At 45.0% G+C, this 144179-nt stretch overlaps 1 protein-coding gene across 1 annotated transcript; it reads left to right on the forward strand.

Moving 5' to 3' along the window:
• The first annotated feature begins 22644 nt into the window (after positions 1 to 22644).
• On the forward strand, positions 22645 to 109978 carry sfrp5 (secreted frizzled-related protein 5). The gene is made up of 3 exons (XM_048551104.2): positions 22645 to 23831; positions 54287 to 54364; positions 108661 to 109978. Exons 1-3 carry the CDS (start codon positions 23312 to 23314, stop codon positions 108984 to 108986), a joined length of 924 nt encoding a protein of 307 aa, XP_048407061.1. The 5' UTR covers positions 22645 to 23311; the 3' UTR covers positions 108987 to 109978.
• The last annotated feature ends 34201 nt before the right edge of the window (positions 109979 to 144179 follow it).

Below are 144179 nucleotides of genomic sequence, written 5' to 3' on the forward strand. Positions count from 1 at the left end.
CTCCAAGTGCGGCTGCACCAGAGTTTTGTACAGCTGCAACATGGCCTCATGGCTTCGAAACTCAATCCCTCTACCAATAAAACCTAACAAACTGTACGCCCTCTTAACGACCCTATCAACCTGGGTGGCAACTTTCAGGGATCGGTGCACATGGACATCGAGATCTCTCTGCTCATCCACAGTACCAAGAATCTTACCACTAGCCCAGTACTCTGTATTCCTGCTACTCCTTCCAAAATGAATCACCTCACATTTTTCCACATTAAACTCCATTTGTCACCTCTCAGCCCATCTCTGCAGCTTTTGAAATATAGAAAGCGAGTTTGGACCAGTACGCCTCATTTACTGCTTTCCTCCTTCACACACACATGCATGTAGACAGGATAAGGTATTTCTGATAAAAACAGAAAGTGCCAGAAAAACTCAGCAGCATCTGTGCAGACTGAAACTCTTCTAACCTTCTCCATCAGGCAGAAGATACAGAAGCTTAAATGCATGTATTGACAGGTTTATGAACAGTTTGTTCCCTGCTGTTAGAGCACCTCTCAAATTTCAAATCACATGCTGATCTTGCTTTTGTGCACTTGCGCAGCCATAACTCTGTGTGCCTCGCTTGGCCTAAACACCCAATGATCTGCATGTCCATGTATGTTGTGATCTGTCAGTGCTGCTCACAAAACAAAACTTTTTACTGAATTAAGGCACATGTGACAGCAATAAATCAAATTAAATCAAAAGATAAGGTTTTGAGTTCAATATTGCTTTTCTTCAAAACTTTGGGGCTCTGAGGAAGAGTCATATCAGACTCAAAATGTTAACTCTGTTTCTCTCTCCACAGATGCTGCCTGACCGGCTAAGTTCCTCCAACACTGCTTAGTTTGATTCCAGATTGCCAATATTTAGCTTTTATAAGACACATACAAGCTGGACAGATCACAGCCTAGCCCTGGATAGGAAACTTGGTGAGTGACAGAGATGTCTAATGCATCCTCCCGCTGCTTGGAATCTGAGATCGTGAACTGGGCTGGTGGGGGTGGGGTGGGTGGGGAGTTGGTGGGGGGAATGCGCTGAGATTTCTATCCTGTTCTGTGTGGCTCATTCCTCCAGGCAGTGGGGCAAACTGTTCCCCCAAAATTCCTTAGAAATCCCTGTCTGAGAAGAACATTTCCCAGTGAAGATGTTATCTTGACCCCGGGTTACACTGAGAAGTTACTGTTGACTTAGGCTTTTTTTTGGTTTAATCTGCTAGCTCACCATATGCTATCTGGAATGAGGTCTGCAGCAGATAGGCTGATAACTGATGTTTACAGTTCCTGATAGCAAACATTACTAGCTGGGTGAGAGTGGTGAGTCTTTAGTAAGTTTCTTCTTAATACTGGGCAAAGGAATGAGTTCCATTTTGGATGCCCAGGGAATGTGACCAGGCGTCTATGTTTCACTGGGATACAGTCCTGCTTTCTCATTAAATGTCCTGGTGTTCCATCAATTTCCCAATACAAGCTCAAAGGTAACAAAATGTGAGGCTGGATGAACACAGCAGGCCAAGCAGCATCTCAGGAGCACAAAAGCTGACGTTTCGGGCCTAGACCCTTCATCAGAGAGGGGGATAGGGAGAGGGTTCTGGAATAAATAGGGAGAGAGGGGGAGGCGGACCGAAGATGGAGAGAAAAGAAGATAGGTGGAGAGGAGAGTATAGGTGGGGAGGTAGGGAGGGGATAGGTCAGTCCAGGGAAGACGGACAGGTCAAGGAGGTGGGATGAGGTTAGTAGGTAGATGGGGGTGCAGCTTGGGGTGGGAGGAAGGGATGGGTGAGAGGAAGAACAGGTTAGGGAGGCAGAGACAGGTTGGACTGGTTTTGGGATGCAGTGGGGGGAGGGGACGAACTGGGCTGGTTTTGGGATGCGGTGGGGGAAGGGGAGATATTGAAGCTGGTGAAGTCCACATTGATACCATTGGGCTGCAGGGTTCCCAAGCAGAATATGAGTTGCTGTTCCTACAACCTTCGGGTGGCATCATTGTGGCACTGCCGGAGGCCCATGATGGACATGTCATCTAAAGAATGGGAGGGGGAGTGGAAATGGTTTGCGACTGGGAGGTGCAGTTGTTTGTTGCGAACTGAGCGGAGGTGTTCTGCAAAGCGGTCTCCAAGCCTCCGCTTGGTTTCCCCAATGTAGAGGAAGCCATACCGGGTGCAGTGGATGCAGTATACCACATTGGCAGATGTGCAGGTGAACATCTGCTTAATGTGGAATGTCATCTTGGGGCCTGGGATAGGGGTGAGGGAGGAGGTGTGGGGGCAAGTGTAGCATTTCCTGAGGTTGCAGGGGAAGGTGCCGGGTGTGGTGGGGTTGGAGGGCAGTGTGGAGCGAACAAGGGAGTCACGGAGAGAGTGGTCTCTCCGGAAAGCAGACAGGGGTGGGGATGGAAAAATGTCTTGGGTGGTGGGGTCGGATTGTAAATGGCGGAAGTGTCGGAGGATGATGCGTTGTATCCGGAGGTTGGTAGGGTGGTGTGTGAGAACGAGGGGGATCCTCTTTGGACGGTTGTGGCGGGGGCGGGGTGTGAGGGATGTGTTGCAGGAAATACGGGAGACGCGGTCAAGGGCGTTCTCGATCACTGTGGGGGGAAAGTTGCGGTCCTTGAAGAACTTGGACATCTGGAATGTGCGGGAGTGGAATGTCTTATCGTGGGAGCAGATGCGGTGGAGGCGGAGGAATTGGGAATAGGGGATGGAATTTTTGCAGGAGGGTGGGTGGGAGGAGGTGTATTCTAGGTAGCTGTAGGAGTCAGTGGGCTTGAAATGGACATCAGTTACAAGCTGGTTGCCTGAGATGAGGTCCAGGAAGGTGAGGGATGTGCTGGAGATGGCCCAGGTGAACTAAAGGTTGGGGTGGAAGGTGTTGGTGAAGTGGATGAACTGCTCGAGCTCCTCTGGGGAGCAAGAGGCGGCGCCAATACAGTCATCAATGTACCGGAGGAAGAGGTGGGGTTTGGGGCCTGTGTAGGTGCGGAAGAGGGACTGTTCCACGTAACCTACAAAGAAGCAGGCATAGCTGGGGCCCATGCGGGTGCCCATGGCCACCCCCTTAGTCTCCCCTTCCCCAACTGCATCCCTAAACCAGCCCAGTTCGTCCCCTCCCCCCACTGCACCACACAACCAGCCCAGCTCTTCCCCCCCACCCACTGCATCCCAAAACCAGTCCAACCTGTCTCTGCCTCCCTAACCAGTTCTTCCTCTCACCCATCCCTTCCTCCCACCCTAAGCCGCACCCCCATCTACGTACTAAACTCATCCCACCTCCTTGACCTGTCCGTCTTCCCTGGACTGACCTATCCCCTCCCTACCTCCCCACCTATACTCTCTCCACCTATCTTCTTTAGTCTCCATCTTCGGTCCGCCTCCCCCTCTCTCCCTATTTATTCCAGAGCCCTCACCCCATCCCACTCTCTGATGAAGGGTCTAGTCCCGAAACGTCAGCTTTTGTGCTCCTGAGATGCTGCTTGGCCTGCTGTGTTCATCCAGCCTCACATTTTTTTATCTTGGAATTCTCCAGCGTCTGCAGTTCCCATTATCTCACAAGCTCAAAGGTCCCAGTTTTCACGCTTTCCCCTTTTGCCAACTACAAAATCGGCTGGAGGTGGGTTTATATCAGTGTGAAATTTCATTTGTCTTTCTCTAAAGACCCATTCAATAAGCATTCTTGGACCAGAGGACACCGAGGGGGAATCTTGTCAGCCCAAGCCTGGATATTGTCCAGATCTTGTTGCATGTGAGCATGGACTGCTTCAGTAGTTGAGGAGTCACGAATGGTGCTGAATATTGTGCAACCATCGGCGAACATCCCCACTTCTGACCTTATGCTGGAGGGAAGGTCATTGATGAAGCAGCTGAAGATGGTTGGGCCGGGGACACTGCCCTGAGGAACTCGTGGAGAGATGTCCTGGAGCTGAGATGACTGACCTCCAACAACCACAACCATCTTTCTATGTGTCAGATATGACTCCAATCATTGGAGAGTTTGCCCCCCGACACCCATTAATTCCAGTTTGGCTAGGGCTCCTTGATGCCACACTCTGTCAAATGTAGCCTGGATGTCAAGGGCTGTCCCTCTCACCTCACCTCTGGAATTCAGCTCTTTTATCCATGTTTGGACCAAGGCTGTAATGATGTCAGGAGCTAAGCTGGCCTGGTGGAACCCAAACCTGGTGTCTCTGAGCAGGTTATTGTTGAGCGGGTGCTGCTTTATAGCAAAATTGATGTCACTTTCTGTCACTTTACTGATGATTGAGAGTAGACTGATGGGACAGTAATTCGCTGGGTTGGATTTGTCCTACTTTTTATGTGCAGGACATACTTGGGCAATTTTCCACGATTGTCTAGTAGATACCATCATTGTAACAGTAGTGGATAAAGCTTGGCTAGGGGAGCAGCAAGTTTTGGTGCGCAAGTTTTCCATACTATTGCCAGAATGTTGTCAGGGCCCGTAGCCTTTCTGACTACTTTCAGCCTGTTAGCTGGTGTCCTTCCAACAATCTATGGGCTGCCAACTGCTCCTCAGAATATTCCAGGCACTGCCAACACATGAATTCCAACCTTCAACTGCCCCTCCCCCATTAGCCACCCAACATGTCAATCATATTGGAACCCCACACCCCTCCTCCCTATGGCTGTTCAATCTGTCCCAGTTGAGCCTTGCGAAAATCTGGTCATCCCACCCACAGGTCAGGTTGCTGGTCTCATAGTGTAAAAGCCCCAAGGCACTCCTTCACTTGGGCAAACACCTCTCCTGTTCAGTCAGTCTCTGACCCAGAAGGCCATAGATTGTAGATCAGATCAGGTAGTCAGGCTGGCCTCGGTGCAGCACAGAGGGAATGCTGCACTGCCTGAAGGACCGTCCACCAGGGAAGACATTAACCCTGAGCTCTGAGCTCCACCTGCCCTCTCCGTTGGATGAAGCAGATCCCACGGTGATAGTTCTCTTACTCGACTGGGTCAGTATCGATCCCTCAAACACCCTCATCGAAATCCACTGAGCTCATCATTTGTCATATTGCAGTTTGTGGGAGCTTGGTTACGCAAAACAGGAGCTGTTTATCCAATGGGGAGGCATTGGCCTAGTGGTATTATTGCTCGACAGTTAATGCAGAGACCCAGATAATGTTCTGGGGACCTGGGTTCAAATCCTGCGTCAGCAGATGGTGGAATTTGAATTCAATAAATGTCTGGAATTAACAATCTAATGATGACCTTGAATCAATTGTCAGGAAAAACCCATCTGGTTCACTAATGCCCTTTAGGGAAGGAAACTGCCATCCTTACATCGTTCAGTCTACATGTGACTCCAGATCCACAGCAATGTGGTTGACTCTTAACTGCCATCTGAGCAATTAGGGATGGGCAATAAATGGCCAGAGGTGCCCACATCCTGCAAATGAATTCTTAAAAGAATTGTGACTGCGTTTTAGAAATGGTTCATTGACAGTAAAGTGCCTTAGGCATCCTGAAATAAGACCATAAGACTATAAGACATAGGAGTGGAAGTAAGGCCATTCGGCCCATCAAGTCCTCTCCGCCATTTAAATCATGGCTGATGGGCATTTCAACTCCACTTCTCTGCACTCTCCCGGTAGCCCTTGATTCCTTTTGAGATCAAGAATTTGTCGATCTCTGCCTTGAAGGCATCCAACGTCCCGGCCTCCACTGCACTCCATGGCAACGTACAAGCAAGTCTTTGCTTCCACTTGCATTGAGGGACCTTGCATCCAATTTGCCTGTTTATAGTACTTGGCCTTGATGTTCTGCACAATAGCACCAGTTCTTAGTGAATCAACAGACCATATCTGAGAATCGAGGAATACAGATGGGTACTGACACAGCTACCAAAAAAATTGTCCTAACTTGCTGACAAAATTGTGAGTATTTTAAACTGAATCTGCACATCTAATTGTATGGTTAGAAGACCAGGAATAGGCCATTCAGCCCTTCAAGCCTGCTCCACCATGATCATGGCTAATTGCCCAACTCAGTCCTCTGTTCCCACTTTCTCCCCATATTCTAAGAATTATATACAACTCGTTCTGAAAAGCATTCAATATTTTTGCCTCAACCATTTTCTGCAGCAGAGAATTCCACAAGTCCCCCACACTCTGGGTGAAAAAAACTTGTCTTCAGCTCAGTCCTAACTGGCATACCCACATCCTTAGGCTGTGAGCCCCTGGTTCTAGACTCCCTGGTCATTGCAAACATCCTTCCAGCCCTGCCTAATCCTGTTATAACTTTATTGGCTTCAATGAGATCCCCTCTCATTCATTTGAACTCCAGTAAAAATAACCCAAACAAATCCATACGTCACTCCTTCCATCCCAGGAATCAGTCTGGGAAACCTTTATTCCACTCATTCCATAACCTGAAAGTCCTTCCTCAGATGAAGCAACCAAAATTATACAGAGTACTCCAGGTGTGATCTCACCAAGGCCCTGTATAATTGCAGCAAAACCTCCCTGCTCCTGAATCCTCTCACTATGAAGGCCAACATATTAGTTACCTTCAGAGATAGTAGGAACAGCAGATACTGGTGAATCTGAGATAACAAGGTGTACAGCTGGATGAACACAGCAGGCCAAGCAGCATCAGAGGAGCAGGAAAGCTGACATTTCAGGCCCAGACTCTGAAGAAGGGTCTGGGCCTGAAACATCAGCTTTCCTGCTCCTCTGATGCTGCTTGGCCTGCTGTGTTCATCCAGCTCGACACCTTGTTATCTTATATTATTTACCTTCCTCACTGCCTGCTGCACCTGTGTGTTTACTTTCAGCAATTGGTGTACAGGGACACTCAGGTCATATTGCACCTCTCCCTTTCCCAGATAGAGAACTGGCTGGTCAACAGGAGAGTTGTAGTGGAAGGGAGTTTCTCAAAATGGAGAACTGTGACCAGTGGTGTTCCACAGGGATCCGTGTTGGGACCACTGTTGTTTGTGATATACATAAATGATCTGGAGGAAGGTATAGATGGTCTGATTAGCGGGTTTGCAGATGACACTAAGGTTGGTGGAGTAGCTGATAGTGAAGGGGACTGTCAGAGATTACAGCAGAATATAGATAGACTGGAGAGTTGGGCGGAGAAATGGCAGATGGAGTTCAATCCAGGAAAATGCGAGGTGATGCATTTTGGAAGATCCAATTCAAGAGTGAACAGTACGGTAAATGGAAAAGTCCTGGGGAAAATTGACGCACAGAGAGATCTGGGTGTTCAGGCCCATTGTACCCTGAAGGTGGCAACACAGGTTGATAGAGTGGTCAAGAAGGCATATGGCTTGCTTTCATTCATTGGACGGGATATTGAGTACAAGAGTTGGCAGGTCATGTTGCAGTTGTATAGGACTTTGGTTTGGCCACATTTGGAGTACTGTGTACAGTTCTGGTCACCACATTACCAAAAGGATGTGGATGCTTTGGAGAGGGTGCAGAGGAGGTTCACCAGGATGTTGCCTGGTATGGAGGGCGCTAGTTATGAAGAGAAGTTGAGTAGATTAGGATTATTTACATTGGAAAAACGGAGATTGAGGGGGGACCTGATTGAGGTCTACAAAATCATGAGAGGTATAGACAGGGTGCATAGCAAGAAGCTTTTTCCCAGACTGGGGGACTCAATTACACGATTTCAAGGTGAGAGGGGTAAAGTTTAAGGGACATATGCATGGAAAGTTCTTTATGCAGAGGGTGATGGGTGCCTGGAACGCATTGCCAGCGGAGGTGGTAGAGGCAGACATGATAGCATCATTTAAGATGTACCTAGACAGATACACGAATGGACAGGGAGCAGAGGGATACAAATACTTGGAAAAAAGGCAACAGGTTCAAATAGAGGAAATTGTATCAGAGATCCTCACACAAAGGGCAGTGAAAATCTGGAAGCTTCTCCCAGAAAAAGCTGTAGATAGTGTGGTTCAGTAGGAACTCTCAAGTCTGAGATTGAGAGATTTTTGTTGATAAGGTGTATGAAAAAATGACTTTGAAGTAGAGATTGGTGATGATCCAGTGAACTGACTCAAGGGGCTGAATGGCCTCCTGTATGTTTATGTATTCTTGAAACAATCAGTCTTATAGACCTTCTCCATCTCCTGTCTCCCTGGCTCTCCCGCTGCACCAGGCCCACACTCTACTGGGAATTAAAGCTGGAATGAAGAGCAAAGGAACAAAAGCAGAGGTCCCTGGAAAAGCTCAGCAGGTCAGGCAGCATCCTTGGAGAGAAACCAGAGTTAACATTTTGAGTCTGGTGACCCTTCATCAGAGCTGATGGTAGTTAGGAAAATGTTGGTTTATACGTAGAAGGTAGGGTGAGGCGAGTTGGAGATGGATGTACATGGAATAGTGTAGGTTAGATGGGCTTGAGATCGGCATGACAGGTCGGCACAACATCGAGGGCCGAAGGGCCTGTACTGTGCTGTAATGTTCTATGTTCTATGTTCTATATAATGGGAACTGCAGATGCTGGAGAATCCGAGATAATAAAGTGTGAGGCTGGATGAACACAGCAGGCCAAGCAGCATCTCAGGAGCATAAAAGCTGACGTTTCGGGCCTAGACCATTCATCAGAGAGGGGGATGGGGAGAGGGGTCTGGAATAAATAGGGAGAGAGGGGGAGGTGGACCGAAGATGGAGAGAACCGAAGATAGGTAGAGAGGAGAGTATAGGTGGGGAGGTAGGGAGGGGATAGGTCAGTCCAGGGAAGATGGACAGGTCAAGGAAGTGGGATGAGGTTAGTAGGGACCCTCTGATGAAGGGCCTAGGCCCGAAACATCAGCTTTTGTGCTCCTGAGATGCTGCTTGGCCTGCTGTGTTCATCCAGCTCCACACTTTGTTATTTGGATTCTCCAGCATCTGCAGTTCCCATTATCACTGGTCAATAGGAAAGCATCCAGTTTGGAAATCTGAGCAGACTTGCATTTTGGGTAAGTGTGAGTAAGAGAGTGGGGGGGGGGGGGGGGGGTAGAGAGAGAGAGAGAGAGAGAGAGAGAGCGAGAAGGAGAGAGAAAAAACCTTCATCAGCAGTTGCTCAATTTAAAAGCTCTCAGTTTAACTAAAACTTCTTCAACACTTAACCATCATGGTGTCCTAGTCCGTCCTGAACCCTTTGGGGGGTCAAAACTCCAGTCAGCCTCTGAAAACTGGCTTTACATTAATTTAAGCACTTTTAATTGCCCCTTTAGGAGGAGTGCCCCTCTTGGTGACAGTGAGAGGGACTGCAGCAATGATGATGGTGCCAGGAAATCTGGCACAACTGCCTGGCAGCATAGAGTTACATACCCACTTGCCTCCATATTTACCCGCACTCCCCTCCCCTGTTACCGCAGTACGACGACAAAATTGAGAACAGAGCATGACGCAAGAAGGACATTGACGGTCAGTTGGTAGATTTAGAAAGAGAAAGGCTCGGAGCTGCTGTGATCAGGAGAAGAGTAGAATTTCCAAGGTCATTGCCAGAAATTTGGGAGAATCGCGTGAAATGACAAACATTTCAGCAACAAATTGCCCTTTCCAACTGAGATTGGGGCTTGAGATGAGAGGTGAAGAATGAATGGCTTTTTAATAGGGACTATTGCTCATTGTTGCCTTTATTATTACTTACTTTCTCAAAAGGCTAAGGAATGGGAGGAAAAAATATTTGTTAGAACTAATGGGGATGGGGGGTTAAAGAGATGTGAGATGACCCCCAGCCCTTATCTGGTTCTAGCATCATAGCATCTCTACAGTGTGGAAGCAAGCCATTCGGACCATCAAGTCCACACTGACCCTCCAAAGCGCCTCCTCCGCAACACCCGCCCCCCCACCCTACCCCTGCATTTCCCATGCCTAAATCCACCTAGACACATTGGGCAACTAAAAATGTTCAATCCACTAAACCCACACAGCTTTGGACTGTGGGAGGAAGCTCACACAGATACAGAGAGAATGTGCAAACTCCACACAGACAGTCGCCCACGCTGGAATCAAACCCAGGTTCGTTGTGCTATGATCCAGTAGTGCCAACCACTGAGCCACCATGCCACCCAACATGGGCATAGGCAACCGAAGGCATGGACACCATGCAGAGATTGAAATGAAGGATGCCCATGATGGCCAGAGTTGTTGTTGCAATCTTGAACCATAGGAGAGGATTATTGAGATAGGGAGGAGTAAGGCCTATGGAGGAATTTGGAAATTAGGGTGAGAATCATTCCAGTAATATAGCCATTCTGTTGTCAGAGTCATGGGTAGGGATGAGGTCTTTGGTGAAGCAGTCACCTTAACCTGTCTTTGATCTCCTCAGGATTGAGGTGAGCACGCCAAAAAACAGACATTAGATTCGATGAAGGACTCATGATTTCACGCCTGAAGGTGGATGGGGTGGGAGGAGGTGACCCAGTTCATTAGGTAGGACAGTGGGAGTGTGGGGTGTGCCGTTGTTAATGCAGAGGCCTCCAAAATCTTCAAAGGGCTCCTTTTCCAAAGGAAGTGGAAGAGGAAAATGAAGGTTAATCCACTGGGAGGTTCTTCAGCTCCGTGTGATCCTGCAGCCCAGGCACAGGTTAGCTTGCTGGGTGGGAGCAGCTTGAATGAAATGGCTCCATGCATGAGGACCCCCATTCAATGTGAAGGAAGACAAAGGAAACAAAGGGAACTAAATGAGTACTTTAGCTTCACAAAGGCAGCATTTGTAACAGCAAGGCACACGGACGGGTTCAGAGACCCGAATCTTGATATTTGATTGAAATTACTTGATCGGACAAAAGAATCCATGAAAAGAGCCCTTTGTACTGATTGTTTAACAAGACTGACAGGAACTGTGTGTTTGTGTGTGTGTGTGTGTGTGTTTGAATTTGTACATATCCGTGTCTCTTTTGTGTCTTTGTGCGTATCTACATATATGTTCATATATGTGTCTGGATGTATGACTACATGTCTATGTGTTATGTGTGTGTGTACACATGTGTGTCTCTATATGTGTATATGTGCGTGTATGTATGTGTTTCTGTGTGTATGTGTGTGTGTATGTATGTGTTTCTGTGTGTATGTATATGTATCAGTGTGTCTTTGTGTGTCTGTGTGTCTTGTATCTCTGCAGTAGTACAGGTCCAACAAAGACACAATGGCTACAACAGCAGCTCAGAGGCTGGGAATCCTGCAGTGACTAACACCCCTCCTGACTGCCCAAAGCCTGTTCACAAGGCACAAGTCAGGAGTGTGACGGAATGCTCCCTACTTGCGCAGATGGTCGCAACTCCAAAAACACTCAAAAAGCTCAACATATACAGGAGTCGAAAACACAACAGCAGCAATGTGTAGTATCTACAAGGTGCACTGCAGACATTCACCGAGGCTCCTTCACCAGCACCTTATACATCTGCGATGTGTACAATCTAGAAGGAGAAGGGCAGCAGATACATGGGAACACCACCCTCTGCAAGTTCCCCTCTGAGACACTCACTGCCCTGACTTGGAAATATATTGCCATTTCTTCACTGATTCTTCACTGACAATCATGGGCCAAGATCATGGAATTCGCTCAATAAGAGCATTGCACCTCGTGAACTGTAGGGCTTAAGAAGGAAGCCCACCACCACCTTCTCCAGGGCAACTAGGGACAGGCAGTAAGTGCTAGCCCAGCAAATGATTCTCACATTCCATGAATGATAGAAAAAAAGATTGGAAGTGATTGATAGAATTTTAACAGGGAGAGAGAACCCTGGTCTCTCTGTAGATTGAGCCGCCAGCATTAGATACGACATATGGACGGACAGAATTTAGAGGAGAAATGAGTATATTGGCTCTGTACTTGTCGAAATATAGGAGAATGAGATGTGACCATAATGAAGCATTCATAGGGGATTTGACTGAGTAGGTGCAGTGAGGCTGTTTCCCCTTGTAGGAGAGTCTAGGACCAGAGGGCATCATCTCAGAGTAAGGGATTACGCATTTGACAGAGATGAGGAGGAATTTCTTCTCTCAGTATGTAGTGAATGTGTGGAATTCTTTATCACAGAGGGTGTTGGAGTCTGGGTCATTAAGTATAGTCAAGGCTAAGACAGAGAGATTGTTAATCAAAAGCTATGGGGAAAAGGCAGGAAGGTGGAGTTGCGGGTTATGACATCAACCATGATCTCCTTGAATGGTGGAGCTGACTCAATGGGCTGAATGGCCTGCTCCTGCTCCTGCTCCTGCATCATATTCGCCCACCATTGGAAATACCAAACTGACAACAGGCTGTGGGCCCCAGCGCTGCTCCTCCATCCATGTCTGTACCTTCAGCTAATGCAGACCTAACCTCCAGAAACCCTATCTTAAACCTCTCTAAGATACCAAAGTGTGGAGCTGGATGAACACAGCAGGCCAAGCAGCATCTCAGGAGCACAAAAGCTGACATTTCGGGCCTAGACCCTTCATCAGAGAGGTCTAGGCCCGAAACATCAGCTTTTGTGCTCCTGAGATGCTGCTTGGCCTGCTGTGTTCATCCAGCTTCACATTTTATTATCTTGGAATTCTCCAGCATCTGCAGTTCCCATTATCAATGACTAAGTATTTGTTCACCTTTTCTGGCATTCCCTCATGGAGCTCAATGTTAGATGTGGTTTGTGAAGTCAGAAATCAATAAAAGTGCCAATGTGGCAGTTGTTCATAGCCCCATGTGACCTCACTTCACTCTGTCATGTCATCTGGAGCGAAAGTGGGCCAGGAACAAGCTTTTAAAATACAAACTTATCAATCCATTCTGTGTCTTGGCCTATTGGGTACAGAGTGTGATTCTGACAGTTCTCTTAATTCATTGCACAGCAGTTTAAAAACAATTCCCAGAGTTAACACTTTCTGTAACTCTCAACTTGGAATGTTTTGCCTTTGGGCTCTCTGCCTGATATGGAATGCATTTTGTAAATACCAGAAGTATGACATCGGATTGAAGCACCTAAAAGTGGAACATGCTATATGAGGTTGAATTCTATTTCATTTCCTGTAATGTTCGAGTGCATAAATTATATAATGCACTTTTACAAATTTATATATAAAGTATATATATATGTGTATGTTTTTAAAAAGCTGACTCCTGAAGATGGTTTGTGTGTTGGAAAGCATAAGATTCCAGTCTTACGGTGGTGCTTGTTTGGTGGAATGTGACTGATCATTAAGATTTGCTGCACAGCCTTTTTGGATTCCTTCAGATCTTCTGGAGCACTGTGTGAAGTATGGAAGGTTTGATTAGAGGCCAGATAGGCTGGGTTTTTTGTTACCTGGCGTGTCAGAGGCTGAGCAGTGACCTTATTGAGGTTTATATTGAGGAGTATGGTTAAGGTGAAGGGCAGATGTTTTTTCCCTAGAGTGGGGTATTTCAAGACCAGGGGGCATATTTTTTAAGGTGAGAGGTGAAAGATTTAAAAAGACACGAGGGGCAACAGAGAGTGGTGCATGTGTGGAATGGACTTCCATAAAACGTGGTGGATATGGGCTAGTTATAACATTTTAAAGATAAGTTTATGAGAAATGTTTGGAGGGATATGTGCTAAGCACAGGCAGGTGTGACAAGTTTCGCTTGGGAATATTTTAGCATGGACTGGTTGGACCAGAGGGCCTGTTTCCATGCTGTGTGACTCGCTGATTCTATTTGTTATGAGCAGGTTGGATCACTAGAATAAACCATGTTGATGTCTCCAAGTTCCTGACTCGTGGAGACTGATATAACAGGTTACACCACATTCATTAATGACTTTGTCTCCATGGACTTTGCCCCCTCACGTGGGTCAGAGAGCGCTCAAGTTAAGCTGGTCATTGCAGGTCTTGGCTGACATTTCCAGTGCCCAGTGAAGGAGGGCAACACATGATGCATTTATTGTCTTCGGACCAAGATCCCCCATTGAGCTTCCAAGTGGATGTTAAAAAACTCAGGGCAGGCAATTCTCTCAGTGTGCTGCAATAACTGTGGTTCACTCTGCCATGATTAAATTAGATCATGTAATTACCCCAATTCTGTTTGCGGGGGCTTGCTGTGCACAGAATTGTCTTCCATAGTTTCAACGTACTTTCCAAAAATAATTCTACTGTTTGTCAAGTGCCTTGAGGGAGTTATGAATGGAGCTATATAAACGCAGGCCGTTCTTTTGTTTTAAGTTCCCTTTGGACATTCAATGCCAGTTTCTCTGAATGAAAGACAAATGGTTGGAAATTCTAGGCTGGGTTTTCCCATTCATGTTGGACTCACCTTTGAAAACAGAGGGACACGTGCACAGTGATCCATTTCATTCCGAGCTGCTCTGATTGTTTAGGTCGGGATGTTGTCCACAGCCAGATTTTGGATGAGATTGGCCTTGATTGCACGTCAGTGAACATCAAAATACAAATAATAAAGGAAGTGTCGACTGCAGAACTGAACAGCAACTTAGCAGGGGACGTTAATGAACGGCTGGGTTTTTAAAAAATCTCTCTGAAAGGTGGCAACTGTGTAATATCCTGAAAAGGATTTGAAAGATTGGATATAGAGTCCAAATTGAGGAGGATAAATCTAACAATTGCAAATGTACTCTGCCTAAAGATGGGTTTTCAGGCTATTACCTATTGATACTTCGTCCTGCATAAATTTGCTGGTAGCCTTTGTCATGGAAACATAAAAGATAGGAACGGGGAAGCCATTCAATCCTTTGAGCCTGTTCTCCCATTCAATGTAATCATGATTGATCATCAAGTTCAATGCTCTAATCCCACGTCCCCCCAGCCTCTTCCACCTTGATCCCTTTAGCCACAAGAGCTATGTCTAATACCATTGCCAATGGTGGCCTGCTATTGCCTTCTAATCTTGGGGGTCAAGTCTAGAAGGCAAATCCCAAATCTGCTTCAACCAGAACAAAGAACCAAACTGACATCGTTGCCATCCTCAAAAACAGGAGCATGCGTAGGCCATTCAACGACGCTTCAGTGTTAACCCTTTCAGACTCTTATACAAGGTCCCTCCCAACCCAACCCCTACTCAAGTGGAGAAAAAGGAGGCCAATTGTAAAATCTCATTCTTCAACAAATACCCTCGAAGGGACCTTTTAATGAGTCTAATTGACTGCCTGCCTTCTGTGTTTGATTTGCTCTGCCAAGCCTGAATCCCCTTCCCTTGAAATTAGCGTCACCCCAGGCACCATCCTTTCCCTAGAGCCTGAGACCTGTGGTTCTGGATTCGGGGTCAGTATCCAATGGGGAGCCTTGTGTCCAGTGGCCTCAATATCTGGTCTATAGGAGCCGGTAGTGTATCTGATCCACAGAACTAACTGACTTAACCACAGGTACAATGATGACCCCAGCCCGTCAGACTCTCAGCTTCTAAATCCTTCCACTATTTCACAATAACCCCCTGGGGAAGGGAGCAAAGAAATGAAAGAGCAACAAGCCTTGAAGCAGACAGGAGCTGGGCCTTTTTAATACATTTTTGGCCAGTGGCTAATTTGTCTTTCCAACTGTTTCACTCGAATAATCCTCAACCATTAAAGGCAAGTGGAGAGTTGGCTCTTTTCCCTGGTGTTTCTGACCAGTATATTAGTTTCAGATGTAAGATGAATTTAGAGGATTTAAGATTTTAAACAAGTTAATTTGTTTTGATGCTGTTGAGGGATAAATGTTGGCTTCCACATCAGAAGAGGTTTCCCTGCTCTGCTTCCAGTGGGTCCCTGGGGTCTTTTGCATTCGCCTGAACAGGCACGAGGCTATGCCTGCCATCTGAAGGGCAGCATCTGCACCAAGTCTGCACACCCTCAGCGTTGCATAATCTGCCAGTATAGGTTATAGATTAGAAATCCCGCACTGTCATTTATACACAGCTCCTGCCACTGAAGGCAAGAGTTCAGCAGAACATACAGAAAATATAAAAGTTTGAATGGATGTCTGAACAGATTCAAGAAAGGTTCCTCCCTGCTTTCATCCGAATTTTAAATGGACTTCTCAAATGTTAACTCTGATCTCCCTCTCTGCATATTCTGTGAGGCTGTGACACTGTATTCTGCACTCTGTTCTGGTGCACTGATGCACTTTGTATGGTACAACCTGCCTGTAGAGCACACAAAACAACACTTTTTACTATATCACGGTACATGTGACAACAATAAATTAAACTCAAACCCAAACCGAGCAAAACAAAAACTGCTGAATTGCCATCAATTTTAAATTGTAAACTGTTGGCACGAGGAAGGAGAGTTTGGAGGAGATCAGGGGTTCCAGAGTCTTCAGATCCTGCAATTTGATTTAGAGATGGTATGAAAAGTGACACAAAGAACACACCAGACACACAGGGAGATAGCAAGAACTGCAGATGTTGGAGTCAGAGACAACACAGTGTGGAGCTGGAGGAACACAGCAAGCCAGGCAGCATCAGAGGAGCAGGACCCTTCCCGACCCCAAATGTCAACTTTCGTTCAGGACAACAGGCCAGGCAGTATCAGAGGAGTAGGAAAGTTGACATTTTGGGTCGGGAAGGGTCGTGCTCCTCTGATGCTGCCTGGCTTGCTGTGTTCCTCCAGTTCCACACTGTGTTGTCTCAAGACAGTGTTATAGGGAGCAGGAGCATTGCAGTTCCTGAATGCACTTGAGTTACGTTACTTCTTGATCCAGTAGAAATGTTTGACCCACAATCAGGAATGAAGAGGAGGAGTTGGTGCCAGAGTGATAGGAAAGTTGGCACTAGATCCCAAATTGAATTAATTTGGGATCCATTCAACTATACCACATTTAGCCCTCTGTAAAGCCAGGAAATTTCAACTCAGAGCCAAAACTGGTCCTGGATCCCCTGCCTGCAGGGATGATTTTGATTTTGTCTAGGCCAAAACCCGACTGTAATAATGTGGAAATGTGTGCGTACCAAAACGATATTTCAACATATTTTGATTCTGAATTACCATAAGGAGGTTTCTATGGCACTCCACCACTTTTATGCAGCATGCCAGTTCTGTAGTTTTATAACACCAATTTCCAACACCCAACCCCACCCCCAACCGCCCACAGCTTCACACAAATATCTCTCTCTCCTTCTCGAAGCAACAGTTTGCATTTGTACAGTGCTCTTAACAAAGCAAAACATCCCAAGGGTCTTCACAGGAATGCTTCCAAATAAGATTTGACAGTGAGCCCTATAAAGCTACATGAGACCATTAGAGGCAGGAGAAAAAGTTGGCTATGTGGCCCATTGAGTCTCCTCTGCCATGTAATGACATCATTCAACAATCTGATAATCCTCAACTCCACCTCCCTGACTTTTCCCTGTAACTCTTGATTCCCTTACTGATCAAAAACATGGTCTATCTCAGCCTTGAACATACTTAAGTGCCCAACCCCTACAGCCCTCTGTGGTTAAGAAATCCACAGTTTCACTATCCTCCTACAGAAGAAATTCCTCCTCATCTCCAACTTAAATGGGCAACTCTTTACTTTGAGATTATGCCCTCTGGTCATAGACTCTCACACAAAAGGGAAACAACCTTTCCACATATACCCTATCAAGTCTTCTAAGAATCTTGCATTTTTTAATAGGGTCACCTCTCATTATTCTATATTCCAAAGAGTACTAACCCAAGCAACTCAACATCTCCTCACAAGACAATCCCTCCATACTTGATATCAGCTTCATGGGCCTTCCCTGGACTGCCTCCAATGTCAGTGTATCTTTCTTTGGATAAAGTAGCAAACAATTCCCATTACTCCAACTGGAATCTCACTTGTGCCATGTATTGTTTTAGGATGACCCCTTACTTTAATCTTTCGTGAATGTGATCGTCATAGTGATTTATGGTCTCCAAGTTGTGGACAGGGCAGTCTTTGATTTGTATCCAGGATGATAGAATGAGCTTACCCATTAATGTTATGCCTCAGTGATCCTGTGCAGCATCCTGCCTGAGATCACAAGGGGGTCATATAGAACAAGACTGAGAGAACGGCTCTGAACCTCTCCCACTTGAAAGAAGCTGATGGACCCAAAACACTTTACCCTCACTGCAGTTGGAATCTCTGATTAGCACACCAAAATGATAGTTAATGAGGTTTTGAAGTAATTTATTGTCAAGAGTCTATCTGGCTGGTCAAAGTTTAATCAGTTAAGATTTACAGGGATCACTTCCTGCTGTCTGTGCCAATCATGATCCAGTCAAACACTACTCATGTGCTATAAATTGTCATTCCCTTTCTAAGTTTCCCTTTATTGTGTAGCAGCCCTAGTCAGGGCAAAATCAAAATCTTTAACTTAAGAACTGCCGATGCTAGAGTCAGAAATGACACAGTGTGGAGCTGGAGAAACACAGCAGGCCAGGCAGCATCAAGGAGCAGGAAAGCTGACGTTTCGGGTTGGGAAATTTCTGAAGAAAGGTCCCAACCCAAAACGTCAACTTTCCAGCTCTTCTGATGCTGCCCGGCCTGCTGTGTTTCTCCAGCTCCATACCTTGTTATCTCAATTTATTGTGGAGCCTGGCTTCAGTTTTTCACGATAGAGTGATGCAGGAACGTAGATACCCGCAAAGGAGAGATGTAAAGCGATAAGGGGAAGAGTGTGTGCCAATCTGTGGAGCAGTATTGGGAAGATTCTATGGGGAAATTAACTGGACAGATCTTTCAAAGGATCAGCACAGGTTCAAATGATTTCCTTGAAGGCTACCAGATTGTATTCTGTTGACCTGAATATTTAAACACACTTTTGTTTTGGAAGATGACCAGCGGAGGGTACATTTGAGCTTTCTACTTCATAGGCAGTCTCTCAGAATTGAAGCTACCTTTCTTCCAGTCAGTGCTGGGGGCCCTGAGGTGACAAAACAAGCTAATACAGGCCTCTCACAACATCCCACAGGTGATGCTGGAGTTAGAGATAACACAGTTTGGAGCTGGAGAAACGCAGCAGGCCAGGCAGTGAGTGTTTGCCGAAGTGAGTGTGTGGGATACTCAGGAAAATCTTTCTCTCGGAGAGTAGCTCATCCCTGGAATTCTCTTCCCCGATGAACAGTGTTATTGTGACTGTGTTATTGAATACGTTCAAGACTGAGTTGGATAAATTTCTGAACAGCAAGAGAAGTGGGGGTGGGGGCGTGGTGGTGGAGGTGAGGCTGAAAATTATGAGAAAGTGGGGCTGAGGCCACAATCTGGTTTGTATTTGTTGAATTGCAGGGCACAGGTCTCCCTTGTGATCCGGCTAATATTTATTCCTCACTAACAAATGTTTCACATTGATGCTTGTGGGTGCCTGCTGTGCTCACACATCTACATTTTCTGACATAACAATACTTCAAAATTTCTTCTTTGGTTACAAATGTGGAATTGTGGTTTAATGTAATTTCTCTTTCATCAATACGCTGCTGCTTTCTATAGCAGTTCGTTGAATGTTGTTGGATTTTTTTATTCATTCACTGAATGGCTAGGTCGCCATTTATTGCCTATCCCTAATAGATAAGAGACAACCACATTGCTGTGGGTCTGGAGTCACATGTGGGCCAGACCAGGTAAGGATGGTAGATCACCTTCCCAAAAAGGCCTTAAGGAACAGGTTTTTCCAACAATCAGCAATGGTTTCATAGTCATCATCGGATTCTGATTTCCAATTTTTTATGGAATTCAGACTCCAACATCTGCCACAGCAGGATACGAATCCGGGTCCCCAGAACATTCCCTGGACCTCTGAATTACTAAGGATATACTGGATCATCCCCTACCCTGCCTAACATCGCTTGTCTCTCTCAGCTTTTTAATTTCTCAATCTCTCCTACCCACTCAGAACTGTAAGATTGAATAAACTTGGCCACTTTGTATTTCACTTCGGTTTGTAAAGTTAGTATCTGACTGAACATAGTTCTTTAAAATTACAAAAATGCAATGATACAGTGATAGAGCCAAGGATGGTAGTGAACAGAACTATCTACTCCATACCAGTGGTCAGGTCGTAAATGAGCTCTGATGCTTAAGCGCCACACAAACCATTTTCATCTCACTCCCTATGAAGATACAAGGTTGGAGCAGGAGCAGGCCATTCAGCCCCTCAAACCTGTTCTGCCATTCAAGAAGACCCTGGCTGGTCTGATTCCCCCACAATCCCACCTAGTCCAATAAGCTTTCAAACTCTTGCTAATCAAAAATCTATCTAGCTCTGCTTTCACCACCTTTTTCAGGAGAGAGTTCCAAGGTCTCATGATTCCCTGAGAGAAAAAAAAAGAAATCTATTAACCTCTGTCTAAAATGAGCAAATCCTTATTTTTGAACTGGGATGGCATGGTGGCTCACAGCTCCAGGGACCTGGGTTCAATCCCACCCATGGGTAACTGTCTTTGCAGAGTTTGCATATTCTCCCTGTGTCTGCATGGGTTTCATCCCACAGTCCAAAGATGTGCAGGTTAGGTGGATTGGCCATGCTAAATTGTTCTTTAGTGTAGGCTAGGTGGGTTTGCCATGGGAAATTTTGGGTGGGATGCTATTTGGAGAGTCGGTGTGGACACAAGGGGTCAAATGGTCTGCTTCCGCGCTTTAGATTCTAGACTGGGGTTTTCCCACAAGAGGTGTCCTCTCCACATCAACCCTGTAAGCATCTTTCACGATCTTGTATGTTAATCAAGCTGCATCTCCCGAACTCCAACGAAAAGAAGTCCAGTCTGTTCAAATTTTCCTCATAAGCCAACTTGCCCATTTCAAGTGTAAGTTGAGGAAACCTTCACTGAACTATCTACAATCTATTTACATTCTTCATTGAGTAGTGAGGTCCATACTGTACACAGTACTCCAGATACAGTCTCACCAATGCCTTGTACAACTGAAGCCTCAACATCAGCATATCATTCTACTCGTTTGTCCTTCATGTATTTCTCTAATTTTCCCTTAAATAATCTGTACTGTTCACCTCAACAGCTCTGAGTAGCATGCTCGATATTCTCACTGTTCCCTTGGTAAAAACACATCTCCTGACTTCCCTCTTGAATTTAGTTGGGTTGACCCTTTCTGACTCAGTTTTGGACACGGAGGAATATTTACTCTCGAGCAATAAATTGCATTGTCTCAAAATTAAAGTGCTTATTAGTGAAATTAGGAATATTTTGGTTTTCCTGGAAATCTAAATTAAATCTTGGCCACAACCATTTGCAGTTATATAGTGCCTTCAATGAATCACAGAATTGTTACAGCACAGCAGAATGACATTTGGCCCATCAAGTCTGTACTTGCCCATCCAAATTTCACTTTGCATCATTCTCCTGCCTTCTGCATGTAAGTCTGCACATTCTTTCTTTTCAACCAATTGCTTAATTTCTATTTCAATGCTCGATGGAACCTCTTCCATCACATTCTCTGGCAGTGAAGATGTCCCTGGATGTTACTTTATTGGAATAATGATTAGACAAAGTTTGACACTGGGCCATGTAAGGAGGCATTATGTGACGGGTGTCTGCTAGCTTGCTCAGAGGATTGGTTTTAAGGAGGGTCCTGGAGGATGAGAGGGCACAGTAAGGAGGAAAAAGCATTTAGGAGGGAGAGTTTTGGAATAGCTGATTACATTGGAATTGACAGTGAAGTGATTCAAGTAAATTCTTGTTTCATTGGAGGCTGAGAGTGATACATTTCCACTAGGTAAGAGTTGATAGGAAACCAAGCCAAATTTGTTTTGTTGTCAGTCAGCTCCCTATGGACAATGCGGAAGGTCCCGCAGTCAAATAGCCACCTGGCCATTGTCAGGCTTACTGGAAGACAAACTAGTGTATAGGCAAGTGACAATGAGGTGAAAGCTCTTATTCTGTTGCTCAACAGCAGTGAGGGTCTGCATGTGAACAGCAGGGGATAGAGTGTGAAACATTAAATATTAGTCAGCCCTTGTCTTTATTTTACAAACTTGCTTTTTACACATAGCAGGGGTTCCTTTTGGAAAGTCAGGCTTCCAAACATCAGGTATCTGACACGCACTGTCTTTTCATTCCTCTTCCTCTACACTTTTGTAACGGTTTGGGATCAAATGTTAAATAGTGTGGAGCCATTCATTCAGTGATTACTGAAAGTCCTGTACTACTGCTGAACTCATGCTACATAAAGGGAATTAATCCTGAAGATTAATCCTGAACAACATACACTGAGACAGAGAGAGAGAGACAAACAGACAGATAGATAAGCCAAAATAGTAACAGACTATGAGAATGATAAACACATACCACAGTAAGAAGAGAGAGAGAGAGAGAGAGCTAACGCAGGGAAGCCTGGCACTCACAAACACTCCCGCATGGAGACTTAAGGAAACTGCGCACAAGAACTGAGTAACGCACATTATATGGATTAGAAAGAGACAAAGGTGGGGAGAAGCCAACGATAATGGTAGCAAAGTGAGAGACTGGTCAGGAGACAGAGAAAATGATGTGTTGCAGGAGCAGCAGGATAAAAGCACAAAGGAACAAATGGATGAGGAAGATAAACACAGAAATACAGGGAGGAAAAACAGAAGAAACGGGGACAAAAAGGAAAAGTAAGGAGAGACAAAGGAACTTTGAGGCAGAGCAAAGAGTGAAAGGAGAGAAGCAAGCAGTGAGACAATGAGAGACAAAGGGGAAGAAGAGAGAGCGAGGGGAGTCTGAAGTAAAGGCAGGCAAACAGTTACAGAGAGAAAGGGTGAGCGAGAGGGAGAGCTTGCCTTTAAAAAGCTGTGTGAGTGCCGAGCTGAGAAAGGTAGCTGTTCCAGTGATTGACTGCAGCCAGCTCTCTAATCCAGGCGCTCACAGTAACAGGACAAAGTCAGGCCTCAAGGTGATTGGCTGCGATGAAATCCTCCTGGCATTGTGGGGAAGCCTACAGGGCTGGTCTAGCTCTTGGAGCAGAGCGAGGAGGAGGGAGCAGCTAAATACTGGCACATCTCTGCAGTCTGCGAGAGCTGAGAGTGTGTGAGAGAGAGGGAGAGAGTGTGAGTGCATGTGTGAGCGCGTGTGCATGTGTCTGTGTGTAGTGCATTTATGAGCGTGGTGTGTGAACAGTCAGTGCACTGCATGAGACAATAGCCAGCATCTGATGTAGATAAAGAAAGAGTGCAGCAAATCAAGGAGAAAGAGAGGGAGAGATTGCCAAAAACTCTCCCTGCTCTAATAGCCCTTACCTTGGACTGTGGGTCGTGTTGCAAAGCCAGGTGTATGCCCATTTGGCCCAACTCTGGCACCCAGAAATAGGCAGCGAGACAGGAAAGCAGCAACAGAAGGAGGTCGTGGCTATTGCTCTTATCTTTCCTGTCCTATTTGATCAAGAGCCCGTGAACGAGAGGGTGAGACGGGCACCCCCGCACCTCACGTCAACAACGGGGCGCACAGTCGGCAGGGGCACACCGACCATGCCAAAGGTCCCGGGCGCCATCATGGGGTTGCTGCTGGCCGGCTTCCTGGGGTCCAGCTCGGGGGCCAGCGCCGAGGAGTATGAGTACTATGGCTGGCAATCGGACCACCTCCAGGGAGGGCGCTTCTATGCCAAACAGCCGCAGTGCGTAGACATCCCGAGCGACCTGCGCCTCTGCCACAACATCGGCTACCGCAAGATGCGTGTACCCAACCTACTGGAGCACGACACCCTGCCTGAGATCAAGCAGCAGGCCAGCAGCTGGGTGCCCTTGCTGGCCAAGAGGTGCCACCCCGACACCCAGATCTTCCTCTGCTCCCTCTTCGCCCCTATCTGCCTGGACCGGCCCATTTACCCATGCCACTCACTGTGCCAGGCCGTACGGGATGGCTGCTCACCCGTCATGGAGTCCTTCGGCTTCCCCTGGCCGGAGATGCTCAAGTGCGACCGCTTCCCACTGGACAACGACCTCTGCGTGTCGCTCCAGTCGCCAGGCAACCCAGCAACTCAACCGCCAGGTAAGACAGCAGCCACGGCTGTGGGGGGAGGGGGAGGAGGGAGTGGGCGTGAGTGAGGGAGGGTCAAAGTGCCAGGGACGTGGGCATTTCGAACGCCCACCTTCAACAACAAAGGAAAGGTCCCTCATTCCCGTAAAGAAACCTCCGGCAGCATTTCATCCTGGAATTGTTGTCAGTCAGACATGGGGCTAAGTGTGAGGTTAAGGCCAGAGATGTGGAGTGATAGAGAGAGTGGGGAGAGGCAAAAAAAAACTGCAGATGCTGGAATCCAGTGGAGAAATGGGAGGCTGGAGGAACGCATCAGGCCAGGCAGCATCTGGGGGGAAGGAGCAGTCAAAATTTCGGATATTACCCTTCGTCAGGAGAGAGTGGGGGGACAGAGAGAGAGGCAGAGGTGGACAGGGAGAAATGGAGAAAGAGAGAGGCAGACAGAGGGATGGAGAGAAGGGGTGTGGGGTAGGGAAAAAGAGAACAGGATGGGGAGAAAGGGAACGGGATGGGCAGAGAGTAGGATAGAGTGCGCAGAGGGGACGGGGGGAACTGGAGAAACAAAAAGAAAAAGAGAGACAGACACTGAAAGAGAAAGGGAGAGTGGGAAAATGAATGATGGAGGGAGATAGAGGGAGGCAGAAAGAAGGAGAGGAACGGAAAGACAAAAGGACAGAAAGGAAAAGCTTGAAAGGAAAAGGGGGAGTGAGAAAGAAAGACACAGAGAAAGAGGCAGAGAAAGAGAAAGTGGGAGAGAGGGGCTGGAGGGAGGAGCAGAGGGAAAAGGAAGACAGGGAAGGCTTAGAGAAAGATGGAAAAGAAGGGAAGAGAAAGAAAACCGAGAATAAATAGGAACAGAGAGAGAGAGAGACTGTGACGAACAAGGAAAAGAGGGAGTAAGAGAAATGGTCTCTCATGATCTCAGGGCATCCCAAAAGCGCATTCAGTCTGTGAAATAGGAGAGCAGCAAGATAGAAGCAGAGGGTGATTGATAAGGGAAGAGCGTGTCAGAAAGAAGCAGATGGAGTATAAAGTTAAGGGATCAGACAACAGTGGAAAGTGAACAAAACTGATGGCAGGGACACGGAATAAGAGGGATGGACAGAGAAGGATGCAAATATTAAAGGAAGGAAGTATAAGTGAGAGTGGATGTAGAGGAAGAGTAGCTGGTGTTGGCAAAGAGAGATAAAGAGGCTGGCTGAAGCAAAGAGGGGAGAAAAGGAGAGAATAAAATAGAGGAGGCTAAAAGAGGTGGAGAGAGCCTCAGGTTTTTCAAGGAAAGCACTTTTCACAATGAACCATTCCTGTGATGTAATCTGAAAATGTGTAGCCATGCTGTAAAATGTCATTTAGAAGTGACTTGTGCCTCTTTAGTCTCTCGTTCCCTTTCTTTGTATTATGCACAAATAATTAATGTGTCAGGAAATGTTCCCTTCCACTGAGAACTCTACCTACTAGGAGCTTTCTGTGCAGTGGGCCAGTTTACTGTAAATCCCCTAATATATGGAAGTGCTGTCAGGGGTTATGTCTCTCCCAGCTCCACTCTCCTGCGTACGGGTGGGGAGGGGTAGAATTGCATTGGGAGATACCCCTGAGACCCCTCCATGGGCAACCTTCAGGCCCAACGCCACCTCCCAATCCCCTTGCCCCGTGGACAACTTCAGAGAGTCGTCGGCAGTGTTTCTTCATTTGTTACATCCCCAGGTTGAGATAGCACAGGGCGATCCCAAAGGAAGAGGCAGAGCTGGAGGAGCGAAAGTGTGGATTCTGAGGGAGAGGGACAGCAAAGAGGGAGCGGGAAGGAGGAAGAAGGTGTGAGGGAAATGGAAGGGGAAGAGGGGAAAGGGAGGGGTGAAGGAAGTGGGAACAGGAGTGGGAGAAGGAACGGTGAGAGGGGGGAGATCTGTCAGGGTTGAGCTGAACCCCCACACAATGAGCAAAGGATCCTATGATGACCGCAGCCCCTAGAGTTTGGACTGCACTCCTTTCTTCTCAGTTTAGGATCAAAGGATGGTGTACCAAAGAAAGAGGCTATTTGGCCCATCCTGCTTGAACCAGCTCTTTGTTCAAGTTATCCAACTCATCACACTCCCATCACTTTGTTTCCCAGAGACTACATAGTTTTACTCGCCAATTATTCAACCAATTTCCCGATTGAATTTGTCTGCTATACCCACACATACTGGGTTAAAACTAAACCCCTTTCCCCCTAAATGACCCTAACCCTGTCATTGATGGTGTGTTTATGGCACACATTAGTTGAGGAGAATTTGTGAGAATGACAGAATGATTAGTAGGTTCAGGGAATTGTGTTCTCTGAGATTCATTCAGGGCTGTTTTTGTCTCGTGACCCCATAATCACAATCACAGCATAGCCTGATTGTTATAGGAACTTAAACGGATCGGATTAAAACCAAAATCAACTGAGGTGCCAGGAAAAACTGCTCAAAATATTCCGCCTTGACAAATGGTCCCCACAGACACGGTGTCTTGTGATTAACCTTTGGATCTGGGGAGGGAATGAATTCTAACTTTCCGAGTTTAACATTTTAATGAAAACCTTTTACAAAAGTCCTTGCCAAAAATAAATTTGTGCACCCGCAGCAGAAATGTTTGCCATGCTGCAAGTTCCACAGAATCTTTCAGTCATTCAGGCCATTCAGTCCATCGGGCTAATGCAGGCTCTCTTTCAAGAAGTTGCACTTCCTGGTTTCGTTCAAGAAGAGTTAAGTTCCCAGTGAGTGGGAATGATTTGCTGCAGATCTAATCTTTGGCAGTGATGAGGAGAAAGGGAGTGCGTGTGTGTGTGTGCGTCTATGTGTGTGTGTGTGTGTGTGTGTGTGTGTGTGTGTGTGTGTCAACATGTGCAAGTGTGTGTCACTATTGATGTACGTTAGTATCTGTCTATGTGCATCCCCTTGTGACTGTTAGTAATTGTGCGTTTGTCTGTCTGTGTGTATTGGTGTGACTGTGTGTGTGTGTGTGTGTGTGTGTGTGTGAGAGAGAGAGAGAGACATACTATGAACATGTGTAGCTATGTGGCTATGCCTGCCTGTGTCGTTATGCACAAGAATATTTAGTGTGCATCTTTGTATATGTGTTTGAGGCCATGTCAGTGACTGTGTGAGTATAACCGTAAAACTGTATGTGCATGTGTAGAGCACGTGTGTGTGTGTGTCTATGTGTGTGTGTGTGTGTGTGTGTGTGTGTGTGTGTCTATGTGTGTGTGTGTGTGTGTCTGTGTGTGTGTGTGAGAGAGAGAGAGACAGTGCGAGTATGGCTTGAGTGTATTACTGAGTGTACATGCATGTCTGTGTGCTTTTGCATTCGTATGTACCTATATACACAAGGCTGTTTGTGTATGTGCAGACATGACTGTATGTCTAGGAGCGTTTGTTTGACTTTGTTTGCGCATATGTGTATGCATGACTGCGTGTGTGTATATGACTGTACCTATGTGTATACTGGCTGGTTTCTTTGGGACTATGTAAAGTGCTATCTCATTCATATGCTGGCACTGCCAGTGCTGAAGGTCCCAGATAACTGCATGAGGTAATCATGGTGAATAGAGCCAGAGATTGGTCCCCCGTGTAACAGACACAGTGCAATTGACGTAGCCCAAGTTGGGAGCTGTGAAAGAAACAATCACAGCCCGGTAACAAATCCATGAAGCCCATTGCCAACCCTGTCCCTCCCCCATCAGCTGGAAAGAACAGAAATGTTGGTGACCATTTCGCTTTCAGGATAAAAGTTGTGAACGCTGTCAAAACAAAGGTCTTCACTATTTCCATAAATGGCTCATTCTCTGCTTCAGCAAACGAGAACCATGTGCAATCACAGCTTTACCATGGGCAGGTAGACATAAAACTCTTTTTGGCTAAATGTTCTTGGCCTGGCTGAAATCTGATGTTGCAGAATTGAAAAAGCAAATCATGGAAGCATTGGTGGAATGTAACAGGGATATAATTCAATGTGATTAGAACTGTAACTATGTTTTTTTTAAAGATGCATGCATATTTGGTTGGGAATGAGCTGACAGATTCCCCATTGCACCAGAAATCTTGCTGAGCCCAGAAATTGTTTCCTGTCACTCTAGGTAAAGTTCCAAAGGCTGCTCTCTCATTAGAGAGAGATGACCGGTGGTAGTTTAACCTGACAATTTAACTAGGTGGGGTAGAGAAGGACAGCCCTGCACAGTAACCTCAGCTTGTGCAGGGATTGTTTCTGTCTATGTTGTCAGCCTGCTTCACAAACTAGCCATCCTGCCAACTGTTACTCTAAGATACCGGTGAAAAACAGAGGGATTGTGAGACAAGTTCTCTCCCACCATTTTCCTGGGAAGGAACCAAGGGATCAGTTAAAGTGTGTTTGCTTTAAGACAAGGAGTATCAGGAATAAAAGTGATGAACTTAGAGCATGGATCAGTACCTGGTGCTATGATGTTGTGGCCATAACAGAGACATGGGTTTCTCATGGGCAGGAATGGTTGCTGAATGTTCCAGGGTTTAGAACGTTTAAAAAGAATAGGGAAGGGGGGAAAAAGAGGAGGGGGTGTAGCACTACTAATCAGAGAGGGTATCACAGCTACAGAAGCTTCCATTGTCGAGGAAGATCTGCCTACTGAGTCAGTGTGGGTGGAAATTAGGAACAGCAAGGGAGTAGTCACCTCGTTGTGGGTTTACGACAGGCCCCCCCAATAGCAGCAGGGAGATTGAAGAAAGCATAGGTCGGCAGATTTTGGAAAAGTGTGGACGCAGTAGGGTTGTTGTAATGGGTGACTTTAACTTTCCTAATATTGATTGGAACCTCCTTCAAGCACAAGATTTGAATGGAGCTGTTTTTGTAAGGTGTGTTCAGGAGGGTTTCCTAACGCAGTATGTTGACAGGCCGACGAGGGGAGAGGCCATTCTAGACTTGGTGCTCAGAAACGAGCCGGGGCAGGTATCAGATCTTGTGATGGGAGAGCATTTTGGTGATAGTGACCATAACTGCCTTACATTCTACATAGCTATGGAGAAGGAGAGGATTAGGCAAAATGGGAGGATATTTAATTGGGGAAGAGGAAACTATGACGTGATTAGACATGGGTTAGGAAGCATGGACTGGGAGCAATTGTTCCATGATAGGGGCACTATAGACATGTGGAGACTGTTTAAGGAACAGTTGTTGCGAGTGATGAGTAAATATGTCCCTCTCAGACAGGCAAGAAGGGGTAAGATAAAGGAACCTTGGATGACGAGAGCGGTGGAGCTTCTTGTGAAAAGGAAGAAGGTAGCTTACATAAGGTGGAGGAAGCTAGGGTCAAGTTCAGCTAGAGAGGATTACAGGCAGGTGAGGAAGGAGCTCAAAAATGGTCTGAGGAGAGCCAGGAGGGGGCACGAGAAAGGCTCGGCAGAAGGAATCAGGGAAAACACAAAGGCATTTTACACTTACGTGAGGAATAAGAGAATGATCAAAGAAAGAGTAGGGCCGATCAGGGATAGCATAGGGAACTTGTGTGTGGAGTCTGAGGAGGTAGGGGAAGCCCTAAATGAGTTTTTTGCTTCTGTCTTTACCCAAGAAACGAACTTTGTAGTGAATGAAACCTTTGAAGAGCAGGTGTGCATGCTGGAATGGATAGAGATAGAGGAAGCTGATGTGCTGAAAATTTTGTCAAACATTAAGATTGACAAGTCGCCAGGCCCGGACCAGATTTATCCTCGGCTGCTTTGGGAAACGAGAAATGGAATTGCTTCGCCACTTGCGAGGATCTTTGCATCCTCGCTCTCCACTGGAGTCGTACCTGAGGACTGGAGAGAGGCAAATGTAATTCCTCTCTTCAAGAAAGGAAATAGGGAAATCCCCAGCAATTACAGACCAGTAAGTCGCACGTCTGTCGTCTGCAAGGTGTTAGAAAGGATTCTGAGGGATAGGATTTATGACTATCTGGAAGAGCATGGCTTGATCAAATGCAGTCAACATGGCTTTGTGAGGGGCAGGTCATGCCTCACAACCCTTATCGAGTTCTTTCAGGATGTGACTAGAAAAGTTGATGAGGGTCGAGCTGTGGATGTGGTGTATATGGACTTCAGCAAGGCATTTGATAAGGTTCCCCATGGTAGGCTCATTCAGAAGGTCAGGAGGAATGGGATACAGGGGAACTTAGCTGTCTGGATACAGAATTGGCTGGCCAACAGAAGGCAGCGAGTGGTAGTAGAAGGAAAATATTCTGCCTGGAAGTCAGTGGTGAGTGGTGTTCCACAGGGCTCTGTCCTTGGGCCTCCACTGTTTGTAATTTTTATTAATGACTTGGATGAGGGGATTGAAGGATGGGTCAGCAAGTTTGCAGATGACACAAAGGTTGGAGGTGTCGTTGACAGTATAGAGGGCTGTTGTAGGCTGCAGCGGGACATTGACAGGCTGCAGAGATGGGCTGAGAGGTGGCAGATGGAGTTCAACCTGGATAAATGCGAGGTGATGCATTTTGGAAGGTCGAATTTGAAAGCTGAGTACAGGATTAAGGATAGGATTCTTGGCAGTGTAGAGGAACAGAGGGATCTTGGTGTGCAGATACATAGATCCCTTAAAATGGCCACCCAAGTGGACAGGGTTGTTAAGAAAGCATTTGGTGTTTTGGCTTTCATTAACAGGGGGATTGAGTTTAAGAGTTGTGAGATCTTGTTGCAGCTCTATACAACTTTGGTTAGACCGCACTTGGAATACTGCATCCAGTTCTGGTCGCCCTATTATAGGAAAGATGTGGATGCTTTGGAGAGGGTTCAGAGGAGGTTTACCAGGATGCTGCCTGGACTGGAGGGCTTATCTTATGAAGAGAGGTTGACTGAGCTTGGACTTTTTTCATTGGAGAAAAGGAGGAGGAGAGGGGACCTAATTGAGGTATACAAGATAATGAGAGGCATAGATAGAGTTGATAGCCAGAGACTATTTCCCAGGGCAGAAATGGCTAACACGAGGGGTCATAGTTTTAAGCTGGTTGGAGGAAAGTATAGAGGGGATGTCAGAGGCGGGCTCTTTACACAGAGAGTTGTGAGAGCATGGAATGTGTTGCCAGCAGCAGTTGTGGAAGCAAGGTCATTGGGGTCATTTAAGAGACTACTGGACATGCATATGGTCACAGAAATTTGAGGGTGCATACATGAGGATCAATGGTCGGCACAACATTGTGGGCTGAAGGGCCTGTTCTGTGCTGTACTGCTCTATGTTCTATGTCTATCACATACTCCAATTTTACAATGCACATCCCACTTTCGAATTCCCTGCATTGGGCTCCCTTGTCTCCTCTTCTCCATATAAGTGGCTTGGTGGTTAGCACTGCTGCCTCACAGTGCCAGGGACCCGGATTCGATCCTCCCTTGGGCAAGTATCTGTGTGGAGCTTGTACATTCTCCCCGTGTCTGCGTGGGTTTGCGCCAGGTGCTCCGGTTTCCTCCTGCAGTCCAAAGATTTGCAGGTTATTGTGGATTGGCCATGCTAAATTGCCTGTAGTGTCCATGGGAAATGCAGGGTTGCAGGGATTCAGCAGAGGGTTTGGCCTGGTCAGGATGCTCGTATGAGGGTTGGTACAGACTCAATGAGCCTGCTTCCACACTGTAGGGATGAATATGTCTGTTCTAAAGCAGGCAATGAGGAGGTAGCTCAAGCATTTTGAGGCTTGACCTGAGAAGCTTGCTGATCAAGTGTTTTTACTTCTTCCCATCCCAGCATTCACAAGAGGTGCTCCTCCTGATTGCTCAGCTTCAATATCAAACACCTTCCCATTTCCCACTTTGACAGAAAGCAACTTACTGACTGTGGAGTTAATCAGATGATGAGCAGTAAATGCGTGATGTTCACATCACTCAAGAACGTAAGAAAGAGGAGCAGGGGTAGGCCATTCAGCCCCTCTAGCCTGGTGTCGATTAACACAACCATCTCAGCCTCAGCTCCATTTTCCTACTCACTCTCCATAACCCTTCAACCATTTACTTACTAAAAATCTGTCTATCTTCTCCTTGTATTACAGTGTCTCAGCATCCACCCCACTCAGAGGGAGTGAATTCCACAGATTCATGACCCTTTGAGAGAAGTAATTTCTCCTCATCTCTGTTTTAAATCGTTTACACCTTCACCTAAACCTGTGATCAGTTGCCCTAGATTGCCCCACATGAGGAAATATCCTCTCTACATCTACTTTGTAAATCCCCTTTAGCATCTTATACACCTCAATTACATCTCGTGTCATTCTTCTAAACTCCAGAGAGTACAGCTCAAAACTGTTCAATCTTTCCTCATAAGACAAGCCTTTCATCTCCCTATCCCACAGAAGAATAAAGCATTCACCGACAAAGGAAGGGTTAACTTTACTTTTCTCTTTGCTGCACATATATCAACTTTGTTTGAGAGTGTTTTTCATTGTGTGTTAGTGGCAAGATGTAATAAAAAAATTCATACAGCAAAACAGATGTTGGGATCTGTGCAGTGGTGAGGACTTCAGATAGTCTGTCATCAATGAGTGGAAAGCAAAACAGACAATACGTTTAGGTCAAAGAAAAAAAAATCACCTCTCATCCTCCCTATGCATTTCCCCAACTTCATCCTCTTCAAAAGTTTTCACTCACTACTTGTTCCCTCCTCATCAACATCAAACTATTCTTTTAACGCTGTTTGAAAGTACACACCCCAACAATGCAGCAGCACCTTCCCATCAACCCAGCCAAGAGCCTCAAAAGGGCAAGAAAATAACAAATTAACCATTCACATTTCTACAACTCCACCTTAGTACACCTGAAATCAGAAGACCATCAATGTATGTACAGCAAACACACATAAGGCAATGACCAGATTGTGTGAAGTCAACAGAGAGATGATGACAGAGTGCTGATTAGATCACTCCAAATCAAGCTGCTTGAGAGAATGAAGATGATCAGAAAGGTTAGAGATAATGGGAACTGCAGATGCTGGAGAATCCGAGATAACAATGTGTGGAGCTGGATGAACACAGCAGGCCAAGCAGCATCTTTTTTGTGCTCCTAAGACGCTGATCAGAAAGGTTATCTAGGATTCCTGGCCTTTACTGGTGGACAATAGCTCTTCCTGGAATTGTCATGACATCAAGGAGAGCATGCTCATGCATATTTATGATACAGTCCTCCCTAAGTAGCACCTCCTACCCAACTGACTCCCAGTCAAAACATTCCCTCACCAAACTCATCCCCACTTAACACACTCACCCATTCAACTCACTCCCACTAAGCACACTTTCTCACCCAACTCACACCCACTCAAGACACTTTCTCACTCAACTCACCCCCACTCAACACACTTTCTCACCCAACTCACCCCCACTCAACACACTTTCTAACACAACTCACCCTCACCCAACACACTTTCTAGCACAACTCACCCCCACTCAACACACTCACCTATTCAACTCACCCCCACTCAACACACTTTCTTACCCATTCACCCCAATTCAACACACTCTCTCATTCAACTCACCCCCACTCAATACACACCCTCATCTCACTCGCCCCCATTCAACACCCCCCCAAACACTTCATTACCCGCCTATCTCACCTACCACTCAAACAATCTCTCCCCACACAATACTCATTAAATAACTCATCCAAATCAACTCCTCACTCAACTCATTGTCCCAACACAACTTGCCCCTCTTCTAAATTGACCCCATCCAAACCATTCCACCCAACACCCCAGACCCATCTCACCAGCCTTTCAAAATCAGCTCAAGCCTAAATTATGGCCTGACCAAATGTATCCCCCAGTTCACCTCCATATACCCTCCCAATCCCTGCCCTTCCTTTGTTCACAGTGACTTGTATTGAGCTCCAGTTGACTGAAGAGCCATTTGCACAGCCATATGCCTTGGGCCATTTGACAATGGGTTCCACATGACACATTAGCTGCCTTCCCCTTCCTGCTGCTGTGCTACCTCTGGCATTTTGTCACACAAGAGAAGAGAAGTCAAAGATTTACACATTCCCCCTGTGAGCAGTTTGGTTGAATGATGAAAGCCTGAGAAGGTGGTCAATCCATTAGCTGATTATATTCTTGACCAGAATGAAGGCTTGTCCAGTCAGTCAGTCGCAGAGTGAGTATGACCAATACAGAGTACATGTGGCTTCAACTCCCTGCTCCTCTTTCCAATCTATTCTCCTGGGCTGCATTACGAAGCCATTACTCACTGTCATGCTGTGTATATTGGTTGCCTCTTTCACGAACTTCTCAGGGAAGAGAAACATTAGTTACCAGGAGCAGCTTGAGGAAATTGAGTTCCATGCGTCTGGAGCAGGGGAATTTGCCAATGTTTACATTTACAAAGCATACTGAAGATAATTTGCGTCAGGTGAATCAATGACTAAAGGGACGTAAGTGTAAGAATGTCATTCTAAATATGGCACCATCAACAATGCAGCATGCCCTCAGTGCTACCATACTGGGAACATGCTGCTAAATACTACTCTGTTATACTTTATTATATTAGCATCAGCCCAGACACTTATGTGCCCGTGAATGTAATATCTGTGCATAATGTTTAGCTGTAAGAAATATACTTTGGATTCTTCGATACTACAATATCCCAGTTTCTTAACATAAGCACTGCCACATTGAAAAAAAATGCCCCGCAAAATCACAGCACCAGGCACTACAGCGATCAATGTCTCTAGTCTGGGGTGAGTCATTAAACACATGAAGTTGCGTCTCACTGAGTGCTACCAACTAAATCATGGTGATGTTATCAGTGTATTGTTGCCAGGACATTCATGTCATCAAATGACTCCTAGTTTAACATGGTTGGGGACGGGGGAACACCATGGGAAGGATTCGTCAACTACCACCTGCCAAATTTTCCCATTTTCTCCGTGTAAGCGGGAATGCCACTCCTGCAGGATTGCTCTGGAACCTCCAAGGAATAAAGGTCAATCTGCAAGACATTGTTACCTTGAATGCGAGGTGGTGGGAAAAAAAAAATACAAACTTGTCACAATGTAATTGAACATTTTATCAACATATTCAATATGAATCAGTTGTTAATTTTAAATCTACAATAGCTATATTTTTGCTAAGCAAAGGTATTCAGGGATATGGGCCAAACTCAGGTGTACAGAACTAGGCCACAGATTAGTCATGATCTCATTGAATGGTGAAGCAAGCCGGATGGCCTCCTCCTGTTTCCGTATTCCTATTGGAGCACGTTTGTTTATTTGTTGTTAGCATAACTGAAAATATGAAGGCAAAGCATTTGACTGGGTTAGGCAGTTGGAAAAGAAGTGAACACATAATCCAGGAAGTATTCCAAATGGAATTGGCAACTTTAAGGGAGACCTAGCCTCAAGAAGCAATCAATTTTGAGGAGGGAAGCCCAAACAAGAGATAGTATTGAGGAAACAAAACAGAATTTGCTAGAAAAGCTCAGCAGGTCTGGCAGCATCTGTGAAGGGAAAAGACAGAGTTAACGTTTGGGGCCCGGTGACCTTGAGGACTCCAGTTGGGGTGACAGCTGGTTTGTGGAGACTCCATGTTCACAGAAGGAGGGTGGTTGGAGGATGCCACAAGCTGGAAGTGAACTTTACAAGCAGTCTAGGTGTAGTTACAGTCTGTCATTGTGAGGGCTTCCAAGCAAGCTGGATGTTTTGCTCTGAGCACACCCTAGAGAAATGATTGATGAAGCGTTTTCTGGAAGTGATGCATTCATCCTGTTGGGCAGGCATGGGATTAGGGGCGGTGGTGCGAAGCTTTGAGCAGCAATTCAACATTCCCTGGCAGGCCCCAAGATTCGTACGTGTCTCTCGGGGTACAACAGCCACAATGCACTAGAACATAAGTTGTGAGAGCAGGAGCAGGCCAGACAGCTTTCTGAGGTTGATCTATCTCCACTCCACCTTCCCATGCTCTCCCCGTATCCCTTAAATCCTTTCGTATCCAAGAAAGTATCAATCACTGACTAGAATATGACCACTGGCTGAGATTCCACAGCTCTCTGCTCACGATACTGAATGCTAAGGGATTCCAATCTCCTTCAGCCCTAAACGGTTTGCCCCATATTCTGAGACTCTGAGTCCCCACCTTTTGAGTTCCCCAGCCAAGATGTACATTCTCCAAGCATCTACACTATCAATCTGCTTAAGAATCATACATGTCTTCATGTGAATGAGAAAGAAAAGCCAGTAAAACTTACAAAAGGCACATTGAGGATCAACTTGCCTGCTACACCTCAATGTGGAGCTCCAGTATGATCAGTCTGTTCATTTCCAAAAGGGAATTATTTTTATTGGTTCTAAACTCACGAGTATCCGAGGTCTGTCCATTCAATCTCTTCAATACATTTAAACCAGAAATTACTGTGGTAAACCTTTGCTGCAGTCTCTCTAGGGCAGGCACACTCTTTCTCAGGGATGTGTGTTTTAACTCACAGCAGGTTCCATTTCATTCTCACTCCTGTGCCTGCTTACTTTGGCTCCCAGTCAAGGAATGCCTTGATTTTAAAATTCCCATCTTTGTTTCTAAAACCTTTCGTGGCTTTGTCCCTCCCTGTCTTAGTAATCTACTCCAGACCCACAACCCTCTGAGATCTCCGCTCTCCTCTCATTGAGTTATTGGGCTTTATGGCATGGAAAGTAGCCATTCGGTCCATTATGTCCATGCTGGTCTTCAAGCAAATACCTAGACGAATCCCATTCCCCAGCACTTGATTTGATTCAATTTATTATTATCATATGTACCAAGGTACAGTGAAAAGTTTTGTTTTGCATCCAGTACATGCAGATCATACCATACAAAGATCATAGAATGTTTGAACAGAGCGAGGAATAAAAAGTTACGGCTACAGAGAAGGTGTACGAAAAGCAAGATTAACATTACCTGTGAAGTTTAAGGGTCCATCTAGGAGTCAAATAGCAGGAAGTTGTTCTTGAGCATGCCGGTTTGTGTGTTTAAGCTTTTATGTCTTCTGCCTGATGGAAGAGGTTGGAAGAGATTATAACTGAAGTGAGAGGGGCCTTTGACAATATTGGCTGCCTTCCTGAGGCAGCGAGAAGTGTAAATGGAATCAATGGATAGAAAGTAGCCTGATGGACTGGACTGTGTTCACAACTCTGTAATTTCTCTGCAGGCCCTGGACAGAGCAGTAGCTGTGGCATTTCAGGAAAACAAATAAATACTTCATAGATGGTTCCCACCTCTATCACTTTGAGTTCCAGATATCCACTACCATCTGGGTGAAAAAATTCTTTCCTAAATCCCATCTAAATCTCACGCTCCTTACCTTAAACTGATGACCCTGGTTTAGTGATCATTGCACTGCAGGGAAATGTTCTTACCTCTCTACCCAATCTATGCACATCCCCCCAACTTCATGGTGTACACTTCAATCAGGTCCCGCACTCTGCTCCAAAGAAACAGCCCCAGCCCATCTAAGTATCTCTTCAAAGCTGAATCACTCCAACCCAGGTAATATCCTGGCAAATCCCCTCTGCACCCTCTCTAGTGCAAACACAGCGTACTCAAATTCTGGGATCCTGTCCATTCTGAATTAACGGTTGTAAAACAAAAACAAAACTGTGAAGGCTATAGACATGAATCAGAAACAGAACTTGCTGGAGAAACTCAGCAGGTCTGGCAGAATCTGAAGAGAAAAAGCAGAGTTAATGTTTTGGATGCAGTGACCCTGTTTCAGGACAAAGAACTTTGTTATCTCTCCTGCCAGACCTACTGAGTTTCTCCGGCAATTTCTGCTTTAGCCTCAATGTACAACTGGCCAGCAGACCCTCAGTTAATTGGATCCGAGCTCAGGGCAACCCTCCTTACCTCCTGCTCTTCTCTGTCAGCCTTCAAGAAGCTTCTTAAAACCAGCTCTTTGACCAATCTTGGGCATATATACCAACCTTTTCCCAGCTAAAGATCAGTGCTGCAGAAGGGTCACAGGGGCCATTAACTCTGCTTTCTCTCCTCAGACGCTGCCTGATCTGCTGAGTTTCTCCAGAAATTTCTGTTTGTATTCCTGATTTCCAGCATCTGGAGTTCTTTGTTTTTTTACCATTTGTCTAATCTTTTGTGTCACCTCACCGAAGATCTCCTCAAGTGGCTTGGTGTTATATTTTGTTTTATAATGTTCCTCAAGATGTTCCACTTATGTTAAAGATTCTATTTAAATATGAGGTTCTATGAACTCTGACTCCACCTGTTTGTTTTTACCTTATTTTTGGCAAACCCAGAGCAGTGGTAGCAGTTCAGGCTCCTGCCCCATCGAGGGCAGGGATGGGCAGGGAAAGGAATGAACAGCTGAGCTGCTGAGTTGACAGTTCCTCAGTGAGTCACCAAGATCCTGCTGCTTTCTGCCTTGGCTATTCTCCTACAGAGATACTTCACTAGAAGATTTCTGTTGATCATCTACAGGAGGACGAGAGCAGGCTGCTAGTCAAACAAAAAGATTACACACCCCCCACCCAGCCGTCCTCACAGGCTGACAGTATCTGAGTCTGGAATTGCCTGTTTGAAAGATTCAGTAGCACCTTTCAAAAAGGAATTGGATAAATTCTTGAGAAAGGAAACTTCTCAGTGCTTTGTACCCTCAGTCTCTCTCACGCGCGTGCACACACCTACACACACACACATACAAACACACACATACACACACACACATACACACACACACAGATGTGTACACACAGACACACACACACAGATGTGCGCATACACACACACATGAACGCACACACACACACACACACACACGTACACACACACATACACATACATAAACACAGATCAACACATATTGATGCACACGTACAAATATATAACTACACACACACATTGATACACAGATAAACATTGACATACACAGATAGATAACACATACATAAACACATACTCATTGAATCTCACACACACAGATATGGACAAACATATGGAAACACAAAAACACATGCTTTATATGCACACTGATACACCCAAACTGATGCACACATTGATACACTCAAACACGCACAGACACACATAGACACACACACACACAGACACACACACAGACACACACACGCACACAGACACACACACACACAGATATACGGACACTGATAAGCACACATGAACTACAGTACACACTCACAGATACACACACTTATATACTATGCATAGACACTGATATATACAAAGACAGACACTGAAAAGCACAGTCACACAGGAGATGCAGTGACAGGCATATGGACACACTTTTCAGGAAGGTACCTTGGGTGGTACTCACAGGCGAAACCCCGGCTGTATTATCCCCTTGGCCACCTTCACTAAGACTAACCTCAATGACATGTTCAGTCAGAGGCCCAGATTAAACTACATGTTCCTTACTTGCATGAACTAAATGGCTAACCTTGTTGTTTGCTTCGGTTGGAAGATCATGACCATTTGATTAATCCATTCAGAGGGTGATCTTCAAATAAACAAGTCAACAATTTAGCCAGCGAAACATATCAACAAAACATATCAGCATGATGTTCAAGAGCATAGAGTTTGAAAAATATGTTCGATTGATCTTCAGTCCACTCAATCTCATCCTGTCAGAACCCTCCTGATAACTTGCTCAAACCAGTCTCAAAGGGAACTGCCCAGTTTGGTTTCTTGCTGATACAACTTGGGTTTTGTCAGATACAAGAGCAAGCCTGTAAACAGAGTGTGCATGATGTGTAACAGAAATAGGGAGATATAACTTGTCATGTTGGCACCAGTGGATGTTTCAGCAGGGGAATGGTATCAGTGATTATGTTTCATGGCAATAAACTTCAAACAAACATCCATCAGCTGCCCAGTTTGAGTGGAATTTGGAATTCTGGAATGCACCGTCCAAGAATATGTTGGAGACAGGTCCCGTTGAAGTATTGAAAATCGAATTAGGCTATTATCTGAATGTGCAGGATGACGGGGGTGGGGAGCAAAGACAATAAGTGACATGCTCATATGGGTGGTTAGTATAAATTCAATGGTCTGAATGGCCTCCTCAGTCACCGTAACAGAATCACAGAAGTCTTAAGGTGCAGCAGGGAGCCATTCAGCCCATCGTGCACGTATTGGCTCATTAAAGGAGTATCTTTGCCTTCAGCCAATCCTAAGCCCCTGTGTGATTCTCTGTTTTCAGATCAACAGTGTGGCATTAACCAAATGTTACATGTATTCAGGTTTTACAAAGACAGTCTGTTTTCTGCCCTTTCTCTATTCATCATTTCACCAAGCCTTGAATGCAGTAAAATTAATCATTCCAAGCAACTTGACATTGTCAAACAAAGTTTGACACTGAGTCATGACAGGAATTTTTAAAAATTTGTTCATTGGATGTGGGCATTGCTAGGGAGACCAGTATTTATTGCTCATCCCTAACTGCCCGGAGACAATTAAGAATCAGCCTCATTTTTGTGGGTCTGGACTCACATGTAGGCCAGATGAAGTAGTACTCAGATTTCCTTGCCCAAAGAACACGAGAGCAGATAGGCTTTTAATGACAATGAGCAGTAGTTACATGCCACCATTATTCTGGACTGTTTTTAGCTCCCGAATTTTATTAAACTCAAATTTTACCACCTGCCATGGCACCTTTCAATCCTGTGTCCCCAGAACCAAGGGGACTTATGAGGAAAGACCAAGTGAGGAAGGTTGATCCTATTGAATGATGGACCAAGATCAATGGGCTGACCGGCCTCCTATTTCTTATGGATTACCAGTCTTGTGTCCTTTCCACTGTACACTACCGTCTCCACCACAGATGACCAAATGCTTGGACAAAGAGCAAACGCTTTACAGCTGGGAAGACAGGGTGGGTGGGGTGGAATTTCAGAATCTATAAGACCCAGGCAGCTAACCGCATGGTACAACAATTAAAACTGATAAAGTGCAAGAAGCCAGGATTTAATGCAATTATCCCTGCTGTGAAAAAATCTAGCCTGACATTTTCGTTAAAGACATGAATTTAATTTGCTAACCCTAAAACATGGCCAAATTGAGCCTTTGTACAAGCGTCCTCTCCCAGCTAGCGATGAGGAAGAGCCGTCATCCATGAGGAGTCTGGAATTCAGCTTGGCTCAGACCCCAAGTGGAATTCTGACCTCAACGAAACACAGCAGCTGCTCAAGAGGCAACATGCTTTCTGTCTGTGGGCTATATATATACATGAATAGACAATGGGACAGAATTGTGAATTAAAAGCTCTGTGTATAGGTTCATTATTGTCTTCCAGTGAACATTATGTTTTTAATAACAAGTCAAAATTAATGAATGGTACTCCATTTTCTGAATCGATGTTCACTTCAGAGAAGACAAACGCACACAGATATATACTGGGATGATAGGTGGGAAAATCTGTTTGTAATGAATACCCTAAACGTGTTTCAGAGCATTTAAAGTGGCAAGGAACGAATTCATTCACAAGAGACAATTGTCTCCTACACCAGCACCCGAGTGTTAATTCAAATAAACAGTTATTTGGGTAAGCATTTGACAGCAGGGGACACTGGGGAGAGTCAGGTTTAGGAAGCTAGCATCAGGCCATTCAGCTCCTTGAGTGGTGTTCTTGCTGGACTGTTAATCCAGACACCCAGATAACATTCCTAGAATCCCTACAGTGTGAAAACACGACCTTCAGCCCAACAAATCCACACCAATCCTTGAAGCATCCCACCTCTACCCATCCCCCCATAACCCACACATCCCTGAATGCTACGGGCAATTTAGCATGGCCAATCTACCGAGCCTGCACATCTTTGGACTGTGGGAGGAAACTGGAAGGCTCATTCAGAAGGTCAGGAGGAATGGGATACAGGGGAACTTAGCTGCTTGGATACAGAATTGGCTGGCCAACAGAAGACAGCGAGTGGTAGTAGAAGGAAAATATTCTGCCTGGAAGTCAGTGGTGAGTGGGGTTCCACAGGGCTCTGTCCTTGGGCCTCTACTGTTTGTAATTTTTATTAATGACTTGGACGAGGGAATTGAAGGATGGGTCAGCAAGTTTGCAGACGACACAAAGGTTGGAGGTGTCGTTGACAGTGTAGAGGGCTGTTGTAGGCTGCAGCGGGACATTGACAGGATGCAGAGATGGGCTGAGAGGTGGCAGATGGAGTTCAACCTGGATAAATGCGAGGTGATGCATTTTGGAAGGTCGAATTTGAAAGCTGAGTACAGGATTAAGGATAGGATTCTTGGCAGCGTGGAGGAACAGAGGGATCTTGGTGTGCAGATACATAGATCCCTTAAAATGGCCACCCAAGTGGACAGGGTTGTTAAGAAAGCATTTGGTGTTTTGGCTTTCATTAACAGGGGGATTGAGTTTAAGAGTCGTGAGATCTTGTTGCAGCTCTATAAAACTTTGGTTAGACCGCACTTGGAATACTGCGTCCAGTTCTGGGCGCCCTATTATAGGAAAGATGTGGATGCTTTGGAGAGGGTTCAGAGGAGGTTTACCAGGATGCTGCCTGGACTGGAGGGCTTATCTTATGAAGAGAGGTTGACTGAGCTCGGTCTCTTTTCATTGGAGAAAAGGAGGAGGAGAGGTGACCTAATTGAGGTATACAAGATAATGAGAGGCATAGATAGAGTTGATAGCCAGAGACTATTTCCCAGGGCAGAAATGGCTAGCACGAGGGGTCATAGTTTTAAGCTGGTTGGTGGAAAGTATAGAGGGGATGTCAGAGGCAGGTTCTTTACGCAGAGAGTTGTGAGAGCATGGAATGCGTTGCCAGCAGCAGTTGTGGAAGCAAGGTCATTGGGGTCATTTAAGAGACAGCTGGACATGTATATGGTCACAGAAATTTGAGGGTGCATACATGAGGATCAATGGTCGGCACAACATTGTGGGCTGAAGGGCCTGTTCTGTGCTGTACTGTTCTATGTTCTATGTTCTATGTTCTATAGAGCACCCGGAGGAAACCCATGCAGACACGGGGAGAGGGTGCAAATTCCACACAGACAGACACCCGAGGGTGGGATCGAACCCAGGCCCCTGGTGCTGTGAGGCGGCAATGCTAACCACTGAGCTACTGTGCCGCCCAAGGGGGACCCAAATACAAACCGTACCACAGCACATGGTGGAATTTGAATCCAATAAATATCTGGAATAATGTCTAATGATGACCATGAATCCATTGTTGATCGTCAGAAAAACCTACCCGGTTCACTAATGTCGTTTTGGGAAGGAGACTGCCACCCTTACCTGGTCTGGTCTACATATGACTCCAGACTCACGGCAATGTGATTGACTCTTACCTGCCCTCTGGGGTGGGCATCAAATGCCAATCTAGCCAAACATGCCATCCCCCTGCGAATGAATTTAAAAAAAAGCCTAGCCCACTCTTCTAGATTGTGACCAACTATCTATCTCAACACAATTTTCCCACACTATCCCCATATCCCAATCAATATGCAAATTATTTCCAGTCACTATGAAGTGCAGAATTGCTGCAGAAACTCAGCAAGTCTGGCAGCGTCTGTGGAGAGAGAAGCAAAGTTAACATTTCGATTTCTGATAAAACTTCCTTCATCACTCACCACACAGGTACGATGAGCATTTTGGAATGCAAACCAGCCATTAACCTTGTATCCCAAGAAGGTTTGAGTACAGGAACAAGGAGGTCTTGCTTCAACTGTAGAGAAGGCTAGTTATACCACTTGGGAATATTGTGTACAGTTCATTGTTTAAGGAAGGATGTGCTGGGCACAGGGGGAATGCAATGGAGATACACTAGACTGGTGGGCCTTTGCAGAGTTTGGAAGAATGAGAGGTGACCTCATAGAAACATAAAGTGGGTTCTTCCCAGGTGCTGAGTGACATGAACATTGATGAGAAAGTTGGGAAGATTGTGTGGCATGGCAAGTGAAGAACTGCTGTCAAGGGAAAGAAGTCCCATTTTCCAAGCAAGTGTTGAACAGTGATGAGACTTTCATTAGTGACTAGCCAGAGGCCTATTTGCATGCACTACCATGTATTAGCATCCTCATTATTTATCACCTCGCCTCGCTTTTACAATTTCCCATTCTCCCACCTTCAGAATAGAAACTAGACGGCAACAATTCCCAACATGAAAGTCTGAACAGTAAGCTGGTGATTTAGATCCACCGCTTGCTGCTCCTAACCTCCATTAGTCACCAACAACAATCCCTCTCAGCTGTGCGGCTGTGTCTGCATGCAGCCCCTCCGATGTTCGGCACTGCAACAAACTGTCAGGTCATCCTCCAAGGACAGTGCCTGCCATTGGCCCACCTCCACCGTCTCGTAGGACCTTTGAGTGTATGTTCACAACATGAGGTGCCAATCAGCCTCCATCCAGCACGTCTAGGGCAGCATGCAGGTGGGTTTTAAAGATAACACCAGCACCAGGAATCCTAGGGGTTCTCGCCATGGCAAGTGGGGGAATGCAAGTGAGCCACCATCGGGATGCAACAGATAATGGGGCAAAACTGGGGAAAATAGCACACGAAATCTTGAAGAGGGAAACCTTCCTTGGCGCTCAGCAAAAATGACTCAGCCAACTTCTTGTAGGATTCAGCCCTCACAAAACTCTCCAAGGGATAGATAGTGCAGATGTAGGGAGAACATTTCCCCTGCAGGTTGGGGTCTAGAACAAGGAAATGCCATCTCAGAACGCACTGTTAGTTATTTAAGACTGAGATAAGGAAGAATTTCTTCACTCAGAGGGCATTGAATCTGTGGGATTCTCTGCTCCAGAGGACTGTAGAAGCTCAGTTATTGAGTATGTTGAAGACAGAGATTGATAAAGTTCTGGCTGATCAAGGCTTTTGGAGATAATGCATGGAGATGGTGTTGAGATGGAAGACCAGCCATGGTGTAGAATTTCAGAGCTGGTTCAAGTGGCTGAATGGCCTACTCCTGCTCCTATGCACCTGTGATTGTCAGCTCTTATGGTGTACGGTCTATTGGACAAAGTGGGAAGTAGGAAAGCCAATTGATTTTCCATATCAAGCAGATGTTCACCTTGATTTTCCATATCAAGCAGATGTTCACCTGCACATCTGCCAATGTGGTATATTGTATCCATTGTACCCGGTGTGGCTTCCTCTACATTGGGGAAACCAAGCGGAGGCTTGGGGACCGCTTTGCAGAACACCTCCCCTCGGTTCGCAATAAACAACTGCACCTCCCAGTCACGAACCATTTTAACTCCCCCTCCCATTCCTCAGACGACATGTCCATCATGGGCCTCCTGCAGTGCCACAATGATGCCACCCGAAGGTTGCAAGAACAGCAACTCATATTCCGCTTGGGAACCCTGTAGCCCAATGGTATCAATGTGGACTTCACAAGCTTCAAAATCCCAAAACCAGCACAGCTCGACACCTCCCCCCACTGCATCCCAAAACCAGCCCAGCCTGTCTCCGCTTCCCTAACCTGTTCTTCCTCTCACCCATCCCTTCCTCCCACCCCAAGCCGCACCTCCATCTCCTACCTACCACCTCATCCCACCTCCTTGACCTTTCCGTCTTCCCTGGACTGACCTATCCCCTCCCTACCTCCTCACCTATACTCCCTTCTCCACCTATCTTCTTTTCTCTCCATCTTCGGCCCGCCTCCCCCTCTCTCCCTATTTATTCCAGTTCCCTCTCCCCATCCCCCTCTCTGATGAAGGGTCTAGGCCTGCTTGGCCCGCTGTGTTCATCCAGCTCCACACTTTGTTATCTTGGATTCTACAGCATCTGCAGTTCCCAACATCACGGATAATGCAGCATTGTTTCTATAGAATCCCCACAGCGTAAAAAGAGGCCATTCTGCCTGCATCATCCCCCCCATCAAGACTCAACCTATTACACTGCATTTCTCATGGCCAATTCACCTACCCTGCACATTTTTGGGACTGTGAGAAGAGACCCACAAGAACACAGGGAGAATGTGCAAACTCCACACACAGTCACTCAAGGCTCGAATCAAACCCAGGCCGCTGGTGTTATGAAGTGGCAGTGCTAACTACTGAGCCATGAGGCTGATTGCTGTACCAAGCCAGTAATCCAGAATCAGAGACGAATGCTCCAGAGAAACAAGTTCAAATCCTACCATGGCAGCTGGGGGAAATTAAATTCAACTAATTAAATAAATCTGGAATGAAAAGGTAATAGAGGCTGTATAGATTGTTGTTCAAACCAATCTGGTTCAGGAAAGGAAATCTTCCCTCCTTGCTCATCCGAGCTGACATATATCTCCAGAACTGCAGTAAAGTGGCTGACACTAAACTATGCTCTCAAATGGCAGAGACAGCCACTCAGATTCAAGAACAGCTTCCTGCCCACTGTTTTCAGACTTTTGAGTAGGCCTCTCAAATGTTAATTCTGATCTCTCTCCGCACCTTCCCTGCAGCTGTTACACTGTATCCTGCACTCTGTTCTGCTACCCCGATGCATGTTGTAATGGTAGACTCTGCCTGTAATCCAAGCCCCTCCCCAGCCCAGTTACAACCACTTACAGCCTCTTTCATCACTTAAAAAACATGAAGCAAAAGATATAAGAGCGGTTTCTATTTATTAGATTTACATTGTCATAGACTCGTACAGCACAGAAACAGTCCCTTCGGTCTAACCAGTCCATGCTAAACTAGGCCCACCTGCCTGTCTCCGTCCCCATACTCCTCCAAACCTTTCCTATTCACCTACCTATCCAAATGTCTTTTAAAAGTTATAATTGTAACACACATACCACTTCCTCAGGAAGTTCAATCTACGCGTGAACCACCCTCTGTGTAAAAAAAAATTGCCTCTCATGTCTTTTGTCAACCTCTCTTTTCTCAACTTAAAAATGGGCCCTTATTTTGAAATCCTCTCCATCCTAGGGAAAAGACAACTATAATTAACTCTATCTATACATGTCACCACTTTATAAACTTCTATCAGATCGTCTCTAACCACCTACACTCCATTGAAAAAAGTCCTTGCTTTATCCAGCCTTTCTTTATAACTCAAATCTTCCATACCTGGCAACATCCTGGTAAATCTCTTCGGAATCCTCTCCAGCTTAATAATATCCTTCCTATAACTGGGCAACCAGAGCTGGGCACAGTATTCCAGAAGTGGCCTCACTAATATCCTGGACAACCTCAACATGGCATCCCAAGGCCAGTACTTAAACGACTTAGCAACGAATGAAAGCATGCCAAATGCCTGTGATTGGACCTCTCAACTCTAAAATTTAACCCTGACTTTTTCATCAAGCCTGCCAATAATGGTGGTGCTGTTGTAGTCTGACGTACTGACCTCTACCTTGCAGAGGCTGAGCGCCAGCTCTCGGATGCCTCCTCCTACCTTCCCCTGGACCATGACCCCACCATGGCACATCAGGCCATTGTATCCAGCATGGTTACTGATCTCATTTCATCCAGTGATCTCCCCCACTTCGCTTCCAAACTAATAGTTCCCCAACCCTGCACAGCTCGTCTCTACTTCCCGCCAAATATCCACAAACAGGACTGCCCAGGTAGACCCATTGTTTCGGCCTGCTCCTGCCTCACAGAACTCATCTCTTCCTACCTTGACTCAGTCTTCTTCCCCTGGTCCAATCCCTACCCACATGCATCCATGATTCACCTGACGCTTTACTCCGGTTTCAAAGCTTCCAGTTTACAGGTTCCAGCCACATCCTCTTTACTACGGATGTGCAATCCCTTTACACATCCATTCTCCACCAGAAGGGTCTTAGGGCTCTCTGCTTCTTCCTAGAGCAAAGAGATAAACCATCCCCACCCAGCACCACCCTCCTCCACTTGGCCGAGCTTGTCCTCACCCTCAACAACTTCTCTTTCAACTCCTCTCATTTTCTTCAAGTAAGAGGGGTTGCCGTGGGTACCCACATGGGCCCCGAGTTATGCCTGTCTCTTCATGGGGTACGTGGAACATTCCTTGTTCCAGTCTGATTCCGGCCCCCACCCATAACTCTCTCTGATACATTGATGATATCATCGGAACTGCTTCCCTCTCTTGTCTGGAATTGGAAAACTTCATCAATTTTGCCTCCAATTTCCACCCTGCTTTCTGGGGATAGACTGGCCAGCGATATCCATTACAAACCCAAAGGCTCCCACAGCCAGCTGGACTATACATCCTCACACCCCACTTCCTGTAAAGACTCCCATTCTCTCAGTTCCTCCGTCTCCATAGCATATGTTCAGACGAGATCACCTTCGACAAGGGAGCCTCCAAAATATCCACCTTCTTCCTCACCCGAGGATTCCCCAGCTCCATTGTCAACAGGGCCCTCAACCAGGTCCAACCCATCTCCTGCACTTCCACCCTCACCACTTCTCTTCCCTCCCGCAACTGCGATAGGGCTCCCCCTATCCTCACCAACCAGCCCACCAGCATCCACATCCAGAAGATCATCAGATGCCATTTCCACCACCTCCAGCGAGATGTCACCACCAGACACATATTCCCCTCCCCTCCCTTTTCCGCCTTCCACAGGGACTGTTCCCTCTGGGACACCCTGGTCCACACTTCCATCACCCCCAACACCTTCCCACAGCCCTATGTCACCGTCACCTGTAACTGGCGAAGGTGCAACACCTGCCCATTTACCTCCTCCCTCCACACTCCAAACATACCTTCCAGGTGAAGCAACACTTCACCTGCACTTCCCAGAATCTAGACTACTGAATTTGCTGCTCACAATGTGGTCTCCTCTACACTGGGGCAACTGCTTCGCAGAACATCTACGTGTTACTCGCAAAAAAGACCCTAAAATACCCGTTGCCTGCCACTTCAATGCACCACCCTGCTCCCTGGCCAACGTCTCTGACTCCGGCTTGCTACAGTGTTCCAGTGAAGTCCAACGCAAGCTGGAGGAACAACACCTCATTCTTCAATGAGGGACCCTACAGCCCTCTGGACTCAGTGTTGAGTTCAATAATTTTAGGGCCTAAATTCTGCCATGTCCTAGCCCATCCCACACCCCAGGCCTTGTTACCACATAGCCTGCCACTACACACACCCTGCTGTTAGTCACTAACAGTCCCCTTTAACAACTACTCACCCTCCCAGCCTGATCGTGAGCAACTCCTTTGGCTGTCCAACTGTCTTTCTCTCTCCTTGGGCTCTATCCTATTGTATACTCCCTACCCCACCCACCTCCCTGTTTTCTGCACATAAACTGAGGTTTTCCCAAACACCTGAGGAAAGGTCACTTACCCCAAAACGTTAACTCTGTTTTCGCCTTCACACTTGCTGCCAGACCTGCTGAGCTTTTCCAGCAACTTTGTTTTTGTTCCTGATTTACAGCATCCGCAGCTCTTTTGGTTTTGATCTAGAAAATTTAATGCTGATTTTGCTGTTTATGCACCTTCTCTGCAGCCGTAACTTTGCATTTGTGTGACATTGTATTCCTCGCTCTGTTCTATCACCCTAATTAGCATGGGGGTGGCATGGTGGAACAGTGGTTAGCACTGCTGCCTCATAGCGCTGGAGACCCAGGTTCAATTCCAGCCTCAGGTAACTGAGTTTGCACGTACTCTGCATGTCTGTGTGGGCGTGCTTCAGTTTCCTCCCACAGTCCAAAGATGTGCAGTATAGGTGGAATGGCCATGCTAAATTGCCCGTAGTGTTCAGGGAGGTATAGATTAGATGGGTTATTGGGGATGGGTCTAGGTGGGATGCTCTGAAGTTCAGTGTGGACTTGTTGGGCCAAAGGGCCTGTTTCCACACTGTAGAAATTCTATATATTCCCCAGAGATTTTCATGTACTTTACATGGTATGATCTGCCTGTATAGCATGCAAAACAAAACTTTTCTTCAATCAGTTAAAATGAAAATCAAATCAATCAGCTGCATTGTCCAAAACGGCTCACCATAAACCTCTCAAGGGCAATTCACAACACGGCAATAAATGTCAGGTCTTACCAGAGAAACCAGAATCCCAAGGAATAGAAAGGAAAATCAGTTTTCGTGTAGCAAAACCCACAAACAGCGACGGGATGGAGTCTGCATCTGCTTATTTTTCAGTCATGTTGGTTGAGGGAAAAAAATACGAACTAAACATCAGGGAGACTGTTATCGCTGCCCTTCTTTGACATGATGGCTGTAGGATCTCAAATGCCACCTGGGAGGGCAGACAGAGCTTCAGTTTAACATCATCTAAATGCAATTTATCTTAAGTTGAAACAACCACTCTTCCCCATTGCTAACTAGGCTAAATGATTTCAATGTACTGAAGAGAACATTTCAGCTCACAGTCATCTGAGGCCACACTTATATTATTGCTATGAAGTAATTTAATTCAGTGAGATTTAAGATAAAAATATTTTAATATTTGAATTAAGCTCAATTTAATTGTGTCTACCAGATAGCATCTAAGGCTATGCTAAAATTGAACGGATCTAAGACATTCATCCTTATTTTTTTAAGCTTGGACTCACTTTTTTTTTTTCGTTTTCTCCCTCTTTCAATTCTGTTCTGTAGGTCCAAACATTGTCTGTCTCCCGGGTATCGGATATTCAGGGAATGGGGGAAGGAAGTCGCAAGAGACACAAAGACAGGGCAGGCTACTTCCTCAATCTTCTGGCCTTTAGTGACTTGCTCGATAAACTGGAGGGTTAAAGTGGGAAGCCAAGGGAATTTCCCTGCTATTCAACACTGAGCATTAATATGACAAGTCTAACACATCCCTGACTTACTTTGGTTCCAACATCCATGCCAAGCTGGGCTAAGAAGTGGCAGGTGGAGTTTAACCCCAAAAGGTGTGAGGTGATTCATTCTGGAAGGGGAAATTTGAAAGCAGAATACAGGGTTAATGGAAAGATTCTTGGTAGTGTGGAGGAACAGAGGGATCTTGGGGTTCATGTTCACAGTCCCCTGAAAGCTGCCACCCAGGTGGATAGAGTTGTTAAGAAGGCGTATGCTGTGTTAGCTTTCATTAATAGAGGGATTGAATTCAAGAGCCGTGAAGTTATGCTCCAGTTAGACAAAAACCTGGTTCGGCCACATCTAGAGAATTGTGTCCAGTTCTGGTCACCTCATTACAGAAAAGATGTGGAAGCGTTGGAAAAGGTGCAAAGGAGATTTACCAGGATGTTGCCTGGAATGGAGGGAAGGTCTTATGAGGAAAGGTTGAGAGAGCTAGGGCTTTTCTCTTTTGAACAACGAAGGATAGAGGTGACTTGATAGAGGTGTGCAAAATGATCAGAGGTATGGATAGAGTAGACAGCCAGAAATTTTTCCCAGGGTGGAGGTAGCTTTTACGAGGGAACATAGTTTTAAAGTGAGTGGAGATAGAACTCAGGGAGACCTCAGAGGTAGGCTCTTTACTCAGAGAGTGGTAGGGACATGGAATGCATTGCCGGAGAGGGTAGTGGAGTCGGCCTCATTAAGGGCATTTAAGCAGCCATTAGATAGGCATATGGATGATAGTATAAGGTAGGGGTGGAGGTTACATAGACCTTAGGTTTAGGGTAAAAGTTTGGCACAACATCATGGGCCAAAGGGCCTGTACTGTGCTATACTGTTCTATGTTCTATCCCTGTCACCTCTGACTTAAAACTCTCATCCCTGCATTTATAAGCAGTCTCAATTATCGCAAGGACTATGTCTCAATTATCCTCATCATCTCTACATCCTCCTTCAACCCTACAACTCTCAAACTATCTCCTACTAGGTCTCTTGAAACATATCATCTACTTCTTTCTCTTCAGGCAAACCTTCTGTCATCCAGGGCCCGATTCTGGAATTCTCCACTTAAACTACTCAATCTTCTTCCCACCTTAAGACTCCCTTTGACCAGGCGTTTGGGCAGCAGCCCTTATGTGGCTTAGTGTCAAATTGTCTTCTTAAGATCCCAAGAAGCATCGTCAGATATGTTTGTACGTCAAGGTGACCAAGCACTGAAATGTTCGATGTGCCATTTTGGGATGAGGTGCTAACCCAAGGTTCTATCTTCTCGGCCAGATCTATGATCAAAGATGGCAAGGCATTATTTCAAAGAAAGTCAGGTTGAGGGGGCCATTGTCCTGGTCAATATTTATACCTCAACCAGCATCACAAAACACAGATCATCATCATAGAATTTTACAGTACAGAAGGAGGCCATTCAACCCATTGTATCTGTACTGGCTCCTAAAAGAGCTACCCAGGTCATCCCATTCTCCAGCCCTCTCTCTATAGTCCTGAAAATTCATCACTTCCAAATATATACACAGCTCTCTTTTGAAACCTCCTCTGGAATCGGCCTCCGTCACTCTCCTGGGTAGCGTACTCCAAGTTCTAACTTCATCTCATTCCCAGCTTTCTTGTTGGCAATCTTGAAATTGTGACCACTAGTTACTGACATACCAACTAGTGGAAACAGAATATCCTTCTTTACCGCGTCAAAATTGTTCAAATTTTTGAACACCTCAATAGCCTCTCAATCTTCTCTGCTCCAAAGAGAATAGCCCAATTTCCCTCATCTCTCCTTATATTTAAAATCCATCATTCCTGGTTTTGTTCTAATAAATCTCTTTTGAACTCTCTCCAGGCCTTTAACATCCTTCTTTAAATAAGGTGCAGGGATCTGACCACTATGCACCAAATGTAGTCCGGCCAGTGATTTGTAGAGGTGCAGGATCACTTCCTTGCTTTTACACTATTCCTCTATTTATAAGCCCTGGATCCTATAGGCCTTCTTAAAAAACTGTTTCAACTTGCCTGGCCACCTTCAGAGAATCATACACGTGAAGCTCAAGATCCCTCTGCTCCTGCACTCCCCTCACAGTTGTAACACTGAGCCTGTATTGCCACTCTATGTTTCTTCGAACAAAACACATTACCTCACATTCGTTTCCATTGAACTTCATCTGCCAGGTGCCTGCCCATTTGGCCAACTTGTCAATGTTCCTCTGAAGTTGCTTAGCATCCTCACAATGCACCCTTCGCCCTAGCTTAATATCATTTGCAAATTTACAGACTTTGCCCTCAAAACCCATCTCCATATCATTTATATAAATCAGTAAAAGCAAAGGTTCCAACACTGTTCCCTGGGGACCGTTACTTTCAAATCACCTCCTTTCTGAGAAATACCCATATTTCCTGTTTTTTAACCAACTTCTAACCAATGCTGCAAAGGGGCCATCAATGCCAAACATATCTAATTTGCTCAGCAACTTGCCCCGTGGCACCATACTAAATGCTCCCTGAAAAACTAATATAAAACATCTACAACACTACCCACATCCACTACCTGTGTCATCTTGTCAAAGAACAAATTTGTCAAACATCACCTGTCCCCGACAAAGCCATGTTGACTATCAGGCATTAACTCATTTTTCTCTCTATGTGTATATTTATTTTATTCTACATTATGTCCTCCATCCATTTGCTCACTATTGATGTCAAGCTGACAGGTTTGTACTTTCCTGCGTTATCCTTTGTGCCTTTCTTAAACAGTGGTGTCACATTTGCAATCCTCCAGTCCCCCTTGCTGCTTTTGAGGGCTTGTTGGATACAAACTGGCTGCCACATGGGCTATGTTTCAAAAGACTACTCTAAAGCTTGAGGTCCCAAATGGGGCCAGGTAATTGAAAGTTTTGCATTGGGGTTTATGCTGCTATGGAGGATAAAACACCAGCATTGACCAGTTGGGCTGAATGGCCTGTTTCTGTGCTACCGATTCAATGTAATCCCTGAATCATTCAAGTGTTGCCATTAATAGATTGAATGAGGAAATGTTGAGATGATCCAGCTTAGTTCAGGAGTAGGACTTCAGCCTGGCACCCAGAATGACATGATCCAAGTCTGGTCATGCATTTTTTTAAAAAAAATAACTCTCAGGATGTGGGTTTCACTGGCTGGGCTAGAATTTATTGCCCATCCCTAATTTACACCCAAAAATGTGGTGGTAAATCGTTGCAGTCTGCGGTAAGTACACCCACAGTGCTATTAAGGATTTTGACCCAGGAAAAGTGAAGGAATGCTGATATGTTCCCAAATTAGGACAGACTATGCTTTGGAGGTGAACTCGCAGGTGACGGTGATCCATTTATCTGCTGCCCTAGTGCTTCTACATGGTAGAGATCCTCTGCTTCCCTAACCTGTTCTTCCTCTCACCCATCCCTTCCTCCCACCCCAAGCTGCACCTCCATCTCCTACCTACTAACCTCATCCCACCTCCTTGACCTGTCCATCTTCCCTGGACTGACCTATCCCCTCCCTACCTCCCCACCTATACTCTCCTCTCCATCTATCTTCTTTTCTCTCCATCTTCGGTCTGCCTCCCCCTCTCTCCCTATTTATTCCAGAACCCTCACCCCATCCCCTTCTCTGATGAAGGGTCTAGGCCCGAAACATCAGCTTTTGTGCTCCTGAGACGCTGCTGGGCCTGCTGTGTTCATCCAGCTTCACACTTTATTATCACAGGTCTGGTATGTGCTGGTGAACGAACAAGTATACCAGATGGATGTGGCTTTAATGCTTGGCAATAATCCCCAGGTCAGATCCTTAACCTCTCGATTTTGTCTGTTCTCTCACCTCAGTCTCGAAGATATGCCCTCCATGCGACAATGAGATGAAGGCGGACGTCATTCTGGAACATTTCTGTGCGAGTGAATTTGGTGAGTCATTGTCCACCCATTCCCAATCCCTCTTCACTCAGAGTGCTAAGGGTGATGGACACTCACCAAAGGTCCTGATATCACCTAAATTCACACACCCAATGGCTTTGAGTTTTTTTTTACACGCTTAGAGGATGTGGGCATTCTTGGCTAAACAATCAGTTATTGGTCATCATAATTACCCAGAGGGCTTTTAAGAGTCAAACACATTGGTTTGTGTCTTGAGTCATGTGTAGGCCAGACCAGGTATGAACGGCAGATTTCCTTCCCTAAAGGACATTACTGAACCAGATACAACTGACTTTTTACAACAACTGACTATGGTTACATGGTTATCATGTATAGTGGAGGTGATTACCAGGAGATGTATGAAGCTGTTGAGCTTTATTTGGATAGCTGGTTGCAGATTTACACTGACCAGCTGGATTGGCAACATGGCAGGAATCTAAGGCCCGAGGTCACATGGGAACACTGTCCTGTGCAATAGTTAAGTGTTTGACTACACACAGAATCACAGAACTGTTCCAGAACAGGGGGAGGCCATTTGGCCCATCATGCTTGAACTGGCTTTTCAAACAAGCATCGTGTCCGACTGCCAAACTCCTACCCCATGCTATTGCACCCCATTTCTACCCAAATAATTATCCAATGCCAACTTGAATGCCTCAATTAAACCTGCCTCCACCACAAAGCTGGACAGTGCATTCCAGGCCCTTTGGGGCAGTACGTTGGCATAGTGGTGAGCACCACTGCTTCACAGCGCCAGGGACCCGGGTTTGATCCCAATCTCGGGTGGCTGTCTGTGTGGGATTTGTACATTCTTCCCGTGTCCATGTGGGTTTCCTCCAGGTGCTTCAGTTTCCTCTCACTGTTCAAAGATGATGAATTGGCCACACTACATTGCCCATGGTGTTCAGGGATTTACTGGCTAGCCATTGGAAATCCAAGGTTAGGGTGAGTCTGGGTGGGATGCTCTTTGGAGGATTGGTGTAGACTCAATCGGCTAAATGGCCTGCTTCCACACAGTGGGTATTCTATCATTTGATGGTAACTAATCATTGAGTGGGAAAAATATTTTCTGCAACGCTCTTGCTTCTTTTGTGTATCACTTGAAATCTTGCTCTTGCTCCTTTTATGGTAGGAACAGCTTCTCCCTATTGAGTAAGGAACCGAAAAAAATCAGAAATAAAAACAGAAATTCGAACTTGTACAAGACACTGGTTAGACCTTGAGCTAAGTGTTGTGTACTGTTGTGGACAGTTTGGAGGAGATGCATACAATTTAGAGAGGGTATAGAGCCAATTTGCAAGAATGGCTCCTGGGATGAGAAATTTCAGTGATGAGGCCACTGGAAGAAGGGCCACTCGATCTGAAACATTAACTTGGTCTTCTCTCCACTGAAGCTGCCAGGCCTGCTGAGTTTTTCCAGCAATTTACGATTTTGTTTCTCTCTATTTTATCCAACACGCTCATGATTTTGCAAACTACATCAAACCTCCTCTTCTCTCCAAGGAGAACAGTCCCAGCCTCATCACTGAAATTTCTCATCCCAGGAGCCATTCTTGCAAATTGGCTCTATACCCTCTCTAATGAGTATGCATCTCCTTTAAACTGTCCACAACAATACACAACCCTTAGCTCAAGGTCTAACCAGTGTCTTGTACAAGTTCAAAATTACCTCTTTGCTCCTGTACTCAATGCCAAGCTAAATGAAGGGCAGTGTGCACTTTATTCACTGCCTTCTCAACCTGCCCTATCACCTTCAGGGGCCTGTGCCCACACACAGCAAACACGGGAGTGAGGTCCCCCACAAGCTAAAGGGATGAGGGGGTGTGGGAGTTTGCATTATGATCAGGAGGTGATTGCTAGATCGGGGGTGGGGGTGTGGTGAGGGTGCTGGATGATGGGTGGGAGGTGATGTTTGGTTGTTTCCAGTTGGGAGGTTGGGGAGGGTGATCCAGATGGGACAATATGATCAGGGGTGGTCTTGTACTGCAATCAGAAGTGGAAGAGTGGGATGAAGGTTGACCTAAAAATGAAGGGAAAACCAGTTCAACGTTCGATGCAGAAGGCAATCTGTACTCAGGATCAATGTTGCCTCAAAGTCCGTTCCGATGTTCTGAAAAATGGCAAGCTGCACTGTAGTGTCGGTCATGGCATTGACACCCAGTTCCAAAATTGCTGCCTGGCTTGGGCCGACAAGTGGCAAGTAACATTCATGCCACACAAATGTCAGGCAATGACCATCACCAGTAAGAGACAATCTAACAAGTGCTCCTTGGTATTCAATGGTGTTACCATCACTGACTCCCCCACAATCAACACCCTGGAAGTTACCATTGACCAGATATTTATCTGGATTCACCACATAAATGCAGTGGCTACAAGAACAGGTCAGATGGCAGGAATAATGTGGTGAGTAGCTCACCTCCTGGCTCCCCAAAGCCTGTCCGCCATCTACAAGGCACAAGTCAGGAATGTGAGGGAATACTCCCCATTTGGCTGGATGGGAGCAGTCTCGGCAACACTCAAGAAGCTCGACACCATCCAGGACAAAGCAGCCCGCTTGATTGTCACCACATCCACAAGCATCCACTCCTTCCACCACCGACGCTCAGTAGCAGCAGTGTGTATAGTCTACAAGCTGCACTGCAGAAGTTCACCAATGATCCTCAGACAGCACCTTCCAAACCCACGACCACTTCCATCTGGAAGGAAAAGGGCAGCAGATATATAGATATACCACCATGTGCAAGTTCCCCTCCGAGCCATTTGCCATCCATCTTGGAAGTAGATCGCTATTCCTTCACTGTCACTGGGTCAAAATCTTGGAATTCCCTCCCTAAAGGTATTGTGTGCCTACCTGCAACACATGGACTGCAATGGTTCAAAAAGGCAGCTCAACACCACTTTCTCAAGGGTAACTTGGATAGACAATATATGTTGGCCCAGCCAGCGATGCCCATGTCCTATTAGTGAATAAAATAAAATGTTGGTCTCCTGAGGCTCACACAGCTGGTAAGAAAATTAGAGGGAATGCTACTGGTGTCCATCTCCCAATGGGAATGTCCTGATGGGAGAGGTGCTTTGACATCTCCATCTCCTCTCAGTCCTCAATCCCCTACATGTTATCCTATCTGCTCATCGTTACTCAGGCCTCAGTTTGAGATGATGAAATGGACCCTGCTATCTTCCCTTGGGGCCCCATTTGCCTGCTCAACATGTTCCTATGGAGACACGTTTGCAACGAAGTGGAATCACAGGGAGAAACTTGCTCACGCCATCTTAACCTTTCCCTCCCAACTAGTTCAAGCCAACTGTGAGGCCATCAAAAATTACAGCCGATGAGCAAAGTGTATCCAGTGTTCACACAGATCACGGATATATTTCCTTCTGGCAATGGAGAGCCTGAATATTCCGGAAAAGCGAAAAACGTTACTGATGCTTTTCATCTCCGCACTCATCAGGACAAACGCAAGAGTGCCAAATTTATACTACAGGAGAAAAGGACGCTGATTGGTTTGTAATGCGACTCTAATTGGCCATTAGCTGGAATGGAGAATGCAATGAGATCAATAGGATCCTGAAGCTTCCAGATAATTCAGAAACAGCACATCACCTGGAAAAATTCCTTTTGTTTGCAGAGATAGGGCCACTGACGATGAATGTATGTCACTTCTGTAAAATGTAAATGAGGCATGTTATGAGCTCAACTGATTACCTTTAACTAGGCATCAGTGTAGTTATAAGCATATTTATGATTGTTCAGTAATTGGTGCCCAGTTGCTGTCTTACATCTGACAGTAAAATTTTTGGAAGGTGTGGGTGCTTTTCAAGTACGGACCATTGCATGTGGTCTGTACTTTGCCTATAAACAATGGATGGATCAGAATCTGACTTAGATGTGTGGTATAATAGAGATATAAATTGTTGTGATCACTTCAAATTTGGCTTTCTTGTATTAGCCCTGATGATTACAACACTGAAAGTTTTAGCAACATCTCTATTTGCAGCAATTGGAATATAAAGGGTTGTAATATAAAAGCAGTGATGTGTTTCTGAGGCTTTAAAAGGTTCTAGTTAGGCCCCATTTAGAATACTGTGTCCAATTCTGGGCCCCACACCTCAGGAAGGACACATTAGCCCTGGAGCGTGTCCAGCGGAGATTCACACGGATGATCCCTAGAATGGTAGGTTTAACGTATGATGAACGGCTAAGGATCCTGGGATTGTACTCATTAGAGTTTAGAAGGTTGAGGGGAGATCTAACAGAAACTTACAAGATGATGTATGGTTTAGAAGGGGTGGACGCTAGGAAGTTGTTTCCATTAGGCGGGGAGGCTAGGACCTGTGGGCACAGCTTTAAAATTAGAGGGGGTAAATTTAAAACTGAAATGAGACAAAATTTCTTCAGCCAGAGAGTGGTGGGCTTGTGGAATTCATTGCCGCAGAGTGCAGTGGAGGCCGGGATGTTGGATGCCTTCAGGGCAGAGATCGACAAATTCTTAATCTCAGAAGGAATCAAGGGCTACGGGGAGAGTGCAGGGAAGTGGAGGTGAAATGCCCATCAGCCATGATTTAAATGGCGGAGTGGACTTGATGGGCTGAGTAGCCTTACTTCCACTCCTATGTCTTATGGTCTTATGGTCTAATTTATTCTTCTGAGCTCTGAGAAAACAATTGAGTTTAGTGGGTAAATGATCTATGACTCTACGAAATCTGTTATCTATTTGTTACAGGACTGCCAACTCAAAAGCTGTGTCGATAGTTAAGTGCTTAAAAAATTGTTGCTTTTAAATCAGCAAATTTAATCTTTGGTACTCAATTGTCAAACCACTTCATAGCATTCCATTTCAGGACTCTATATATTACAGAGATAATCTTTATTTTAATTATTGGGATAAAGTTAGTGTTGGAAATGAAAGTTGATTCTGCACCAAGGGTCATTTCATCTAAAAGCCAATGCTAGGTCATTGCAAATTTCTAAATGGTGTGGGTTTGAGACAATTATCAAAACTCCATACAAAAATGGAACAAGAGGTTGGGAGGGGCCTGGTCATGGTATTATTGCCAGGCTTCCAAGTTTAGCCTGAAGACTTCAGGGATTGGAAACCAGGACCCTACACATGACAAAACCTGATAGAAAAGTCAGAACAGCGTGAAAAATGTGGGGTTCCTTCATTGACATGATGCCAAATCTTATTTTACACTCACCAGGGAAGAAGCAAGAGTGCCAAATTTCAAAAGGTAAAACCATTTGTTTCGTAAGAGGAGAGGAAGCTAATTGGTTGACAAGTGACCAATGATTGGTCATGGTGTTCCCATGGGGATACTTTAACCAATCAAGCTCCACTTGCCCTTTTTTGAATTTAAAGAAATGCTTGCCACTTGATTGTCCCCTGCTGCAACCCCCTTGGCAATGCCTTAACCTATCAGAGTCCACTTGCCGACCAATCAGTACCATGCAGTAAAAATTATTGCTCCCTTTGAAATTTGGCATTCTTGCCTCTGTCCTGATGAGTGCAAGACAAAAACAATTTGGAAGTGTGCCACTTTTCAGCATAAATCATGCACTATACTACCGAGTGACTGTTTGATGCTTTGTTTTTGTTGATTACTTCAAAAAATGTTTGTTCAGTAAAGATACTCATGTCACGAATGGCTCAGTCAGTGGCGCTCTTGCCTCTGAATTGAAAGGTTCTGGCTCTCTGGACTACATCACAGGGTCTTTCTTTCTCTCTTTCTTTCTCTGTTTTGTTCTCTTTCTTTCTGACTTTCCTTCTTTCTATCTTTCTTTCTCATATTCTTTCTCTCTACCACTTTCTCTCTTTTTGTCTCTCTCTTTTTCTCCTTCTTTCTCTTTCTCTTTGTTTCCTTCTCTTTCTTTCTTCCTTCTTCCTTCTTTTCTTTCGCTCTTCCTTTCTTTCTTGCTTGCTTCCCAGAAGTGCACACACAACTAAGCAATTGCCCACCATCAAAATCACCGCGACTCTTTTCATTGTTCGCCTTTCTAAACACTAACCACCAACCGTAAAACGCCTATGTAGCCAATTACATATTTACAAACAAAGCCCCAATGCAAACCATCAAAGGTGAAGTGTTGCGTGTGGGGGAGGGGGTGGTTTGGTGAAGCGGGAGAGCAGGAAGGGGCTAAATCAAAACTGGGTCTGCATTATAATGGGCTCAGGCGATGAGTTCCAGTTAGGCAGGATATAGCCCGCTACCAAGGGAATCCGTACTGAACAAACTCCACAAGGAATTTAATAGGCCTCGTGAGGGTCATAATTCATAATTCATCATGGCAGAGGAAGGACGTCCCCAGTCATTATCAGTTTGCTGGCTGTGGGAACTTGCTGCACACTCATTAACTGTTATGTTTGCATTGCATCTGTGGGTTCACTTCAAAAGCACTTCATTAGTTGTGTTTCTAGAAAATAGCATGGGGATAGCTGTTACCTGCCTAATATTTTTAAAATGCTATTCAATTTTCTACCACTTTAGTCAATTGAACAGAGTTCAATTCATGGTTTCCTATTCACAATTGCCCACTTTTCTCTTTAGCTAAAAGGCAACATTCACTTTCTCCACAAGATAACTTGAATTTGCCAACCTGAAGCCTCAATTTATAACATGAGCTGTGCTGCGTTGCAATCCCAAGGTTGCTAAGTGGTTGCGACATTAAAGAGTCAACCTCTACACCAGGTGGCAGTGTCCTGGGAAACCTTACCCGAAGCTAGCCAATAGCTAAGCCAACAGGAGTCTGTTGTGGATGGGAAGGATGGGATAGATTTCTACAATCAGATGAAAGAGTTTTGAAGTGTCTAATAGTCTCCTCCAGATGTAAGTTTGGGGAAATCTGGCTTCTCTAAATTCTTCCACTGGGACAACTCATCAGGAGGCAGGTCTGCAGCAGAAATCCCCATTCCACTGTGGAGATGGCTAATCATTGGGCACTGGGGGAGGCTCAGGATTGACATTTCGTCCAAGGAGTAGGAGGGGCAGTTGAAGTGGCTGGAGGAGCAGCACCTCATCTTCCTCTTGGGAACCCTACAGCCCAATGATCTCTTCACAAGCCTCAAAATCTCTCCACCCCCAACTTCATCCCAGGACCAGCCCATCTTGTCCCCGCCTCCTTGACCTGTCTGTCTTTTCTCCTACCTATCCGCTCCTCCCACCTCACTGACCAATCCCCACCCCCACTTCCTACCTACCAGCCTCATCCCTGCCTCCTTGATCTGTCCATCTTCCCTCCAACCTACCCGCCCCTCCCTCGGTACTGACCAGCCCCATCCCAACTCCCTACCTACACTCACCTTTACTGGCTTCATCCCCGCCTTCTTGACCGGTCCATCTTCCCTCCCACCTACCTGCTCCTCTATCCACCTTCTATCATTGCCTCCCCCCTCTCTATCTATTTCAGAGCCCTCTTCCACTCCCCCGTTTCTGAAAAAGGGTCCAGCCTCGGAACGTCAACATCCCTGCTCCTTTGATGCTGCCTAGCCTGCTGTGTTTATCCAGCTCTATGCCTTGTTATCCCCATTCCGCTGTAGTTACCTGTCCCAGTGCAGGTAGGAAGGCGAAGGCTAACTTTGGGCTTTCTTTTCAACTGGGAACTTTTCTTTATTAGACACTTGGTAGATCAGGGTGCAGCAAGCCCAGAGCGGATCTGTCAGATTGTGAGAAGGAGAGACAAATAACAACTGCTCCAGTAACATCTCATTGAATCCCTACAGTACAGATAGAGGCCATTCAGCCCATCTTGTCTGCACCGATCCACCGAAGAGCATCCTACCCAAGCCCAACTCCCCACCTTTATCCCAGTAATTCTGTATTTCCCATGGCCAATCCACACAACCTGCACATCTTTTGGACTGTGGGAGGAAACTGGAGTACCTGGAGGGAATCACACAGACATGGGGAGAACGTGCAAACTGCGCACGGTCGCCCGAGGCTGGAATTGAACCCGGGACTCTGGAGGAGTGAGGTGGCAGTGCTAACCACTGAAACACCGTGCCACCTGTGTGCCCATCTCAGCTTTGCTTTGCTAACACTGTCATATCAATTGCTATTAGTCTCGATGTCCCCCCTCAAACTGACAACTTGAGACTTGCCGATTAAATTTGTCCTCAGCCCAAGCATAGCCCCAAAGCCAAATTGAGTCAAAGGGGCAATGTGCAAATCAATCACCATTCAATAAGAACCATCTTCTGAATTCCACATCCTCACTCCAGTCTCCTGATACGCCTTTATTCTGCTGCCTGATAAGTATCAATATCGCTAGCGCTTTCCAGGTGTTCAACAATCCACCATTTACATTGATATAGCACCTTTCATGACCGGGGTGTCACTACCAACGAAACTACGTTATCCAAAAGAACTGTGGATGCTGTGAATCAGCAGCAAAAACAGAAGTTGCTAGAAAAGTTCAGCAGGTCTGGTAGCATCTGTGATGAAAAATTCAGGTCCAGTGGCTCTTCCTCAGAACAGGTTATGACATCAATCCTCAGAACAATGCTAATGTTTTGAAATATAGTCATGCGCCGGTTCATTTGGGCACAGCAAGATCCCATGAAGAGGGATGAGGTAATGCCCCGGTTTTAGAAGTGATGGGCAAAGGGGTAGTTCCAACCCAGCAGCTTTAGCAATCAAACAGGATGTCACAGGGCAGTAGCAAGGGGGCCCTGCATTGTCGGCAAAGCTGTCTTCTAGACCAGATGCTAAAACCAAGCCCCATTTGCCCTCTTAAAAGATCTAAAACCACTTTTTCATAATAAAGAAAGGTAGAGGAAGGTTTTTCCTGGTGTCCTGCTCATTATCCACGCCGCGGGTGACATCACCAAAAAGCAGATGCCCTGGATATTTTTCCCGTTGCTGTTTGTGAGATACTGCTGTGGCTCCAAGATTCCCTGCATTTCAGCAGCAGCCCACAGTTGCAAGAGAAAAATGTCTGAGACGCCCTGCAGTTAAGTAAGGTGCTATATAAATGCAAGACCTCCCTTTCATATAAATCAAGGGCTTTGTTCTGCACATAAAAAAATGTTAGCCAGGCCAGGGGACCTATTCCTGCATCGGAAATCCAGTTTCAGGATAAAACAGAGATTTTTTTTCTATAAAGGTGCGGCTCCCTCCAATCTCAATATGAGATAGTAAGAACTGCCGATGCTGGAGTCAGAGCTAACACAGTGTGGAGTTGGAGGACCATAGCAGGCCAGGCAGCATCAGAGGAGCAGGAAGGCTGATGTTTCGGGTCGGGCCCCTTCTTCCCCCTCCCCTTCCCCATTTCTGAAGAAGTGTCTAGGCCCGAAACGTCAGCTTTCCTGCTCCTCTGATGCTGCCTGGCCTGCTATGTTCCTGGCCTGCTGTGTTCATCCAGCTCCACCCTGTGTTATCTCCAATCTCAATTTGTCAGCTACCATATTTGTCCTTCCTGGTATCCCTACTGCTTCTCCAGGGCAAATAGGGCTGGTGTCAAACTTTGACACTGCCCAATAGGGCAATGGGAACTCAAAGAAATATAAGAGCAGTAGTAGGCCATGCAGCCCCTCAAGCCTCTTCTGCCATTCAATGAGATTGTAGATGATTTGTGGCCTAACTCTACATACCAGCTTTTGGCCCATATCCCTTCATACCTTTAATTAAACTCAAAATACCCTGCACAAAGTTCATTTCTTAAAAATGCTTAAGTTTTTCTATTTATCTCCGTATTTCCGTCTACTTTCTGACACTAATTAAAAACGATATCTTTGACCAAGCCGCTGGACTTTTGCCCTATAATCTTGTGGCTATGTGGAACACTATCAAATTGTATCAGATGCTATCTCCAGTGAAATGCCTTGGGGTGTTTGTTATAAAATCACAAATTATTTGCAGCATAGAAATCAGTCATTGAGGACGACCAATCTGTGTCAGCATCTGTAGCCTGTACAAGCCTACTCCCATCGCACCCTTCATTTCAGATCCAGGAATACCTCCTTCTTATATTTTCATTCAACGTCCCCATAAATGTACCAAGATTTTTACCCTGGATATGCCCTGCCAGTTCCACACTGTCTATTAAAGGGGCTCTCCGATATATGTATTTCAGGGGTCCCCAAAGTAGAGCTTGGGCCCCAGGTGGGAAAGCGATCTCAAAGTATGGGGGTGTGAGACTCAAGGAAGTAATGACTGCCACTGGGTTTGGACCAAGTTACAACGACCCTGCATCCACTCTAATAACACACACACACACACACACACACACACACACACAGACGTCTCAGTGAGGGGACATGATCACATCTAAGCCTCAAAATGAGGGTCACGGCAGGAGAAGGTTTCACAAACACTGGCCTGTTGGATTCCTGAGTGGCTCTCTTATCTTTACTGTCCTTCAGCATTTCTCTGGCTAGCCAGGGAGAGCACCTTCCCTAAACCTACTGTCCAACTTGAAGTTACCTTCAGCTTTCTCTGGGCTGGAAACAAATGCCCGCAGCTTGTTCGATATGTCTTGGTTGCTACAAAGATCCTAGATATTCCCTTGGCCAGATAATCATTGCCTCGACAGAGCTGGGGTCCTGCTTTGTGATCCTGTGGAATTCCCATCTCAGCTGACTCCATGGGAATTCCCAGGAAATAGACATTTTTGATGAGTTATAACTAGAAACCTCTGAGGAAACCCCTTAAATTGAGAGATTGCAGAAAGTACTGACTCACTTAAGCTTAATACCCACCCGGGGAAGGTTAGCGGATTAAAAACCATCTCTAACTCTTGGTTAATTATTAAACTGATGACCCAGTTGTGTCTCCCCGACAGCTGGGACCCTCTCTCTGCCAGGCTTGACACACTCTCATCCCACAAAACATCCCTCTGTTGCTGGTATGCCATCCCCTCAACACAACTCAAAACTCTTACCTGCTTATCCACCTCCAAAAAACACACCCACCTCCCACCCAATCTCCTTCACCCACCTCCCACCCAGTCTCCTTCACCCACCTCCCACCCAATCTCCTTCACCCACCTGCCACTCTAAACTCTAATCACCTGCTACTCTCTCCACTCACCCACTTGGCATCCTATCCACTCATCCACCTCCATTCTACCTTCCTCACTCACCTGGCACCCCATCACCCTCACTCACCTGGAAACTTCTCTCTTTGTGCTCCCCCCCACACCCTAACCCCTCACCCAACTGGCAACCTGCCCTCTCACCCATCTGACACTCTATTCCCTCACCCACGTGGCACATTATTCCCTTATCCACAAAGCACACTACTCCCTCACCCACTTGGCACCCGATTCCCTCACCCACTCGGCACCCTATTCCCTCACCCACATGGCACCCTATGCCCTCACCCACTTAGCACATTATTCCTTCACCCACATGGCACACTATTCCTTCACCCACTTGGCATTCTATTCCCTCACCCACATGCACTCTATTCCCTCACCCACTTGCCACACTATTCCCTCACCCACATGGCACACTATTCCCTCACCCACCAGACATCTTATTCCCTCACCCACATGGCACCCTATCCCTTCACCCACGAGGCATCCTATTCCCTCACCCACATGGCACCCTATCCCCTCACCCACATGCACACTATTCCTCGCCCACTTGGCACCCTATTCCCTCACCCACTTGTCGCACTATTCCCTCACCCACATGGCACACTATTCCCTCAATCACATGGCACACTATTCCCTCACCCACCAGACATCTTATTCCCTCACCCACATGGCACCCTATCCCCTCACCCACATACACACTATTCCTCACCCACTTGGCACCCTATTCCCTCACCCACTTGTTACACTATTCCCTCACCCACTTGTCACACTATTTCCTCATCCACATGCACCCTATTCCCTCACCCACGTGGCACCCGATCCCCTCACCCACATGCACACTATTCCTCACCCACTTGGCACCCTATCCCCTCACCCACATGCACACTATTCCTTGCTCACATGCACACTATTCCTCACCCACATGGCACACTGTTCCCTCACCCACATGGCACACTATTCCCTCAATCACATGGCACACTATTCCCTCACCCACATGGCACACTATTCCCTCACCCACCAGACATCTTATTCCCTCACCCACATGGCACCCTATCCCCTCACCCACATACACACTATTCCTCACCCACTTGGCACCCTATTCCCTCACCCACTTGTCACACTATTCCCTCACCCACTTGTCACACTATTTCCTCATCCACATGCACCCTATTCCCTCACCCACGTGGCACCCGATCCCCTCACCCACATGCACACTATTCCTCACCCACTTGGCACCCTATCCCCTCACCCACATGCACACTATTCCTTGCTCACATGCACACTATTCCTCACCCACATGGCACACTGTTCCCTCACCCACATGGCACACTATTCCCTCACCCACATGGCACACTATTTCCTCATCCACATGCACCCTATTCCCTCACCCACATGGCACACTATTCCCTCACCCACATGGCACACTATTTCCTCATCCACATGCACCCTATTCCCTCACCCACTTGGCATACTATTCCCTTATCCACATGGCACCCTATTCCCTCACCCACATCCACACTATTCCTCACCCACATGCACACTATTCCCTCACCCACCAGGCACCCAATACCCTCACCCACATGGTGCACTATTCCCTCACCCATCTAGCACCCTTTCCCCTCACCCATCTGGTATCCTATTCTCTCACCCACCAGGCACACCACTCCTCACCCACATGGCACACTATTCCCTCACCCACACGGCACACTATTCCTTACCCATCTGGTACCCTATTCCCTTATCCACATAGCACCCTATTCCCTTACCCAAATGGCACCCTATTCCCTCATCCACTTGGCACACCATTTCCTCACCCACCTGACACTCTATCTCCCTCACCTACCTCACACCCTATCTGCTCATCTGCCTGAACCCTCTCTCCTCACCCACCTTGAACTCTATCCCCGTCACAAATCTGGCCCCTACCTCCCTCACCCACCTATCACCCTAGTTTCTCACCATGGGACACCTTACCTGTCACCCCTTCCCTCACCCCCCCCCACCTAACACCTTACATGGATACCCTTTCTTAGGCATTGTCTAAGTGGCTGGCTCTCTACTGGGTATTTAACTCACAGAACAAGCACAGCTGCTGTCTGTAGGGGCTGACTTTTGGTGATGAACTCCTCCCCTGGCTATTAGGGTACCTGGAAAAATCATTACTGTTTTGTAACAGGAAAATAACAGAAAATTACAGAGACAGTTAGATGAACTGTCCAGGAATTTCCAGAGTAAAACTCATCTAACTCTCCCTGTAATTTTCTGCTTGACCGGGGTTGGAAGTAGAGGTCCCAACACTGGTCAGTATTTGTGGGCAAATTTTTCAGTTCTGGTAACAGAACTCTTTGAACCTGTCCCAATGCATATCTATCTGTTTCTTTTCTCTTTAAAATACAGAGACCTAAAGTATTGACAGGGCTCCCAGTGCAGTCTAACCAAGGTTGCAAAGGTGTTCAACATAATTGCATTAAAGACATTGTTCAAATGTAAGTTGCAGGCTGATTTTCACAATCTTTAGGAGAGGGATAACTTACGTTCAATGTGTTTTGTTGGAGTTGAACCAGGGTCCTGGAAGAAGACAGGTCGTACCATTCAGTTCAAGTGTCTATAGCCGAAAAGGCAGATCTCATTTAAGACGTAGGTGTGGCACATTGGGACAAGTGCCTCCTGCTGTACCAGAATAACACTCTGTGATACTGTGGCTGTTTTTGAAATAAAAGAAGGAAAGTGTACTTTTTTAAAAATCTTTTGCTACCTCAGACCACAACACATCACAGCAGAAGTAGCATAGTTACTATTATTATTTAGTTGAACATAGCAACCAAGTTGTGCACAGAAAGCTGTCCCCAGTCTGTAAATATTATTCCTGTTTGTGTTTAAAAAACCATAAAAGATTTAATACTTAAAATTGTTGTGGTTAAGCCTCTGTTTTAGTGACTCGGCTACTCTGAATCACTTCAGGCAAGCTTTTCATTTGGAACAAAAACAAAGTTGCTGGAAAGGCTCAGCAGGTCTGGCAGCATCTCCGGAGGAGAAAACAGAGTTAACATTTCGGGTCAGGTGACCCTTCCTCAGAACTGACCCAGGCCCGAACGCTAACTCTGTTTTCTCCTTCGCAGATGCTGCCAGACCTGCTGAGCTTTTCCAGCAACTTTGTTTTTGTTCCTGAAACTTAGAGCATCTGCTGTTCTTTTGATAGCTGGTTTCCAATCGGAATAACACCAGGTTAAAAGTGTTTTGCTGAGTTGAGTAAACTGTTTGTTGAAAATTTGGGCTCTTGATGTGATGAAGCCTGCAGATTGACAACTGGTTACCATCCACAGCCCACTCTACCCTAACCAGTTCCTATACAATAAAGACAGATTTTAGCTCCTGCCTTGGGCTACTGAGGGTCTCAGGGAAGGGAATGGATCCTGCAGGCTGTAACACACTATGAGAAACTCAGATAGACCTCAAAGTATTTAAAAAATTGAAGTCTTTCTTTGACATTCATTCTGGATATTGCTGACAAAGGTCAGTGTTAATTACTCATCTCTGGTTGACCATGAGGAGGTGCTAGGGAGCAGCAATCCCCTCCCTTCCTGAACCACATTGACTGCTCATCTAGCAAAACCGTCATGTTGAGATTCTCATCCTCCATGTCCCTTCCCCATCTTAATCTTCTGTTCCATAAGTTTATAAGGCTCTGAATTATCTCTATCCTCTGACCCTTACCTCTTGTACATCTCTGACCAGGACACCAGGGAGGATGCATTTGCTCTCCTTCCCATGGTGCCAGGCACCATATAAATGAACGTTATTTCTTCTGGCTTTTATTTTCTGTAATTGCCAAGAATTTGTTAGATGCGGCCCTTGACTTAATACACTTCTGTGACCAGGGTTTGTCCAGATCCCGTTAGTGCTGGGGGTGAAGGGCCAGGAATACAGGGGCTGGCAGCGAACGCTTTAAAGATACTGAAGCAACAAAGTTAAGAGACAATAAAATGTCATGAGATCTGACTCCAGTGACACACTCCCTTTGAGTGATGGGGATCTTATCTGGCTTTCATTTCCTATCACCCTCATCTCACTATCCAGTGTGGGTCTGTGGTCTCTGGAACTCCTTAGAATCCCAACAGTATGGAGGCAGGCCTTTCAGCCCATAAAGTCCACACTGACCCGCTGAAGAGAATCCCACCCTAGTCCTGTATTTACCATGCCTCATACACCTTGTCTGCACATCTTTGCACTGTGGGAGGAAACTGGAGCACCTGGAGAAAACCCACGCAGACATGGGGAGAACGTGCAAACTCCACACAGACAGTGGCCTGAGGCTGGAATCGAACCTGGGTCCCTGGCGCTGTGAGGCTGCAGTGCCAACCACTGTGCCACCGTGCCACCCCAACTGCCAATCTCTCGTACTGAAAGCCATCACTCATTAGTTTTTAGAGGGAGACTCACCTCCACCACTTCAGGGCCCTGACTCCTTGGCATTAAATGCCAGCCTTGACAATGATGCCCGTACAACAGGGATGACATACAAAAACTAAATTGGCTGGCGCATAGATAGGAGATATTTCTATAATCCATTATCACAGATCAGCTTCTGTGCAAAGATTCAAATGTAGGAGCTTATGATAAAAGTACTCACTGTTCACTTTGTCTCTAATTTAGCAAAGTAAAGGATGGCCAATAACAATCGCTCCTGTGTCCAAGGGGTGGTACATGGTGGATTTTCCCTTTGGTTCATGCCATTTAACTTTTTTGATGGGATATTTCTGATCGTGAGTCTGGATGTGGTGTCCCAGGCCCGGAGTCATTCTGGTTTTTTTTTTGTTTGGTCATGTGTGAATTCCTCTTCAGACTCAGGCCCACATTCTCAAATCCCACAACTTACGGCAAGGCTTGACACATCTGATTGCTGTTGTTTCTCGGGCTGTTGTTTCAAGTGTGTGCAGCAGCTTCTCTGGTACTCTCACCTCGGAAGCTCTAAGTCCCAGCAAGAACAATTGGTCCTTTGACCCAGTTTGAGATAAAAATAAAGGCCTCGTAGCATTTCGCAGCAATTTAAAGCAGAGAAAAAACTGACACGGGCAGCACATACACAGGCTATCAGACATGATGATAAAAGCTGGAAGGGCAGAGGTAGGCCTTAAGGAATGTCTTAAAGAAGGAAAGGAAGGCAGGGAGGTTTAGGAAGGGAATCCCAATACTTAGGGACCTACAATCTGGAAGCACTACCATACTTTCAGATACAGCCAGCGTATGGTGTACTCGGTTGGTTTAGCGTTGACTGGATGGTTGGTCGTGAAGCAGTGTGATGCCAACAGTGTGGGATCAATTCCCATCACCAGCTGAAGTTACTATGAAGGATTCCATTTCTCAACTTCTCCCTTCGCCCGAGGTCTGGTGCTTCTCAGGTTAAATCACCACCAATTGTCTCTTTCAAATTTCCTATGGTCTGGTAAGACTATGGTGACTTACAGTTTGGGAAGTTCACACTCACCAATTCTCCTCTCTCTCCAATGTCTAATTACCAGTGATTGACGATATATCCCTGGGGAGGTCTAAGCAGGAGATAACCAGGACAATTATTGCATGCTCCTTGCTGGAACACTGAAATTAACAGCCTCTTCCCCAAGCACTGTATGACAGCATCAGATTGGGTGGAGTTGAATGAAACAGGAACATTAACTCTTTCATATCTGCAGGCACAGCCTTGGGAGAGAGATTGTAATCAGCCATGCTGTCAATGGACATAGCTGTCCTGGGGGAGGATAGGACTAGAAGAGACAGTACAAGGACTGGTAGGGGTGAGGTCATGGAGTCCTTTGGAAAACTGGCACGAGACAATAAAGTCAGAAATTTGCCACAAACTCAATAGGTCGGATGCTGGATTGAGAGGATTTATTTTAGCAAAACTTGTGCGCATTAACAAATTATTGTTCCTTTTTTTTCTTTTGTTGGTTACTGAGTGACTGACAACCTGTTGGCCAAATCATCAAGGGCAATTGGATTGATTTGTGTGTGGAAATGGGACTTTCTCTCTGTTTGAGTTAAGAACCTTGCCTCCTGGCACAGGAAGGGAAGAGCTGGGAGGGCTCGGAGCCCTTAATTCCAACCATATCCCGGTATGGAGACACATAGGTTGGTTAGCTCAGTTTGCTGGATGGCTGGTTGATGGTGCCATCAATGTGGGTTCAATGACTACAGTGAAGGAAATAGCCTGTGGTATTATCACTCGGCTATTAATCCAGAAACTCAGCAAACATTTTGGGGACAACACAGTGTGGAGCTGGAGGTACACAGCAGGCCAGGCAGCAACAGAGGAGCAAGAAAGTTGACGTTGTGGGACGGACCCTATTTTGGGTGACTGGGTTCAAATATTGCCATGGCAAATGGTGGAATTTGAATTCAATAAATAATCTGGAATTAAGGCTCTAATGATGACCATGAAATCATTGTCAATTGTCAGAAAACCCATCTGGTTCATAAATGTCCTGTGGGGATAGAAATACCTGCTCTAGTCCACAAGTGACTCCAGACCCACAGCAAGGCGATTGATTCTTAATCAGTGATGGGCAATAAATGCTGGCCTCGCAAGAGAGACCCACACTCCATGAGTAAATATAAAATAACTGGCATGGGATTACCACAAAGGGGCCTGCCATTGCAATCTTGCCCCTTGACTGAGGTGTGGTGACCCTCAGGTTAAACTCACCAACAGTTGTATCTCTCTCTCTTTCTAATGACAGAATGGGAGTATTCTGACTTAATTTTCACAGTGGTGTCGTGGCTGTGTTATAGGCGTTGTACTGAGGAGTCTGAGCTTATGGCTGTGAACTCAAATCCCACCAGTGTGATCTGAGAATTCCAGTTCATTTTTAAAAAATCTCATAATCTATACTTCAGAAAGAGGCCAGTTATGCAATTACACTCACTCTCTGAAAAGAAAGAAAATAAAACTTGGACACAATAAAGATGTCACCAGTGTTTAAAATTCAACTGTGCAAGTGATGGCCTTTGAAAGTTTAAAGCTAATCTTCCTTACCTGTGAATTCAATTTGTACCATACTATACCCTCTTGTATAGATTCCCCAGTGGTCCAGCCTAGCATTTGTAACTCAATGAGAACAAATACTGGTCATGCCCATTGAAGAAAGGAATTTGTATTCATGTCGCACCTTTCATGAAATTGTGATGAGTCAAAACACTCTTACAGGCAATTATATCTCCAAACAACCTTTATTCACGAGTTTAGTCACTGCTGTAATCCATTACCTGATGTGCTCCAGGATTGGTCTGGTGGAATCATAGATTAATTTCCAGGATACTGCATCAGGCAAAACATAGGGACAAAAAAGAAACACAATGGCATCGCCAGGAACTGTGATTACCAATGATAAAAACATTGGAGGTGGAGATAAAAGGATGTTGGACTAACAGTTATGTAGCGCTCTGTTGCTCAGGAAGAGTTTACTTACTGTTCATGTGACTGTGGAAAGGCTAGGAAAGACGAGGATAGGCTCTGGTGGGAGTGTGGGGGGAGGGGAGGGTGGAAGCCAGGAGATCATGTGATGAAGTCACCATGGATACAAGAATTGGCAATGTGAATGGTGTTCTCAATCCACAGTCGTGCTGGGTGAAAATCAGGGCCAGATGGCTGGATGCTGCAAGACTGATATCGCTGAAGATAGCTCTATTTTCTTGCACAGTATCATGTACAACCCCATAAGCAACTGTCCCTGACATGGTGACACAGCGGTTAACACTGCTGCTTCACAGCGCCAAGGACTTGGGTCCAATTCTAGCCTTGGACGACTGTCTGTGTGGGGTTTGCACATTCTCCTTATGTCTGTGTGGGTTTCCTCCTACTGTACAAAGAGTAAATAGAGTTTACAGTGCGGAAACAGACTCCTCGGTCTGACTTGCCCATGCCCACCAGATATTCTAAATTAATCTTGTCCCATTTGCCAACATTTGGCCATTATCCCCCCAAACTCTTCCTACTCATGTATGCATCCAGATGCCTTTTAAATGATGTAATTGTACCAGCCCCCACCATTTCCTCTGGCAGCTGGATGTCAGGTATCATTTCTCCCTTGTGGAGGTGACTAGAACAGTTTAAAAATAAGGGGACTCCCATTTCAGATGGAGGTGAGTGGCGCGGGTAAAGTATTGAACATTTTAAAGATAGAGGCAGTTACATTCTTGACTAATGAAAGAAGCCAAAGGGCACTGGGGGGATCGACAGGAAATCAGGACAGGCATGATTTCATTGAATGGGGGAATAGGCGCGAGGGGCTGAATGGCCTACTCCTACTCCAAATTTGTAATAGCACTGGAATTGGGATCCTCAAGCTGCAATGTCAATTGACTGTCCAGAATCTCTTCTAGAGCACATTCCACCAGGCCGTACAGGAAAACAAATGATCTCAAGGAAGTAGTATAACCAATAGCAATTTTCCAGTGATCATGGGACTGTTGCCAAAGCAGTCTGAGCACAAAAGGTATCAAAAATACTTCAATCGAGGCATTAAAGTGTGGACCCACTTGCCCCCTTAGGCAAGATTCCCTGGGTAGTGTTCGCCGAAGAGCAGCGGTGTCTCTCCGTTATGCCTTGGTCTGATACTTATTCCCCAATCAACACCACTTAAAACAAAGAAGTAATTTGCAATTATTGCCCATCCCTAAGCACCCAGAGGGCAGTTAAGAGTCAACCGCATTGCTGTGAATCTGGAGTCACAAATAGGCCAGGCCAGGTAAGGACGGCACATTTCCTTCCCTGAAGGACATTAGTGAACCAGACAGGTTTTCCCCACAGTCACAGTGGTTGACCATTTTATTCCAAACCTCTTTTCTTCTTTTTGTTGAATTAAGATTTCAACATCTGCCCAGTGGGTGTTGAACCCATACCCCTCGTACATTAGCTTGAGGTTCTACAGTACTAATCCGCTCATATTGCCAGCACCTTCCTGGAAGCTGCCTTGTCAGTCAGTGTCTCATTGACTCTACAATGTCCCTATTTATATTTCACCTGTCTCTTAATTTTTACATTTGAATGCAACAGGAAGAAAAATCTGGAATTAAAATCCTAGGCCAATGGTGACCAAGGGAGCCATTGTCATTTGTTATAAGATCGCATCAAATTCACTGATATCCATCAGGAAAGGACATCTGCCATTCCTGCCTGGACTGGCCTATGTTTGACACACTTGACTCTTAACTGCCACCCTGAATGGTCCAGAAAGCCAAAGATCTCCAGGTCAAATAGGCATAGTTAATCAATTGAGTCCTACCCAGGGACATCCACAAGCTTTGAAAACATACAATAGCAAGTCCACACTGTTACCACTCTGCAGAATTTTCTGGGTGGTCTGGAAGTTCCAGGTTTTATTAAAAGGTGGAAACTCATAGAGTCATGCAACTTTCTGTACCAGCAAAATCCTGGTACATCTCTTTGAAGCCCTCTCCAATTGAATAATATTCTTCAGTGCTCTGGAAGAAGCCTTACCAATGTCTTGTACAACCTCAACATAAAGGCCCAACTAGTTTATTCAAAGGTATGAGTAATGAAGGCAAGGGTGCTAAACGCCTTCTTAGCTAGCCTGTCTGTATGTGATGCAAACTTCAAAGAATTATGTACTTGAACACCTAGGCCTCTCTGTTCTACAACACTACCCAAAGCCCTACATTTAAATGCATAACTCCTGCTTTTGTTTGTTTTACCAGAATACAATATCCGACATTTATTCAAATTAAACTCCTCATCCATTGACCCAATTGGTCAAGGTCACTTTGTAATCTTCAATAATCTTCTTCACTAGCCACTACCAATTTTGGTGTCATCTGCAAACTTACTAACAATGCCTTCTATAATATTCTCATCTAAATCATTTATCTAAATGACAAGTAAAAGTGGACCCAGCACAAATCCCTTTGGAACACCACTGGTCACAGGCCTTTAGCCCGAAAAGCAACCCTCCATCTTCACTCTCTGTCTCCTGCTGTTAAGCGAATTTCGTATCCAACTGGCAAACTCGCCACTGAGCTGTTGTAAACAGCTAGGAGCTTACTCCAGTTAGTGAGACCAATTTCTATCATTGCAGCTCAGTTGAACCACAGACTATATACATACCATCCCTGTGTTTCACTGTGGGCACGCCATTTCCAAATGGAGCCAGTGCAGGAAGCAACTGTCTGTTAGTCAACACAACCTCCTCCAGGGCCCAGTGATCTCACGCATTCCTTGTGTCGATCTACATCCAGCCTTGTTCCACCGCACTTTGCAAAATGCACATTTTTTCCATTTGATTGTGTAGTTCATGGTGCAAAGTTCACAAAAATAACCTCACTCAGAAACAGCATCTCAGTGGAGATGGTTTGGACAGCGCCCAACAAGAAATACTGCTGTGATGAGAAGCCTTAACCACATCAACATGCAGATCTGGGTCCGAGCAATTAGCACCAAATTCTCAGTGTGTTCAAAGTGAAGCTTTAACCTCCTGCTTCCAACGTTTGTTCAAACAACAGACAGGGGCCAAGAAAGGTCACTTTACTCAACTCTGACCCTGAATCTCTGCAGTCAATTTGCTTTTCAACAACAACAACAACTTGCATTTATGTAGCATATTTGACCCAATAAAAACATTTCAAGATGCTTGACAGGAATTTTGTCAAACATAATTTTTGGACACCGAGCCATTTTAAGGGGATATTAGTACACGTGACCAAATGGCAGAGAGGACGAGGGATTTAGGAGGGAATGGCACAATCTCTAATGGTGGGGAAATTAAGTTAGGAAATGTACAAGAGCCCCAGATGATAGGATCACAGATATGTCCAAGGGTTCTACAGTGATTTAATGCAGACAGGGAGTGTTCAAGTCTGTGTATGGGCTTCAACACAAGGAGGATTTTGTTAAAATCAAACTGCTGCTGGGCCAGTTGCTAATGAATTTCAGCAAGAGATGAATGAGTCATTGTTCGGCAACAAATCTAATTTGCGGATCACATTTAGCGGGCTTGAGTCCTGCCAAGAGGATATGAGAATGGTGGAGTCTGGAGGTGACGAAGACAGGGATCAATCAGAGTTTCAATGGCAGATGACCTGAGACAGAATTGATAATGGGCAAGCCTAATTTACCTTCATGATATACATAATCCTGATACAGAAAGAAATTCGGAAAGGAAGGAAGAACGGAAAATTAGTGGTATTGTGGACAGTGAAGAAAGTTATCTAAGATTACAAAGGGATCTTGACCAATTAGGTCAATGGGCTGAGGAATGGCAGATGGAATTTATTTTGGTTAAATGCAAGGTATTGCATTTTGGTAAAACAAACATGGGCCAGGCTGACACAGTTCATGGTAAGGCCCTGGGTAGTGTTGTCGAACAGGGAAACCCAGGACTTTAGGTTCATGATTCTTTGAATGTTGCATCACATGTCGGTGGTTAAGAAGGCAATTAGCACGCTTGCCTTCATTGCTCAGAACTTTGAGTACAGGAGTTGGGACGTCACATTGAGTCTGTAGAGGACGTTAGTGAAGCCTTTTCTGGAGTACTGCGTACAGTTCTGGTTACCCTGCCAAAGGTAGGATACGTTCAGGAGAGAGTTCAAATAAGAATTGCCAGGATGTTGCTGGGAACGGAGGGTTTGAGCTATAAAAATAGGCTAGGTACACTGGGACTTTTTCGCAGGAGATTAGGAGGTTGAGGGTTGACCTTACAGAGTTTATAAAATCATAAGGGATATAGATAAGATGAATGACAAGGGTCTTTTCCCGAGAGTTGGGAAGTTCAAAAGCAGAGGGTGTATTTTCAAGGTGAGGGGGAGAAAGTTTTAAAAAGGGCATGAGGGACAACTTTTTTCCTCAGAGAGTGGTTGGTGTGTGGAATGAACTGCCAGAGGAAGTGGTGGATGTGGGTACAGCTACAATGTTGACAAGAAATTTGCATAAGTACGTGAATAGGAAGTGTCCAGTGGGCTTTGGGCCAAATGCAGACAGGTGGGACTAGTTTAGTTTGGGAACATGGTCAGCATTGACTGGGAGGACTGAAGGGTCTGTTTCTGTGCTGTATGACTCTATGAAGGAAGGAAGAAAAGGAAAGGAAGGAAGGAAGAAAAGGAGGTCAGGAGAGGGGGAACACACACCCTGAACAAGAGGTGCCTCTGGAACAATACCTTCCCTTGAAGGATAAGCACATTGGCTAGAAAGCGATTAACAAAAGATTCATTCTGTTTAGGCCGTTGGAGATAATCTCGATGCAACTCTGGTCTTTCCAAACCAAATTCAAAATCAGCGCTAAAGGAGAATAGAAAAAGAGATCTAAAACTTTGTCGTGTCAAAGTGACCTGTCATGACTGTTTGCTTCGATCTCCTTATCTGGAGACACAGGGAACCATACACAAGGTGGCAGGACATCACACATGTTAGCGTGAGTGTAGCAGACATGCCTAGGACATGATGCCGACAAACTGGTGCTTGTGGAAGCGTGTGATGATTAAAACAAGGAGAATGAGCCTCCTCAAGGCTGGTGGAACATGGACTGAAGCCACAGTCTAGTTGTGGTCGGGTGTGATTGGGAGTAAGCTTTCAATGAAAACTTGGGGGTGTGTTGGCACTTGCGGTGTGGGATAAGAGTTTACTTGAAGAGAAGTCACTGTCACTCCAGTGTTTTTTGAAAACCTCAATTCCTGGAACTCACTGCTCCCAACATTCCACTGAGTTAATGGAAAAGAAGTGGAAAAATGCCACACACTTGACTAGTGCCCGACACAACAGTGCCTTCTTTCAGTTGAGATGTTAAACTGAGGCTACCTGTCCTCCCAGGTAGAGATGGAAGATTCCAAAGCTACTGTTTGAAGAGGAGCCAGTTTCTGGGATAATGTAACATATCTCAATAGAGATGTTACGCTCATATTTCATTGCAATTTCTGGGAGCTTGCTGTGTGTGTGTTAGCTGTCATTTTTCCTAGATTTCAGCAGCAACTGCATTTCAAAAACACTCAATCAGCATAAGTCAGGAGTGCAATGCATACTCTCCAACTGCCTGGTTGCGCTGTTTCAACAGCATTCAGGAAAGTCAACACTATCCAGGACAAAGAAGCCTGCTTGATCAGCACCCCATACATCATCTTCAATATTCTCCACAGATGTGAGGTAAAACATTTTCACCCAGAGCAGGATGGGAATCTGGAACTTTATGAGGGGTAGAGGCTGAAACACTCGTAGTATTTAAATATTTAGATGTGCGCTTGGATGACTAATGCATGTAAGGTTATTGGTCAGGTTCTGGGAAATGAGATGAGAATAGTTAGCTGGATGCTTATGGCAAGCATGGATGCGATGGGCGAAAGGGTTTTTTGCTGGGATGTAGATCTCTATGACTCTACAACACCAACTCATAGCGCCAACAACTTACACAGTCAAGAAAAACCACTGCAGCAACTCACCAAGGCTTTTTCAACTGCACCTTCCAATCGTGCAACATTTAGAAAGTTGGCACATCCAGCTGCAATGTCGCCTTGAATTGTGTACTGTCCTAACTTGCAAATAGAGTCAATGTGATGCACCACATGGAAGCAAACCTTTCGGTCCAACTCATCTGCACTGACCAGGTATCCTAAATTAATTTAATCCGATTTGCCAGCATTTGGCCCATATCCCTCTAAACCCTTTCTCTTCATATACCCATCCAGATGCCTTTTAAATGTTGCAATTGTTCCTGGCTCCACCATCTCCTCTGGCAGCTCATTCCATACACGCACCACCCTCTGCATGAAAAAGTTACTCCTTAAATCTTCCCCTTCCCACTTTAAACCTACGCCCTCTAATTTTGGACATCCCTACCCTGGGAAAAAAACTTCAGCTATTTACCCTGTCCATGCCGCTCGTGTTTTTATAAACCTCTATAAGGTCACCCCTCAGCTTTCAACACCACAGGAAAAAAACAGCCCCAAACTATTCAGCTTCTGTCTACAGCCCAAACCCTCCAATTCCAGCAACATCCTTGTAAATCCTTTCTGAACCCTTTCAAGTTCCACCACATCTTTCCTATAGCAGGGAGACCAAGATTGAATGCAGTATTTTAAAAGTGGCCTAACATATTGCCCCTGTTGTTGTGTAAACATTCTGGGACTCCCCTCTCACAGTGTTGTGTTTGCACCGAGGTACACTGTTCATAGAGGCAACTTACTATCACCTTTCCGTGGACAATTTCGGATTGACAACAATTGATGGCTATGCCAAAGACAGTGTCATCGCATGAAACAAAAATGATAAAATAAAAACAGCCTTTGGAAATCCTAAGGTTGTGATAGGTGCTATAAAAATGCAAGAACCGCCTTTTTTTAATTTCAATCTAATTTCAAAAGAATTTGCAGGAGTTGACAGATGTTTGATGAAAGTTAAATAAGGGATATTTCCTGAGCGCAGAATCTCTTATTACCAACAATCCTTTTTGTTAAGCACAACACTACTTTGTGGATTGTGCTCCTTTTGTTCTGATACTCTTTCTGAAGACTGCCAAAACCACCCAAGAACACTGGAGTCTGGCTTTCACCAGCTATTCCTGACATTGGCAAGCAATCATTCATGGATGCAAACATCTGGCATGAGACAGAACACAACACTCTCAAACACTGTGGAAAGAGGAACTTCCCCTGTTACTGGGGCTTTTCTGACAGAGACAGCTATGAGGAACAAACTGATAGCTCACAGATCTTCTTGTGAAGTAATAACAGTGCCTTGGAGTTACAACAAGGACAGCACACATGTGTTCAATGAAGGATAAAATTCTGAATGCAGCATAGCACGCTCCCAGAATTTACATCTTTGCAAGCTTGATTTATCACTAAGTGCATTCTCTGGTCAGCAATCACAGATTTAACAGCTGAGCACAGCTCACTATGACAGCTCCTTCTGCACACAACTCAACATCGATCAACTAACCCTTATGCGTTTATTACTTTTTTTATATCTATCGATCTATCTACCTATCTACCTATTGTCACAGGTGCTCAGTGGTTAGCATTGATGCATCACAGCACTAGTGACCCAGATTTAATTCCACCCTCTGGCGACTGTGTGGAGTTTGCACATTCTCTGTGTGTCTGCCTGGGTGTGCTCCAGATTCCTCCCACAGTCCAAGGATGTGCAGGTCAGGTGGATTAGCCATGGGAAATGCAAGGTTACAAGTTTAGGGTGGGGTGCGTGGGTCCGGGTCGGGGTGCTCTTCAGAGGGTGTGTGGACTCAATGGGCTGAATGGCCTGATGTCACACGGTAGGGATGCTGTGACCTCTATTCTATCCATCTATTCCTTAAAACAGGATACTTTCTGTCCCCATATTTGGCCCTGTTCTGCCCCTATTAATTTTCACTGAAAATTACCAATCGTCCCAGTATCAGTTGATGCCTGTGGGAGAGAACTTACTCCTGCTGCTTCACTTTGTTTGCTGACACTTAATGGCTGTGCCTCGGTGGAAAACATTCTTGCATCTGGGGTTCAGGTTTGACTTGAAATGATTACGTGTACAGCACAATCGAGGTAGTTGCGAGGGACTACTGCCTTGAAAAGTAAGTTACAATAACATGGCAGGGGAGCAGGACTTCCACGGCCAAGGCTCCTCCATTCTGCCCTGCGGTTCTTTTCTTTCTTTTTCTTCTTTTCTCTCGCACTTTCATTTTACTTCTGTCTCTTATCGAAGAGCTCGGTCACGACGACGGCATCAGCGGCAGCGAGTAGGCCCAGCGCGGGCTGGCGGCGGTGAAATTGGTTTCCGGCAGCTTCCGCGTTTTTGAGGCCGCCCCGTGGCAGGCCTGTGGAGGCCGCAGGTTGCCCAGCGGTGTCTGGGCCCAGTGCAGACTCGTGAGGGGGAGTGGCAGCGGCGAAGAAGGAGACGGGTTGGGGCCCGGCAGCCGATGCACTGGAGAGGTGGGCCCAGAGCAGACATGTGGCGGTGGTGTCGTGTTTGGGCCATCGAGGTGCCCAGCGACACAGGCGGCATCTACATTGACGAGGCCCAGCGAGGGCTCATAGCGGCGAGGGTGTTGGAGATGGCAAGGTGGTGGCAAAAAATGGCGGCTTACTTTCCAGAAGCAGCAGCGCGGCCAAGAGGACTCATGCCTGGCCACCAGGCCCATGGCGGAGCACTTAACCAGAAGGACTGCAAAGTCGAACACTGTTTTCTTTGTTTCTCTATTTTTCTGCCCCTGTATTCTACATTTTGGTTTATTTTTCTGCGGTTTGAGTTGGCGCCGGAGACTGGCGACACTGTGCAACACTTTTCACCGCGTTTCGTAACAAAATACACATGACGTTAGACAAATCAAATCAAATCCGACACTATTCTAACATCTGGCCCAACACATCCGCACCAGCTCTCTGAGTGTCCAATGTATGTCAGAGGAGAGGCAGGCCATTCAGCCCATTAAGTCTGCTCCACCATTCATTGAGATCATGACTGATCTAATAATCCTCAACTCCACTTTCCTGCCCTTTTCCCATATGCCTTTGATTTCCTTACTGATTAAAAAACTGTACTATCCGAACCCTGAATATTCTTAATGACCCCGCCTCGACAGCCCTCTATGGTCAAGAATTCCACTGATTCACTGCCTCAGACAGAAGAAATTCCATCTCTGTCTGAAATGTGCAACCCCTTTATGCTAAGGTGGTGCCCTCGGATCCTAGACTCTCCCAGAAGGTGTTTCCCAAATATGTTTCCACATGGACCCTGTCAATCCTCTAAGAATCTTACATGTTTTATTAAGGTCACCTCTCATTCTCCTAAATTCCAATGTGTACAGGCCCAAACTATTCAACTCTACTCATAAGACTGTCAGTCCACACCTCGTGTTTCAAGTATCATTTCCCCGCCTTCTCCCTGTACTGTACATTCTTCCCTCTCAAATAACAACCTAATTCCCTTTACAATGTCTCAGTTGAAACTGCCTCCACTGAATGTCAGGCAATAGATATCAAACATGAACCATTCACTGCATGGAAGAACTTTTCCCTTGTGGCGTTTTCTTTCCTTCTTTTGTTAATGACTTCCAATCTGTTCTCATGCATTCCCGATCCTTTCACCGGTGGGAGCATGAGATAACAAGGTGTAGAGTTGGATGAACACAGCAGGCCAAGCAGCATCAGAGGAGCAGGAAGGCTGATGTTTCCAGCCTAAGGGTGTGTGCCCAAAAGATCAGCCTTCCTCCTCCTCTGATGCTTCTTGTCCTGCTGTATTCATCCAGCCCTACACCTTGTTATCTTAGATTCTCCAGCATCTGCAGCTCCCACTATCTCTGAACCAATGGGAGCATGTTAAGTTTTGTTACCTTGTCCAGACCCCTCAAGATTTTGAATGCCGCTGTCAAATGTCCCCTCAGCTTTCTCCTCTCCAAGGGGAACAGTCCCAACTTCTCCAATTTATCCAGATAAACTGGAGTTCCTCATGCTCGGAGCCGTTCTATTAAATCATTTCCACACACTCTTCATCTTTACAACTGTGCAATGAAGATAGAGATGGATAGGTTTGTGGTTAGTAAAGGCATCAAGAGTTACAGGGAGAAAGCAGGAAAATGGGTTTGAGGAAGATATCAGCTATGACTATATGGTGGAGCAGACTAGATGGGTTGAATGGTTTAATTCTGTTCCTTTAACTTATGGTCTCATCTTTTTGGATGAGACATCAATCAAGATATCACGAGGTATGGAGAAAGAAAAGGCTCTTCTGGGTCAAGAAATCAAAGTTTTTTGGGAATAAAACAGGAACAGAGCACAGAGATAGTTGAACAGCTATGATCATACTGAATGGTGATGCAAGCTCAAAGGCCAAATGGCCTCCTCCTGCTACTATTTTATACATTTTCTATGATAGGACAGGCTCAGGGGTGTGATAGCAACCCCTGTTCCCATATGTCAAGGAGTGACAACATTACGTTGGCACAGTCTTTTGGAAATACACCTGTAGACTATCGAAGCATGACTATCATGGTGGTGCTGTGAAGAATGGCTGCTGTGGTAACAGTTCAAAACCCTTCTTGTTTCTGTTTACTAATACATTTTTAATCAGGAAGTATTTTTCATGTTCATTAAATACCGAGAGGTGTATATTTCGCCCAGGTGTTGCTTTGCCAAGAATGATGTTACAACTATTGTTGTGAGTCTCTTTTTTGTTAACCCCTTCCTCTCCCAAGCCCACAGCTTGCAAAACCGTCCCTTGTTTCTTGTTGTCTAATTAACATCCAAAGCACCATCAGGCCTCTGGATGGAGCAGAGGGTAACGGCAGTGGAGTTCAAGGCTCTTAAATATTATCTGATCAGATCATCAAACTGGGGCTGGGAAAACTTCAAGGAAGCGCAATCACACTGTAGCTTTTCACAAGCGATCATTAAAGACTGAATTCTGAACACAACTTTGCAGACAATGGGACTGTCTGCTGCGATAGGGCTAGGGTTTAGGGTTAGGGGAGACAGTCAGCCCACATCTCTCTATTCATACTACAGACCTCAGTGTTAGGTTAAAGAATGATTTTATTCTGTCTCTCACTACCCCACCAACCCAACTGAGGGTTAGTCATAGAATCATAGAGATGCACATCACTGAAACAGACCCTTTAGTCCAACTTGATCTCGCTGAACAAATATTCTAAGTTAATCTAGCTCCATTTGCCAGCATTTGTCCCATATCCCTCTAAACCCTTCCTATCCCAATGCCTTTTAAATATTGCAATTGTATCAGCCTCCACCACCTCCTTTGGCTTGTTTCACACACGCACCACCCTCTGTGTGAAAACATTGCCCCGCTGGCTCCCTTTTATATCTTTCCCCTCTCACCTTAAATCTATGCCCTCTACTAATGGGCTCCCCCACCCTGGGGAAAAGACCTTGGCTATTCACCCTATCCATGCCCCTCATGATTTTACAATCTGTATAAGATCACCCCTCAGTCTCTGATGCAGCAACTTATTCACCCCCTCCCTGTAGCTCAGGCCCTTCAAGCCTCGCAATAAGTCAAACAATACAGGGAGAAAGCGGGAACAGAGTACTAATTTGGATAATCGGCTGTGATCGTAATGAACAGCAGAACAGTCTCAACCTGCTGAATTCTCCTATCTTCTACCCTTCCATGTTTCTGCTGGGTGGGTGACAGATTTGAGATTATCAGCCACAGAGTATCCCACAACCATAAGCACCTGGTCAAAACTAAAACCCAAGACATGGCCCAAATCCAGCAGCCTGTGTGTTCGGAGGCTCAGCTGTGCTTGGGTCAGGGTCCAGTCAAGACACAGGAGGCCTAGGAATGTGTAACATCAGCAAGAGGAGGCCATTTGACCCATCCAGCCTGCTCTGTTATTCAATAAGATCGCAGCTAAACTGATTATGGCCTCAACTCCACTTTACCTATAACCAATCTCCTATTCCCAAGGCAGGACTAATGGAGGAGATGAAATCTGCATTACGTTAAATCTCTGTCTCCCCTTTCCAGTGGATATTGAAATCCCATGGGAATATTTTGAAGAATTGGGGTGCTATCCTTGATAACAAAGTGTGGAGCTGGATGAACACAGCAGACCAAGCAGCATCTCAGGAGCACAAAAGCTGACGTTTCCTTGTTGTCCTGGACCAAACATATTCTTCAATCAACCCAAGTAACTGATGATATGTTCGTCCATCTCAATGCTGAATGTTCATTGTGTGTGCACATTAGCTGCCACATTGATAAACATGCAAAAAAGATCACATCCACAACATTTTAATCTAACAACCATCCTAATTTCCCTGAAGGCTTTAAAGTTTACCTGAAGTAAATTAAGAAATTGATTGAACAATTTGCCACTGCTCGCAGCGCAAGTTAGCTCAGTTGGCTGGACAGCTGGTTTTGCAATGTAGATTTGTACCAACAGTGAGGGTTTGAATCCTGCTGGTTAAGGTTATCATGTAGATCCTACACATTTGTTGAGATGTTGCATTTTGGAAAAGCAAATCAGGGCAAGGCTTATTCATTTAATGGTAAGGCCCTGGGGAGTGTTGCCGAGTAAAGTAACCTTGGAGTGCAGGTTCAGAGTTTGTGATGTTTCCATCACACGTAGACAGGGGAGTGAAGAAGGCATTTGGTACACTTGCCTTTATTGGTCAGTGCATTGAGTATGGCTGTTGGGAGGTCATGTTATGGCTGTACAGGGCATTGGTTGGGGCCACTTTTGGAATACTGTGTGCAATTCTTGCCTCCCTGCTATGGGAAGGATGCCATGAAACTTGGAAGGATTCAGAAAAGATTTACAAGGATGTTGCCAGGGTTGGAGGGTTTGAGCTATAGGGTCAGGCTGGACAGGCTGGGGCTGTTTTCCTGGGAGCATTAGAGGCATTAAAGTTTTATAAAATCATGAGGGCCATGGATCGGGTGAATAGCCAAGGTGTTTTCCCCAGAGGAGGGGAATCCAAAACTAGAGGGCATAGGTTTATGGCGAGAGGGGAAGATTTAAAAGGGACCTAAGGGGTAACATTTTCATGCAAACGGTGTATGGAATGAGCTGCCAATGGAAGTGGTGGAGGCTGGTACAATTACGGCATTTAAGAGGCATCTGGATGGGTATGTGAACAGGAAGGGTTTAGAGGGATATGGGCCAAATACTGGCAAATAGGACTGGATTAATTTAGCATATCTGGCCGGCATGGACACTTTGGAGCAAAGGGTCTGTTTCTGTGCTGCACAACTCTATGATTCTGTTTCTTTGGGTTGTGAAAGGTATTTTGTAAATTCATGACATTATTTTCTCTTTTTCATCTCTGACATTCTTTTCCTCCTCATTTGACTCTTTCCCTCTTTTTCTGATCTTTATTTCCTTCTTTGGGCTTCAGCGGCGATGCTTCTGAAGGATCAGTGAAGACCATCCTGTCTGTGAGTGTCTTTGTAAACATGTCACTCAAGGGAATTTTGCCAAATGCAGAATTGTTGCTTTGTCTAAGTGGCCACCAACACCAGCCAGCATTTATGGTGGGTTGTCCAAAAGCTAGATGTCTCAATGTGCTTCGGTCAATTCAGGCAGAAAAGGCACAGGGTTGCCTGGTGAGGGAAGTGTTTGGAAGATGATTTAAAGAAGTAGGCTCCAGAAGCTTTTTGAAGGCAAGCAACAATGTGATAGATGCTAGCAGGGTCAACTGAAACTTGAAGGAAAGAATATTGTTGGGTGAGGGATCTCAACAGAAGCAGAAAAATGGAGTTGAGATATCAGGCAGCATCAGAGGAGCAGGAAAGCTGATGTTTCAGGTCTGAACCCTGCTTCTGAAGCCGAGACGTCAGCTTTCTTGCTCCCCTGAAGGTGCCTGGCCTGCTGTGTTCCTCCAGCTCCACACCTTGTTATCTCTGACTCCAGCATCGGCAGTTCTTGCTACCTCTGAGTTGAGATATCAGCTGTAATCTCACTGAATGTTGGAACAGTTGGGAAGGACTGAGTAAGGATCCTAAAACATTGGAAACAGTTCAGAGAAGACTTATTAGACTAATACTTGGAATGAGCAAATTGTCTTATGGGAAAAGGATAAGTAGGCTGGGTCTTGTCCTCTAGAGTTTAGAAAATAAATAAGATCCCACGGGGACTTTTCTGGCTGGATGTTAAATGGGTGTTTCCTCATGTAGGATGAATGTAGAACCGGGACCAGAGTTTAAAAATAGGGGGATGTCCTTTGAAGACCGAGATGAGGACACAGAATTTTTTTCTCTGAAAGGGTTGTGAGTCTTTGGGATCCCCTTCCTCAAGACACAGAGGATACAGAATCTTTCAATATTTTTAAGGTAGAGCAGGACAGATTCTTGATTCCCAACAGGATGAAAGATTATCGGGTTTTGTAGGAATGTAGAGTTGAGGTTAAAATCAGATTAGCCAAGACCCTTATTGAATAGCAGGGCAGGCTCAAAGGGCCAAGTGACTTACTGTTATTCCTTGTCTGTATGAATAAGCGTCTCCTATTTCTAAATGGGAATGGGAGCAACCCAGCCAGGAATCTGAGCTGGAGGGAATAGATCTAGAGAGAGAGCTGAGAAGGAGGGCAGAGTTGGAAGAACAGAGAGAGAGAGGTGAAGGAGATTTCATGGTTTGAGCCAGTGGAAGGGGGCGGGTGAGAAGCTGATATGATAGTCCATGAGGGAGGAGCCCCTCACTCCCTAGTCTGTTTTAAAAGCAAACTTAGAAAACTGAGAGACTCACATTCTAAGAGCACCTTGTGCACGACTGTGATGAACAGAGGTAAATGCCACATTGCCATAGTCCCAGAGAACCGTCGGACCACGCGCTCATTACACAGAGGTGACTGGGGGTGGTTTAATCTGAGGGTCACCATGCTTCAGGAAAGGGTTGAGGTTGAGAAGGAGAGTCCTCATGGAGAATGTACTCATGATGTAAAATCTAAAGTTTTTGGAGAAATAGTCATCTGTGGAGAGAGAAATGAAATTTACGTTTTGAATCCAATATGACCCTTCTTCAGAACAGGTCACACCAGGCTCAAAATGTTAACTCTGTTTCTCTTTCTGCAGATGTACCAGATCTGCTGAGTTCCTCCAGCACTTTCTGTTTTTACCTCAGATGTCTGGCATCTGCAGTATTTTGTTTCGAATATGTTAATCATGATGATGTAAATAATCCTGCATCCCGACATCAGCAGAGAAACAAGACCCAAAGAGGAGAAGAGGGGAAACACACTAAAGATCTGTGTAAAATATAATGGGGGTCATAGCGAAAAGAAAGAGTTTGCAGGACTTGCTGAGAGTGAGAAGAGGCATGCTTTGTTAAGGGCAAGAGAGATACAGCAGGTTTAGAGCAGCTTCATTCAGCTAAATAGTACAGCCTCTAACTGTGCTTCAAGGGACTCTTGTGTTGAAATGGTCATGTCCTGGCCTCTGAGCCAGGTAGCACAGGTTTGTATCCCACCTTGCTCTAGATATCTGCCATAACATCTCTGAACAGGTTGATTAGGAACTGTCTCGAACAGTTCTGAGTCCAATGGAGATAAATTTTCCATCAAGAGAAGCCCACTCCATAGTATATCCACAGCAGTCCAAAACACCGCCGCAACCCTGTTTCAAAACTGAAAGATTGTTCAAAATAGTTTTGAATTGTTTTTGCCAGTTTGGGAAAGATCCCGATGATATCGGATGCAATTCACGAAGGCAGCTCACCTCCTGCGTCCCAGCAACAACTAGGGATATACAACCCAATATTGCACCAATGCCCACATCCCATGAGAGAATTGTGATAAATGGCCAGAAAATATGTTGTGGGTATTGGTTGGATGGTACATATTTTCCAAAAAAAATCAAGAAAATCCCCCCCTCCCTTCTGTAAAGTAGTTCCATGTGATTCTTTTCCCTGTTCACTTGAGAGGACAGACTGGATCTGAGTTCAAATTCTCATCAGAGGGACAGCCCCTCTGAGGATGTAGTATCCCTCAACGTCAGTGCCGCACTGAGGCATCTGCCTCCCTTATGCACTCATGTCTGAGCAGATGGACTTTAACACACAATGTTACAAATGATGGAGCAACAGGTGATCTCATTTGTAGGATCTGGCAGGAAAGAATGAGGGAGCTTGTAATCTGGTGATGTCCTATGTTAATTAAAGGAGAATCAGTTAAGAAACTTGGCTGTATGTGTATATAGGAGAACAAGACATCAATATTGTTCGCATTGTTGAGGGTTTTATTGATTTGTTCATGGAATTTGGTGGCACTAACTTGTCCAGCAGTTTCTGTCCATCTCTAATTGCCCAGAGGGCAGTTAAGAGTCAACTGCATTGCTGTGGGCCCGGAGACATGTATATAAAAGCCAACGTTACTGTGGTCTTACAGAAGACCACCTGGCTGCTCTCCCTATTGACAGGGAAAGAGAGATGATGGGTGGCGATTTAACCTGAGGGTAACCACACTCAGGGTAAGGGAAGAGGTTAAGGAGAGTCTTCATGATAACCTCAGCTGATGTGAGAACTCGGTGCACACTGTTGGTATCCTTCTCCATCACAAACCAGCCATCAATCCAACTGAGCTAACTGACCCCCCCAGGAGGGGCAGCCATGCCAGACTGGGTAAGGACAGCAGACATTCTTCCCTGAAGGACATTAGTGCAGCAGATGAAGCTTTTATATTAACGAAAATCTATTCAGCTGTATTCCAATTCCAGATTTTCGTTTGTTGAACTGAGCATTTTCTGAAGATTGGACCCAAAACGTTAATTTTGCTTTCTCTCCACAGATGCTGCAAGACCTGCTGAGTTTCTCCAGCAATTTCTGCTTTTGCTTCCGATTTCCAGCATCCACTGCTCTTTGTTGTTTTCTTTTTATGGATATATCCATGTTGGGCAGGGAAGCAAAGTTTATTGATGCAAGATGGGAACATGGAATACAAACATAAACAGATCAGCCCTGACCTTATTGAATGGGGGAGCAGGCTTGAGGGGCCGAATGGATTACTTCTGTTCCTATATCCTATGTTGATACAACAGTCAGCACCCAACCTTTTCTTAATTGAGAATGATTGACTAATAAGGTAAGAAGCATTCTGGATTGCTAGTGTTCAATCTGCATTTCAAACCAGCTATCCAGCCAACTGAGCTCACCACCACCGTCTCATGGGCAATTAGGGATGGGTAGTAGCTGCTAACCTAGCCTGAGATCCCCACATCCCACGAAGGAATTGAAGAAAAAGACTACTGAGCATTCTGCAGGAAATAAATTAATTAAACCTGCTCGTTAGGCACTCTCAAACCCATGTCATCCTTCAGCAACCTTATAGAATTCTTTGAAGGAAAGACATGAAATCGGGAAGTGAATTGTGTGGATATGGTTTATAGAGTTTGAAAATGGCACCGCCTCGGAGATTTTTATCAGACATTATGGCTTAGTGAATTGGGGGAGTGGGAATAGATGGAGAAGACACAATACATAGAGTGATAATAAGCAGACTGGAGCTGTATTGATGATAATGGGAACTGCAGATGCTGGAGAATCCAAGATAACAAAGTGTGGAGCTGGATGAACACAGCAGGCCAAGCAGCATCTCAGGATGAAGGGTCTAGGCCCGAAACGTCAGCTTTTGTGCTCCTGAGATGCTGCTTGGCCTGCTGTGTTCATCCAGCTCCACACTTTGTTATCTTGGATTCTCCAGCATCTGCAGTTCCCATTATCACAGAAATAAGCCACTCGGAGATGCAAATCTACACCAGCTCCTTTCAAAGTTTACTGCCCTCCCCACCCCTCTGAAATCTTTTGGCTTTGATGTGTTTAGACAGCTCACTGTGAAAAGTCACTGTTCAAGTATGTTCCAGTTCTTTAATCTGCAAATCCTCAGGTTGTCACTGCTGCATTGGAACTGGCTTCACTCCCGGTATCAGGGCAGGCCAATAGTTTGAAGTCCATTTCCATTACACAGCTACATCCTGTTGAGGCTGGAGTCTTGGAAAATGCTGTTGCACCAAATTGTGGTTGGAAATAGATTGAGGGTCTGTATTGAAGTTGGGTAGGAAGATGCAGCTCAGTGTAAGGGATACAGCTGGGTACAAACATATAGATTAAATGGAGCAGAGGATCTAGAAAGACTGCATTAACAGTGAAAGATAACCCTCATACTGCGTGCAAACTCCCTATCTATCTCTCAGAACCTGGCCATATTCCAATTCTTGCCTCTTGCACATCCCCATGTACTTTCTACCCACCATTGATGGTGGTGATTTCAGGTTTCTATGGCCAAGCTTTGGAATTCCTTACCAAAAACCTCTCTATGTCTCGGTCACTTCAATTTATGCTCAGAACTTAACTCTCCATCCAAGTGATTAGTCATATGTGCCAAGTTTTCCATAATACCATAAGATGTAGGAGCAGAAGTAGGCCATTCAGCCCATCAAGCCTGCTCCATCATTCGATGAGATCATGGCTAATGTGCTAATCCTCAACTCTACTTTCCTGCTTTTCCCATTTAACCCTTGATTTACTTCCTGATTAAAACTCTGACTCAGCCTTGAACGACCCAGCCCTGACAGCCCTGTTGAGTAAAGAATTCCACAGATTCACTACCCTCAGAGAAGAAATTCCTCAACAGTAAATGTCTTAAATCTGCGACCCATTAGCAGAATAAGTTACACCCTCTGGTTCATGACTCTGTGCACCTAGACAACTAGCTATCTATTAACAAGGTGGCCTTTCATTCTTCTAAACCCCAATGAGTACAATGACCTACTTAACCTCTCCTCATAAGTCAGTCCCTCCATACCTGGGACCAGTCTAGCAAACCTTCTCTATTTCCAATGTCAGTTGATTTTTCTGTGGATAAGGGGTCTGAAACTGAGTATTCCAGCTGTGATCTGACTAGCACCTTATGTAGTGTTAATCAAAACGCCCCTGCTTCTAAAGCGAACACCAATATTCCATTTGATGAAGGGTCTAGGCCCGAAACGTCAGCTTTTGTGCTCCTGATTTGCTGCTTGGCCTGCTGTGTTCATCCAGCTCCACACTTTGTTATCTCAGATTCTCCAGCATCTGCAGTTCCCATTGTCACTAACCAATATTCCATTTGCCTTCCCTACTTCCTGCTGAATGTTTTGTGATTCACGCAGAAGGACTCCCAAAATCTCCTTGATCTGTAGCTTTCTACAGTCTTTATTGATTAAAAATATTATTCAGCTCCTCTATTCTTCCTGCCAAAGTGCTTAACCTCACATCTCCTCTTTTGCCAAGTTTTGACCCATTCGCTTAACCTCTCCATATCATCTGCAGTGTCTGTGTGTCTCACCATTTGCCTTCGTACCTGTTTTTGTGTCATCTACAAATCTGTCAATATTGCGTTCAGTTTCTTCATCCAAGTCATGAATATATATTGTAATTGTTTTTATTCATTCAGAGGATGAGTGTGTCACTGGCTAGGACAGCAATTATTGCCTATCCCTTATTGTAATGAGATATGAGTCAACCACGTTGCTGTGGGTTTGGAGTCACATGTAGGCCAGGCCAGGTAAGGATGGCAGTTTCCTTCCCTGAAGGACATTAGTGAACCAGATAGGTTTTTCCTGACAGTCAGCAATGGATTCATGGTCATCATTAGACTCTTAATTCCAGATTTTTTTTGATTGAATTCGAATTCCACCATCTGCCGTGGCAGGAGTCAAACCAGAGTGCCCAGAACGTTACCTGGCTCACTGGATTAACTGTCCAGCCATAATACCACTAGGCCATTGCCTCCCCTAAATATATAGCTCTGATGCCTGTGGCATACCACTAGTTACAGGTTGCCAACCTGAAATGCTCCCCTTGTCCCAACTCCATGTCTCGTTTTAGTTAGCCAGTCCTGCATCCATGCTAATTTCCACACTATTTCCCTTGACTGGGCATTAATTTTATCCCTTTACACTTTTATGACACATGATGGAATTTTTTATAAAACAAAAGGTGCTCCATAATTGTTATCAATGATTTTATAGAATGCTCAGAAGCTGGAATCCTTGACTGTTAGTGCTTTCTGTCCTATTTCCCTATCCCAGAGAGGCTTATCCCATATGGAATATCCTTGTCTGCACCATCAGTTGACTTCAGTTCTGTAATCTCTGGACCTGTTTGAAGTAATACCTCGTGCTGTGAATCAAATACACATCAGTGATCAATGGCAATTTCTCTTGCATTTGAAGATCTTTTTAAGGAGTCCTGAGGTCCCAAAGGAGCCTCATCAAGCAGGGACTTGGTGCACCTCATCTGTCAGTTTTCCTTCAATTCCCGAACTGTGCCCATGTTCTTTATTATAGACATATTCAGCCCTGCTGTTGCAATGGGGCATGCTTTGAAGCAGAAATATGCTGGAATTGTGGAGGTGTTGTTTTTCAAATCTTTCTCCCAGGCAGCATGCACAGGCAAAGGAAATTGGAATCCGCAGTTAAGGCCAAGATATTCTTACATATCAGGCAGTGTAACAGGAAAGAGCTGTTTTTGGGCCTGTTTCCATAACTGGGATGGGAATGAATGTGCAGATTTTTTTGGGGGGATTTAGATTACAAAGAAGGGTCTGCTTTGCATTCCTCGCCGATAGTTGTCAAATAAGCAATGAGCAAAAAACAGTTAGGTGTTTTTCTTTCTTTTTCAGAGTGACAAGGCAATTTTTTTTAAACAGGTCATACACTCTCCCACCATTTCCACACCACACACCTTCACAAAATATGAATATTGAGATCTGTGGTGAAGTAGGGGGAAAGATAGAACAAAAGTAGTTGTCATTGGATTAGAGACTAATAAGGTCATAGGGCACAGAGTCATAGAGTTATACAGCATGAAAACAGGCCCTTTGGTCCAACCATGTTCCCAATTTAAACTAGTCCCACTTGCCTGCATTCCTCCAAACATTTCCTATTCATGCAGCTATCCAAATGTCTGTTAAATGGAGTAACTGTACCAGCGTCCTCCCCTGGTAGTTCATTCCACACGCGAACCTCTCTCTGTGTAAGAATGTTTCTCCTCATGTCCTTTTTAAATCTTTCTCCTCTCACCTTAACAATATGTTGTCTAGTTTTGAACTCGCCCACCTGAGGGAAAAGACATCTGCCATTCACTTTATCTATACTCCTCATGATTTTATGAACCTCCATAATGTCACCCCTTAACCTCCTACGCTCCACTGAATAAAAATCTCAGCCTATCCAGCCTCTTTTTATCACTCAAACCCTCCAGTCCTGGCAATATTCTGGTAAATAGTTTCTGAGCCGTCTCCAATTTCATAGTATCCATCCTGCACCAGGGTCTGGGTGGGATGCTGTTCAGAAGGTTAGTGAGGACTCAATGGGCTACATGACTTGTGTCCACACTGTAGGGATTCCATGGTTCTGTGCAATGCCAAACCTTTTGAAAACACTGGTTTGACCTCATCTGGAATATCTTGTCTCATTTTAGGCACCACTCTTTAACAAAGATATGAAAGCTGTTGAGAGAGTGCAGAAAAGGTTTACCATGGTGATTCCAGAGAGGAGGCACTTCAGTTACATTGACAGCTTGTGGGAACACAGGTCATTCCCTTCGGAGAGGAGACAGTTGAGAAGAGATTTGATAGATGTCATTAAATCCTGAGAGATCTGGACAGTGGAGATCGTTCCCATTGACTGGAAGTTTTGGCAGCCACGTTTTTTTGGGACTGATGTTAACCACAGTCCGCATTTGGAAGTGTCTCCTGGAAAGGGAAAATGATACTTGGCCCAGTGGTTAGCTCTGCTCCCAGGGACTTCCGTTCAATCCCAACCTAAGTGTTTGAGTGAAGTTTGCACATTCACTCCACGTCTGTGGGGGTTTCCTCCCACAACCCAAAGATGGGCAGGTTAGGTGGTTTGGCCAAGCTAAATTGCCCCATAGTGTCTAAAGACATGCAGCCAAGGAGGAAAATGTAGTGTTACAAGGATGGGGTGAGTCTGGGTGAGATGCTGTTTGGATGGTTGGTGTGGACTTGATGGACCAAACAGCCTGCTTCCACACTGTAGGGATTCTATATAGATCAATTGTTCACTTTAAATCTAAGGCTTATAGATTATTGTTCTATCAAGGTGTAAGGGGGCATAGAGCACAGGTGGGCTGGTGGAATTAGGTCGCAGTTTAGACATTTGTGTCAGAACTAGCTCTAGAGGCTGAATAGCCTCAAACTGTCCCTACAATCTCAGGGAACATCTGAACAATATAATATACCATGGCAAAGCCCAACAATCTGCCTAGAGTGAGGAACTAATTATAGCTTTTAATTATCGCTGTAATCTCCAACAAGGTTCCATAAGACAGCCTCACGTTAATTCTTGTTTTCTCTTCTGTTGTTGAGGTGAGAGTGAGAGTTGAGGCTGGCAATATTCCCCCCTCAACCTCCACCTTCCAGATCGTCCTGGCCACTGGACACTGTGACCTGAGAACATAAGCTGAATATGAAATATTAAGATAACGAACCAGAAGGGGAAGTATATAGCCTTTGTTTTAACAACATGTGGATGTGATGTTGAATGTGCCAACTGATCCTGCAATGGAAACTGTTCTTTGATTTGATTTGATTTATTACTGTCACATGTATCTAGGTACAGTGAAAACTTTTGTTTAGTGTGCAGTACAGGCAGATTGTACCATACAATATATATTAGGGTAATAGGAATATAATGTTACGGCTGCAGAGAAGGTGCACAAGGAGCAAGATCAAAATTAAATTTAAAATTTTGAGAAGTCCATTCAGTAGGCTAATAACAGCGGGGAAAAAGTTGTTCTTGAACCTGTTGGTTTGTGGTTTAAACTTTTGTATGTTCTGCCTGATGGAAGAGTTTGGAAGTGATTACAACTGAGGTAGGAGGTATCTTCGATGATGTTGACTGCCTTCCTGAGGCAGCATGAAGTGTGGATGGAGTCTTTGGAAGCAAATGGTATCTTTTAAAAGAGGATTCTTTTAACTTGAAAATGAGCTATTTGTAGGCCTGGGAGGAAAGAGCAGTGGTGGGACACAGAGAGGGAACCACCATTACTTGGATAGCTCTTTCAAAGCAACAGCCTAGATATGATGGGCAGGATAACCAGCATCTACTTGTAGAATCATACAGCATGGAAACAGGCCCTTCAGTCCAACCAGTCCATGCCGAACATAATCCCAAACTAAACTAGTCCCACCTGCCTGCTCCTGGCCCATATCCCTCCAAACCTTTCCTATTCATGTACTTATCCAAATGTCTTTTAAACATTGTAATCGTACCCAAATCCATCGCTTCCTCAGGGAGTTTATCCCATATACGAGCCACCCTCTGTGTAACATATTGTCCCTCATGTCTTTTTTCAAATCTCTCTCCTCCCATTATAAAAATGCGCCTCCTAGTGTTGAAATCCCCCATGCTAGGGAAAGGCAACTACCATTAACCCTATCTACGCCTCTCATTATTTTATAAACTTCTGTAAGGTCGTCTCTCAACCTCCTACACTCCAGCAAAAAAATTTCCCAGCCTTTCTTTATAATTCAAACGTTCCATACCCGGCAACTTCCTGGTAAATCTCTTCTGAACCCTCTCCTGTTTAATAATATCCTTCCTATAACTGGGCGACCAGAACTGGACACAGTATTCCAGAAGAGGCCTCATCAATGTCCTGTACAACCTCTACATAACTTCCCAACTCCTAATTTAGACAGACCTGGTGTGAGCCCGTAATAGCCAACTTCAGAATACTTTTATTCACCTTGCTTAGATATGCGATAGCACAACCCTGGAGCCGCTAGGATGTGATTCAGGAGTAGGGGCACTATCGCTGCACCACAAGAGCCCATCAGCCAGTGCAAAGCTGAAAGGTTCTAGCATTCTGAATGTTAGATCGCAGTCTGACCAACAGCAAATGTTGCTAAAATGGGGTGAGTGAAAGTGTCCAAACCATCAGTCAATCCTCTCCACTGGTGGTTTGTAAAAGGATTTAATTTATTCCTTATTGCTAATCCCGAAAAAGGCACACTCACCATCCAAGCATAACTCTGAAATGAGTGTCAAATTCCAATCCGTCTAATTGACTTCCCAGTCTCTGGCATTGCACTAAAGCATTTCTTCCAAGCAAAACACGTTACTCTAGATTCTTTATCCAAGGGTGAAATGTGTTTCGATTCTCTGCTGCTGTTGCTAGCAACAGTGTCCACATTCCTGCGTTCCAGAACCTGCTGGTGAAGGTAGAAGACTCAAAAATAGCCACTTTCATATAAGTTGGTTATTAATTTTGATACGTCTTCCTCCTTCAGCTTACTAACGCATTCACAGATATACCACCCAAACCTCTTGGTTGCATTTCACCCTCTAACTCACCCCTGGGTATTTGTTATTCCATAAACAAGCTTCCTGAACTTCTTGATTAAATTCCAGTCTGTAACTCACTTCTGGGTATCTGTTATTCTATATATATAAATCCATGAACTCCTTGGTTAGGCTCCAGTGTGTAACTCAGTTCAGTGTATCTGTTATTCCATACATAAGCCTTCTGAACTCCTCAATTAGATTCCAACCTGTAACTCACCCCCAGGTATCTGTCATTCTATATATAAACCTCCTGAACTCCTCAATTAGATTCCAACCTGTAACTCACCCCCAGGTATCTGTCATTCTATATATAAACCTCCTGAACTCCTCAATTAGATTCCACTCTGTAACTCACCCCTGGGTATCTGTTACTCTCTGTATCTGTATAAATCCCTGAAGCCCTTGATTAGAGTCTAGTCCGTAACTCACTCCCGGGTATTTATTATTCAATATATAAAGCCTCTAAACTCCTCAATTAGACACCAGTCTGTTACTCATTCCCAGGTACCTGTTATGTTATATACAAACCACTCAAACCCTTAATTAGTTTCCAGTCTGTAATTCACTCCAGGTATCTGTTATTCTATCTATAAATCACTCAAAACACTTGATTAGATTGCAGCATGCAGCTCCCGATGTTCTGGGTTAACAGGATATTCTTATGAAGAACACAGTAAAATCCTGCAATTAGTTCACCTAAACAAAGAAGAAAGAACAAAGAAAATTACAGCACAGGAACTGGCCCTTCAGTCCTCCAAGTCTGCACCGATCCAAATCGCCCTTTTAAACCGTCACCTATTTTCCAAGGATTTGTATCCCTCTGCTCCCTGCCCATTCATGTATCTATCTAGGTACATCTTAAATGACGCTATTGTGCCCGCCTCTACCATCTCTGCTGGTAATGCATTCCAAGCACCCACCACCCTCTGCGTTAATAACTTTCTACATGTATCTCCCTTAAATGTTTCCCCTCTCACCTTGAAATCGTGACCCCTAGTAATTGAGTTCCCCACTCTGAGAAAAAGCTTCTTGCTATCCACCTTGTCTATAACTCACATGATTTTGTAGACCTCAATCAGGTCCCCCCTCAATCTCCGTCTTTCTAATGAAAATAACCCTAATCTATTCAACCTCTCTTCGTAGCTAGCACCCTCCATACCAGGCAACATCCTGGTGGCCTCCTCTGCACCCTCTCCAAAGCATCCACATCCTTTTGGTAATGTGGTGACCAGAACTGTACACAGTACTCCAAATGTCGCTGAACCAAGATCATTTACAACTGTAACATGACCTGCCAACACTTGTACTCAGTACCCGTCCGATGAAGGAAAGCATGCTGTATGCCTTCTTGACCACGCTATTGATCTGTGTTGCCACCTTCAGGGTACAATGGACCTGAACATCCAGATCTCTCTGTGCGTCAATTTTCCCTAGGACTTTTCCCTTTACCGTATAGTTTGCCATTGAATTTGATCTTCCAAAATGCATCACCTCGCATTTGCCTGGATTGAACTCCATCTGCCATTTCTCCTCCCAACTCTCCAGTCTATCTATATTCTGTTGCATTCTCCGACAGTCCCCTTCACTATCTGCTACTCCACCAATCTTAGTGTCATCAGCAAACTTGCTAATCAGACCATCTGTACCTTCCTCTAGGCCTGAAACGTCAGCTTTTGTGCTCCTGAGATGCTGCTGGGCCTGCTGTGTTCATCCAGCTCCACACTTTGTTATCTTGGATTCTCCAGCATCTGCAGTTCACATTATCTCTACACCTTCCTCCAGATCATTTATGTATATCACTAACAGCAGTGGTCCCTACACAGATCCCTGTGGAACACCACTGGTCACAGTTCTCCATTTTGAGAAACTCCCTTCCACTACAACTCTCTGTCTCCTGTTGCCCAGCCAGTTCTCTATCCATCTAGCTAGTACACCCTGGACCCCATATGACTTCACTTTCTCCATCAGCTTACCATGGGGAAGTCCATGTATATGACAGCTACAGCCCTTCCCTCACCTATCAACTTTGTCACTTCTTCAAAGAATTCTATCAAGTTGGTAAGACATGGCCTTCCCTGTGCAAAACCATGCTGCCTATCACTAATAAGCCCATTTTCTTCCAAATGTAAAAAGATCCTATCCCTCAGTAACCTTTTCAGCAGCTTTCCCACCACTGACGTCAGGCTCACCGGTCGATAATTAGCTGGATTATCCTTGCTCCCCTTCTTAAACAAGGGGACAACATTTGCAATTCTCCAGTCCCTCCAGGACCTCACCCAAACTCAAGGATACTGCAAAGATATCTGTTAAGGCCCCAGCTATTTCCTCTCTTGCTTCCCTCAGGAACCTGGGATAGATCCCATCTGGACCTGGGGACTTGTCCAACCTAATGCTTTTTAGGATACCCAACACTTCCCCCCTCCCTATGCCGACTTGACCTAGAGTAATCAAACATCTAAACCCTAACCCCAACATCCGTCATGTCCCTCTCTTCGGGGAATACTGATGCAAAGTACTCATTAAGAATGGCACTCATTTTCTCTGACTCCTGGCATAACTTCCATCCATTGTCCTTGAGTGGGCCAACCCTTTCTCTAGTTACCCTCTTGATCCTTATGTACGAATAAAAGGCTTTGGGATTTTCCTTAACCCTGTTTGCTAATTACTCTTTTTAGCCCTCGTAATTCCTCATTTCAGATTGGTTCCTACTTCCAAAGCTTTGTCTGTTTTCAGTTGCCTGGACCTTTTGTAAGCTTCCTTTCTCCTCTTTGCTAGCCTCACAATTTCACCTGTCATCCATGGTTCCCTAATCTTGCCCTTTCTGTCCCTCATTTTCACCGGGACATTTCTGTCCTGCACTCTAATCTCTTTAAAAGCCTCCCACATATCAAATGTGGATTTATTCTAAGGCAGCTGCTCCCAATCCCCATGCCCCAGCTCCTGCCGAATTTTGCTATAGTTGGCCTTCCCTGATTTAGCACTCTTCCTTTAGGACCACTCTCGTCTTTGTCCATCAGTATTCTACAACTTACAGAATTGTGATCACTATTGTCAAAGTAATGCCCTCCTGAAACTTCAACCACCTGGCCGAGCTCATTCCCCAACACCAGGTCCAGTATGACCCCTTCCCAAGTTGGACTGTTTACAAATTATAGCGCAAAGGACACTCATTTCAAAACAATGCAACAGCCTTTATGCCCTACCTTCCTGTGGAAATTTTCTCTCTATGGAATTAACAGAGCACAGCTTCAGGCTGGAGGGTATGAAATGATGGAGATAAATTCAGATGTTGGGGGTGGAGGTTTGGAAAAAATTTCTGTCTGCTCAATCTCTCTTTGCAGGTAAACTCTCCAGCTAAGGCAACATCCTGGCAAATCCTGTCCCCAGTGCTACCACATCCCTCAATCCTGTGCTACTATCAGAGTGGATGGTGCTTTATGCACTCAATCAATCGGTCAAGGCTAGCGGGCTCCTTCCTTCTGAGGACTGAGGTCTGGGACCCAAGCAGATTCCAGCACAAATTGCTGACATCTCCATCAGGACAGGACAGAGAACGAGGTGCATGTTGCTGACAGGCCTGGCTAGATCTTAACCTGAGACTTTTACCATAATCTCAGGTGGAGTGTAAAAGCATTTACCTCATTGTAGTTGGTAGGAGCTTGCTGTGCGCGAGCAGAAAGATTTGCAATTGTAGAGTGACCTCCGTGAAAGCAAGTCAAACTGTTTCACTGTCCATGAAATACTTTTGAGCATCGTCCACTATTATAGTGCTGGAAGCACCGAATGACAAATGTACGTCATTGTAATGCCCAATACTTCCCTCATCTCCTCCGTTTATCTGATTATCTGCTCTACTAACAATACAAAGTGGAGCAATGGCATACCATGGTGACTCTATGGTTAGCACTGGCGCCTCACAGCACCAGGGACCCGGGTTTAATACAGGCGGCAGTCTGTGTGGAGTTTGCACGTTCTCCCCGTGTCTGTGTGGGTTTGCTCTGGTGTCCTCCCACAGTCCCAGTCCAAAGATCTGTAGATTGGATGAATTGGCTGTGGGAAGGGCAGGTTACATGGTTAGCATGGGATGCTCTTTGGAGGGTCAGTACAGGCTCAATGGGCCGAATTGCCTGCTTCCACACTGTAGGGATTCTATGATTCTACAAATACCCCTTTCTTTGTAATCCTTTAGCCTCTATTCAGTTAGCACTATAGTCACAACAATGTGTCTACCATCTACAACTTGCTTGATTGAAGCAGTAGTGGTCAGTTATGGTTTCTGAAGTATCTCAGGCAGTCCTTTGGGGTGGAAGTCAGCATAGCTGGTTTGGCATACGGAGTGATAGTAGCAGTGTGGGTTCAATTTCCATGCCAGTTGACAGTACCATCTTCTCAACCCCACCCCTTGCTGGAGACGTTGTAGCCCTAAGGTTAGACTCACCACCAGCCAGCTCTCTCGAAAGGGAAAGCAGCCTGATGGTCCTCTGAGACTCTGATCACTTCACTTGGGGGTTTGGGGGATGTCTGGTTTCCACTTCAGTTCCCCATGTTCAGTGTTGTCTGATGAGTTCACTGTGCAATCACCCAACATTACCATATGTGGGGCAGGTGCTACATGGGGAGTTGCATAGGGAATGATGCAAAACAGATGAGTAGCTGGCACAGAAAGCGAGGTAGCTTCTCCATTAGGTGTTCGAGGAAGTAGCATTGTTGTATGGAACGTCCATTCATAAGAATGTCAGACACAGCTCAGAGAGTACTGTTATGTTTCTGTTCCTACCAGACCAAAGAGCTCTAGGGTGGATGAGAATGTCCAACTTTCTGGTCCAACTAGAAAAGTTTTGTTGTGTTAACAATATAAAGTTTATTGTGTTATTGCAGCCATTGTAAGACGTCGCATGACTTTAATCACATCGTTACAGAGAGTGAAAGGACCACACGTGCCCTGGGTCCATCTCCTGCATATTTCTTCTGGCCAAGCCCCTGTGGCATTGTCACCTGGGGTAGTGCTCATTGTGTAGAATCAAGTACTAGCCCTTTCAGACTCCTGTACATTCTTTCTAGTTCTGAAGGGGATGGCTTCAATTCTTTTGCTGAGCGTCGGGAGTAGAATTTTCATATGAAATGTTCTGCTCCCTTGTCTAGATGTAAAATATCCCACATCTTCTATTTTGGAGAAGCTGAGGTTCTCCAAAGTGACCCGGGGCTAATAGTCATCTCCAAACTACCAATTTTTAACAAGATTATCTGGGCATTACCTCACTGCTTGTGGGAGCTTACTGTGGGCAAATTGGCTGCAGCGTTTCCTACATTGTAAGAGTGATTATACTTCAAAAAAAGTAATTTGTCGGCTGTAAATCTACTTTGGGCATCGTAAAGCTATGAAAGATGTGATAGGGATGCAAGTAAGTTCCCCTTACAGTTACCGCAGTTTGTGAAAGTGAACAGGAAATGGTCCTAGCCCGGCCCCTTACTCCCTGAGCTGAGCCCAGTGACCCTTCGCCCCTGACCTGAGCAAATTCACCCCTGCCCCTGACTTGAGCAAATTCACCCCCCACCCCTTGACTTGAGTTCAGTGCCTGCTGCCCCTTGACCTGAGCTCAATGCCCCTGCCCCCTGACCTGAGCACAGCGATCCCTGCTCCTGAAATGAGCACATTCATGCCTGTCCCCTGACCTGAGCTCAGTGACCCCTTACCTGAGCACAGTGACTCCTGCCCCCTGACCTGAGCACAGTAACACCAGCCCCCTGACCTGAGTACAGCGACCCCTGGCCCATGACCTGATCTCAGTCACCTCTGCCCCTAAACTGAGCTCAAGGACCCCTGACCTGAGCACAGCAGCCTCCAAGAATGTCAGGTTTTGATAATTTGATCTCCCCTGTCCCATTATATTCTGGGCCCTGAGCCTGGATATACATGTACCCTTAATGTTACAACAGAGTTCTCTTTTCTCAAGTTAAAAAAGCTCCAATCACTCAATCTTTCCCAGTCGCTGTAATCTCTTAATTCTGGCACCATCCATGACCACAGCCAGATTGAGAAAACATGTAGAGGATAGTTTACATTTGCTATAGTCCCTCAAACTATCATTTGTAACTTTGAGAACACCTCACGGCAGAGACTCAGTCAGAAGGATTCAAACTCTCTTTGTCCGGGAATGACGGCGATAATGTGGGAGGAGTTAGCCTTTTAGAGGAGCAAGCCCTGTCCCTCCTCTAAGGTGTATTGCCGAACTTTCAAAGAGAGGGAATCAGAGGGCACCAAATCTTCACTAAGTGGCATTCTCTTCCTGTCAATACTGTGGGACAGGGATGAGGAGCTGGAGGACGAGCAGACCAGAGGCATTATGAAGGACCCCAGCAATTAAAACCAAGAAGGACCCCCTGTACCTAACCAACTTCCCATCAATAACCTTCCCCAGCTTAAGCCCACCCTCATCACTTTCATCATCCTGATACCAGTGGATCATGTTAGCGGGAATCCACACTGACCTTTGAAAGGATGCCATACTTTAGGAGGGACACAAAACTTTGATGAAGTTTGACTAGAATAGGTCCAGAGATGAGGGATTATGGTTATGTCCGAGGGTGCTGGGGCTGCTCTCCTCAGAACAGAGAAAGCAAAGAGATTTTAGAGAGAGATGCTGAAAATCATAACAAACTTAAGACTGAATAAATAAAGAGGAATTGGTCCCAGTGTCTCCAGGCTCAATAGCCAGAGGACACAGATTTACGACGTTTGGCGAAAAGGAAAACAGAAACAACACTGGGAGGAGAAGCACTTCAACCCAAACGATAGTTGAAACAGGAGTTAGCAAGTTTTATATAAAAATAACAACTTGTGCAAAATGTAAAGTTGTTGGAAGGTGCAGAATGGAAATTTTCCATTTCTAAACTGTGGCAAGTTACTCACAGTCTATGCTTGATGAATAATTTATATATTTTATACTTAAAGAATACTTTGAATTTATGTGTCAATAGAAAAGAAATCAAAATTGCACAACTTCTGAATTGTTGCAATGTTGAAATCCATAATTTGTTAGTGAAGCCATGCAGTCATAGAATCATACCATCACACATACAGCACAGAATCCAAGCAGTCCATACTGACCATGTTACCAAACAAAACTGGTCCCACCTGCCTACATTTGGCCCATATCCCTCCAATCCTTTCCTATTCACGTACCGATCCGAAGATCTTTTAAACATTGTAACTGTATCCACATTCGCCACTTTCTCTGACAGTTCATTCCAAACACCAACCACTCTCTTTGCAAAAAAAAAGAGTTGCCCCTCATGTTTTTTGTAAATCTTTCTCCTCTCACCTTAAAAATATGCCACTTGCTTTCGAACTCTGCGATCCTAGGGAGAAGACCTCCACTATTCACCTCATTTATGTCCCTCATTGTCTTTCCCATAACCCTCAATTCTACCTTTAAAACAAACTACAAGTGAAGATGTAAAAAATTAAAGATAAAATCATTTGTCTTCTCAAATCTATTTAAAATAATAATGGCTGAAATTATAAGCTGTTCCTACAGTCAAAGATATCATTATCGCACCGTGGTGTAATCATATCACTTGTGTGGGTTTATTTTGAGCACCATTATGTTTTTCATTAAATTAACCAGTTGAAAGGGTAGGATGGCAGCATTGTAACCTCCAATTAAAAACACAACACCTTTCTTACATAGTTTTAGGCATTTTTAAAATGTTAATCTAACTGGGAAAAGTTGGGAGCCATCGATGAGGTGGTAAAGAGTCACGTGTGAAAATCAAAACTCAACGTTAAGGGTCATACAGTTCCCTTCAGGAAAAGAAAAGATGTTTGACTTCAAGAAAACGGAAACGCATGGCACAGGGAACCTGGTTTATCCAGCTCATTCCTGGGATAAAGTGGTTGTCTTATGAGATTTTTCTCGTTTGAGTTCAGGAGAATGTGAGGTATTATTGCTGAAACTTGTAACATCTTAAGAGGCTTTGACAGCATAGTTTGCTGAATGTTTTTGATGAGCCAAAGGGCTTTTGTTTTCGGTGCTGTCGATCTCTAATACCCTATGACAGGGTGGATGTGGAGAGTATTATTGAGAGTTTAAAAGAATGAGACAGGTATCAGATCAAAGTGTATAAAATTATAACACAGCTGGACAGACTAGATAGAGGGAGGATGCTTTCCCCTGGCTGGAGAGGTTAGACCCAAGGAACACAGTCTTGTGATATGGAGTAGACCATTCAGGACTGAGATGAGGAAAGATTTTTTTCCCTCAGAGGGTAGTCAACCTGTGGAATTTACTACAGAAGAGGCTGTAGAGACCAGGTCTGAGTCTATTCAAGAAAGAATAGATACATTTTTAGATATTAAAAGGCTTCAAGGTGTACGGAGAGAAAACAGAAATATCATGTTGAGATACAGGATCAGCATAATTATCCTGACCAGGAGTGAAGGGCTGAATGGCCTACTCCTGCTTCTATGTTTCTATGATGTTTTACCTCATCGGGGTTATCTGGAACTAGGGGCACAATTTAAGTGTGAGATCTCCCAATTAAGACTGAGATAACAAAGGAACTTCTGTCAAAGAGTTCTTAATGCATAGAATTCTCTTCCACAGCCAGCAGTGGAGGCTGAGTCACTGCATATATTTGTGGTGAAGTTAGGTAGATTTCTCGTTAATAGGGGAGACAAGGATTAAGAACAAACAAGAGAGTAGAGGTAAGGCCATTACCCTCAGAACAAGCTTGAGAAACCATATGATGTGATAATGGGAACTGCAGATGCTGGAGAGTCCAAGATAATAAAGTGTGGAGCTTGGTGAACACAGCAGGCCAAGCAGCATCTCAGGAGCATAAAAGCTGACGTTTCATGCCTATTCCCTTCATCAGAGAGGCTCTGATTAAGGGTCTAGGCCCGAAACGTCAGCTTTTGTGCTCCTGAGATGCTGCTTGGCCTGCTGTGTTCATCCAGCTCCACACTTTGTTATCTGAGAAACCATATGGCCTATTCTTGTGTTAATGTCATGAGAATCATTCTGTTAAGGCCAAAGGTACTTAGCTAATGGAGGCTAATGAGGGTTATTGATTCATTGCCTTGAGCAAATACAAAAAGGAAGCATGAGAGCTCCTGTGGCACAGTGTTAGTGTCCCTACCTCTAGGTAAAAAGACCTGGGTTTAAGACCTACATGCTCCAGGGGTGCATCAAAATGTGTTGGTGCAGGCTGATTGAAAGTAGCCATTAGCAAATTAATCAGAGGATTGCAAGTTCTGCTCTAAATATTATTCCCTGTGTCTCATGTGGCACATGGTAGTGCCTCGACTTCTTGGCCAGGAGGCCTGGGGTCAAGTCCCTCTCACTCCAGAGGTATATCATGAAGCATCAAAACAGATTGATGAAAAAGATCATGAAAATGGAACATGGGGGCTCTTGTGGTGGAATGGAAGTGTCCTTTCCTTTAGGTCAGAAGGTCTAGCTTCAAGCACCATCTACCCTGGAGATGTGTCTTGGCTGAACTGGTTGACGCAAAATAATTCATTATATAAAAGGGAACGAGCAAAGGTCTTGTGCTGCCCTGCATAGTAGCCCTATCTCAAAGCCAGAAGCTCGGGGTTTAAGTCTCGCAGCATAATTGGGCTAAAGATGTTGATAATCAACCCTCTAATGCACCTGATGGTAGGCAGTAAGTGTCAGAGGACCGACTGGTCGGTAATCCAGCAGAAGACAATAACAACCCTCCGCAGAACTTTGCCCATAACATTGGGCTAATTCAGTGGCCAAATCTTTGGGAATGAACACAGGAGACAGGACAAATTGACAGCCTCCCATCAATTTATCTGCTAGCAGGTAATTGGAAACATAAAAGAAGAATTTACAGGGCTACCGAGGGCAGAGGATCTACAATGATGCCATTGTAAATGATGGTCCCTATAAGTATGAACCAAGATATGCTTTAGTGACAGTAGGGAGCAGCTGATGCTGCTTGCGACGCACATTAAGGGCTATCTTTCCCCAGCATGCCAGTTGGTTAGGAAGGGCAGAGAGCAGACTGGAGTTTGTATTGAGATATGAAATGCAAATACATAGTGGTGGAGGTCAGACTGACTCCTGCTTCCTGCTTCCTGCTTTGGCAAATAGAGGATTAACATGTAACAGTGCACACAAGAGAATAAAGTAACTGACAAGAATAAGTCCAGTGTCTTAGTTCCTGATTCACTGTTTGGCCGAGAGGCACTTTACATCCTGCTTTTGTATGTTATGATCACACAAGCTATGCAGCCTGAGAGGCTGGTAGCAACAAATTCAACAGTAGACTAAATTGGATAAACACTTGAAGAGAAAGTTATCACAGGGATACAGGAAAAGAGCTGCAAGACTGGGATTAACTGGGCTGCTCTTGGAAGAGTCAGAGCAATTAATTTAATGACAACAGATTCAGCCAGGATCTTGCCAAATGCCTGAGATCAGTTAACAGAGCAAAGAACACTCAAACCATCTTTTCAACCTCTCTGTGGATTTACCCCCTTCCGCATGTCCATCATTATTGGTGTCCTTTTCCAGAAATCTGTCTCAGCTCAGCCCAATGCAGAACCTTCAACTCATTTCTAGACATTACTTATAGTTTGTTGGCGGCAACATTTATGGGGATATTCTGAGATGCACAAAAGGCATTGTATAGGTACAAGTCTTTCTGTTTGACAAGCAACATCTCGTGAGTGATGTGAATAAGATTGAGAAATCACACATTGTGTATCAAAGGAGCAGGGAATCACAGTTACATGCACACTCTCGCTCAAACACAAAACACATACTCCACAATTACAACTGAATTTAAAGTAGCATTCAGAATTGCGTTTTGTGTTCAGAGTGCATTTTGTGCTCAAATTTCTGGAGCAGGAATTCATGTACAATCATCTGGTTCAGATACATAAGTGCGAAGTACCTGAGTTATGGCTATTACCCCAAGGGCCAGACACTTCAATGAAACAAAGAAACTGTGGATGCTGGACATCTGGAGCAAAAACCAAAATTGCTAAAGAAACTCAGCAAATCGGGCAGCATCTGTGATGAGAAAGCAGACTTAACGTTTTGAGTTCAGTGACCATTCTTCCGTAAGTTTTGAAGGATCATCAATAGCCTTGAAATGCTAACTCTGCTTTCTCACTATAGGTGCTGCAGAGCTGCTGAGTTTCTCCAGCAAATTCTGTTGTTGTGCCAGACACTTGCATCTTTTTTGTGGGATTTGGGTGTCACTTGCAAGGCTAGCTCTTGATACCCATACCTAACTGCTGCGAAAAAGGCTTTTTTTGTTAAGTAACTGCCCTTAACATGAGAGAAGTGAGCACTGGAGACAGCTTATATTTATAAATAATTGTCACAAAATCAAATGACCTACCTCGATTAATCCCAGCGTGGCTGGAGGGAGAGTGTGAAGCAGATTGTTAATTATTTCTGTTCTTCTTTCCCTTTATGCTTGCAGCACTCAAGATGAAAATCAAGGACATAAAGAGAGAGAAAGGAGATCGCAAAATCATCTCGCAGAGGAAGAAGAAAGTGCTGAAGATGGGACCTTTGAAGAAGAAAGACCTGAAGAAGTTGGTCCTGTTCATAAAAAATGGAGCGAATTGCCCTTGTAATCAGCTGGAGAATCCAAACAGCAACTTCCTAATAATGGGACGAAAATGGGACAACCAACTTCTCCTCACTGTCATCCACAAATGGGACAAGAAAAACAAAGATTTGCGCTATGCTGTAAAAATAATGAAAACCTATCAATGTCCAACATATCATCATGTCTTTCAATGACTGCCTTCAGAAAGAAATTTACATGGAAAGTAAAATGAAACAAAAATTGCTTTTATAGTGTCCTTTAAAAAAATTACACTCTTCCAGTCTTATTGAACAAATTTGTCCTTATATAATGATTCCTTTGTAATCTATCTTGTCTCAATAGCCAGATGACATAGAAAGTTAAAATGTGCTTTAAATGATGAAGATGATTGATGATTGAATACTTAAATGCAAGATCAGAAGGCGAACAATAAGCTGATATCTCTCTCTCTATCTCTCTTTTCCCTCCTCAAAAATAATATTGCTTAGATATCTTCACACAAGGAACATTGAGTTTCCATGAGGTGTGGGAACAAAATGAATCATGAGATAAGTTACTAATGGATGTCACTGTGCTTTGGAACGCTTTCCAGTGAACAACCAACGTGGTGGATATTGTGTTGGTTAAAACCGAAAAGAAACTTTCTCTGACAAGAGTTGACCTTCCGGATATGACACAGACTCCTGGGGTGGGTGAGAGTGGATTGAAGGACATAAGCCTGATTGAAAGTGAGATCAGAAATGACAGCATGATTGTCTTTAGTTCGTTATCTATCCAAGGGACGGCCTACCGAACGTTAAAGGAAGAACTGCTTTACCAGGTGTCATACACTTTGATGAGGATGGATGGCTATCATTATGGCAATAGTTATCCTGGTGATCTACTGTGGATTCAATGTTTGTATGTCCTGAAACCATCAATGTGAAAAAAGTAGCTGTAGTCCTAAGGCATGGTAATGGCAGAGAGTTATTTTTCAATGTATGCCTATATGCATCTTCATGTGTGTTAAAACTACATACCAACAGTGATTATTTTGTTTCTTTTTAAAATATTATTTCAACTTGCAATCTTTTTATTTTATTTTTTAAATGCCTTGCAATGCACTTCAAATCTGAGGTGCTTTTCACAGGTTACCTTGGCCGAGAACTTACTCATGTTTAAATAATAAAAAAGTAAGTAACCAAAATTGACACAATGGCATGTTCTAAATATCTTGGTGCGGTGTTGCTTTTGCAGTTCCCCTTTTCTTTAAAGGTTTCGGTCACTGCTGAGGAGAAACAAGTCAGCAAGACATCTTCTATCACACAACCCTGATCTATGACCTCCATTGTGTACAATAAATGGTATCAGCTTGAAGTGTCATACATCATCCTGACTTAGAGATCATCTATTTTTATTCATTCATGGGATGAGTGCATCGCCGGCTGGGCAGCATTTATTGCCCTTCCCTAATTGCCCAGAGAGCAATTAAGAGTCAATCACATTGCTGTGTGTCTGGAGTCACATGTAAGCCAGACCAGGTAAGGATGTCAGTTTCCTTCCCTAAAGGGCATTAGTGAACCAGATGGGTTTTTCCTGAAAGTCAACAATGGAGTCATGGTCATCATTAGACTCTTAATTCCAGATATTGATTGAATTCAAATTCCATCATCTGCCGTGGCAAGATTTGAACCTGGGTCCCTAGAATGTTATCTCGGTCTCGGGATTAACCATCCAACGATAATATCACCAGGACATTGCCTTCCCATTTTGAGACAATGTTAGTATCAAAAACCTGGAACACCCACTAAATATTCACAGTGCTTACTGTAAGATCTTATCAATTCAGATAAATAGCATGCCAGCAACAAAGACAAAGTTGCTGGAAAAGCTCGGCAGCATCTGTGAAGGAGAAAACAGAGTTAACGTTTCGGGTCCAGTGACCCTTCCTCAGAACCGGACCCAAAACGTTAACTCTGTTTTCTCCTCCACAGATGCTGCCAGACCTGCCAAGCTTTTCCAGCAACTTTGTTTTTGTTCCTGATTTACGGCATCCGCAGTTCTTTTGGTTTTTAAATAGCACACCAGCTTTCCTGCTCCTCTGATGCTGCTTGGCCTGCTGTGTTCATCCAGCTCTACACCTGGTTATCTCAGATAAATAGCGTTGTGGCAGTGAGTTCATGCTAATGGGTTGCAGAGGTTCAAGGGGCACCGGTTCACCCAATTTTTGGGGCAACTGGAACTGGACAACCAATGACAATCTTACCAGTGATTTCAAACTTGATTAATAATTGGGAAAATCAGATAAGATGAAGGTGCAAAGAAGTACAATTGGAAAGGGAGCTTGGGGCCACGGCATAGCTTTGACATTACAAAGGAAGCAGGCCATCAACACAGCAGGGGGGTGTCAGGTGACTTCTAACTGCTCCAGTGTATCATCTACAGACCAGCCCCAGCGGTTCATCACCATGAAGCTCACTTCCAGTGGTAAAAATATTTCCAGCCCTTGAACAGAATGAAGCAAAACCTCAGCATCCATTGGCAAATTTTAATGAGAAACATCAGGAAGAGTCAAAAAAAGAATTTGTGAGAATCTACCAAACATGATAATTGAAGCACGTTCTGAGGTCAGTCAATACTGTAAAGCAATGGCCTGCATTTTTCAAACATCAGAAAGCACTTTGCAGCCAGTTTGTACACATCAAAATCCCACAAACAGCAGCTATGGTCATGATTGGATCATCTGTCTTTGTGATGATGGTTGAGGGATAAATATTGCCCAGGACAGGATGTAGAACTGTGCTGGTGCTTTTTGAACAGTGCCCTGCAATGCTTTAAAGTTGCTAGAGAAGGCAATAGCATCCTTTGTTTAAAGATGTCATCCATGAGACAGCACTTCCAACAGTGCAACACTCTCTGGGATAGAAGTGCCGGTCTTCACTGGAATTTACACTATACTCTTCCTACTCAAGGGCAAGGGGGCCCTTGTGCCAATGGAGATATAGCCACAAGATTCCTCCTCCATAATATTAAATACTGCAGGACTTTTAAGATCTGCAAAGTTAAAAATAGAACATTTTGGAAATAACCTGCAGTACCTGCAGTGAGAGATAAACAGTCAGCACTTCAGGTTAGTGATCTTCTCCTAGAACTGCAATGGATGAGGTCCTGATGAGATGGATGTGGAGCGGGTCGTTCCTCATATGGGAGAACCATAGCTCACTATTTCAAAATAAGGGGTTGCTCATTAAAGACAGAGATGAGGAGAATTTCGTTTCTCATAGAGGGTTTGGAGCATTTGGAACACTTTGAAAAAGTAGTGGAAGCAGATTCTTTGAATATTTTGAAGGCAGTGGTAGATAGATTCTTGATTAGCAAGGGGGAGAAATGTTATGGGGGGGGGGGTGTTGATGCAATTTTACATTAAACAGATCAGCCATGATCTTACTGAACAGTGAAGCAAGATTGAACAGGGAAATAGCCTACTCCTGTTCTTGATTTGTATGTTTGAGTGATCGAGATAGCGTACAGGACATTGGTTAGGCCACTTTGGAAAACTGTGTTTGATGCTGGCCTTCCTCCCATAGGAAAGGTGCTGTGAAACTTGAAAGGATGCAGTAAAGTTTAACAAGGATCTTGCCAGGGTTGAAGGGTTTGAGCTAAAGGGAGAGGCTGAATAGCCTGGGGCTATTATCCCCTGGAGTGTTAAAAGCTGAAGGGTGACCTTACAGAGGTTTATAAAATCATGAGGTGCATGGGTAAGGGGAAAAGCCAAGATCTTTTTCCTATGGTAGGGGAGTCCAAAACTAGAGGGCATATGTTTAATATGAGATGGGAAAGATATAAAAAAGAACTGAGGGGTAATTTTTTCAAGCACAGGGTAGTGTGTATATGGAACGAAATGCCAGAGGAAGTGGTGGAGACTAGTACAATTGCAACATTTACAGGGCATCTGATGGGTAAGTGAATAGGAAGGTTTTAGAGGGATATTGGCCAAATGTTCAACAGATGAAGGTAACACTGAAATTCTGTGATTTGCCCATGTATCAAGGCAGGGAATACAAAGAGATGACAAGGTGTGGAGCTGGATGAACACAGCAGGCCGAGCAGCATCAGAGGAGCAGGAAAGCTGACATTTTGGGCCTAGACCCTGCTGCTTGGCCTGCTGTGTTCATCCAGCTCTACACCTTGTTATCTCAGATTCTCCAGTATTTGCAGTCCCTACTATCAGGGAATACAAAAACTCACATTTATACATCGCCCTATTAAGGGCTCAGAATGTCCCAAAGTATTTCACACCCAAAGCAATACTTTTAAACTGAAGTTAACATAAAAATGGAGAAGGTGAGGCAGCCAACTGGTGCACAGCAAGCTCCCACAAACAGCAATGTGATGTCGAACCAGATAAATTATTGTTTCCTGATGTTATTGCTTGAGGGATAAATAGCAAACATGGCAGGTCTTTGGGGAGAAACCCCGCCCTTCCCTGTTGTTTTCAAAACAGTCTTAGAATTTTACACAACCATCAGAGAGTGTAGACAGGGCCTTGGCTGAGTGAAGCAGCTAAAAGTGGTGCACAGTCTCTCAATACTGTACTGGTGTTATCAGCCCAGACTGCACTCCTGAGACTGTTGGATTGAAAAATGAAACCATAGCCCTTCCATCTCACAGGTATGATGGCTAGCTACCTGCTCATGACTTCAAACTATTTCTATCCCGCATGGAGCCGATGAATTTCCCCTTTGGTGAGCCACCACTGGTGAGATGGTAAGAATGGCCTCTGTCCATGCTGTAGCCATTCTAGGGTCATACTCTGTAAGATTGGCCTGATTCCCAATTTATGCCCAAATCATGCAAAATTCTGTCTCAGAAGAAGTGTAATATAAATCATACTTCACTGTCATTTTTCCAGTCCTGTAGCCAAGATTGTGGAACATTTACTGTGAGTCAAGATCGTTATTAGACCAATGGAAAGAGCGGCAGACTGCTGTGCATTTATTTGACGCAAATGCCTTTCCAGTTAGAAATAACGGAGAAGACATTAGGCTGTTAAAAAGTCGTCTTGCTATGAATGACTTGGATAAATTGCTAGGTTTTGGCAACAATCTTTGATCTAGTTTCTAAGCGAGCAACGTTTTCATTCTCTAAGCTTAATGAATAGAATGTGAGAATAGTTAGTAAAGAGGGAGAACTGCATTTGTTTTCCCCTGTTGTAGGGCTGTGAACAGTGGTGATCTACAAGCACTTATAAGTGTATATGTAACACTTATAGATCATTCAGACTCTCAAGCCTGCTCTGCGTTTTGCTGTTCCATGTTGTGGAGGTGCCTGTGTTGGATTGGAATGGACAAAGTCAGACATGGTTATAGTCCAACAGGTTTATTTAAAACCAAGAGCTTTTGGAAAGCTGCATCAGGTAATCTTGTTTTGGTTGGACGACTGGTTTGGCAGCCTAAAGCTGACATCGGCTCTTCCTCAGCTACCAACCATCGCGCAGGGAGTAACATCCTCAAATTGCTCCAATTGTACAGGTACTTGGTGAGGCTACACCTGGATTATTGTCTGCATAGTCCTGGCCTTCTTATCTGAGGTAGGATCATCTTAGATTCCCTAAAGTGTGGAAGCAGGCCATTCGGCCCATCAAGTCCACACAGACCCTCCGAAGATCATCCCACCGAACCTTACCTTCCTACCGCGTCCATGCAACCCTGCATTTCCCATGGCTAGGCCACCTAGCCTGCATATCTCTGGACACCGTGGGACAATTTAGCCAATCCACCCAACCTGTACATCATTGGACTGTGGAAGGAAACCGGAGCTTCTGGAGGAAATCCACGCAGATATGGGGAGAATGTGTAATCTCCAAACAGACAGTCGCCCGAGGGTGGAATCGAACCCGGGCCCCTGAATCTGTGAACACATATCTCGGGATTGCTATCTGAATAATGTAACCATTGTGCAACTTCATTTGATATAGCTAGGTCAGCTATTTTTACAGATGGTGGTGATCCAGATGATATCTTAAAACTGGTTTCAACTGCCCAGGAAAATCAGAGACAAATTTGCTCTTTCTTTCTTCCCCACCTTTCTAGCTGTTACTGAGTTCCTGAGATGATCCCCCTGTAGTTGGGGAAGTTGTGTCGTGTCACAGTTCTCCAGCTATCAAGAGCATGCAGATCAACTTTGATGGGGCACCTAGTCAGTTCCAGTCTGCCATTTTACGGTGTTCGTGCAGCACAGTCTGAAGCACTTCAGTCAGATTTCTCCCTAAACTTCAGCTCACTCTCTGTTTGGAGTAGAATATAGAACATAGAACAGTACAGCACAGCACAGACCCTTCAGCCCACGATGTTGTGCTGAACTTACCCTAAACCTAAAGTCTATCTAGCCTCCACCCCTACCTTATAACTATCATCCATATGCCTATCTATTGGCTGCTTAAATGCCCCAAATGAGGCTGGCTCCACTACCCTCTCCGGCAATGCATTCCACGCCCCTACCACTCTCTGAGCGAAGAACAGTACACAACCCTAAAGCAGATATTACCCTCAGGCTGCCAAGTGTGACAGTTATGAATTTTTACTGAGAAGTCAGCAAGTGTATTAACCAGCACTGAACCAAAGGGAGACAGCGAACTCTTAATTTTCCTCATCCCTCCAGCACAGCTTCATTTAGTATTTCTCCTTCGTGATATTCCGGCTTGGCAGTGCTTTAGCCTGACATGATCTCGTGCCACACAATGATGCAGTGAGGATTGACTTGCATACAACCAAGGGACATTAGGAGGCCAAGATAACAAAGTGTGGAGCTGGATGAACACAGCAGGCCAAGCAGCATCTCAGGAGCACAAAAGCTGACGTTTTGGGCCTAGACCCGTCATCCTCTCTGATGAAGGGTCTAGGCCTGAAACGTCAGCTTTTGTGCTCCTGAGATGCTGCTTGGCCTGCTGTGTTCATCCAGCTCCACACTTTGTTATCTTGGATTCTCCAGCATCTGCAGTTCCCATTATCACTGACATTAGGAGGCCACTTGGCCCTTCAAGCCTGCTCTGCCATTCCAGAAGATCGTGACTGATCGGATTTTAAATGCAACCCTACTTTCCTGCATATTCCCTGATAATCTTTCATCCCCTTGGTCATCTATCAATCCCTGCCTTAAAAATATTGAAAGATTCTGCGTCCATTGCCCTCTGAGGAAGGGAATTCTGAGGAATCACAGCCCTCTTTGAGAAAACAAATGTTTCCTCCTCTCTGTCTTAAAGAGGTGACCCCCTTTTGTTAAACTGTCGCCTTGTGGGAATTGGTAGGATTGTCATAATTTCATAACATGGGTAATTCAGAGGCTTGGGATAATGCTCTGGGGGGCATTGGGGCTAATCCCACCAGGGCACAAATTAAACCAACAAATCTGGAATTGGAAGCTTGTCTTATTAATGTTGACCCTGAAACTACCACCAACTACCCCCATCGATTCGCCATGAGAGATGCAGGGTTACAGAGATAGGATTGGGGATGGGTCTGGGTTGGAATTCTTTTGAGAGGTTTGGTGTGGACTCGATGGGCCAAATGGCCTGCTTTTGCACTGTAAGGATTCTACGATTCTAATTGTTGTAATAACACCAATTGGTTCACTGCTGTCCGTTAAGGATGGAAAGGTCCTGCTCTGGCCTACATGTGACTCCAGACCCACAGCAATGTGGCTGACTCTTAAATCTCCTCTGAAATGGCTGAGCTAGCTATTCAGTTCAATGGCATTAATAAATGGGTAATCAATGCAGGCTTTGCCAGTGATACCCACACTCCATGAAAGAATAAGTCTAGTGACATTCATGACACCCTAAAGCACTTTGTGGTCAATGATCTGTACTTGAAGTGCAGTCACTGTTGTAGGAAATACAACAGCTAATGTGCCCACATCAAGCTTTCTCGCACACCGTAACGTGCTGACGACAAGAAGATCACCAAACCAGAAATTATTGGGAAAACTCAGCAGGTCTGACAGCATCTGAGGAGAGACAAAGCAGAGTTAGTGTTTCGGGTCTGGTGACCCATCTCCAGAATCTTCTTCAGTGTTTTGCTAATGCTCTGAAATGTTAACTCTGATTTCTCTCCATAGCTTCTGCCAGATCTGCTGAGTTTGTCCAGCAATTTCTGTTTCTGATTCTGATTTCTATCAGATCCTTGTTTTTTCTTTGTGCTCAGAGATCATCAATTGCTGCTGACTACGGGAGTAAATATTACGCAGGATACCATGAGGGAGAACTCACCTGATTGCTTTGGAGCCTCAGCAATGGAGTTAGCAGATGATACAATCACTGCAGAAGTTTCAGCCCTGGCATCTGTTTTGTTGTCTTCCTCCGTCAGGGAACTCCTTGTTCACAACACAAGGAGAAAAAAGAGAAGGTCAAGAACGCTGCTCTCAGTATGAGAGGCATAGATAGCGTGGATAGTCAGAGACTTTTCCCCAGGGCAGTAATGACTATTACGAGGGAGCATAATTTTAAGGTGACTGGAGGAAGGTCTGGGGGTGATATTGGAGGTAGGTTCTTTACGCAGAGAGTGGTGGGCACGTATATTGTGCTGCCGGCAGTGGTAGTGGAGTCAGATACGTTAGGGACATTTAAGCGACTCTTGGATAGGCACATGGAAGATAGTAAAATGTAGGGTATTAAGGGTAGTTTGATCTTAGTAGGATAATAGGTCAGCACAACATCGTGGGCCGAAGGGCCTCTACTGTTCTGTGTTCATTGATGTTGAGGTGATGGCACACCTAAATGTAGGGTCAGTCACTCCATCCTACCTCAACCCACTCCTCCTCCTGGGAAACCCGAAGAATCCTGGAGCAAGGCCAGTTTGGGAGGAGACCTAGTCCACTTTCTCTGATTCCAATGACTTGGGAAATCACAAGACATTGAGCAAGGGGCCAACGAGTGAACTGGTCTAATCTTGCAACTGCTGTCAAGCCAGTTAGTTGTGTGGAGTGAAACATGGAACTGTTGATGCTGCAAGTCTGATACAAACACAGAGAATGCAAGAGAAACTCAGCAGGTCTGGCAGCATCAGCAGGAAGAAAGTCAGAATCCTACAGTGTGGAAGCAGGCCATTTGGCACACACTTACCCTCAGAAGAGCATTTCCCACAGACTCACACCTCTACCCCATAATCCCTGTGTTTTCCACGGCCAATTCAGTTAACCTGCACATCTTTAGACTGTGGGTGGAAATCAGAGCACCTGGAGGAAACCCACACAGACAGATAGAGAATGTGCAAACGCCAAACAGACAGTCAGTATGAAGGTAGAATCGAACGCGGGTCCTTTGCACTGCGAGGTAGCAAATCTAACCACTGAGCCATCATGCTGCCTAAGATACATCGATCGATAAAGTCTCAATGAACCAGAAACATTAACAGTTAGCTCAGGAGGCTTATAATGCAGAGTAACACCAATATCATGGGTCCCATACCAGTTGGAGTCACCATGAAGGATTCTACTTCTCAACCTTTCCCCTCACCTGAGGTGAGGTGCCCCTTGGATTAAACCACCATCAGTTATCTTTCTCTAGTGAGAGGGCAATCTGTTAAGACTCTGGTGGCTTTCTCTTAGGTTACGGAGAGCTAGCATGGGTGAATGGCCTCATTCTGCTACCATTACGTCTCTGCGAATCTATTCCATAATCAATAGTTTGTGCATCGAATCCCATTATCAGTCTTTCCAGACTGGCTCTCTGACAGCTCATCCCCTTCAGCCTCTTGGATTTGTACCTGGGCGCCCCAGAGAGTCTGGTTCTTGGCTAAAAAAATTCTGGTTTTCACCAGCAATATCCTCAAATCATTCAAATGTCTCAAGGTTCCTAAAGGCATGGCACCCATTCGACTCGCAAGAGAAAGCAAGACACACTGATTCATGGCACCTTCATCTGTTTCCAGCTAATATAATGATAGACCCAGTGCAGAGATCGCTGGAGAAACTTAGCAATTGTGGAGTGAGAAACAGAGTTAACATTTCGAGTCTGTGGCAACTCTTCTTCAGAAGTTAAGTCCAATGATAAAAATGGAGAAAGTTGTGAAGATTGAAGGGTATTTTGTGAGGATTGTCACCTCAGTCTCCCTGCTACAGTTTAAATGAGAAAAGAAACAAAGCACTGGAGAAACTCAGCAGGTCTGGCAGAATCTGTGGAGGGAAAAAATGGAGTTTATGTTCTGAGTCTGATATGGCACCGCTTCAGAACTGAGAGAAAACTGACTGAAGATATCCCAGTATCGAAAATCCAAGCACCCTCCCACTGAGGTCTCCGCACGGAAGTGAGCGGCTCTTGCAATTGGGAGGAGAGTAAACATTTTCATTCACAAAAACAGACAGAAGAGATAGAGAAGAAATGAACTTGACTGAACCCATCTCCTTTCCAGCCTAAAATCTCAAATGTACTTAACAAAAATAATCAAGAGAATCATTTGAAAGGTTCCTCAGTGTCTGCCACAGATGTTAAGTCAGTAATTATCACATTATATTGAAGAGACTGTCTACTTGCCCGTCCGCCCCCTTTCCATCCTCCATAATAAAGCATCCTTTTTGTTTAACATAGCAACATGAATGAGCGCAATCCATTTTCCACCAGTTCGACTGAGAAACAGACATCAATTATTCTGGTGAATAGCTGAGAACAGTTGTGTTTTATTGAAACCAGTTGCCCTGTTCTCTCTTGTCAAAGGGGAATTTTTTTTTGCTGAATTCTCAGCCTGTCTGGTCCTCAGTTGCCCTCCAACCTCTTGACTTCCCCAGGGCCACATCTCATGTAGTTTCAGAGGTTCACTCCTGCACTCCGATCCCTGCCACCCCAACCCAGCCACTCCCATCCTGCTCCATTGCAAGATCATGCATGTAGAGTTACCACACGTACGCACAGAGTATATACTTTCCAGTCAGTTCTCTCACATATCACAGCCCCCTGTCAGTCTGTGTTACATGAGTTGATCTCAGTACAGTGGAATTTGTACTAACAGAATCACGGAATGAGGGCATTCGGCCCACTATGCTAACCCTGGCTCATTAAACAAGTATCGTTGTCCAAAGCCAATCTCCTGTTTTTGCCTCATGCTCTTGAACATTATTTCATTGAATTCAAATTTCACCGCAGTGCAATTTGAACCTACGCCCCTCTCCCAACCCAAAACATTAGCTTGAGCTTACTAGTCCAGTGACACTACTGCCACAACACCATCTTCCCACAATAATAACAACTTACATTTATGTAGTGCCTTTAACGCAGTGAAATTTCCCAAACTGATTCTCAAGAGCAATTTGTCAAACAAAATCTGACCACGTTCTTTTTCCTAGAGTGGGGGAATTCCAAAACCCGAGGGCACTGGTTTAAGGTGAGAGGGGAATGATTTAAAAAGGGGGCTGAGGAGCAACTTTTTCACACAAAGGTTCGTGTGCGTATGAAGCAAGATGCCAGAGGAAGTGGTGGAGGCTGGCCTAATCACAACTTTTAAAAGGTGTCTGGATGGGTGCATGAGTAGGAAGGGTTTGGAGGGAAATGGGTCAATGGGGACTAGATACTTTAGGATATTGGCCAACACGGACAAGTTGGACCAAAGAATTTGTTTCTGTGCTCTATAACTCTATGACTCTATGGCACGAAGAAATGTTAGAGCAGATGATCAAACACAGTCAACAGGGTAGTTCTAAGATAACAAAGTGTGGAGCTGGATGAACACAGCAGGCCAAGCGGCATCTCAGGAGCACAAAAGCTGACGTTTCGGGCCTAGACCCTTCATCAGAGAGGGGAATGGGGAGAGGGTTCTGAAATAAATAGGGAGGGGGGGAGGCGGACTGAAGATGGATAGAGGAGAAGATAGGTGGAGAGGAGAGTATAGGTGGGGAGGTAGGGAGGGGATAGGTCAGTCCGGGGAGGACGGACAGGTCAAGGAGGCGGGATGAGGTTAGTAGGTGGGAAATGGAGATGCGGCTTGAGGTGGGAGGAGGGGATAGGTGAGAGGAAGAACAGGTTAGGGAGGCGGGTAGTTCTAAGGAGAGTGGTAGAGAGACAGAAAGGCTCAGTCTGGTATCTCCAGATGATACAGGCATGCAGGGATTACAATTGGGGATGCTGAAGAGGATAGAATTGGTGGAACGGAAATATCTCCAAGAGGTGGTGGAATGTGCTGCCTTTTGGTTTTTAATTATTCATCCATAGAATAAATGCATCACTGACTGGACCAGCATTTATTGGCTATTCCTAGCTGCTGTGGAGAACATGGGGGTGAGCCGCCTTCTTGAGCTGCTGTAGTCCATGTGCTGTGGATTGACTGACAGTGCCCATAGGGAGGGAATTCCAGGATTTTCACACAGCAGCAGTGAAGGAACGACGATGTATTCCCGGTCAGTAGCGTGAGTGGTTTAGAGACAGGAGGTGTTGAAAGGCAGACTGCATTTTCTCTCACCATCTCTAACTGTGTTGCTCCTTTACCATTTTCCCTTCTCCCCATCTCTAAGAAAGGAAAGAGCAAAATCTTGAATTTATGTAGCACCGTGTGCCCATTTAGCACCTCTCAAAGCTCTTCACAGTCACTGCTTCTTTTGAAATTTGATCGTGATTGTGTAGACAATGCTGCAGCATATTTACACAGAGCAGTGGAATAAATATTCCCAGAGGGTGGTGTTCTCAGAGTGTGCTGCCCTGCTCCTTCCAGGGATAGAAGTCACAGATTTGGAAGGTGCTGTCAGAGTTGTTGGAGTGTATTGTTCAGATGGTACACACCTCTGCCACTACCTGCCAGTGATGGAGGGCATGCATTTTGAAGGTGCTACATGGGGTGCCAATCAGTAGCTCTAGCACTCACTTCTAGAATGTAAGATTCAGGATACAAGTCTTAATTCTACAAATGGAGCAAAAATGTATTCTGATACGCTAGTACAGGACTATGAGAGCAAAACACCATTAGTGGCGCTATCTTTGGATGAGGTGTCAAACTGAAACTCCAGATACTCTGGAGATAGAAGTAAAAGAGCCCATGACACTATTTTGAAGAGGAGGCTGAAGAAGGGTCCCAACCTGAAACATCTGATGGTGCCTGGCCTGCTGTGTTCCTCCAGCTCCACACTGTGTTATCTCTGACTCCAGCCTTGGCAGTTCCGACTGTCGCTGAGAGGTGACCTTACAGAGGTCTATTAAGTCATGAGTGGCATAGTTAGGGTGAACAGCCAAGGTCTTTTCCCCAGGGTATGGGAGTCCAAAACTAGAAGGCGTAGATTAAAGGTGAGAGGGGTAAGATTTATAAGGGACCCAAGGAGCACCTTACTCATGCAGAGGGTGGTGCATGTATGGAATGAGCTGCCAGAGGATGTGGTGGAGGCTGGTATGATTACAACAGTTAAAAGGCACCTGGATGGGTACATGAATAAGAACAATTTAGAGGGATATGGGCCAAATGCTTGCAAATGGGGCTAGATTTATTCAGGATATCTGGTCAGCATGGGCAAGTTAGACCAAAGGGTCTGTTTCCAAGCTTTACAACTCTATGACTCTATTACTATGATTCTTAAGAGTGAGGGAGATTTCACCCAGAGCCCAGGCCAATATCTTTCCCCCAAACAACATCACGTGACTAGATTATCTGGTTATTTGTTTGAGGGATCTTCTGTGCACAATTTTAGCAGCACCTTTCCTACACCGTAGCAGCGACTACACTGTACAGCTCTTCGAGATGACCGATGGTTATGAAAAGTGCTATATAGATGCAAGATTTTTCATAAAATTGGAGGGGATTACTGAGATAACGACAGGTGAGGTCATTGAATGCAGGGATGAGAATTTTAAAAGTGAAGTGTTGCTGGACCCAAAAAACAAAATTGATTGGCCTACAAAAGAATATTGTATTTCTTTTCCCAGTCTTGCTGAGTTTGGATATGATTTACAATATTTATTATCCTTTCTATTTAAATAGAAAATCTTCTCATATTTCTGCCTACTCAGCTTGTATGTAGAAAGGCAGACTGTATTTTCTCTCACTGTCTCTAACTATGTTGCTGTTTAACCATTTTCTCTTCTCCCCGCCTCTAAGAAAGGAAAGAGCTAAATCTTGAATTTATGTAGCACCTTGTGTCTATTTAGCACCTCTCAAAGCTCTTCACAGTCACTGCTTCTTTTGAAATTTGATCGTGATTGTGTAGACAATGCTGCAGCAGATTTACACAGAGCAGTGGAATAAATATTCTGTTAATTTATTGAAGCCCTGTTCGTTTAAGGGATAAAATGTGAAGCAAGAATTAGGAAAACGTGAAATAACCTGAAGATAAAATCCTGCAGATACTGGAAGGCTGGAAGAGATGCACTGGGCCTGAAAAGTTTTATTTTCTATCCATTTTGTACTCTGCAAGCCAGCAGACTCTAAATATTCAAGGAAGAGATAATTCCAACGGGCTGCTACATTTATCTGCTCCAAAACGCTACTGACATTCAATGTTGTCTAGGAATAAGGGTAGGGTTTGTTGAGCAGTTTTCAACAAGTTGTTTAGAATAACAGACCAAGTGTTCTGAAACTGTCACTTTAGTCAATTGGGTGGGAGCAGTCGGAAGAAAATGTTAGTTAATCAGTCTGATACTTAGCAGCAGGGAGATGAGGCACTATTCCAAAAGGGTGCTGTTGTACGAGAATCCTCATTGCTCACACTCAGAAGAGTCTGGAGGGTCAGGACCAAGAGATAAGTGAGGTGTTGCAATTCAGGCCTCAAGCAAAAACATGGGAGTGGTAGGAGCTTGGAATAAGTCATGATCCGTTAATAGTTTAGTCCAGCCGAGGGCTGAAGGAAGTCAACAGGCAATCCTTGATTTGTGCATCTGAGCATGATCGGAGCTCAGAGATATACATGGGCAGTACCAGCTGTGTGAAGTTAATTGTCCGTGAAAATCTGGAGTTGCGTTTATAAATTCCGAGTGCTGTTTGTAAAATTGGAGGAGTGTAGTTTTAAGACAAAAGGGTCACCAACCAGGATGGGAGCAGTCGTTTAGATAGTCCATGTTGGAGTGGCTTTTGAGGGAGTTTGAATGCAAGAGCGGTAGAGTGAATTATTATGAAAGGGTCTGAAGAAGGGCTCCAACCCGAAATGTCAGCTTTCCTGCTTTTCTGATGCTGCCTGGCCTGCTGTGTTCCTCCAGCTCCACACTGTGTTGTCTCCTACTCCAGCATCTTGGTATCTTCTATTATAATCCAAATATTACAACCCTACTCTAGCTTTGTATTGCTTATTGTTCTACGTTCAAATCCATGGATCTTGTTTTGTCTTGTTTGGTCTCTTTTCTTCTCTTACTAAGCCCTGCAGGGATCTCATATTTTATCTACTTTTTAAAAAGTTGTCCCTAACTATATTGCAACATAAATTTGGTGTGTGGTCTGGAATCATAACAAGCTTCATTGGGATATACTGGCGGTGGCCAAAAGCAGAGGCTGGCTTCCCATCACCAATGAATGGGAAGAGGGGCCCATTGGCCCATCTGCTCCAGCCATCAAACATCCATCTATTCTAACCTCATTTCCCAGCACTTGCCCCATAGCCTTGTATGTTATGGTGCTTCAAGTTCTCATCCAAATACTTCTTAAATGCCTTGAGGGTTCCCATCTCTTTTGTTTGTGGGATTTTCTGGTACAAATGTAATGAAAACCAAGGCAGCTCAGAAACATTTCATTACAAATGGGCATCATGGTGGCTCAGTGGTTAGCACTGCTGCTTTATAATTCCAGGAACTGGAGTTCAATTCCAATTTTGAATGACCAAGTGGAGTCTGCACGTTCTCCCTGTGACTATGTGGGCTTCCTCTGAATGCTCTTTAATCCTCTTCCAGTTCAAAGATGTGCAGGCCAGGTGGATTGGCTACGGCAAATTGTCCATAGCGTCCAGTAATATGTAAGCTGGATGGGTTAGCCATGGGAAATGCAGGATTATAGGGTGTGGGTGTGGATTAAATGCTCTCTGGTGGGTTGGTGTGGACTCAATTTGTCAAATGGCCTCTGTCAACATCATAGGGATTATGTGATTCTAAATGTCCTTTACAGATTTACCAAAATTGCAAAACATAATATATAAACAAATAAATGGCATTAGTTATTTTCAGACAGTGGTTAAGAGTCAACTGCATTGCTATATTTGGAGTTGTATTTGATTTATTATTGTCACATGTACTGGGATACTGTTTTGCCTGCCATCCAGAAAAATCATATCTTACATAAGTAGATCAGGGTAGCAGAACAGAACCCAGAAGATAGCGTTACAGCTACAGAGAAGGTGCAGAGAAAGACCAACTCTAATGTATGACAGGTCCATTCATCAGTCTGAAAATAGAGGGGAAGAAGCTGTTCTTGAATCTGTTGGTACATATTTTCAAACTGCTACCCTGATGTACTTGTGTAAGGTATGATTTGTCTGGAGAGCGGGAAAAACAATACTTTCCAATCTGTTGGTACAGCTTTTCAAACTTTTGTTTCTTCTGTCTGATGGAATAGGGTGGAAGAGATTATAACCAGGGTGGGGTGTTCTTTGATTATGTTGGTCGCTTTCCCAAGGCAGTGGGAAGTGTATATGGACCCAATGGAAGGAAGGCTGGTTTTTGTGAAAGTCTGGGCTGCATTCACAGCTGTCTACAGTTCCTTGCAGTCTGTTGGCCAGACCAGAGAAGGATAGCAGATTTCCTCCTTGAAAGAGGATTTCTGAACCAGAGTTTTTTGTTTGCCAACCATCCTCAGTGGTTACAGGGTCACCGTGAGGTTATTTATGCCAGACTTTTATTAAGTACAAATTTCACTGTCTGCCATTCCAAACGTTAAACTCCAGGATAATAACCTGGGACTCTGGATTAAGAGTCAAAAGACATTACTACAACCCCACTGCCTCACTAATTATGGAAAACACCTGCATATCTTTAACATATTTCCTTCCAAAACTTTAGAGAAACAAGTAAATAACACAGAACTAGATTCATTCAGCAATGCGTCCAAGAGATTCTGGGAGCACTTGAGTATCAACAGGGAATGAGAAACCATTCAATCTAAGGATGAATAGGGCAGCTGCCAATCTTCCAGAGGATTAATCCAACAAGAGTGCTGAGGTTTAACTGTGCATCAAGATCCCAACAGCCACAGACTCCCTGAGGAATAGTATCCAAGCTTAACAGAGACATGGATTCCGGGTTGACAAGATTCACAGTCTCTTAAAAATGTGCTGATTTTGTACCTTTAACTGTTCAAGATTGAAAGGGCATGAAAAGAAATTCATGTAGACCTTTGTGCAATAGTGTCAAGCAGTTCACTGGGATTTGCCAGAGAGCAACTTCAATGGAAATAATAGATGAAAGACGTGTCCAATTACTACTAGGATTACAAACAAAATTAAAGTGTTGTCATTATCTCTTTAATCACACAGAAATGAAACAATTGTGAATGAAATTGTAAGTGATATTAACACTGTCGACTGAGAGAAGATGATCTGAAAGTGGACAGTTTACAGACTCCACTCCAGAACTCCTTCTTGATGCAGTTCAGTGTCAATTGGAAAGAAATTCCAACAACACTGCCCAATGAACAAAACGTTGTCAATTACAGACTCTTCAAATATCATTATGGGGAAGTAGAATTAGAATGGAAGAAATAATTTTGATGGAAAAATCAGAATTATGATTTTCTATATTTTTAAAATTAATTCCTTCACCTTCTGGCCTTGTTCAGTGTTGGGAAAAATGCTCAATGCGGTGAATTTAGCCAAAAAGGCAGCCCTCAAAAATGATACAGCATCTTTTACAAAATTGGGGGATTCTAAAACACTTTATAGCCAAGGAAATACTTTCTGAAGTGCAGTCATTGTTATATTCTGGGAAATATGGCTGTCAACCTGCACATAATGAGATCCTACAAACAACAAATCTTTAGAGCGATTGTTGCAAACTAACTATTGACCACGCCACCGGGGAGAACTGCTCTGCTTTTCTCCTCTTTAGACTGGCCAAACTGTTTACATCAGGACATGGTATTACATTTGAAAAGTACAATTGGAAAATTCACTTTTAAAATAGCTGGGCAGGTGATGTGTTGTAGCCACAGTATGTAGGAGCTGGTACAGTTTAACATAATCTGTAGTGACTATATCTGTAGCAAGTGCTGATTACTCAAGAAACCCAGGCTCCAAGTTGATGAGCTACAGCCCAAACAGTGGACACTGCGATACATTTGGGAGGGGTGAGGTACCTGGGCACTGTGTTTCAGAAGGCAGTCACATTCCTTAGATTGATTACATCAAACTTAGTCCATAGTCAGGGACAGGAGGGTACGACTGTGAGTGAAGCATCTTCAGCCTTGTACTGTCAGTGCAAGGTTCTTGTTCATAGTGTGGTTAAAGGCATAGAATACAGGGACGATGATCAGACTGGCATTCAAATAGGTGGAAGGAAAGAGAAATGTAAGGAGTGATCAGAACAGTGAGAAGAATAGTTATAGCTCTCTTCAGTAAAGGCAGACAATTCCGAAGGCTGTGTTACCTACCTGGTGCCAATTGGAAGAACATATCCTCTGGGCTGCAGGAGAACTTGGTATTGGTCTATGTTAGCACCAATAATATGTGTGGGGCTGGGAAAGAGATTCTGATGATTGATTACAGGTGCCTTGGGGATGAATAAAAAAGCAGAGCGACAAAGGTAATAATCTCTGGATTACTACCTGAGTCACATGCAAATCGGTGTGAGGTAAGAAAGGTCTGGAGAAAGGTAACTTATTTATTTCCGAGCCTCCTTCCCCCTCCCACATTTCTGAAGAAGGGTGCCGACCCGAAACGTCAGCTTTCCTGCTCCTCTGATGCTGCCTGGCCTGCTGTGTTCCTCCAGCTCCACACTGTGTTATCTCTGAGTCCAGCATCTACAGTTCTTACTAACTGAAGCAATTGGCTCCTAGACCGGGACCTCCCAGCCCAGGGGTAGGGGACCCTACCACTGCAGCTTAAGAGCCCTCCTTACAGAGTTGAATAATAGTTGCTTGTTAATTGTGTTCAGGTCATGCGAATTACTGAGAATTCACTTAACCAAACCTTAAGAGACACATAAGAGTACATTACCTCCCTCCAGAATATTAAATCAATTTAACTAAATAAGTTTTCTTTCAAATTTGCTACAGTGTCCCTTCAGGGATTTATTTTTGTTATTTAACGAGTTTGTTTTATGGAGACACTTAAAACGATATTAACAGACACTATCTGTTGTGTCACAGGGGCAGCATTACAGCATAAAATTGATTCTTTTCCTTTTAATTATCTCTTTTTTTCTGTTATAATAACCTAGAAACACCCTTTTGAAAGGGGATGATTGATGTTTCATTAGTTCATTCATTAACGGGTAATCAAAAGGTTTTTAACAGATACTTACTGAGTCCTTTTGTGGTTGTTTGAGATGTATGCACGTGGTGCTTTTAAATAGATGTAAAGTTGCAGCGCTTTCATTTATTAGATTTTTTATTTAAAAATAACACTGGTGGGTCAGCCTTGACTAGAAACTTAATTGGGCCAGCCACATAAATACTGTGGCTACAAGAGCAGGTCAGAGGCTGGGACCTTTGTGAGTGACTCAGTTCCTGGCTCCCCAAAGCCTGTCCATCATCTAAAAGGCATAACTGGGAGTGTGAGCGAATAATCTCCGCTTGCCTGGAATGGTGCATCTCCAGGACAACCATCCAGGACAAAGCAGTCCGCTCGATTATCACACCATCCACACGTTCAACATTCATTCCCTCCTTGACATTCAATGGCATTATCATTACTGAACACCCAACTATCAACAGGTTAGCATTGACCAGAAATACAACTAGACATGCCATACCAACACATTGGCTACAACGGCAGACCACAGCCAGCAATACCCCAGCGGGTATCTCACCTCCTGACTCCCTAAAACCATCTAATAAAAGACCATGAGATAGGGGAGCAAAATTGCCATTTAGCCCATCAAATTTGTTCCACCATTTAGTCACAGCTGACATGTTTCTCAACCCCATTCTTCTGCCTTCTCTCTATAACCCTTGACTCCCTTATTAATGAAGAACTTATCTGTCTCTGTCCTAGATACACTCAATGACTTGGCTTCCACAGCCCTCTGCAGCAATGAGTTCCAAAAATTCACCACCCTCTGGCCGAAGAAATTCCTTCTCATCTCTGTTCTAAATGATGGTCGCTTCACTCTGAGGCTGTGCCCTCGAGTTCTCATTTCTCCTGCTAGTGGAAACATCTCCTCCACCCACTCTATTCATGCCTCTCAGTGTTCTGTAAGTTTCAATCACATTCCCCTCATCCTTCTGAACTCCACTGAGTATACAGCCAGAGTCCTTAATCGCTCCTCATACGACAAGCCTTTCATCCCTGGAATCATTCCTCTAAACCTTCTCTGGGCTCCTTCCAAGACCAGCTTTTCCTTTCTTAGATGCGGGTCTCAAAACTGCTCACTATATTCTAAAAGTGGTCCAACTAAAATCTTGGGCAGCCTCAGCTGTGCGTATCTGTTCTGGCATTCCGGCTCTCTTGAAATGAAGGCCAACCTTGCATTTGCGTTCCTAATTGCCAGCTGAACCTGGAAGTAATACAAGGCCCAAGTCAGGAGTGTGATGGAATACTCCCCACTTACCTGAATGAGTGTAGTTCCAACAACTCTCAAGGAGCTCATCCACTACCAGGACAAAGTAATTTAATCGATTGGCACGCTTTTAACCAGCTCCACCATCAACACACAGTTCCAGAGGTGTGTTGCATGTAGGAATACACATTCTCAGTCCAGATCTCTACCACCTAGCAGGGCAAATGACAATCCCACCACAGCAGATGGTGGAATTTGAATTCAATACTATCTGGAATTAAGAATCAAAGGATGATCGTGAATCCATTGTCGATTGTCGGAAAAACCCATCTGGTTCACTAATGCCCTTTAGGGAAGGAAACTGCCATCCTTACCTGGTCTGGCCTACATGTGACTCTAGACCCAGAGCTATGTGGATGACTCCTAACTGCCCTGTGGGCAATTAGGGATGGGCAATAAATGCTGCCTAGCCAGCGATGCCTGTGAATGAATAAAGAAAACAAAAGGGCAGCAGATACATGGAAATATCATGACCTCCATGCCCCCTCCAAACCTTTGAAGCTTTTGTGTCAACAAGGCTTTAAGAGGTTATTTTGCCTTGGTTTTTATTTTAATGAAAAGTTTTAAGGCAGCGGTATTGAGATATCTATTGAAAACTCATAAACAGTTCATGAGGCCTTGGGGTTGTTTTTAAAATTTGGAACAATATAAGCATGGATGTGAGTTTGCTCACTGAGCTGGAAGGTTAGTTTTCAGACGTTTCGTCACCATCCTAGGTAACATAATCAGTGAGCCTCCGACGAAGCACTGGTGTTATGTCCCGCAGAGCAGAGGAAAATCACCTATACAGCGTATTCAAAAAGAATGGGTACCCTATGAACACAGTCTGCCGATTCCTCAGCAACAAACCCAAACAAACAGACAAAACGGGCTCAGAAACCATAACCACTCTCCCCTACATCAAAGACATTTCCGAAATGACTGCCAGACTAGTCGGACCTCTTGGCATCAGGGTAGCCCACAAACCCACCAACACACTAAAACAGCAGCTAATGAACTTAAAAGACCCTATACAGACAACAAATAAAACGAACGTCATCTACAAAATACTTTGCAAGAACTGTGACAAACACTACATTGGACAAACAGGCAGAAAGCTAGCCACCAGGATACATGAACATCAACTAGCCACAAAACGACATGACCCACTATCACTCGTATCCTTACATACAGATGAGGAAGGAAACCACTTTGATTGGGACAACACATCCATCCTAGGACAAGCCAAACAGAGACATGCACAAGAATTCCTAGAAGCATGGCATTCCAAATGGAACTCCATCAACAAACACGTTGATTTGGAGCCAATCTACCACCCCCTGAGAAAAAGAACAGGAAATGACATCACCAATGCAGGAAATGACATCACCAACCCAAGGAAACCCAAACAGATAAATAGAAAGCGGGACATAACACCAGCGCTTCGTCGGAGGCTCACTGATGATGTTACTTAGAATGGTGGCGAAACATCTGAAAACTAGCCTTCTAGCTCAGCGAGCAAACTCACATCCAGAACCTCAACCTGAGCTACAAATCTTCTCAAAACTCAATATAAGCATACTGAATGGGTGGGCTCAAGTTCCCACAGTACCAGGATTGTTGGTTTGTTAGTTTTTCAACAGCAGTTGTTGCTAGGGTCTCAGCCAGGTTTAGAAAGTGCTGTTCATCACTCCCTGTAACACTCCCCTCCCTTGGTTACTGTTAAAACCTGGGGTGGGGTGGGGGTTCTCATCCTGTTGCTGGAGCTGCATGTGACCAATCTGTTTTCCTGAATTTGCCTTCTTGCCAGGGATGTGTTTATGGAATGTTACTCTTTTGGAATAGTTACTGACTAGTAGCTAACTCAACTATTATTCTGAAATAATGCAGTGTGGGGCTGGAGGAACACCGCAGGCCAGGCAGCATTAGAGGATCAGCATAGCTGACATTTCAGGTCGGGGCCCTTCTTCAGTAAATGGATCCCGGCCTGAAACATCAGCTTTCCTGCTCCTCTGATGCTGCCTGGGCTGCTGTGTTCCTCCAGCCCCACACTGTGTTGTCTCTGATTCCAGCATCGGCAGTTCTTACTATCTCGAATCTATTATTCTGTTAAGTTTTCCAGTAGAGTTATAGCTAAATCAATTCTCTACTCTTTCTTTTGTTGCATTTTAACTGCAGTGTGTGAATAAAGTGGGTTTGCTTCAAATCTGCTAGTTTGACCAATCAAATTGCACCTCGAATGCAGCACCTTACACTTACCTTTAAAATAAGAAAAGTTGGGGTCTAGACAATTTTCTTAATATATCTTGAAGAGTTCTGGTCTGGGCCGTAACACTTTATACGTAACACGCCGGCGTTGTTCTGGGACAAAATGAGCGAGAACATGCACCAAAGGAACAAATGCTGCCTTTCATATGTTAAAGGCATTTTTTTGTGTCCTAGTCCATTATTAGATTAGATTCCCCACAGTGTGGAAACTCGCCTTTCGGCCCAACAAGTCCACACCGCCCCTTGGAGCATCCCACCCAGAACCATCCTCCTATAACCCACACACCCCTGAACACTACAGGCAATTTAGCATGACCAATCCACCTAGCCTGCACATCTTTGGACTGTTGGAGGAAACCGGAGCACCCGGAGGAAACCCACGCAGACACTGGGAGAAGGTGCAAACTCCGCACATACAGTCGGCTGAGGCTGGAATCAAACCCAGGTCCCTGGTGCTGTGAGGCTGCAGTGCTGACCACTGAGCCACCGTGCTGCCCCATTATCTTAGAAATAATTCAGAAGTCCACAATTGGCAGGTAGGAGCGTGGCTAAAAATCCAATCAAGTTGCTGGGGATTGTATGATTTATAGATGGAATTAAATTCCAAACATTCTGTGGCTGAGGGCCAATGCTGATTATTTCAATGGTCACTTATTTCACTAGTTGCAGACATTCCTGGAAGTTTAAACACATGATTTTCTAGCCGCATGCCATTTTAGCATGTGACATCCAATCCATCAATTGATCTCTTCAGCGCTGCACAGCTGTTGCATTTAAACAATTGACACCCCCCCACCTTGCTTCATATTGAGTCCTTTGGTTTACAGTTTGGCTGTGATGAGAAACAGGAGGTCATCCAATTAGCAAACCACAGAGAAGAATTAAGGGCCGAGAAAGGAAACTATTTAAGGTCAAAGAAACTCAGGGATATTTTCCTCATCGTAAATATTATAATACACCCCTGGAGGAAGTGAGGCCTGAACGTGGGTCACCTGGCTCAAAGGTAGGGACAATACCACTGCACCACAAGAGATGTTTTCCAACCAACACATTCGAAGATGTTACAACGCACCTGTGGAGCAGATGGGACTTGAACACTGGGTCTCCTGGCCCAGATGCAGGGGACACTACAAGGGCACCGCAAAGACACCATTGCAATACCAGAACCAGTGGTAGGCGTGTGGAACGCGCTGCCGGCAGTGCTAGTGGAGTCAGATACTGTAGAGGCTTTTAAGCGACTCTTGGATAGGCACATGGAGGATAGTAATATGTAGGGTATGCAAGAGAGATTGATCTTAGTAGGATAATAGGTCGGCACAACATCGTGGGCTGAAGGGCCTGTACTGTGCTGTACTGTTCTATGTTCTGTGTTCTATGTTCTAATACTTCAAAGGAACAAACGATCCCACCTAAAAGTAATTGCTACTCATTGAAGAAGATACTGATAACAGGGCAGGTGTGTAAGAGGTTGGGTGTGTAATGGGCAGAGTATAACAGGCAGCAGGTGTAACATCCGGGTGTGTAATCAGCACGGTGTGTAACAGGCTCAGTGTGTAAGAGGGAGGGTGTGTAACGGGCAGGCTGTGTAACAGGGAGGGTGTCTAATAGGCCTCGTGTATAAAAGGGAGTGTACTAGGTCAGCAGGAGACTGTGGGTTGGATGTTGTAATAAGTGGAGGATTGTATTGAGCAGGGCATTTGATGGCTGACTGCGTCATGGATGGGTGTATAGTGGGTAATATGTGATAATCAGGGGAGGTTGGGAGTGTAATGGGCACAGTATAACAGAGAGCATGTGTAATATCTGGGTGTGTAACAGGGAGGGTGTGTAACGGGTAGGGTGTGTATCAGGGAGGGTGTGTAACAAGCAGGGTGTGTAACAGGGAAGGTGCCATCGTAAGTGACGTTTTGTAATGGGTAACATCTTTGATGCATTCACTGGCTAGAGGTGGGTAATGTGTTTTTCTTTCTCTTCATCTGTGGGATGTGGGTGCCACTGGCTGGGCCAGCATTTCTTGCCCATCCCAAGTTGCTCTTGAAAAGGTGGTGGTGAGCTGCCTTCTTGAACCGCTCAGAGATGGTAAGAACTGCTGATGCTGGAATCAGTGATAACACAGTGTGGGGCTGGCGGAACACAGCAGGCCGGGCAGCATTAGAGGAGCAGGAAAACGGAAGAAAGGTCCTGGCCCGAAGTGTCAGCTTTCCTGCTCCTCTGATGCTGCCTGACCTGCTGTTTTCCTCCAGCTCAATACTGTGTTATTCTTGAACTGCACCAATCCACTTGCATTGGGTTGATTCACAATGTTATTAGGGAGGGAATTCCAGGATTTTGATCTAGTGACAGTGAAGGAACAGCAATATATTTCCAAATCAGGATGTTAAGTGGCTTGGAGGGGAATTTGGAGGTGGTGGTGTTCCCATGTATCTGCTGCCCTTGTCTTTTTAGATGGAAGTGGCCATGAGTGTGGAAGGTGCTGTCTGAGGATTTTTGGTGAATTTCTGCAGTGCTTCTTGTAGAGAGTATACACTACTGCTACTGAGCGTCGGTGGTGGAGAGAGTGAATGCTTGTGGATGTGGTGCCAATCAAGCAGGCTGCTTTGTCCTGGATGGTATCAAGTTTCTTGAGTGTTGTTGGAGCTGCACCCATCCAGGCAAGTGGGGAGTATTCCACCACACTCCTGACTTGTGCCTTGTAGATGGTGGAGCCAGAAGCTCAGTTGCTCCCACAGTATTCCTAGCTTCTGACCTGCTCCTGTTTCCACTGTGTTAATGTGATGAGTCCAGTTGAGTTTCTGGTCAATGATAACCCCCAGGATGTTGTTAGTGGGGGACTCAGTGATGGTAGATGATGGCCTAGTGGTATTATCATTAGACTATTAATCCAGAAATTTACCATGGTGGAATTTGAATTTATTTATTAAAAAAGCCTGGAATTGAGACTCTGCTGACTACCATGAAATCATTGCTAAATGTCAGAAAAACCCATCTGGTTCATGAATGCCCTTCAGGGGAGGAAATATGCCACCCTCACCTGGTCTGGCCGACATGTGACTCCAGACCCACAGCAATGTAGTTGACTCGCAATTGCCCTCTGAAATAACCCAGCAAGCCAGTCAGATGTACCAATCGCTACAAGGACTCAAAAAAAAAAATGAAACTGGATGGATCACCTGGCATCTACCTGGGCACTGGAAAAGACAACGGCAGAAACAGCCCTGTCAACTTCATAAAGTCCTCCTCACTAACATCTGGGGGTTAGTGCCAACATTGGGAGAGCTGCCTCACAGACTAGTCAAGGAACAGCCTGACATAGTCATACTCACAGAATCATACCTTACAGACAGTGCCCCAGACACCACCATCACCATCCCTGGATATGTCCTGTCTCACCAGCGGGTCATACCCAGCAGAGGGGGCGGCACAGTGGTATTGTCGGGAAGGTGTTCCTCTAGGAGTCCTCCACATTGACTCCAGACCCCATGAAGTCTCATGGCTTCAGGTTAAACATGGGCAAGGAAGCCTCCTGCTGATTTTCACACACAGTCCTCCCCTAGCTGATGAATCAGTGCTCCTCCATGTTGAACAACACTTGGAGGAAGCATGAGGATGGCAAGGGCACAAAATGTACTCTGGGTGGGGGATTTCAATGTCAGCAGCAGTACTACAGATCGAGCTGGTTAGGTCCTAAAGGACATAGCTGCTAGACTGGGTCTGTGGCAGGCGGCAAGGGAACCAACAAGAGGGAAAAACATTATTGACCTCATCCTTACCAATCTGCCAGCTGCAGTTACATCTGTCCATGACAGTATCAGTGAGAGTGACCATCGCACAGTCCTTGTGGAGACCAAGTCCGGCCTTCACGCTGAGAACAACCTCCATCGTGTTGTGTGACACTATCACAGTGCTGAATGGGGGGGACTTCGCACTGAACTAGCAACTCGAGACTGGGCATCCATGACGCGCTGTGGGCCATCAACAGCAGCAGGATTGTACTCCAGCACAATCTGTAACCTCATGGCCCAGCATATCCTCCACTCAACCATTACCATCAAGCCAGGGGATTAACCCTGGTTCAATGGAGAGTGCAGGAGGACATGCCAGGAGCAACATCAGGTATAGCTGAAGATGAGGTGTGAACCAGGTGAAGCCACCAAACAGGACTACTTGCACACCAAACAGTGAAAGCAGAGAGTGATAGACAGAGCTAAATGATCCCACAACCAATGGATAAGATCTACGCTCTGCAGACTTGCTACATCCAGTTGTGAATGGTGGCGGACAATTAGACAACTCACTGGACGAGGAGGCTCCACAAATAACCCCATCCTCAATGATGGAAGAGACCAGCAAATCAGTGCATAAGATAAGGCTGAAGCATTCACAGCAATCTACAGCCAGAAGAGCCAAGTGGATGATCCATCTCAGCCCCGTCCAGTGGTCCCCAGCATTACAGATACCAGTCTTCAGCCAATTTGATTTGCTCTATGTAATGAGTGCTGTGTTGTAATGTTGATATGTGTTACAGGTGGTGTATTGGAATGGACAGCGTCATACAACATGTTGGGTATTGTAATGAGAATATGTTGTAATGTGCAGGATATTGCAATGGGAAGGGAATGACCAGAAACAAGCAAAGTGTTGTTACAGCTGGTGTGTTATAATAGGCAAGTATTATATGAATGCATTGTAACCGGTAAGCAATCTATAAACCAACCAATTTTTCACCTACATCCAATATGAATTTGCCACATGAGAAGGCTTATAGTGTAATGGGTTTGTAGTCTGGTACAAATAATGCATGACGTGGAGGCGATGATTTTGTCCTTGGGTGGACAAAGTCAGAAATCACACGACACTTTTGTCATGCCAAAGAAGCAGCACTATATTTCAAATAAATCTGTTGGACTTTAACCTGATGTCGTGTGACTTCTGACAAATACTGCAGGCAATACATGTTCAATTCCACGATTACTGTTTGAGAATTTGGATTATGCCTGAACAGAAATGAGCACCAAAAACACAACTATTTGCAAGTGTCCTTCAAGGAAAGAAACCAGCTGGCCTGTCCCAATCTGGCTTATATGTGACTCCAGTCTCACTCTTAATGTCTCTGCGTCTTAATTGTCCCCAAATCACACTAGATGGGGGCAGCCCCAACAGCACTCAAGAAGCTTGATACCATCCAGGACAAAGCAGTCCCCTTGATTGGCATCACATCCACAAGCATCCACTCCCTCCACCACTGACACTCCGTAGCAGCAGTGTGTACTATCTACAAGACACACTGCAGAAATTCACCAACGATCCTCAGACAGCATCTTCCAAACCCATGACCACTTCCATCTAGAAGGACAAGGACAGCGGGCAGATGGGAACATCACCATCTTCAAATTCCCCTCCAAGTCACTTCACCATCCTGACTTGGAAATATGTTGCTGTTTCTTCACTGTCGCTGGGTCCAAAGCCTGGAATTCACACCCTAGTAACATTTTGGGTCAACCTGCAGGACATGGACTGCAGCGGCTCATGAAGGCAGCTCACCACCATCTTCTCAAGGGCAACTAGGGATGGGCAAGAAATGCTGGCCCACTTCCCACAAATGAATAGAAAAAATACACTGAGCCCTTCAGTGACATTAGATCTACAGTGGCTCAGACACAGTGTCATAGAGTAATTCAGCACGGAAGCAGACCCTACGGCCCAAATTATCCATGCCAGCTGGGTTTCCTAAACTGAATTAGTCCCATTTGCCTGCATCTGGCCCATAGCCCTCTGCACCTGCATCTTCACTACACGCTCTGCAGTGGTTCCAAAAAGTGAGTCTGTTCCATAACACCAGCCTTGCCCACAGTCTGAGCATGAATAAACTTTTAAAAATCATTTTGCAGCATGTAACTGATAAGTCTCTATTCTCTAAGCTATTGCATCTGAACAGTTATGGTCACACTGTTTGCTTTGCAGGGAGAACATCGATCAATAGGGCATATTGGAATCCTGTGGAAAATTCACTATACACTGATGACATCTGGCTGCCCCTTGTGTTTCACATCTCCTGAAATCCCAGATCCCGGTAATCTCATTGAGATTCAGACCATACATGTATTTAAGAGCAAAGGATGAGAGGATTTTAGAGAGGGTATGGAAAAGAGTCACAGGAATGGCTACAAGGAAGTGGGATTATAGGTAGTGAGACTGAAAAAGCTGCCATTGTTCTCCTTTGAGTACAGAAGATTGAGAAAAGAATTAATAGAGGTCTTCAATCGATGGAATATAGTAGATAAATAAAACTATTCACAATGGTTTAAAGGACAATAGCCAGAGAGCAGAAATTTAAAGTGTTTGGCAAAAGAAATAGGGGAGACTCGAACACTTTTTGAAACTTTTGTTCTGCCTCATGGCAACCTCAAAAGAGAATGTGATCGATTTTTGAAGGGGGTGGACATTGCAGGACATGGTGAAGAGGGCCTGCTTGGGAAGTGGATGTGGGGAAAAAAATACTGAGAGAGCCAGAATCAGCTGAGGATGAGGATAAAATTGAAAACTAAAGGAATAAGTTAAATGCTTTGTGGAATCATTCAGGGAATGTGAGCACCACTTGTAAAAGCAGGATCCATAGCCCATCTCTAATTGAAAGGGAGTCAGTGTGCAGCATTCTTGAACCACTGGGCTCGGTAAATGAAGCTGTCCTATGATCAGGATGGTTTGTGCTCTATGAAGCAGTTTCTGTGATACCAGTCTCTCCTGCAACTTCTCCAAAGCTCTTTCCTAAAATATTCTGGCATTTCTCCCATCCCTTTGAATCCAACAGGGAGCTCCTGAACATTGAATTTTCACTTTGAATCACAGACTCATAAGAATAGACTAGAAGAAGCCATTTGGCCCATTCTGACTCGGTGCAGCAGCAGCTCAGCTAGTTCCACTCCCCCACATTTTCACTTGGGTCTTCTTTTCCTGTCAGATAATTATTCAATTCCTTTTCGAAAGCCACTGTTCAAACTGCCATCTCCACACTCTCAAGATCCCATGTCCTACATCCTATTCCACTTGCAGAACAGTCTTTCCTCATGTCATGAAAACCAAAAGAACTATGGATGCTGTAAATCAGGAACAAAAACAAAGTTGCTGGAAAAGCTCAGCAGGTCTGGCAGCATCTGTGGAGGAGAAAACAGAGTTGACGTTTTGGGTCCGGTGACCCTTCCTCAGGCCTGATGGTGACTGGGAAAACGTCAGTTTACATGCAGAAAATAGGGAGGAGAGTGGGGGGTTTACTCTCTACCCCACCCACCTCCCCATCTTCTCCACGTAACTGAACGTTTTCCCAGCCACCATCAGTTCTGAGGAAGGGTCACCAAACCCGAAATGTTTCCTCCTATCATCCCTGGTTCTTTTACCACTCACCTGGTGTCTGATCATCCTTGATCCTTTCACTTATAGAAACAGTGTCTCCCTCTCTACTCTGCCCAGGTTCCTCTTGATTTGGACCACATCAAATCAAATCTCCTCACAACTTTCTCTTCTCCAAGGAGAAAAGCCCCAGATCCTACAACATGTCCAAGTAAGTTAAAGCCTGGGACCATTTTTTGTAAATCTTCCCTGCATCCTCTGCAATGCCTTCACATTCTTAATTAAGGGCAGTGCCTAGAAATGAACACAATACTTCTGCTGGGGTCATACAATTGTTTCATAAAGAATCACCATGAACTTCTTAACTTTTTGCCTCTGTTTATAAGAGTATGAACGTACTCTCGTTTCCAGAAACGGAAAGAAAACACGCAATCCTTACATTTCGGAAAATCCAACTGGCCATATTCCGGCAGGACTGTCAGAAGTACAACATGGGAAAAAGGACAATTTCTCATGCAAGTCACTCCTGTAATGTTCATCCCAGTGAGGATATCAAATTTAGGTGAAGCAGTTTCGCTACTAACAGTTCACCAAATATTTTGACAGGGGTCCTCCACTGTGATTACTCAATCAACAGAAGTAGTGCTTTTTTTATGGATTGTTCATTAAAATTTAATCTTACATTTGGATCCTTAACATAAGAACTTTTCAGCATACACAGTGAACATTGCAAAGTTTAGTCAGAGCCAAATTTTATCACAATTCCTGCCAAAACTATCAGGTGACCGTTTATGAAGCTCTTGCAAGAATTCTTTTTTCTATTTTGGTTTTAAAACTTACAGCTATTTTCAATTTCCTTCTCTCCAGCCGAAGACACTGAGGTTTTTGGGAACATAGTTTCATGCACAGCAGTCTTCATTCTTCCATTGGGAAGTTGACAGTCCTGTGCGGGTGAGATGTCAATGAAAAAGTCATATAAAGCCTTTTGGGATGCTCTGAAATTTGAATGATACTATATTAGCACAAATTCTTTCTTTCTCACCATCCATTCATTGACTTCCAGATTCTAGGTGCTATTTCACAATGGTGTGAAGCGTACTAGGTGCTTTTGCACAACCTAAGATGGCCAATGTCATGCCAATAAATGAATGTTGATTGACCTCAGTATACTTGTGCCATCTCCCAGAAAATGGACAACTTGTGATACAAAGCAGTGACATGGGAGTAGCTTATGTTTCCAAGGCCAGAGAAGCATGGCACCAAGTTATGGTCCAACTGGTTTATTTGAAATCACATGCTTTTGTAGCACTGCCCCTTTGTCATCTGACATCACCTGAGGGGAGTTGGGGAAGCAGCAGTGGAGTGTTGGGAAGGGATGATGGGTCAGTGAGGGCGATGACAATGCGTCACAACTACAGAACCCGAAAGGAAAGCCCAGAAAGCGATTGGCCACCATATTGTGATCGTTTGGAGCATAAGAGGGAAGAGCTCACTGGAGAGGTTGGATCAAATGGAGAATACAGCAAGGTCATTGGGGTCATTTAAGAGACTGCTGGACATGTATATGGTCACAGAAATTTGAGGATGCATACATGAGGATCAATGGTCGGCACAACATTGTGGGCTGAAGGGCCTGTTCTGTGCTGTACTGTTCTATGTTCTATGTTCTATGTACAGGCCACAGGGAGTGGTTGAGATGGTTGACAGAGTCAAGCGAGAGTTGAAAAATACAAGGCGGAGATAGGATTACAAGGTGAAGCCAATAGAGTGAGCTGCAGTAGGGTGAGAAGAATCTCACATTGGGCATTCATTCACTAATGACCTTTAGGGAAGGAAACTGCCATCCTTACCTGGTCTGGCCTACATGTGAGTCCAGATCCACAGCAATGTGGCTGACTCTTAACTGCCGGATGGGCAATTAGGAATAGGCAATAAATTCTGGCTAGCCAGTGAAGCCCTCATCCTGTTAACGAATAAAGAGATAAAGCCCCACTTGGGCTGAGTGGCCTCTTTCTGTGCTGTGCTCTCAATGTAAACAGGAGATTACTATCAAGCCTGTGACACCATTTCCCAGGTACAGCTAATCATTCCACCGATGATATAGCAGCGTGCATACGGGTTCTTGGCTAAAGTGGTGAGGTCTCTGCCTCTGACTGAGCAAGGCCTGGGTTCAAATCCCACTCGTTTCAGAGGATTGGTAATAACATCTCTATTAAGGGATAGAACTTTAAAAGCATGCATGTATTTTAACTTTGCAAAATGATCAGGAATAATCTGGTTGATAGCTGTCCTGTGTAAACATTCTCAAGGCTGAAATTGACAGATCTTGGGACGCTGGATGTTATAAGACAGCGGAGAAAAATGATATAGATGGACAAGCACAATTGCGATTTGCTTGAATGGTGGAGCAGGTTTAACAGGCCTATTCCTTCCTCCTATGTCGCTTCTCCAGCTCAGGACTCTTAAGGATCATGGCTGTGTTTGTTCCATCACCCAAACTAAGACCAAGTCATTTGGGATCAAATACAGGCTCTTCCTGGCCGATATACCTCAATGAATCACTGACTGATCAGTCCATCAGTGAGTTGTTGAATTTCCTGCTCTCATTCCGGTCACCACCTGTACGTTTTGTTGGAGTTTAGTCTTCAGTTGGCTGTTGAACTGTTTTGGGATGCTTCTGGTTCAGGAACACTTTGTGATCAAGCAGTGCCTGGATATCCCTCATCAAACCCATCCTGCTGTAGAATCATGGATTCATAGAATCCCTACAGAGTGAAAGCAAGCCATTCAACCCATCAAATCCACACCAAACCTCCAAAGAGAGGATCTCACCCAGGTCTATGCCCTCCCCCAACCCCATTCTTTTAATCCTGTATTTCCCATGGGTAATCCACCTAGGCTGCACATCCCTGGATATTATGGGTAATTTAGCATGGCCAATTCACGTAACCTGCACATCTTTGGACTGTGGGAGGAAACCAGAGCACCCAGAGGAAACCCGCACAGACACGGGGAGAATGTGCAAACTCCACACACACTACAGTCGCCCGAGGCTGAGAATTGACTCGTGATCCGGGGCACTGTGAAACAGCAGTGCTAACCCCTGTGTCACTCCAAAGTTTCCTGAAGGGGCTGTTTATGTTGGATTGAGTAGGCATTGTGTACGTTCTGTGATTCCTGATCATTGAGGTTAACTGTGAGGCATTGACTGGGAAAGTCTTTCTTTGCAGAATCCTTGAGTCCATTGACATTGAATCCTGTGTCAGCAACGCTTCTGTCACAGGCTGATGAGATGGTAGACTGGTTTAGGTGATTGCTGGTACAGCAGTTGCCCACTTCTGTCCTGGCACCAGTGATGCAAACATCACAATGGTGACAGAGTCAAGGAGGTGGCAATGCCAGGGGTGAGGGCACCACTGATGGGTTCACCACATAACCAATACTTGTGCACACTGGAGTGAAGGGAGGCTGTGTCATTGCATTGCTGTTCACCAGATCTCTCCACCTCATCCCCATGAAACTTCCCACTGGAGAGGAGCTAATCCTCAGGACGCGTGGTAAACTGTTCGATTTGCATCACCTCCAGTCCTGAACCAAGGCCAGTCCAACCTCTGCCATTGAGCTGCCAACACAGACAAAGATTGCTGGCACGGTGGCTCAGTGGTTAGCACTGCTGCCTCACAACGCCAGGGACCTGGGTTCGATTCCGCCCTTGGGTGACTGTCTGTGTAGAGTTTGCACATTCTTCCTGTGTTTGGGTTTCCTTTGGGTGCTCTAGTTTCCTCCCACAGCCCAAAGATGTGCAGGTTAGGTAGACTGGCCATGCTAAATTGCCTGTAGTGTTCAGGGATGTGCAGTTGGTGGGTTACAGGGGGATGGGTCTGGGTGGGATGCTCTGAGGGTCAGTGTGGACTTGTTGGGCCGAACGGCCTGTTTCCACACTGTAGGGGTTCTATGATCTATGATCTGGTGCCTAAACCCAGGCACCATCATTGGCACATTCACCAAAGCATGTGAGAGAATAAGCCTGAGGCTAGTATCTGTAGGACAGATGTTGTTACCTGCTCCTGCCAGGCAACACACTGATCATCGCAGTCGCCAAACAGCCACTGGATCAATCCTCAACACTTGGGAGTTCCCCAAAAGTCACGGCAGATAATGACAATTAAATTCACAATTACTTTCAGTCTGTCAGTGCAGCCCATTGAACAGAGTGTGGATGATACAGACCTCAATCATCCACAGTCTACAGTGTAGATATTTATCTGCCCTCCTGTTTGCAGCAGGGATGTGGACAATGCAATGCAGAGGCTTCAAATTCCATCGGAAATGTCACAAGCAATGCCTTCAAAAACCCAGCAAGTCCAACAACAGGAGGAATGCTCCGATATGAGTGTTCCCACTCACGCCCATCACCGAGGCTCTGGGTACAGTCAATGAGCAGCACTGAGTGGGTCATTTTGTCCTCACACCTGACACAAGGTTTGCAAAACCAGCTCCCTGCTCCGAGCTCTGTCATGACAAGCGGGCAGAGGAAACACCTCGAGGATATCCTCAACCAACTCTTTAGGGAAAGAAATGCTATAAACTGTGGGAAACTCTTGCCCAAATTGGTGAGGCACCATCCATGAGGGTGCCAACCCTCTCGAGCATCTTGGACAGGTCCAGGCCAAACACAAAGAGGAAGGAGTGTTCAAAATCCCACCCTCCCACTTACTCAGACACTACCAGCCCCAACTGTGGCAGTGCAATCAGCAGGGAACTGTTCTGTCACTTCAGGGCCCTCGATACCAAGTGGAACAAAAGCCATCCTTGAACACAGGGGATCGCCTTGGAAGGAGGAAGCAGAAATAGAAGTTAAGAAAGTTCCTAATTTTCCATGTTGAATGGAAGCTACAGAATCAAAGAAAGCCTTTAAAGTCCTTAAAGTGTCCCAGAGCACTTTAGAGCCAAAGGGGTTTTTCTGAAGAGTGGTCGTGGTGGTAATGTCAGAAATCAATTCGTAAACAGGAAGATCCCACAAACTGCAACGAGGAAGATCAAATTAGTAGTTTTAGTGATTTTGAGTGATAGATATGAACTTGCCATCAGAGACTACTCGCTTCCTCTTCCCTAAGGATGGCATAATACCAGCCTGGATATGTACTGATGACAGCTTGCA

Source organism: Stegostoma tigrinum, chromosome 20 (genome assembly GCF_030684315.1).
Source record: "Stegostoma tigrinum isolate sSteTig4 chromosome 20, sSteTig4.hap1, whole genome shotgun sequence".
Taxonomy (NCBI): domain Eukaryota; kingdom Metazoa; phylum Chordata; class Chondrichthyes; order Orectolobiformes; family Stegostomatidae; genus Stegostoma; species Stegostoma tigrinum.

Excerpts from the sequence above, each read along its gene's own strand:
- sfrp5 (XM_048551104.2), top strand. The coding sequence starts at position 23,312 with ATGCCAAAGGTCCCGGGCGCCATCATGGGGTTGCTGCTGGCCGGCTTC. Across the intron at positions 23,832-54,286 it reads CCCAGCAACTCAACCGCCAG|TCTCGAAGATATGCCCTCCA; the intron begins GTAAGACAGCAG and ends CTCTCACCTCAG. Across the intron at positions 54,365-108,660 it reads TTTCTGTGCGAGTGAATTTG|CACTCAAGATGAAAATCAAG; the intron begins GTGAGTCATTGT and ends TTATGCTTGCAG.